At 54.1% G+C, this 109,917-nt stretch overlaps 2 protein-coding genes across 4 annotated transcripts in view; one reads left to right on the forward strand and one right to left on the reverse strand.

Moving 5' to 3' along the window:
- Positions 1 to 24,735: 24,735 nt before the first annotated feature.
- RREB1 (ras responsive element binding protein 1) lies at positions 24,736 to 92,092 on the forward strand. Of its 2 annotated transcripts, XM_040249396.1 has the most exons (12): positions 24,736 to 31,313; positions 34,845 to 34,967; positions 35,540 to 35,752; positions 39,948 to 40,037; positions 41,187 to 41,350; positions 59,370 to 59,514; positions 59,971 to 60,107; positions 72,770 to 72,959; positions 73,790 to 76,652; positions 82,157 to 82,318; positions 86,940 to 87,755; positions 88,749 to 92,092. In XM_040249396.1, exons 3-12 carry the CDS (start codon positions 35,582 to 35,584, stop codon positions 89,258 to 89,260), a joined length of 5,250 nt encoding a protein of 1,749 aa, XP_040105330.1. In that variant the 5' UTR covers positions 24,736 to 31,313; positions 34,845 to 34,967; positions 35,540 to 35,581; the 3' UTR covers positions 89,261 to 92,092. The 2 variants fall into 2 exon arrangements, with proteins under 2 accessions (XP_040105330.1, XP_040105331.1); XM_040249397.1 differs by lacking the exon at positions 82,157 to 82,318.
- A 13,475-nt stretch (positions 92,093 to 105,567) lies between these two features.
- Positions 105,568 to 109,917, reverse strand: part of SSR1 (signal sequence receptor subunit 1) — a 28,166-nt gene continuing 23,816 nt past the window's right edge. For both annotated transcript variants that reach the window (XM_040249398.1, XM_040249399.1), the window contains one exon: positions 105,568 to 106,097. In XM_040249398.1, coding sequence (XP_040105332.1) covers positions 106,073 to 106,097 — 25 coding nt within the window. In that variant the 3' untranslated portion in view covers positions 105,568 to 106,072. The remainder of the gene's footprint in view (positions 106,098 to 109,917) is intronic.

Below are 109,917 nucleotides of genomic sequence, written 5' to 3' on the forward strand. Positions count from 1 at the left end.
GTGGACAGCCGGAGGCCTTCGAAGAGCCCGTCTAGTAATTGAGTTGGTTGTTCAGAAAGGGGTTCCTCACAGGGAGAATTTAGAAAATTGTGCGCCCTGAGAGAAGTCTTCCCACTCCCTCCCCCGCCGTGTTAGTTTGAGGCCATTTTTAGCCTGTGACCAGGTAAATTTCCAGAAGTTTTGCATAGGCGTGAGCGCGCCCACTTGCACTTTGAGTTACGGCCCAGAATGAGTACGCCTTAAAGGGCTTCGGTTTACCTGATGGCTATTCTAGTGAGAACAGCGCGGGGCTGAAAACAAGATGTTGCCGAGCCCTTCGGAGGCTGAGGACCAGGAGCCTGAGGACAGGGAAGGAAGGGGACGAGGACGGACAGGGGCAGCGTCGCCGCTGGCCGACGGGAAGCCGGCGGCGTCGGGTCCTCCCTGCCCTAAGTGTTGGGCGGTGGCTGTCGATGTGACCCTTCTTCAGCACAGAACCGAACAAGCCCCCGTGGCCTCAGGTTTTAAATCCTCTCTCACAGCCGAGCGGAACCCCCCCAGGCACCTGTTCCCCAGGGCCCCTCCGGGGTCCACGTGGCCCTCGGAGCGACCAGCCCATTGAGCCGGGCGCCAGCCCCTTGTTCTGTGCTTCAGGCCCCACCATCCGAGGGGAAAGCACGGCCTGTGGGAGCGCTGGGGCTCGCTCCCCAGGGGCTCCAGGCTGCCTGCCCCCAGGCGTCCTGCCAATGTGCCCTATGACCCCGCAGGCCCTGCCCCCAGCGGGCACGGTGGGCGTGCACATCTGTGCCAGCATGAGGCGGGTTCACCCACTGAGGGCACTGCTGCCTCCTGCACCCAAGAGCCCCGGCCCCACTTCCATGACCAGCTTGGTACCCAGAGCACTTCCGGTGAGCCCCCCTCAGCTCTGACTTGTGCCTTCTTGGGTGGTCACTCTTCACTGGGCTGCAGCATCCAGTGATTCTTAAGAGCAGGGAATTCAGATTCAGTAGATCTGTTTGTGAGGCTGGGGCTTGTCCACTTGAAAAAGCTTCTGGGGGTGATTAGTGAACACCCCTAATAATTAGCTTTCAAAGAATGTGTTTATAAACAGGCTACTACTTGTACATTTATGTCTGAGAGACCAATGAATACATTTCAGGCACTAGGTCTTTTTTTTTTTTTTTTTTGAGTTAGGACATGATACATAGACCTTGTAATTCTCCTATCTGATGCTTGCTTGTTGCAACCCTGAGTTTCCTGTTAAGCGAGGTATTGTGGTGCCTGGGCTAGACCCCTGATAGGCCGTCTGCACTGGCAGGTGTAAATGCCACTAATTAATTTTTTAAGAAGTTGGCAGTGTGACAGAATTATCAGGGATGCTGAGTATCTGGTACTGGATGTTTCTTTTGTTAAGGCCGTGGAGAGGTAATGTCACACACAGGTCATAAACCTGCGGACGTTTAATCCTTTGGTCTGAGGTTGTGGATTTAGGGGTGCTGAATATTGTCTTTAAAAAAATGGGTAGGGGAGGCTGTCCTGGTTTCCACTGGGCCTTCCCCGCCATCCCCCACAGCTCTTGCGGTATTATCTTCTGGTGAGGTGTTTACTCAATTATCATCAGGCCCAGCTCTTGTTAGAAGAGGATAAATGGTACTTGGGCCCCTTTATCTGGACCCTCTTGCTCACCATTTTGCCACAGCTGAAGAGACAGCCTGTGCCTCTAACTGAGTCCAGTCTTTTTTTCACTCCTTGACTGTGAAACAACAGGAAAGTCAGCCGCTCATCAGTTCGTGTGCAGACTCACAGCCTCTGCTCTCGCGGCTTATGAATGCACCATTTGTTGTTTGGCGCACAACTGTTAGATACAACTGGCCTTGCAGCCCACTCTGCCTGCGACCAGAGTACATCACTGTGGTCTTTTTTTTCCTTTTCTTTCCTTTCCTTTTTTTTTTTTTTTGCCTCTGCATAGGCCAAATTTTTGCTTTAAATACCACCATTTTGTCCACACTAGTTTCTTTGACCCCGCTTACATTTTTTAAATGTAAATTTCAGAAATAGGCTTAATTTGCTCTGTTAGTATAGGGGTTCTGAATCAGTGCAAGTATTTTACTTTATTAAAGGAGGAGATTACTTTGGTGGCTTGGTTTTTGCATATATGCTTTTTCTCTTTTTTTTTGGTAATATCAAAGAAGCATGTGACTTTGAAATTTTATTTTAAACTGCATTGAAGTCAGAAAGTTTGGTTTTTTCCCTAGATCATAGTCTCTCCTACGCTTTACACAAAATCTCTTTGTCATCAAGTACTGTCTTCAGTTTAGACTTTAAGGAAAGCTGGTAAAAGAGCAATGTGGTTTTCCAGAGTATTTGAATATATCATTACAAATGACTGTTTATCATTGCTTTCTCTTGTTAAAACCAGGTTTCATCCCCAAATGATACCAGTAATGTTAAAATTTTCACTTCTGTTTTGTTTCTCTCTCTTTGCATACATTATTAGACTTTGTAATTATGTATGTGTTATGTATGCATACATTGGCATTATTCCTCCTTTACATTTTATTTAATTGTATTTTGTGTGAAAGAACATGTTAGTGTATTTTTCTGCTGTGCTTTACGTATTCAACAACTGAACCAGATTCTTAGTTCTCATTGTTTTTAGGCCTTGCTCTGGCTAAGGAGACACGTTTCTGTTAAAATAGCAGTAAACATCCTACAGCAACCAACTCTACAAACCTTGGCATCCTGGAGCTTCCAAAAATGAAACAGCCATTTGCCAAAAATGAAGCAGTTTTCTGTGGTTGAATTTTACAGTAGATATTTAGGTTTCAAGGACTGTGTTCACTCGTTGTCTTTCAAAGGGAGTATGGATGCCCCGGATTGCACTTAACCTTTTTGTTAAAATTTAGACATAAAGGTTTGTGTAAGGAAGAACGTGTGATCGCTTGTAAGATTCGTGCTTTCATCTCACCATTCAGCTGGGGGAAATCTGTCTTTTTTGTGAAGACTGTCCCACCACCTGAAGAATCCTTAAGGCTGCCAAAAGACGAAGCAACGGGTCAGGAGGACAGTGAGCCCAGATTCCAGGGCTTCCAGGGGCAGTTCTCACCTGGGAGTCTGCTCTAAGCTTCCAGAACACCTCTCCTTGCCTAGCCCAGCATTTTCATGCTGGGTTTTGATCTGCCCACTTAAGCTGGGTAACCTCTCTGTGGACTTTTCTCCCTACACCATCCGTGCTTTCTTGACCGCCCTTTTCATGTGATTAATATGTGTGTTGCTCAAAATGGCAACTGAAACATCACCAGGTATTTTCACCAGGTAGAAACTGCTTTTCCTGTGTCAAAACAACCAGTGTGGCTTAGTTGATGCTGCTGTTGCTAAGCAGGTAAATTTCTGGTCTGCAGGCTGTCTGTTAACCCCGTAAGTGCCTAATGTCAAGCAGAGAACAAGAAGAAAGACCAACTTTTGCTTCCTTCTGACACAGTGCAGTGTTCCAGCTGGTGAAAGCCGGGCCTCACCTGTACTTAGCTCTGTTCTAGGACCCAGCCTCGAATTCCTCGTTTCCAGGGGGAGGAGAGGAGTCAGGCGATGGAGAGGGCTGGGAAGCTGGTGGAGAAGACGCCGGGGAGCTGGCAGCGAAGGTCGCCCGCTGCAGGATGCAAATTACGGGCTTGAGTCCAGTCAGGAATGGGTTTAGCCTTTCTCTCTGGGACTTTTCTCTGCGAGTCTGCCTTCCTTTGCAGCCTGGCTGAGGGGAGAAAAGGAGAACGGGCTGCCTTGTCCGTCCCTCTGCCAGAAAGGAGTTAACAGAGCACACCGCAGAACAGGTTGGGCGAGACTGTTAACCAGTGATGGAGCCTCCCCTCTCTCCCTCTCCTTCCTCCTCTGCTCCCTGCTCCTCTCCCAGGACTTGGAGGCGTCTTCACCCCATCCCCTGCCCCCCCCAGCCCCCTCCCCACTCCAGTGTCTGGCTTTCCCTCTCCTGGGCAGGACATTTGATGTGATGAAAATCCTCTGTGGCAATGAGGAGCCTGTGCGAGAGGCCTCGGCCTTGCCAGCTGTTTCTGGAGAAATCGCCGTCTGTGCCTGTCGTCATGTAACATAGGCCCCATTCACCAGAGACATTCTTGAGTGTGCATTTATGCCTCTGCGGGGTGTGCAGCCTGCAATGGGGGGGGCGGCGGCAGGGAGAGGCGGCGGCGAGGGGCGTCCCCGTGCCCCCAGTGGGTGCCTGTGGGTCCAGAGGTGTTGCCTCCTGAAGCATCCACAGCTCGTCAGCCTCAGAGATGTCCTGTGGCCGTCAGCTCGGGAGAGCCGAGCTCTTGAGAAGGCAGCTCTGATCTGACATGAGTTCTGTGTGGTGTTTGTGTCGAACCCCTCCGTAAACATACCATATATAGTCATGCGGAGCCACTGTAACACGCTGTGGGGAGCCTCTCCCAGCACACCGCCCGGCGCCCAGAAGCAGGCTCGGCTATTTCTGGCTTGTCGCCGCTTTCCTTTTTCTCCTTTGGAGGGAGGAGGCAGGAGGCGTCTCTTTTCTTTCTGATCCTCACCCTGTTTGAAGCATGTTTCTGATGCTAGTGTGTCTGGCACGGTGAAAACTCAAGAAACTGTATCGTCACATGAGGAGAGACCGGATTCTCTTTGTACATCTGTTTCAGAACAGAACCCTTGTTTGTCTTGGTACCTCTCACACAACACACGGTTCATGTTTCATGGCCCCTGGTCCTCCATTGCTTGTTTCTGGAGCATCCTGTAACGCTGTGCGGGTGAGCTCCCCCCGGAGCACGTTACTGTCGTGGCCGGAGGAGAAGTTGCTCTTGTGTTTCCTCAGCATCCTCGCTGGGCCGTGCCCACGCGTTTACAACACCTCACCTTCACTCGCGAGGCCCGAGCGCCAGCTCTCTGCCGAGCCCAGGGCAGCAGTTCTCCGCCTGGCAGGGCTGGGTCTGTGGAGCAGAGGAGACCGTAATAAGAAAGAAATGCAGTGTGTGTGAGGGGTGTGTGTGTGTGTGTGTGTGTGTGTGTGTTTAATCCCCCTGGAATACCTAGGCCACAGCACTTCAGCCTCTGGGAGGGAGGGAGGCATTTGTGGTTCAGATAGAGACTTCTTCCTCTTGCTTCTCTTCTTTTCCTTCCTTCTCCCCCCCTCCCTCCAAAGGCCGCTGGGCACCTTCTCAGGCCTCGGGTATGGATGGCCCTGGGGGAGCGGTGGTCTGCCGCGCTGGGGGGTTTGGGTGTTGTGTCGAGAGAGTCGGGCGCTTGTTCCTTGTGTTCTGGCATGGGCCTCATCAGCGTGAACTGTATCTGACTGTGTGACAGTTAATTGTACCATCCTTCCCGTTTCTTAAGCTGATAAGCCCCTTTCTGTCTGCCTACATCAAGCCTCTTTGTTTGAGAACTTCCTAACACAGTAGAAGAACAAAGCGACAGTTTTCTTATTTACTGAAGTCTCTAAGGCACATTTACTATGCTCTTTATTGTTATCTTTTTTTTATATAACCTCATTCCTTTAATTTATATAATTGAAGTGTTCCAAGTAGTACAAAGTTAAAACTTCCCTAAAAGATATCAGTGTGTCCAGGATAGAAAAAAAGAAAAGAAATATTTTTTAGGCTGTGTCTTTTCATGTCAAGCTCTTAACAGTGCTTGGTAGATAATGTTCAGAATAAGACACTGGGTACTGCCGGAGTACCAGTTACCAGTTATGGAAGCAGCAGTTGCTTAGCTAGTATTCAGTTGACTCAGTAGTAATCTATCACTTATGTGCAGGTCACTTATTTGGCATTCTGAGGTCCAGAATCTTTAGCCTGTGCCGGGGTGGGGGGGGGGGCCGGGCCCGGGGATATGCAAAATAGAGCTTGCAAGAAGCCAGGCAGGTTTAGGAAGTTTTAGTACTAAGACTCCTCCCCTTGATTCCTGATGGTCCTTTTAGACCCACACTTCATTTAGCACTGTTTATTCTCACTGTAGATACAGCCCTTACCACCTTGTCTCCCGTTTTTCCAGTCAACAAGAAATCAGAGGCCAGATTGGTGGTTGGGGGTGAAAAACACCATCAGAAGGAGAGGTTCCGAGAGCCACACGAGAAAGGTTCTCAGGAGGTGAGAGGGGCGCACTCACATAGCACAGCTGGTCCCAAGTGGACAGAGGCACCGTCTGTGCTGTTGCTTACAGCTGCCTCTGTACCCACACGCTCTCAGTAACAGTTTCAGTGAAAAAGACAGAACGCATGGCCGACTGAGGCCCCGGTTGGTGTAGGAGCAGCACTGGAGGAGGAAGGCTGTTGCGTGGTTGCCACAGGCGCCTTGTGTAATGGTCGTTCATTGTAGTGATCCTGAGTCATCACCCAAAAAGGCTTGATTTAATCATACGTTGATTCACCGCGCTGTGCTTAAGGGGATGAGGAAGTTTGAAAGATACTTCAGGGAGATTTACACCCAGGAGTTTTATGTAGAAAATGAACTTCTTGATACTTTTCCCCCGTTACCTCCACAATTCTCCTCATTGATACGCAGCTGCTTTATGAGCTAACGTGCAGTGTTCGAACCCAGTGGGTTCAGATATATACTAAAATATTACTTGTTTTGACCAAATTTGCAGGGAAAAAAAGTGACAGTAACAGATTCAAACACTGTTCAGATGGTTTCATGAGGGTTGCTTTTCTGTATTCCTAATGTGAATTGTTCTTTCAGATTTTTAATTGAAATATTAATACACACAGAATGTCATAGAGTTTTTAAAGCAGGGACTAGAGAAGCCCTTCCATCTGGAGGCTACCATAGATGTCATAGTTACCCTGGGGCGTGGAGTCTCTGTGGAGAAGGAGGTCCAAGCGCAAAGGAAGCCTCAGGAAATTTAAATAGTAAAAAAAATTAAGTGTAAGTCTTCAAAGGACAGCCAGAAGGAAGGAGTGTTTTTCCCCCCTGATCCCAACTCGAGGCTCTTTCCAAGAACCATAGGACTTAGGAGTTGGAAGGTCACTTAGAGGTCACTTGGCCCGATTTTAGAAGTTTGCCTTTATTTCACTCAGTGTTCTTCCACAATTCACGTCTGTGCCCATGGCACTGCGTGGTTCCTTTGGCGGGAGGACTAATCCTAACTTGAAAAATTAGATGTGCTTACTTGGCGGAAATGACTGTATATTTTTTAGTGGTTTTTTTTTGTTGTTGTTAATTTTATTCTCAGCAGCTCCATTTTACAGATGGAGACCCCTTGGCACTCTTGTGGTGATACACCAAACACCTCTTGGCATCATTAAGTGTTTGCAGATATTTTCATGGAAATCCCAGAGTAGAAAACTCCCCAGGGTAACTCATACCTACTAGTAGTTCCCAAGCATTTTGATTTTATCTGCTTAAGTATAGAGCATTGCTGGGCCTGAACTTTAATAATCATACTCATAGATGTATTTTAAATACATATTAGCTTCTAACAGTATTAAATTTATATCTTTTGTGCACTTGGTTTTGCTTTTTTTTCTAACCAAGAGAAGTTGTTCCTTTTAGAAATGTGATTAGTTTTGAAATTTGGTCTTCTGGGTATCCATGGGAACTGCACCTCCTGGTTGCCATGCCGAAGGTGGAACGCATTCTCTTAGAGTTGGATGTTTGTGACTCTGTCAGGGAAGGAAAATGTATATGAATTGTGTGTAAGAAATAAGAATTAGGTTTCTGGATGTTAGACACTCACAGCAGATGGAGAAGCAGTAAAACCCAGTACTTTTTTGAAGCAAGGAGCGGGTCTCAGGCTGGCCTTTCGGGTGTGGACAGCGCAGAGAGGGCTGCAGGAGGGAGGGGCGTGGCAGGGGTGGAAGGGCTTGGTCTCCTTCTCTGCGATGGCCTGTGCAGGCCTGCAGCTCCTCGCGCTGGCTCGGTTGAGATGGTGTCCACACGGCACCCACCGCGGCCGGGCCAGCTCCGGGACACCTGTTGAGAGATTGGGATGGTGAGGCTGGAGGAGCAGCAGGGAGGCAGCATCCAGGCGCAGCTTCGAGCAGCCGCTGGCTGCCCGGAGCTCAGCCTGTGTGTGTCACAGAGGCCTCACCTGTGGGCCTGAAGGCTGCTGTGGAGTGGAAGGGAGCCATCCATTAATACTCTGATGTCCCCAGAGCACTCTAAAGACATGGCAGAAATCGTGGGTCTGCTATTAGCAGCTCAGTCCATCACGGTCACTGTTGCAGTGCTGCCCTTCCTTCACATAATCCTGATGCTTTATTGAAAGCAAGTGCTGTGGGTTTGCCTTAAAAGCTGACTGAAATGGCTTTTCCTGGACATCGCGTTATTTATAAAGGGGGACTTGAGACCCAAAGAGAAGAGTTGGGTCAGTGGAGTTAAGGTTGTTGGAGGATTGAAGCATTAACTTGATGGCTGGTCTTATCCAGGATTTTGAGATTTCAAGGAAAAGTGGACAATGGCTGCTTGTGTCCGAGGGATTCGGCCTGTCATATGATCTGCAGACCAGCCCCCAAGTCGCCTTGCGGGCAGCCAGGGCGTCCACGGAGACTGTGAGCTGTGGAGCACGTGGGATGGGCTGGCTTGGAAATTGTGGAGCCCATAACTGTTTTTTGTCGTAGCCTCAGGTCTGCGTAAAAGTTGCACCTCACAGGGCGTGATGTCTGTGTGGCCTGAGATTTATTACTCGGGCGCAAAGTGGAGGAGACAGCTGCAGGAGCTGCCAGGGGAGAGCCATCCTATGAAGGACCAGGACACGCAGACAGTGGGGAGGAAGGACTCGGCCACGCAGACCTCTTCGGGTATAAGAGGTGGAGAGGGGCTTTAGGCTGTATAAAGCATTGTGTTTATAAACCCCTGGCCCTTGACTTATAGATTGATTCTCTCAATAGGAACAGGATTATGGAAGAAATAAACTGAACAAATGTAGACTGCAAAATCCCATGAGACTGCTTTTCTCTGGCTTTCATTTTCTGAACGCAGACCTTCCTAGGATGTGTCCCTTGCATAGTACACAGTGACTCTGACCTGCGGATGCATCATGAACCAGCCGTGATGCCCACTGTCAGCTTGCTTGCTGAATAAGAGGAGTTTTGGGGGCCTTGGGGGAGGATCCTGGCAGGATGGATGCGCTGCTGAATTTCTTTAGTTCCGTGATTACTAATAGATCCACCGATTATCTGATTGCACATTATTCCTATTATCCTGTATCCTAAGAGAAGGCTCCCCAGGGTTATTAGCTCCTTAATGAAAAGCAGAGAAGTAAACCCTGTTTTCTGCTTTACATGGAGACTTTATCATTCTGCCTAGTGTCTCCAAGGTAGATGTGAGATTTTTAAAGAAAATAGAAATGTTTCAATTTTCAGGTGTTTTTTTTTTTTTTTAAGGTGACTTTTTCATGTCTCCTGTAAGAAGTGAAAAAAAGAAAAAAATGTTTTCACCAGTAAAATCCAGCAGTTGCTGAATAGCTATAAAACATATTAGAGAAATTAGTGTTGGGCCTTCTTTTTATTTTTAGCTCCGATTTTACAGCTGAGTTATAATAGGTGAGCAAATGCATTGTACGAGTGTTTACCTTTTTTTTTTTTCCTTTTTGGCCACGTGGAAGGACCTCAAGAGGTGGAATGAGACACACCCAGAGCATGAGGCGCTCGAGGGCCTAGGAACTTGAGAAGGCCAGGGCAGCAGGCTCTTCAGCTCAGCTCAGCTCAGCTCTGCGTGCTCGCCGGGGAGCAGAGCACCCCCCAGCCCCCGAGGAGCTGAGTTTTAAAATGTTTCTGTGTGTTCAAGGGACTTGTCCTCCTGCTAGGGAGAATTCCGGCAAGAAAGCCCCCCCTCTCTGAGGTACGTCATGGATCCCACTCAGCTAAGTCCTCCACAGAGAGCCCTCCAGAGAAGTGCTGTTTGCTTCACAGACCAGAAGGACCTGTATGTGGTTCTAGCACATATTTAAAAATTCTCTCTCCCCAATTCTTTTAATTTTGTGTATTTCATAAATTTTCTAGTTTAAGGTGATGGGTTGTTGTAGATTACATTTTGTTTTGGCCGTGTGGTTCTTGGAGGTGGGGATTTATTGTTTTGTTCCACATAAAATGGAAGGTGGTATACTGTGGACAGACAGCTCAACTTGGATGGGCAATTTTTTCTAGGTTAACTAGAAATTGTTATTATTATTTTGAGGAGCAGTTTTGTGGTTCAGTGGTGATGCTTTTACCTTAAAGAGATTACCTTTTCCTGTTTGGGCAAAATATGATATCAGTTTGCTCATGATTTAATAAATAAAATTAAAACCCTTTTCTTCTGACCTGCCTTTTAGAGTCCAGGGATTCTGGTTGGTTGGTTGGGGGGTGTGTGTGTGTGTACGCACATGTACACAGTTTCATGGGGCTCTTGACCTGAGTCCTTCAGTGTATTTATTTTTCACATCTTCAGTGCTTCTTAGCATATTTAGATTGTTCTAAATTGTTGGTAACCGTTACATAATCATGTTGCAGTGAAGAAGTTTTATATCTGATGAAAAACAGACCCCAAAATGGGACATTGGAAAAAAAACTCATTTGATGAAGTGAATGAGAGTAGAAATCCTAGCTAACCAGTTTTGTTACAAGATACATCGCATCTCTGTTTGATAGAATGGACTTAAGGCTGGTGTAAAGGTCCTTTTTATAACGGTGATAGGAATTATTTCAGTGGGCTTAAGCTAAAGCTATCAAACAAACTTTAAAATCTCAGTGGCACAGCACGTAAGATGTCATTGCTTTTCATGGGAAGTCTGTTGCAGGCTGGCAGCTCTCTTGAGTAGCTCCTTTCCAGGCAGTGACCCAGGGTCCTGCACCCCCCACCCCACCTCTGCGTGTGTTCCCAGGCGGCCACTGTAAGGAGAGAGCCAGCAGGCCATGAGGTGCTTTTAAAAGCTTCAGACTGGAAGCGATGTGTCATCTTTGCTTGCAGCCCGTTGGCCAGAACTTGTCACCTGCAGTGTGTGGAGGTGCAGGGGTGCTGGGCAGTGTGGAAGAGCCCTTGGGCCTTCTCCATGCAGTAAACCACGTTGCCATTCTCCTTGGATTATCTCATCCAGACTCACTGTGCAGATAGATAAACCAGGTTAAGGCTTAGGCCTGAAGCATAGAACACAAGGAGTCAAGTGGTCCTCACAGTGTGAGGCTCAGACTGGCAGCATCACCTGGGAGCTTGTTGGAAACACAGATGGTTAGGCCCCACCCCGGACCTTCCAGTGAGAAACCAGAGGTGGGGCCCAGATCTGTCCCAGTGAGCTCTCGGGAAGCACGTTAACGTTTGAGAAGCACGGCCCTGGGTGAACGGGATGTCTTCAGGGCCTGGGCTGCTAGTTAGCAGATCAGCCCTGAAGTCCTGATGTGCACGGGGGAATTGGTGCTTTCCTCCCCAGACTGTGTGTATTTTTCTATGTTTTCGGCCACACGGTGCAGAATGCAGGATCTTAGTTCCCTGACCAGGGATTGAACCCATGCCCCATGCATTGGGAGCACAGAGTCTTTTAACCACTGAACCACCAGGGAAGTCTTCAGACTCTGTTTAAGCAGTTTCCCAGGGTAACTCCTGTTTCTCGCAGCCGCCACGTGAAATAGGTGTTACTGTTGTCTCAAGAAACCTGAGGCCGATAAAGATCCCGCAGCTGAGGGTGGTTCCGCCGCAGCTGAGGGTGGTTCCGCCACAGCAGGCAAGTGGAAGGGGCCGGATTTGAACCTGGGCAGCGTGGCTCCCGAGTCCGCTCCTTCGCCAGCCCCTGTGCCGTCCTGCTTGCTGGCCACCCCGAGGCCGTTTTGTCGCCATCTCTTGAATGGAGACGGGCTGGCAGCATGAGCAGGAAGCGTGGTGTGTAGGTTTCAGAGCCCCCCGCCACAGCTTCATCCGTGCCGGGGCCGGGGGTGCACGGCCAGGAGTAGCGGGGGAGACGTTTGCTCAGAGTGAGGCGGTGCCATCGCACCAGGAGTGTGCTCTTCAGTCAGCCTGTGTGTCAGCTCCGGGCTGGGACGAATCCCTGCTCCCAGCTAGGGCCTGACTCCATGGGGTGGTCCAAAGACGCTGTCTGAGTTTGCATAGAGAAGTATGTTTTTTTCTTCCAAGAAAATGGATAAAAGGGTTCTCTTTCCACTTGGGAAATTCAGGTCAAGCTAGATGCGATCCAGTCTTTTGAATTCTGACCCGATTGACACAGATTTTCCGAACGGTGCTTAGAAGGAGCTTCTGGGCGGTTCCGTTTCCTTGCACCCTTGTCAGGGTTTTAATGATTAGCTGCATGTTCGTTCTTCCCTGTGGGTCTGTTGTGTGATACTGCTGAGGTGTGCCCTGCCAGCCCCTGCTTTCCTTTCCCTTCTTGTCTCTTGGGCTCAGCAGCCTAGCACTGAGCTGACTCCTGCCCGGGATGGGATCAGTTTTGGCCGTAGGTAGAGGATAAAGATAGCATCACCCCTTTCGGTTTCCATGTTGGCTGAGAACAGCTGCAGTGCTTCGTATAGCTCTGAACATAGCATCTCATTCCAGAGTCACTGAAGTTTTTAGTTTTCTGCAAGCCAGGGCTTAACCACGGGGTTTTCACATTCAGACTCAGAGTCTCGAGTTTTCCTGTGAGAAACAGTTGCTTGTTTAGTTGAGTAATTTAAGAGAACAGAGATGATGGCGGGGGAGGGAGGAGACCATTTGTGTGTTTCTCCAGAGACCCAGGTCCTTCCTCTCCTTCATCACTTTCAGCAGTTTTAATTTGTTGAGGTGCTCTAGCAGAGGTGTAGATAATTGAAGTTAATCTTGAGTCAGGTCTAAACAAAAGAAGAGAAAACTGACCTGAAAAAGAACAACTGAAGTCACACTAATTGAATCACCGGGCCCTGCATGCGGGTCTGCTGGGACCAGCTGACCTCGGGATGCAGTGCCCATGCTCAGGGTGGGCTGCGTGCCTCTCACGAGTGGCTGACTCTCGGGTCCCAAGCGGCTCCCGGCTGCATTCCACACCGAGGCGCATCTGGGTGAGAGTTGCAAAGTTCAGCCCTGGTGAAAAAAAAAAACCATGAAAGCCATTTGGAGTGGGTTGGGCGTTTGGAGGTTTCTCTCTCCCCTCGCAGACCTGGCGCCCTTGCTGTTTGTAGGTGGCATACACTTGTTTACTGGTGAGGGGAGTAGCTGCTTGTGTGAATCAGGCATCTGCTGGAAGAAACGTAACAGGCTTGCTGCAAATAGCAGGAATGAAAGCTGCAGCCCCTTGACATTTTCTCCCTTCCCCTTAGCCAGCTATCCAGAGTCAGAACAGAATGCTGGACTCACCCTGAGTAGCAGGAGCGGGCTTCCAGAGGGCCCCCGGCCCCTCCCCTGGGCCCATTCTCGTGGTCACGTGGTTGTAAAGAGCTAAGAGCCCCCCAGCCCCGTTCAGCCGCTGTGCCCCTTCTCGCCGCTTCTCTGGGGTCCTGGCTCCTGAAGCTCCCAGTTCCCCTTTTCTCTTCTCCTTGCAGCATGTGGCCCACTGCCTGTATTCTTGAGATTACTAATCGGCAGAGTGTCCGAGTGCCGCTTCGTGCTCGAGGTTAGGACCCTCCACCTCTGCGCCTCCTTCAGCTCCCCTGGTCTCTCTCCTCCGTAGGGCTCCACGCCCTGTCGTTGCTGACGCCTCCACACTCGTTCTCGCTCCTGGGGACCTCGTTCCTCCCAGCCCTGGTTCTGGTCCGTGTCCGTGGCTCAGAATGGCTGTTCTTCATGCCCCATCCTGTACCTTCTCATCTCTGAATCTCAGCCCAGCCGGCTCAGGCCTCCCTCCTCTGTGCAGGGCGGATCGCACCAGCACTCCTGAGCCCTGATTTCTCACTCTGGTACCAAGACCCTCCCTTCTCACCCACTCCATTTCCTCACTTGCCAAGTGTCTAAAAAATAATTGAGCCCAACCCCTTTAACAGTTGAAAACTTCTTCCAGGAAGTTTGAGCCTGTGACCAGAGTGACTTCCTGCTCAGCTCCCTCTGCTCGGCAGTGTGATCCAGGCGGCCTCCAGGTCTCTGCAGTTCTTTGAAAGGCATTCAGGTTTATCTTTCCCTCTCTGTTCCCTTTGTTCCCATTTCCAGTCTGGTCTCCCTCCCCTGCAGTCCCATGCCGTGTTCAAACAGGTTTCCTTAAAACTCTGACCTCATCATCTCGTGCACGCCCCAAGCCCACACCCCTGCTGCCCTGGCCCGGCGTCCCCAGCTCCCTGTGACCGGCCCTCGTACCCTGTGCAGGCAGGACCCGGCTCCCCGCCTTCTTGTGGTCCTTTCTGGGTATGAGCTCCCCCATCCTTTCTGCCACCTTGGACACTCCTCCACTTAGACAAGCCAGTGGTTTTTCTGGACTTAAAGTGAGTACTGCATAGGCAGCTCTGAGTTCCCTTACCTTCTCAGGGTCTCTTCTTTGTTCTGTTCATCCAGGTGCTAAAGCTCCGGGCGCCTCTCCCCTCCCCCCACGATCGCCCCACCTGCCCTCCGCAGTCTCATAGCAGATGGATAGTTACCAACTGAGGGAACAGTCATCAGGCAGTATTTATGGGCCTTAGGTGGAAGAGTTTTTCCTGCCACCTTTTGAAGGGAGATTGCAGGTCTCATTTGTTTATTTTTACAGACAGGTTTTTTTTTTTAACCTCTGACAGCTTGAAGGCCAGAAAAAAATTGGTTAGTTTTCACCTTCAAAGGAGACATAAGAAAACAAGGACCAAGCCAGCACCACTCCCCCCACCCCCCACCACGACCACCTTTTAATCACACTCACCATGATCACTTTCCCCTGGTTGTGACTCTCGAATTTTGCAGCTGATATAATCCTCCCATTTATAGCCAATTTATTTTATTATGCATTGCAATTCAAGCAAGTACTACATAGAGGGAATCGGTTTTAATTCTTGGTTCCTATTTAAAAGGCTCACTGATCCCCCCATTACCTTTTGTTAATTGCAAAACAAACATCCTCCAGAAGACTACCCTCTATTCTGGGACTCCTTTGATATTCCCAGGAATTGCTAGTACTTGGGCCATATTTACACCTGTACGTGGATCTTAGAACGAACCTCCTCGGTGCCTTTGATGGCCTAGAGTTGGTGAGAATAGGCACTGTCTTAACCTAATGGCATCAGGAAACTAACTTGGTTCCATCGGTTATTTCTGGAATCACAGAAACAGAACAAAACCACGTAAACACAGTGACGCAGAGAGGGCTCACAAAGACCTCTCCCCCCTCCTTTCTGGAGGGTGAATTCTGTCCCAGAATTTAACTGTTCATAGCAAGCATTAGGAGTGTGGGGAGGGAATTGACGTCACTAACTTTCACTGAGTTGTTGTCGTGTATCAGACACTATTTGAAGTGAATTGCATGGTTCATCTCGTCTTCAGAGGAAAAAGGAAGGTTTGAAAATTCGGTCAAATTTATGGGACTCTTCCCTGTGCTGGCCCCAAATGATACCACATGAGTTTTACATAGTTTCAAGGGCATGAGTCTTGCACCTGCCTGTAGAGTGGGGCTCATCCACCTGAGCACATCACCCCTACTAGGTGGCCCATAATAGGCCTGGATTTTTTAGGATAAACTAAAGCCTACTGTGTGCCGGGCCCTGGGCTTCAATTAAAGATATGTCAGAAAGGAGAAAGAGAGGGAACAGTTTCACGTCTTAAAAAAGAATACAGTTGGATTTCTTTCTTGTATCCTAAAAATATATATATAAATCAAATTTACAGTGACATTAAATTATACTTTTATTTATTTTACTTTTATTTTTAAAGACTCACTCTAGTCCCATGACATGTCTCATTTCAGGTTGCCTCTTCCAGACTTTATCTGTGAATGTAACATAGAATGCCTGAATGTCCTAGATTGCTTTTTAACCTCGGTCTAACTTACCAATGTTTCCCCGTGTTTTCAGACGTTGACCTTCCCGTGTGAGGTGGGACCAGGCCTGAGCAGGTTTAGGGTGGACGGGGCAGGGAGCTGGTGACTCACCTGGAAGAAGTCAGCCTGGCTTAGGAGATGTCCTTCTCTTGTTGGTTTCATGGGTTATTTCCCTTCGTACATTGAAGCTCTCTGATAAACCCTGGGGAGAATGAAGAATCACAGTGAAAAAGTAAATTACTTCTAGGGTCAGCTCACTGCCCTCCCATGCCTGACAGTTAAAACCATACATGGTCCATCTTTATTCCTGCTTTAGGGCTTGAAAGGGCTTCTCTGGTGGCTCAGATGGTAAGGAATCCACCTGCAAGAGACCCAGGTGTCAGAGACCCAGGAAGATCCCCTGGAGGAGGGCATGGCAACCCATCCAGTATTCTTGCCTGGAGAATCCCATGGACAGAGGAGCCTGGCAGGCTGCAGTCCATGGGGTTGCAAAGAGTCAGACATGACTGAGTGATTTCACTTAGGGCTTGAAAACCCTGGGAAGCAAGTGAATTAAGGACTCCAATCCCGTAACTCAAGCTTACTGGAGAAAAAGAGTACCATAGACCTATACTGTCCAGTGCAACAGCCCGCCAGCCACACCACACGTGGCCTTTTGCATTTAACTGAAGTGAATATTTACAGTTTAGTCTCTTGGTCACATTAGCCTCATGTCATGTGCTCATGGGCCTCGCGTGGCTCAAGGCTACGAGACGAGACGGCAAAAAAGGTTCTTTTCATCTTCAGACAGCGCTGCTCTAGATCATACCCATTTAGTACAGTGTTCCAGCCAGCACCTAACGTGTGTCTTACAGGCTAGGCTCTTGGAAAGAGAGAAGGATGGGTCTTGTCGGTCTCTTGTTTTACATTTGTTAGAGTTTTGTGTAGACTTGTAACGCGTAAGGGAAGGCTTTTGAAGCGCTCCTTCCCACGCCAGCAGCCGATTCGACAATGAAAGCCTACACGTGCGTAGCTGCATATGTTAGCTATGCCTTTCCCCACAAGTGTTTCATCTTCCTGTGCCTGGCAGCACCCCCTTCCTTCCCGCCTCCCCTCCTTGCTCACCTCCTCCAGAACCTTCTCCTTTTTTTCCATCTGCTCCTTTCTGGCTAGGGACAGTCTTTGGTTTTCTTTTAAACAGAAGCCCTCGCTTAATCCTGCTACTCAGTAACCAGTCCCTTCCTGCTGTATTCTCTGTGTTATCTCCTGTGCTGGGAATTGCTCCTTCGTGGAGCTAACTGCCGTGTGGCTGCTCCCTGACCTTCGCCCTCACTCCCCACGGTCAGGCTGGTCCCTCGGTGATGTTTTCCCGGCACCCCCCACCCTCAGGTCCGTCCCTAGACTGCATTGCGGTAGTTTCCTGACTGGGTTATGTGCTCTGATCATCAATTTTTAAAACTGCTGCCAACAGTTTTTGAAAATATGGTTACGATTATTTCATCCCAAAGGTTGCTCTTTGTTGTTTTGTTTTTTTTTTTAAGAAGAGGGGTGGGGTCTTCAGTGGGTTCCCGCAGCCACAGGGTAAAGTTCACCGCTGTGAGCGGACCCGTGACCCCCGCGTGGTTGTGCTCGCCCTCCGCGCTTCCTCTTTTGCACAGTGGGCTGGTGCAGCCCCAGGACTCCCAAGGGTTTTGTTTGCCGGGGCAGAGACTGAAGGCAGAGCTTTGGCAGTTACACAGGGGATTGCCATTTTTTTCTTATGCCAAGTAAGGGCATTAAAAAAAACTGTCTGAACCATCTACTGTCTTTATCATTTCCTCTTAAAAGAGGGCATTTTAACCTAAAACACACACACACACACACACATTCAAGCATTGTGAGAATCTTAGTAAATGGTCTGGCTTTCCGCATTTTGCTGGGGAAGCGTGGAAACGTGGGCCTATAGGGGCTAGTGCCTCCACTGCTCCTCTGGGGTCTCCATGCTCTTCGCTCGTTCATTTCCTTCTAACTGGAACGCCCTGTCTTCTGGAAACTGGATCTTTCTACATGCTCAGGGTTGCTTTTGCCCCACTGACCTCACACTTGATGACTTACCTCTGGAGAGCCCTTCAGCCTTCAAAGGTTTTGGCTCCTAATCCATTTTCCCTGGGATGCAAATGGGTCTCTTTGAGTCTTGTCTGCTCCTGTCTCCCCACTCTCGGGGGTTCTGACACCTGGAACCTGAGTAGACTTAACGTGTGAGACTGAACATCATTCCATTTCAGGGTTTCACAACGAGACCCAATCTTGCCCTACATCTTGGGCACAAAAATAGTATGGAGCATCTAACCCATTTTAACCCCCACAAGGACACGCATTTTCTGTGCACTTGGCCAGGCCTTGGCTCTGAGGGCAGCGAGAAGGGGCCTGGAACTCCCTACTGTAGAAAACTGAAAACCTGTTGGGTAACTGAGGACGTAGTAATGATAACTGCAAGAGTTTTAAGGCCTGACGACTCTGATGGATTAATGTGTCCCTTTGTTTTCTCTTTCTTCAAGTTAAAAAAATTAAAACAACATTTGCCTGGTGTTGTCAGTGAGGATGATATTTGACTGTACATTTGAGTTGTACGGAATGTGTGACTGGCACCAATTGCACGGTACTTTGAAAATCTCAGTGTAAGGCTGGCGGGACTAGAATTACTTTGCATATCTGTCTTCCAAACTCTGGTCCCATTACAGGGCTCTTGGCTGATAGAGTGAAGAAAGTCGTCGCCACAATTAGTAGGTGCTTGTGAGTGAGGCCTTTGAAAGGGTTATACTTTGGCTCCAGCACAGCATTAGGGGTTAACTGCAAAGTATAATGAGACACTGAGATCTCCCCCACACACACCCCCAACCTCCCCATCTTTCCTGTGAACAGCATTTTCACTGCAGCCAGGTACCAAACTGTATAATCTGTTAGGACTTTCCCCCCACCCCCCCACCCTTAGGAAAATTCTGTTTCCAGATTGGAAACCTGCCAGGATGTCCCTGGCCTCTCATATAGTTTTGGAAAGTGTCAGTTACAATTCCGATCTGTTAAGTAACCAGGGGGCCACTCTCTTGAGTTACATTCTGACTTCTGCGTTTTCCTAGTGGGGCCGGCAGAGCATGAAACCGGGTTTGTGTGGACATGGGCATGCCTGGGTGCAGTGGACGACTGCGTTTTCCTTCCAGAGCCGTGATGAAGCATCTCCACAGAGCTTTGAAAAAGTTTCCTCGGGCATATTCAGGGAGCTCGGTAGATGCCGTTGTTTCGCAAGTTTTCTGTTTTCTTTGTCTGTACAGGTTGTTCTTGCCTTCACGGCTGGGAGGAAATTGAGGATGTGGAGCACTTGCCGTTTGGCCGTGGGGCTGGCTCCTGTCCTCAGTCGGGCCAGCGACCCGGCCCAGTCCTCTGGCTACAGGAGAGGGGCCCGCCGGGCGCAGCGTGGCCGCTCCGGTCTCTGCAGACGTTTTTACGCTTGGTATCTAGCCTCAAAAAAGACCCTGAAAGTGCCGGCTCCCTTGTGGAGCATGGGCAGGAGACTGGTGTCGGGGTTTAATGTGTGACCGCGCCTGTGTCGCTCATTTGCCACCGTTTTCCCCACGGCCTGGCCTGTGTCACCTCTCCCACCCAGCCCTCTCACCTCCGAGACCGGGAGGAGCTGGGGGGTTGTTTGCTTCCTAGGCCAGGAAGTTTTTTCTTTTGTTCTTAATTGGCTCTGGAAGGATTCCTCATATCCCAGAAAGGAATTCTGGGGGACCGGTTCAAACATCTGATCTTATCGTCCCCAGAACCTGTTAACTTCACACATGCTGGTGTGACGCCAAGAAAGTGGAAGCCCTGGCCTTGAACTCAGGGAGCCGGGGCCCTCTGTGTGTTCTGGAGGGTGCACGCCCTGTGGTCGTCCCACCCTGGAAGTGGCACACAGCCCTACATCCGCCTTCACTCAAAGAGGTGGAGTTTGGGCCCGGATAACTCACAGGAACTCTCCGGGCATGAGGCAGGTGGAAGTCTTTGGAGACCAGGCCTGGGGACACCCAGGCGTCCTGGCAGACTTGAGTCTCCCAGGCAAGTCAGGCCTGGGAAGGCCGTCAGAGGCCACGGCCTGTCCTCGCTCTGCAGAGGAGAGGTCTGGGTGTCCCAGGCTGCCTGCTTATTAACGCAGGGAAGCACGTGGCGTGCTGCCTGCATTCCAGTGATTAAGGGATGTTATTAAATGCTCCTGAATTATTTTAATAATAGCAGTGTAAACGCAGACATTAACTGGAGCTACTGTAGCTGACTTCTGGGCCTTCTGGACTTGGATGAAGAGAGGCCCTTAGTTTAGCTGTGGACAGAAAGCACATCTGTGTGTGAGCCTGGGAAGCAAGTTCTCCTTGGAAGTGGCCACCACTTCCACTCGCAGGCCCAGGGAGGGCTAGGCCCCCATGCTCAGAGGCTTTTAAAGCTGGAACTGAAATGGATGTTGGGTGGGTGTTGCTCGGCACGGTTCCAGGGTTTCGGAGGCCGGCCATACTTTGTACAAGTCAAACAGCCCCTCTCTGCAAGCAGCAGGAAGCCCAGTGCTGGCTTCGTGCTGTTGCACGGGCAGGTCAGCCGGAGATAAAAGGCCGCGACTGTTGAGGCGAGTCCCCTCCTATCGCTGGCCGGCAGACTGTGGAGGGGAGATAAAAGGGGGGAGCAGGGAGGTTGTTTCTGAGCAGCATGAGGGGGCCTTTATCACAGGCACGCAAGTCGAGCCAGGGGTGCGCGGGAGACCCTTAGCTGTACACTCACACGCATGTTAGCTCTCCGGGAGGACCCCGACAGGGTTTCCCAAACACGCAATCAGGTCTGTGTCGCGGGAACACCGGCAGAGGCTGGGCTTTTTCAGCCACAGCAGTCCCAGTAGTGTGGGTAACAATCATGTCAGCTTAAGTTAAGAGGGCGTCAGCCAGGGTTTCCCAGCGGAGGAGTGGGACCCACAGGAGGGACCAGGCCTGAGCAGACCTCGGACCCTGAGGGAGCGCCCGAGGCCGCAGCGTGCCCTTGACTTCTTGCTGTTCTCTGGGGCAGCCGGGTTCTCCGCCAGGGCCCAGAGCCGAAGGGAGGGGCCCTGGTGTTGATCCCCGGTTTGAGGTGTCCCTTCCTGCCCCATCTCACTTTGGGGAGGGCTAAGGGCTTGCAGGGACGTACTGGCTTTCTCAGGGTGGGGCTTGTGAAGTGTGGCCCCCACCTTGAAGAGCTGGGGCCTGGGCAGCGTGAGCTCAGGCAGATGCAGAGAAGGACGTGCTTTCGGCCCGTGGTGACTGGCTCGGACCCATGGGGCCAGGGTTTGGCCCTCGGTGTTGCTTCAGTCAGACACCCCAGGAAGTGCAGTTGTTGTGAACTAATCACCCTCCTGGCTGTGGGGAGAAGCACCAAGATGGTCTGCGAGCCTCAGGCTTCCTCCAGCACCAGCTGGCCCACCACCGCCTGACTCCCCAGCCGCCTTTGCCCAGCAGCTCCTTGAACTTGGGGGCTGGAGGATGGGGACCGCACCCCAGGGGCCCCTCTTCTGCCAGGAGCCACTTTGGGGTTGCCTCAGTTTGCGGGAAGAAACACCATTTGCTTGCTAGTGTCTTTGGTTGGCTGGCCTGTGATAAACACATATGAGCTTCATATATCTCAAGAGTGTTTGTTTTTCTTCCTAGACAGAGTAGTGAATAATTTTCTTAGAGGCAAAGTAGAAGGGAGAATGGCCGCCCATGAGGATGCCCAGCGGGCAGCCCTCCGAGCTGCTGGGTGCCAGCTCTGTGGCTGGAGTCATTCTCAGCTGATGGCTTGTAACGTCCCTCAGCCACTGTGGGATGAGGACCCCAGCTGACCCGCGGGCCGCCGGCGGGCAGGAGAGGGAGATGTGACCTCCACTGCCCCTGAGTGTTTCCAGCCACACTTGCATCTTCCACAAAGTCACTGGGGTCTTCTAAGGGGCGTCGTGCTGAGCACCGCCACCCCCCCCCCCCGCCGCCCCCGAATTCTGGGAATGTGCAGTCAGACCTGGGGTTAACCACCTGCCCCAGCGCTCAGCTCGCCTCCAGCTCCTTCCTCCTCAAGGGAGAAGCGGAGAATCCTGTTTCTGAAGCTTGACCCTTTACCGAGCCTGTGAGAGAGGAGCGCCCAGCTCGGGGCCTGTGAAAGAGTTGCAGGGTATTGCCTAAAACTCCCTGCAAACTGCTTCTGAACTTTACCCCACCTTCCTCCCCAGGCTGTAAATGCGACTGAAGGCGCCAGCCCCTGTCAGAGGAGTGTCCAGGGCAGCCCAGGCGCTCCCGCCCAGCTGCTGAGAGGCAGGCGGGCAGCGGGCTGGGCTGCAGCTGCCCCGGGGCCGGGTGCTCCAGCCGCCTGGGGAGAAGCAGCACAGGGTGGGCAGAGCCGGGCGCAGACTTCCCCGATTAAGCATATGTGAAGCCGGCCAGGATTTGTTTCAGCAGCGACCTGAAGCCGGAGGCGTTTTATTTCCTGCTGGCCACACAGCCCCGCGAGCTGGCAGCAGCTGTTCCACTCCTAATTGTAGATGGGGTTGCATTTGTGATAAGCTAAATTATATTTATATTTCATTGTTACACTTAGGGGCTGGAACAGAATTTTTTTTTAAAAGATCAGCACACTGGGCCTTCCCCGCCAAGTGTTGGCAATCCAAGAGGGCATGGCCGCCATAGGTGGTGGAGGGGCTGGGGAGGGCCAGCCCCAGGCCGAGCTAGCCTGGAATGTCGGGGGTGCCGTGCTGTTTGTGAAGTGTTTTAGTTAATATTCCTCTGTCTGGTTTCTGTAAAGTATGGAGGGCTTGTATCACCAGCTGCGTTTTCCAGCTGGGAGAACTGCAGCTCAGGGAGTGGGAGTTGCCCCACTGGTGGCAGGCCGTGGCCAGTGCGAGGCTGGGGGCTGCCCAGCGGGTGCTATTTGGGCTGTTGTGCGTCCTTCTGTGGCTCACAGTGGGATGAAGAGGGCGCTGTCCTCTTGGAAGCTCTGAATCTGGAAGTCAGAAGCCTCATCTGACTTGGTCTCCCCCCCACCCACCCACCCCCGCAGGACAGCGTTGTGGTTAGCCATCCTCTGTTGATTACTTCCAGAGACCGCAAGCTCATTACTTTATGGGGCCTCTTTCCATCTGTGGGCAGCTCTGGCTGTTCAGAGCCCTGGTATAAAGGATGATGGCGTTCCAACCAGCTCTTCAGTGCCTCCCACCGAGACCGGGTTCCTGTTGTGGTGGACACAGGGGTCGAGTGTGCCTCTCCTGTGTGCCAGGCCTTCAGGTATCTCCACTCCCTTCAGCCATTCTCCCCCTTCACTTGGTTTCCCAGTACTCTAGTTTGCTAATCACCTTCTCCAAATGATTTTTCCATGATGCTTTTTTGTGGCATCGGGAAGTGCAAGAATTTCAGAGTCAGACAACTGGTCTAGAATCCTGGCCCCGTCCCTGCAGAACATTCATTACCTGATACAGCTTGGGGAAGAATTAAATGTATGCAAAGTACTTACCCTGGTTTCTGGCCCAGAGTTTATGCCCCAGTAGATAATGTTGTTCTTGTTGTTCAGTTGCGAAATCAATAAGACTCTTTGCGACCCCATGGTCTGCCCCACACCAGGCTTTCCTGTCCTTCACTGTCTCACTGAGTTTGCTCAAATTCATGTCCATTGAGTCCGTGATGCTATCTAACCATCTCATCCTCTGCGGCCCTCTTCTTTTGCCTTCAGTCTTTTCCAGCATCAGAGTCTTTCCCAATGAGTCAGCTCTTCGTATCAGGTAGCCAAAGTATTGGAGCTTCAGATTCAGCATCAGTCCTTCCAGTGAATATTCAGGGTTGATTTCCTTTAGGATTGACTGGTTTGATCTCCTTGAAGTCCAAGGGACTCTTCCAGCACCACAATTCAAAAGCATCAAGTCTTTGGCGCTCAGCCTTCTTTATGGTCCAACTGTCACATCTGTACATGACTACTGGAAAAACCACAGCTTAGACTGTGTGGACCTTTGTCGGGAAAATGATGTCTTTGCTGCTTAGTAGGCTGTCTAGGTTTGTCGTAGCTTTCCTTTCAAGCAGTGTGCGTGTGTGCTCCCTTAGTTGTGTCTGAGGTTGTTGATATATCTCCTGGCAATCTAGATTCCAGCTTGTGATTCATCCATCCAGCATTTCTCATGATGTACTCTGCATATAAGTTAAATAAATAGGATGACAGTATACAGTCTTGTCTTACTCCTTTCCTAATTTTGAACCAGTCAGTTGTTCCATATAAGGTTCTAACTGTTGCTTCTTGATTTGCATACAGATCTTTCAGGAGGCAGGTCAGGTGGTCTGGTATTCCCATCTCTTTAAGAATTTTCTGGTTTGTTGTGATCCACGGAGTCAAAGTTTTTCTCATAGTCAGTGAAGCAGATGTTTTTCTGGAATTCCCTTGTTTCCTCTTATGATCCACCAGATGTTGACAGTCTGATCCTCTGCCTTTTCTAAATCTAGCTTGGACATCTGAAGTTCTCAGCTCCTGCACTACTGAAGCCCGGCTTGAAGGCTTTTGACCATAACCCTCCTAGCCTGTGAAACGAGCATGGTTGTCTGGCAGTTTGAACGTTCTTTGGCATTGCCTTTCTTGGGGATTGGAATGCAAACTAATCCTTTCCAGTCCTTTGGTCACTGCTCAGTTTTCCAGATTTGCTGACATACTGAGTGCGGCACTTTAACAGCGTCATCTTTTAGGATTTGAAACAGCTCAGCTGGAATTCCATCGCCTCTACTAGCTTTGTAGTAATGCTTCCTAAAGTGAAAGTGAAGTCGCTCAGTCATGTCCGACTCTTTGCAACCCCATGGACTGTACCTGCCAGGCTCCTCCATCCATGGAATTTTCCAGGCAAGGTTACTGGAGTGAGTTGCCATTTCCTTCTCTAATGCTTCCTAAGGCCTTCTTGATTTCATGCTCCAGGATGTCTGGTTCTGGGTGAAGGACCGCACCATCATGGTTGTCTGGGTCATTAAGACCTTTTTTTATGGTTCTTCTGTATTTTCTTGCTGCTTGTTCTATTAGAGCCTTACCAAAAAGCATCCCTGTTGCCTCAGATGGTGAAGAATCTGCCTGCGATGCAGGAGACCTAGGTTCAATCCCTGGGTTGGAAAGATCCCTTGGAGAAGGAAATGGCAACCCACTCCAGTATTCTTGCCTAGAGACTCCCATGTACAGAAGAGCCATGGTACATTCCATGGGGTTTGAAAACAGACAATAGATAATACCCCATAGTTATTAGAGAAGGGATCCTGTGAAACACAGGTCATTGGATAAACACCAGGCTTGTGACATACTCTGACTAAAATCCTGTTTTCTCTTTTAGCAATAGCTTTCTTTTCTGTTTTATAAATTCCTCAGCCAAGGTAACTTGTGGAGACCTCTTCCCACCCTTCCTGATAAGCCAGATCTAAGAGTGGTGGGTGGGGTAGAGGCTCCTAAACCTTATCCCCTGCAGGCACTCTTGTGAGCAGTCTCCTGCCTTAGGGGAGACCCTGCCATGCCCTGCCCCAGGGGTAGGTGAGCATGTCCCTCTGCTCAGCCCGAGGGCTCCCCCACCTCCCTTCTCAGTAGCTTCCTTGTGGAGCAGAGAGCCATACAGGTTTCTGCCAAGTTGGGCAAGAAGGTGATGAAATACTAGATCCTGGAGGCCAGGAAAAGACTGGCTCACCTGGGGAGAGGGACAGAGCTGTGCCCGCGGGCCGCCAGGCCCCTCCCCGCAGAGAGGCCCCTGGGAGCAAGCAGCGGCCTGCATCGGCTCTGGAAGCGGTGAGAGCATCCTGCACATGGGGGGCGGTTGGGGGGCGCAGGAGAGGAGCCCACTCCTCACAGGAAAGGCCCCAAGGAGGGATGCGGGAGGCACGTGGGTCCCACAGGACGGCTCCTTCCAGCAGGGATCAGGACATCTCCCCGCCTTCCCCGCGGTTCATATGTTAAGTAGTGAATTCACTCAGGCTCACGTAGATAGGTTTGGTGAGCAGAACCCAGTCTCCCCAGCCAACACGCCTCCTTGCTGACAGTGTGTGTAATGTCGCAATTAAAACATCCAAGTGGTTTTTCTTTTTTAAAGAGAGACTGTCCCTGTCCCTTAAGGCTGTCCTTCCTGCCACATTATCCTGAGCGTTAAAGTGTCTCTTGACATGAAGACAGTAGACGTTCCTTCTGAAAGGTGGCATCACAGTCTGTGTTAACCCTGGGCTCCACGGGGGCCCCCATACCTGGGCAGGAAAGGGCAGGCACTCCAGGCTCTGGGGACAATGTCCATTCCATTTGCCTCTCTCCACCGTGGGGTCCCATTAAGAGAGAACCTGCTGGAGATGTGAGCCCGTTCTGAGGCTGGGGGAGCTGTGAGGTTGCACCCCGCCCCCCACCCCTGCCAGGAGCGTCAGAGAAGGGAGGGACCCAGGGGGACCTCGGAGGTGTCCAGGCCGGAAATGGAGACGGCTTCCAGCTCCCTGGAAGTAGGCTTTCCAGGGGCACACAGGTTGGTGGAGGCTGTAGCCTTTGAGGGTCCGGGGCTGCCTGGGGCCCAGACCGAGTGGTTCTGCCTTCTGTGCACTGCAGGCTGCCCTGCCCTGCCCGACGCTCACATCCCACTCGTCCCCTGCTCCTGCGGAAGCTAAAAGAGGCCCTGCATACACCGACCCCTGATCCCTGTCCTCTCGCCCTTATTCTTATTATTTTTTTTAAACAGAGTCATATCTGACTCTGCGACCCCATGGACTGTTGCCTGCCAGGCTTCTCTGTCCATGGGATTCTTCAGGAAAGAATACTGGAGTGGGTTGACATTCCCTTCTCTAGGGGGAATCTTCTCAGCCCAGAGATCAAACCTTGGGCTCCTGCACTGCAGGCAGATTGTTTACCATCTGAGCCACCAGGGAAGCCCCCCAAATTCTTTGTGGTAAATAAAGCTAAAGTTAGAACTGGGGTCTGAGTCTGCTTCAGAGCCTTGAGTTTTGCTCCCAGGAGTAGGATAAACCAGGGCCTTCCTCCAGGTCGTCATAGAAAGAACGTTTTTCGGGGAGATCCTTCGCCTTTCTTTTAGAATCTGTGTGAAGCACTGGTTCTCAAAGCTGGACTGAACCCCCTGGGAGCCAGTACACAGGGTCCAAGGCAGTGCCCAGGCCTGGAGACCTGCCTGCCTTCTTTCAGTTTAACTGAGATGCAGTTGACACACAGTGTTGTGTGGATTTAAGGTGGACAGGATCATGATCGACTCACATGAATTGGGCACCTGCATTTCCAAGCAAGGTCTGTGATGCTGCTGGATGGGAGGCCTCCCGGGTGGCTGTGCTGGAGGGAGGGTCAGGAGCTCAGCAGCTGGAGGAGACTGTGCGGTTTCCTCCCCGGGGTGCTGCTGGCTGGTTTGATCTGTGCGGTTCTCACTCTGCCGTCTGCGCTCACCTCCTCCTGCCCCCCAGCACTTCCTCCTCGCGTGAGCTCTTGGTGGTTGGAACAGTGGGACCCAGCCTCCCAGACAGGGTTGGGCTGTTGGGGTTTCAGGAGCCTGGTGGCATCCTTCCAGTCTCCTGCTTGGAGAAGCAGGGTGCAGACTGTGGACCCCTGTCTCTGCGCAGCAGGGTGGAATGAGGGTCCAGTCCTGCTCCTGCCAAGGATGAAGGTGGGAGCCCAGGGTGCCTTCTTCTTGCCTAGAAACGGGCGGAAGTGGTAGGTCGGGCACTGAGCCGCTTGGAGGGGCAGGGATGACTCAAGAGACAGTTTGAAGCCGGCGAATGTGACTGCAGGAGCGCATCTGGGCTCTCAGGCCTGCGCCAGGCGTCGGGAGTGTGGCCAAGAGACGCTGAGCAGGGTGGAGAGTCTGGGTTCGCTTCGCTCTCCCACCATGGCCTTGGGGGGCTGCCCGGTGGACTCAGCCTCACGGGGCTGCTGTTAAGAGGGTTAAATGAGATGATGCGCTCGGCGAGTGGCGAGCAGTGTTGAGACTGTTCGCGTGTTCAGAGACTGTTCGCCGCCTAAGTCCCCATTCTAGTCTCTTAGTGTTGCGGGGGTCGAGTGTGGAGCCGAGGATCTTCCATCACTGGGGATCAGGGAGGCTTGCGGTGGTGGCAGCGGCCCCTGAAGGATGGGGTTGAGGGAGGAAACTGAGCAGAGTGGTGCCCAGTGGGCAGGAAGACCCGGAGGGAAGCTGGCAGAGCATGGGGAGCTGTGAGGGCGGGTCCCAGCCCTCGATTAGGAGGAGACGCGTCGTGGGGGCAGAGCTCAGGAGACGGCTGGGGCAGGGTGGAGAGGGGGCAGGCCGTGTCCCCTCACGTCCCGCTCTGCTCTCTGGATCGTGGCCTGCGCCACAGGGTGCTTCTGCTCGCCTCCCCATGAGTCCCCCACCCCCATCCCGGGAGGATGCAGGACTGTCCGGAGCGGCTCGCGGTGCCCCTCCGCACCAGGCATGCGCCGGTCCACTGCGAGGCTCTACGTGACACTCCGCGGCTCCGTTTGCTCCATTTGACCCAAGCCCAGGCCGGCGAGGGGGAGGGGCCGTGCACGGGTTGCCTCCCTACCCAAGGCACACACCGAACCCTTAGCCAAGAAACACATCAACTTCCTGGAACTTGGAGCAGTCATCGCAGCTGTCAGCCTTCAGAGCACACGCGAAGCTGTCCCGGTTAGAGGAGACGGTTTTGCCCCGAGCTCTACAGGCACGGCCTTGGTGCACAGCTCGCCTGATTGGGTTTCATCCCAGCGTAGCCAAGACTTCCTGCGTCAGCCCATCCTGAAAGAGATGTCCTTGCTGCTGGTTAAGCCCCATTGTAGCCCAGAGCACTTTAGTATCTGAACTCCTCTAAAGTCACACTCATTTAGCCCATCCAGGTTCCATTCTGGGTCTGCCCAAACCGGCTATTCCCACCAGGGGATCGGCCATCCCCGGTATCTGGATGAGCGGCAACCTGGCCGCTGCGGTAAAGCTCCCGGCTGCCTGGTCTCAGCTCCCGCTGTCATCCTTGGCATGCAAGCCTCCCCCATCTCTCCTGGGGCCTTAGGACAGATTGTAGATCTCACGTCGAGAACCCTGCAGGCTTGCGCAGGCTGGGAGCCTTGCTTCTGGACCATCTTCCCTTTCATCTCTCATCTTTCCTGTGCTATCTCTTTGGACCTGGAGACAGGGTCCTTAATCTCCTCTTTCTGGCTGAGCATAGCAGGGTCTCTTATCTCCTCGGGGACTGGGGCCAGCCCGTCCCTCCCCGCAGCCCCAGCGTGGACCTCTACCCACTCCACGCCACCCTGCCTCCCTGGGGTCTGATCTGGGCAGAGCCTGTGGGGATGCGATCCGGAAATGCAGGCTCCTTCCCCAGAGCCGGGGACCCACCTCCAGCTTCCTGGATTCCTGTCTCTAGGTACGGCCTCTCCTGGTGGGTCTTTCCCCACCCCCGACCTTTTTTTTTTGAGGCGGTGGTGATAGTAAGAGGTATCTTGAATTTCCTTCCAAGGACTGTCCTGTACTTTTCCACTCTCTGAGTTGTGTGAGTCCCTTAGGCCTGGTGGAACTCAAAACAATCAGGGCAGTGACTCCTGTTAGTCAGCTTAATCACGCTCTTGATATTCAGATCATTTACATCCAAGACCAGAGGCAGGGACTTCCAGGGTCAGGTCTGTGAGGCTGGCCCCTCCTCTCCTTGGTTCCCCTGAGTGGATGGAAGAGGGTACTTGGTGGACTTTTAAAGCATCATTTTTAAGTGAGAGGAGGGAGAGGGTCCACATTTTAATGGGAATCTTAGTTATATTCTGGACAGTTTCAACTCCAGAGACTTGTCTCTCTGACGTACGTTTTTATTCATTATGTGAAAAACTATAGTTCAAACTACAATTGGAAATCTTGGCAGTTTCTAGGGGAAAAAAACCACGGAGCTATTCTTCTCCAGATTTTCTTTCTGATAATATTTGCCATTAATAAAAATGAGTAACAATATAGGGAAACTTTGCTTCCTTTTTTTTTTAAACAGTTTGTAATTTCACCTTTAGGCAACTTTAAATGTAGATGGGTGGGGATAATCTGGTTTGTTTGTTTCTGAAACCTCATGGGAATTTTAATGAAATGGTCTTAATTCATATATATAAACTGAAACCAAGATTCTTATCCTGCTTATTCAGGATGAGTTTCTGGGGTCCCTGATCCTTTTGATACTGAAGGAAAATGTTAGGTATGGGGGTATGTCCTTTTATGTGTAGAAGGGTCCATAATTTTCATCAGCTCCTCAAGGAGGGTCTTGCTCACAAGAAACACAGAGACAATTACTGGGGTAGTAATAAGGGTTCCTCCGAGTTTACCAGGGCCAGGGGGGGGTCTCTGATCTTTCAGGAGCTATCCCTGAGAGTTACTCCTTGCTTCTTTGACACTTTATTCAAAATCTGAAGACCTTTTCAAAAGAGAAAGGCACAAAGAAAAACGATGGAGCCCTGAAGCAGTGAAGTGTAGAGAGAGAAGCTGTTGTGGTGTCAGAAATCATTGAGCATCTGCTTCTGACCTGCCGCGGACCGGTCCAGCGGGAGCCTGCCCGCCTTAGGTGCCTAGTAACCGTGCGGACAGCGCGAGTGAGATTCAGGGTGATAACTGGGCGTGTGACGTGCCTGGCAGCTTTTCTGCAGGCGCTCTGTAGGGTTTAACAGAAGTGTATTGAGCGAACATTTCTCCAGCGCTTGTTCGCGTGGCTGCCACTTCCCTCCTTTGCCCTGTTTTGCCCTCTTCAGAGGCTGTTTCAGAGACAGAATGTGCTGGCTGGGTAGCTCTGGGAAAGGTTACGTTCCAGGTTTCTCTAACTTTCTAGAGGGCCAGACACAGCTTTCTCTCGGATCAGGGGTCTGAGACCCCTGGTAGCACCCCCCTGAGCCGACTTTCTCAGACCCTCAAAGGGTGTGTGTAGTTTGCATTTTCTGTGTCTCCCTTACAGAAAAGGAAAGATACACTTTAGGACACTTTCTCCATCACTCAGGGAAAGGTGTAATCGTCACTCCTTTACATTAAGCGGCTGTTTAGTTCTGTGTTTTCCTTTCAGTTCTCTTCTTTCCTCCTCCTGTTTCTGACAGCACCAAGTGCTTGCTGTCTTTCCTTCTCCGCCTTGAAACTGGCCATCCATCCTCGCCTTCTGCCAGCGCGCCAGTAAGGTGCCCAGAGCTCCCCTTGGCGCCATCCCCACGTGCTGTCCTGCGATGTTGTCAGGGTGTGCTTTAGGGGTTCCTTCTCTCCAGGGCACGCTTGATTCCAGTCGCTCTTGCTCACATGGAGTTGACCTCATTGCTGGGAGCTTGCTTAGAAACACGGGCGGGGGAGGGGAGTGCCATGGTCCTTAGCTGGTGGCTCCCAGTGGTGCAAGTGCAGAACGTGATGCAGGGCCAGGACCCCCTCTGGCGTGGACCCCCTCCTCATGCCCCTGCTTCTTGTTCCTGTAGGTTGCTGCGCTCTGCTCCAGAGGCGGTGGCTTTGAGGCGTGACCCTGCCCACCCTCCGCCCCGCCAGCACCAGCTCCTCAGCAAGGAGGGCCCGCTTGAGAAGACGAATAAGACAGGTCAGTCTAACTTGATTGACTTTCCTTGAGTCACAGTAACTTTGAGTGTTGTCTTCCTTCATGTCCCCACATCCCCTTGGAGTGCTCCACCCTCTGCTTGGGGTCCTCCTGAGGCTTTGATGCAATATCACAGACAAGCTCTCGCTGTGGACTGCGGGTTTTCCCTGGGCTAGTGGCCTGGGGCGTGGGATGAGAAGTCTTGGAAAGGGTGCCGGGGCCCTGGCTCACAGGAAGCCTTGTGTTCCCTGCTTCTCCTTTGCCTCCCCCAGATTTGGACTCTGTGTTCAAAACTGGAACATCAGTCCAGTCCACTTGGCCATGCCACAGGGATTTCCTTTCGTGTCTGTGACTTGGGGATCTCACCTGGGTTTCCAGTCCTTTCTGGTCCCAGATAAAGGAGATGATGCTAGAATGGGGTCAGTGATTTTTATTTTGTTCATTATGACTAATATTATTATTTTTATTTACAGTAATAGAGCAGATTTATAGATCAGTGTCAGGGAGCAGAGAGTGAAAATATTAGGACTGTAAATATTTATAAAGAAAAATGTGCGTTGTAAATGGACCTTAAACTGCTAATCCTTCCTTTCATCCCCTGAGATTGAGAATCAGAAGGTGTAGGTTGGTCAGTTGGGTCATTGCTCTAGTGTGGTCCAGGGTCAGGCATGGGCAGGGAGGACTGACTAATTCTAGCTGCTGGCTTCTGGTTAAATGAGTGGATAAATGCACCTTAATATTAAGGTGGATTTGTTTTTTCTAACTGGGAACAATGAGCTACATTGTTTTACACCAGGTCCCTTCCATTCTTCCTGTTCCATCCTCCCCGAAGGAGAAGTCACCCATAAGACACAAGCGCACACCCAGAGGAAAATCTTAGAAAAGATTTTCTATGCAGGCTGGCTCGGGTGCTTCTGAAAGGGCTGCCAAGGATGAGTCCACTGGCCATTTTCTTTTCAAACAGTGTAACTAGGAGTTTCAGTTTGTTAATTGCACTTTCCCATCAGAGATGAGAAGAGTCTCTACTACTGTTCACTTACATTTGAACTAGGAAAAGGAAGTAAATGTCGGTGATGTCGGCGTCATCACTGGGCAGGGTCACACTTCACACTTTATCCCAAAGGAGGAAGTAAATTTAGCAAATGTCTTCCTGTCCAGACAAAGTGGGAAACAGCACATTTGCCTGACTTTTCTCATTTTCCAGTTGGGATGAAAGCACTTGCAGCTTTCAGCCCCTAGGTTGGTGAACGGTTGTGACTCCGGCTGGGTTTTCTATACTTAGGGCATTTACACAGTTTGCAGGGAGGGTTTCTTTGCCATCTTGGTGATTGTGACAGAAATTCTTGGTGAATATATTTGCGCTGATTTTCTCGTTGACTGTTTCCCTTCTGTCCCGTTTTCTTTCCCTTCTCAGTGAGAGATGTAGACCATGTTGTTTGTAACTTCTAATTTCATGTTAATCTGCAAGGTGCTTGCTTAAATCTATTCCTGGTCTGAAAAGCTCTACCACAGTTTTCTTCTCAAGTGCTGTAATAGGACAAAAGCAAGGTCATCGAAACTATCCCACTGTAGACGGTAGAAAGGTTGAGGTAATTTTTACTGACATAATATAATTACGGTAAAGAAGATTTCTAGTCATTTTATGATTTGATGTATATTAAGACCATGGTGGGGGCAGGGAGACTTCCCTGGTGGTCCAGTGGCTGAGACTTCGCACTTACAAAGCGAGGGACCTGAGTTCAATCCCTGGTTGGGGAATTAGATCCCACGTGCTGCAACTCAGACCCAGCACAGCCAAATAAATAAGTATTTTAAAAAACAAACCTCTAGGTGATATATATTTAAAAGAATGAGAGGGTTTTAGTATAGAAGGTGCCCCTTACATGAATCTAGGAAATAATTGTTCACTGACTGGATTACAATTCTAGGGAACTGATGATACTTTCGTTAGAAATCCTTTAAAGAAAGAAAATGCAGTATGTGCATGTATACTTCCGTGTGTGTACATGTGTTGAATGTTTTTTCAACATTCAAAGGAATTTCCTAAATGAACTTTCAAAGACAGTCAGAATGGGAATTTTGAAGTACAGTTTTTAAAAAGTTTAAATGGTCTTCCATATGGGGAGAAGCTTCATGGAAAGAAAACAGCTTTGGGGTTGAGGGGCTTGTCTTGTTTTTTTGTCTGTTTTAATTGTGGACCGAGGTTTCCTTTCGCTCTTTTAATGTGGAAGACACAAGGGTGAGGCTGGGTCAGGGGTCTAAACAGTTGTCTGTTTGGCGGTTGGTCCTTTTACTCACCATTTGGCAAACCATTGGTTCATATTTTCAAAATGTCTGGGGCTTCCCAGGTGGGGCTGATGGTAAAGAACCCACCTGCCAGTGCAAGAGACACAAGAGACGCAGCTTCCATCCCTGGGTCAGGAAGATCCCCTGGAGGAGGGCAAGACAACCCACTCCAGTATTCTTGCCTGGAGGATCCCATGGACAGAGCAGCCTGGAGCGCTACAGTCCATGGGGTCGGAAAGAGTCGGACATGACCGAAGCAACTTAGCGCGCACACACACATGCTCTTCAAAGTGTCTACTAACAAGGAAGGCAGATTTTGTCTCTTGACAAGGAGAGTGTTACTGCTGAGGTTCTCTTTGGCTCTTGGGTAAGAGCTTGGGGCTTCTCAGCTGATGGCGCACCAGTTGCGTGAAGCCATCCGATGGCTGTGTCCCCAGCCTTTCCTGCTCTGCTGCCAGTCACATGCACGGCTGCTCCGGAAGTCTCCGTTTGTCGCACCCTACCTGGGTCACTTCTCCTAGAGGCGGAAGGGGAACCCCAGGAAGTCATGTTCTCTCTAGGGCTGCTCCTGAGATAATGAGCTTGATCTCTGAGGCAGTTGTGGACTTGCAGAATTTAATGCACACTGGAGGATGACAGGGTACGTGGCCAGAGAAAGTCTTCCCAGATACAATAAGGGAAACAGGTTACTTGGAGACTTAACTTCCGATAGCCAGTAGTACTTGTGTGGAAGAAGCGTGGCTAGAGGAGGCCTGGAGAAGTGAAGCTGGGCATGTCCAGGGGCTGTGGTGTTCCCTGCAGTCATCCTTCCGTATTACCAGGTTTTTTTAAGGTCTGACCTGTTCCCTCCTAGACGCTCACTCAGTCTTTAGCAGATTCCTTCCCTGCCTTATCTTTGGTCAGTTTTAGGAGGAGGCGGGACACAGGTCAAGAGGGAGTCTGAGACTCCTTGTGGGGAACAAGGGCAGAGTATGAAAGAAAGTTCGCTGTACGTGGACAAATGTGAGCTTCAGAAAATAAGATACCACAGAATCGTTTTGGCTGTTGGGAGTGAGGGCGACGGCGCTGCAGGGAACATCAGTTAAGAGTGAGAAACAACCACAGAATGTGGTTTTGGAAGAAAAAGAGGACTCAGACATCTCCTCCCGTACGGTTCCCTGTCGTCTGGTGAGTGCAGCAGTCTGAGATTACAGCACACGTGGTTTCTGTTTTTCCTTCTGAACCTTTCTGCCCTTGCTTCCCTTCCAGTGTCAACGAGAGATACGAAGAGAAGAGAAAAAGGAGCCCCCCAGCCTCGCTGCCTCCTCCGCGCACACGACCCCTGCGGCCGATGAGGCGCTGCGAGTGCATCAGCTGGGCCGGAGGATGGAGGTGACTGCCAGCGCGCACTGGGTTTCCTTCCTTCCGTTTTCTGGGGGAAGGTATATTACGTCTTCATACGTTTTAAGAAACAGCGTTTTTTATGCTGATTTGAAATTTGGTTGTAACGTTGTTGGGCGGTAATGTGGCTTCTCAGTTGTCTTACACAGTTTGGACTCCCCCGTTAAAATCAGGTATTGCGGCCTGGAGTTAGGTGAGAGCCGAGGTTTCTCACCTTCCGTTGTTGGGTCTAGAACACGCGCACAGTAGTGAGTAGGCTGTTAGGAGGCCGCTGGCCAGATGGGCCCTCCCGGCCTTACTAACTGTTGGAGCCTTTCCCACTTTGCCTCGTGAAAGATTAGCAAAGGAAGAGGACCTGCCTTGGGTCACCTCGTCGGTGGCCCATACTCAGAAAGGAGCAAGGCAGTCAGTTTAGCGTGACAGCGCTTGGTTGAGATGAAAGCTTCAGTCATATGGGCCCGCGCGTCAGCTTGAACTGAAGGGGAGGTAGCCGTGGCCCCTGCCACCTGCCTGACAGACGCCTCAACTTCCCAGCGATCACATCAGCAGTTTCTCACTTTCAGTTCTGTGGCCGAGGCTTCCTAGAAGCTTAAACCCTTGTCCCAATGACGTCAAGCTCGCCCATTGGCCTGGAGGGTTCAGACTTGTGTTCCATCAACACCATGATGTCAGCAGTCATGAGTGTGGGGAAGGTCGCCGAGAATGGCGGGAGCCCCCAGAGCGTCAAGTCCCCCACGAAGCCTCCGGGACCAAATCGGATCGGCCGAAGGAACCAGGTAAGCGTCTGTGCGCCTGTGGTGGCTTCTGTGAGAGCACTGGGGGAGGGACGTCCCCTTGCGCCCCAGCTCCCTGAGCCAGAACGTTGGATGAGGTATGAATGGCACAGCCGCACCCAGAGGCCACGATCCCTTTTCAGGGGCTAATTGCTGGAAACTTAGGTTTCCATTCGCAGAGAAGGTTTTCTGTGCTGAGGTGTCAGTGTTGGTGAGAGCACCGCCCTGCCCTGTGACCTTGTAACTTGATTTGAACCCAAGCTTTCTTGATTCAGATGGTAAAGAATTTGTCTGCAATGCAGGACACCCGGGTTTGATCCCTGGGTCAGGAAGATCTCCTGGAGAAGGGAATGGCAACCCACTCCAGTATTCTTCCCTGGGAAATCCCACAGAGGAACTTAGTGAGCTACAGTCCATAGAGTCGCAAAAGGTTGGACATGACTGAGCGACTCTCACACACACACACACACACACACACACACACATATGCTTCTTCACGGTACAGGAGAGGCAGAGAGCTCCACTTGCTCCTCTCCTGTGGAGTGGTTCCTTTCTTCACTCACACGGCTACTTAATTGGTTTTATGATGCCTCCTCCTTGATTTTCTAAGTGTCTGCAGCACAGGTAGCCAATGAGTCCTCGCTCTGCTGGACTGCTCTCTAGCTTTCCAGCCTTGACAAGGCACGCAACTGGGTGCCCGAGGATCCCCCTCGGGATGCCATGTATTCCTCTTGAGTTTTCAGAGATCACCGCGGTGGGCAGGGGCATAGGACAGCAGGGATGTTACGGAAGGCCGTGTCTCCTCCCTTGGGAAATAAGATACGTCTTAGTGTCCACATGGCGCGCTTGAGAAAGTGTTGCTGTCCTGCAGCTGCATGCTCGACAGTGCCCGAGGAGCGAGGGGGCCGTTCCCCTCTCTGCTCTGCGCCCACATGGTGTGGACGTCCTTTGCTTGGCTTCCCTGACTTGGTGGAGTCCCACCACACCCTTGGGAGAAGGCAGCCTTCTGACTTTGTCTGGAGACCAGGGATGGGCAGGAAGGTAAACCTGTTGGGCTTTTGTGAGTTAGTTTTCTTTTTTATTAATAATCTCAAAGTGACTGTCCTTATGCAGAATTGTCTGAGCACAGTCCTTCCAGCCCAGCGCGATGGTCCCCTATACGCTGTAGAAGTCCAGCGTGAGTCACGGCCCGGTACAGGGTGCCCTCCAGAAAGAGTCCCAGCCTCACATCCCTCCAGCGACCGAGGCGGGTCTATTTTTCCAGCTCGTCCTCAAGGCTGAAGATTTGGAGTTAAATGATGCTGTTGGGTGGGGTCATTGATACTTTTTCTCTCTTTTTTTCCTTTTCTCCGCGTGCCTCTCTTCCTGTGGGTACCTGAGAAAATTCTCAGCCTGTTTGACTGTGGCCTGAGCCAAGAAGGAGCAGTAGCTCTGGGAAGAAAAGGTTTATTTCCAGTCTCACGTGACCGTCCGTCCATCCATCTATCTGTCCACCCACCCATCCATCCCCCCATTTCACAGTGTTTGCCCCCCTCTCTTCCTTCCAGCCAGGCACTGTGTGCCAGATGCCAGCTCTTTCTGAGAGAGCCCAGCACGGCCCAGCAGAGGCGGAGCCGGCCCGAGTCCGGGCTCGGTCCCTCCCAGGGACTCAGAGAGTAGGTAGAGCCGTGGAGGGACCCGCGGCCTTCCGTCCGCACGTGGGGCGTGCAGTGGACTCCACGGGGGCGCCTGGCCGTTTGTCCCCCGCCGCCTGTGTCCTCTGGGGCTCCTCAGGGCACCAGCTTAGGCTTTTGAAAGGAGGTCTGGGTGAGAGGCAGGATGGGGAGGATAGCGCGTTAGAAAAACCCAGCGTGGTCCCTACCAGGACTGACGGGAGGGCTGGAGGGCACCCTGAGGAGCAGAGTTCCAGGGCAGATTAGCCACCGCCGGAAGCCAGCAAGGGTGCCAGATTGTTTCATTATGGAATGGTTAGTTATCACATTAGCTGCTAATTTTATCTGTCAGCTTGGGAGGCAAGCTCCCGCTACCAGCACAGCCGCAGTCTCTGGACCTGGCCCTCTCCAGCAGGGCTCCGCCGGCATCGTGGTGCTTCCCCTTCCATCTGCTTTGCTTTAAAACTGCATCTGAGTCTGGAGACTCCTTCTCCCAGGCCATCATGGACGTCATGACTCTGCTGAGGGCTGCAGCACCCCACTGCCCGCCTCCCAAAGGGGTCGGGCTCCAGTTCACGGCAGAACCCGGAGTCAATCCCTTCAGTCCCAGGGGCCACTCAGCGCCTCCGGTGTCTGCCTCAAGGGGCTCACGGGGTGATTTTATTTATTTATTTTTTTTTAAGGAATTTTCATCCTCAAGAGGCTGGCTGCTTGGAGGGCCTGGCTTTTTACATTTATTTATGTCCTTCAATTAATCTCTTTAAAAAAAATTCTTTTTGGACTTCCCTGGTAGTCCAGGGATTCAAACTCCACGCTTCCACTGCAGGGAGCACGGGTTCGACCCCTGTGAGGGAAGTTCTGCGTGCCACACGGTGGAACCCAGAAACAAACCACTTACAAATACATTTGTCTGATCGGGTGTGCTGGATCTTAGCTGTGGCATGAGAGAGACCATTTATCTTCATTGTAGCACCTGGGATCTAGCTCCCAGACCACGGATCACACCCAGGCCTGTGTGCTTGGGAATGTGGAGTCAGACCCCCAGGGAAGAAGCCCCCAGAACTGCTTTTTAATACACATTGTTGCTAATCTAATAATTTAACAAAAACACCCCAGAGACCAGGTCTGGGCCAGCCCTGAGGCATCCCAGTGCCAGGCGAGGGCCCTCAGCCTGTTGTTCATGCTTTCTGTCTGGTGGTTCTCGGCCAGCTGCATCCTGACCGGAGAACACCCCGCTCCCAGCGTGCGCACACCTTCTGCCTCTGGGAGGGGTAGAGGCAGATGATGACTGAGTGAGGCTGCAGCTTAGGGGTTTTGTTTGTTTGTTTCTTAATTGTCTCTGGGTTAATATACTTCCTTAAAATACATATCTCTGATTTTTTTTTTTTTTAAATATGAGAGTGAAAAAATGTGTAGCATACTTATTTCTCAGACCCAAGGAGAGAAGGTGTGTGTTACTTACTGTGGGGCTTGTTCACCTCTGAGGAGTGGGAGGGGCCTCCCGGAGGAGCCGAGGATGGGCCCCCTCTTGCCTTCACTCCACCCCGCACGGTACCCAGCGCCATTTGTCTCTGTGGTTTTCAGGGTGGCTTTTATTTTATCGTCATCATCTCTCATGAGCCAGCCACAAGGGTGTTTGCTTTCTGTGCCTTGGGGTCAGTCCTTTCTGGGTCAGACTTGTGTAGCCTAGTGGTTAGGGCATGGGCTGTGAGCAGCTGGCCTGAGTGTTAATCCTGGCTCTGGTTTGGGGCGGGTTACTTGCCTCTCTGTACCCGTTTCCTCATCCCCAAAATGGGATCCATAACAGTAGCCATCTCTAATGGTTTCGTGAAAAAAACCACCATTTTACATGTGCATAGTAACTGTTTAATAATTGGCATTATTCACAGGGAACAGAAATTCAGCTGAATGAGTACAAGTAAAAAGAGGGCTGTAGAAAATGCCTGAGCGTCCAGCCCCAAAGCTGGCTCCTTCCCTTCCTCACGCTTAGGGCAGGTGCTCCAGCAGTAAAGGGTCCCACTGATGCCCGCTGGGCACCCAGGTGGGCACTGGGGCCTTCCACCCTCAGGAGGGTGGGTTTTTGTCATGAGAACTCCATTCCCTTTCATGTATCTTGGGGGCTCAAGACCAGGCAGAAACAAGTGACTGGAGCCTGGGTCAGACCTGGGGAGGAGTACAGCCCGTTTCTAGCACGGCTGTGGCTTGATGCTTAATTTTTCACCGTCCCCGATGATCCACTAAGTGGTGTCTAACGAGAACACTGACGTTTATCGAGCACTCACCCCTGAACCGAGCACTGTGCTCATGCCTTCTGGGTGCTCTTTGATTTACTCCTCATCGTAGCGTGCTGCCGTGGATGCTCTGCTTTTCTCCATTTTATAAACAAGGAAACGGAGGGCAGACAAGCTCACACCCAGCCAGGCTCCAGAGCCCATGCTCTCAGCCGCTCTGTCGCTGCAGCTCATGAGACACAGGTGTGTGTAACACACGTGAGAGGCACCAGTTCACTGTGGGTTGAAGCGGATGCTTTTCTCCTCTCTTTTCAGGAGACGAAAGAGGAGAAGTCTTCCTACAACTGCCCCCTGTGCGAGAAGGTCTGCACCACCCAGCACCAGCTGACCATGCACATTCGCCAGGTCAGCTGCCACCTCTGTGTTTGTTTCACATAGCTCTTCGTTAAGAGGGGAGGTGACTTTATCTTAATGGATGAATTGTGGCTGTTTAATATAGATGTAATATTCTAAGGATTTTGAGGAGGGTTATGAAACAGTTTTCATGTATCCATGTCACTGTGACAGAGTCCCAGGTCACACAGAACACCTTTTCAGAATTTAGCAAACATCTAGTTAACCAATCACAAACAACAGACTTTTCATCATAAACATGAACCGGATCTCCTCACAGCACGGTGAGATTGTAGATGTAGATCCCGATGCTGTGCGCTGCTGTAAACTTACATCGTGCAGCGGGGAATCCCCTTGGTTGGGATCGCTTTGGCTTTTCTTCTTTATTAGGAGATTTATCCTTCTCCCTTGCCTGCTGTGGATGGTTCATAAGATAGTACTGAATCCGGAACTGTGAAGGACTGACAGTAGTCAAGTCATAACGTGGTGCTGAATAATAGCATCGTTTAGTAACTTGGGTTTGGACAGAAACGTTCCTTCATAACATATTTCATGCATTGGAGAAGGAAATGGCAACCCACTCCAGTGTTCTTGCCTGGAGAATCCCAGGGACAGGGGAGCCTGGTGGGCTGCCGTCTATGGGGCCGCACAGAGTCGGGCACGACTGAAGCAACTTAGCAGCAGCAACATATTTCAGAGGCCGGAACTCTGAGCCGGGCAGGTTTCAGTTCTCTTTCTCTGACAGCTGGACTGAGTCATAGCAGACCTCACTTGAGGGCCGTCCTTCACGTTTGCCTCGTAGTTGCATCTTTCTGCTCATGTTAGTTTTTGTGGCCAGTTCATCTGTAAGTGTCTCTGAGAAAGACCTGCAGAGACCCCACCTTCATTTCAAGCCTGCGGAAGGAGTGCTCGTCAGTACTGGAACACGGAAACGGAAGAGCAAGCCAAAGATTTATCTCCGGTCCCGATAGATTTCGACATTCGGGAAGACATTTAAAATGAAACAAAAAAATAGCTGAGAAGTGTTGCTGGCGTTTTAATACACGTGTGTGTGTGTTTATACGTGCGTGTATATGTGAAGCTCTAAATTTACACCTCCCGATCGCCAAGTTTTGACCCATCCCCCTCGGTGATGCTGTCTGTGATCCTTGCTTTCCGCAGCACAACACGGACACGGGCGGCGCCGACCACTCGTGCAGCATCTGCGGGAAGTCGCTGAGCTCAGCCAGCTCCCTGGACCGGCACATGCTGGTGCACTCCGGGGAGAGGCCCTACAAGTGCACCGTCTGTGGGCAGTCCTTCACGACCAACGGGAACATGCACAGGTGGGTGCGCTGCGCGGGCAGGCCTTTACCACCATCGGGAACATGCACGGGTGGGTGCGCCGCGCGCGGGCAGGCCTTCACCACCATCAGGAACATGCACGGGTGGGTGCGGGCAGCCTGCATCCGCCGCCTCGAGCCTGGAGTGGGGTTAAACGAAAGCAGGGTGGCCCTCTGGCCGTCTTGCCCAAAGGCAGGAGGAGGTCTGTTCCTGTGCGGAAAAGCCGGAGCTGGTTTTGTCTGCCTGCCTGTACAGTCTCCAGTGTGTCAGAGGTGTCTGCTCACGACAGCCAGCAATACCTGGGCTTGGTCTGTGGCTGATGGGGGACTCCTCAGGGTGACCCTTGGCCAGTTGGAGTTTCTTTGCTGAGATATGGAGGTGGGCAGCTTATCAGCAGAGAAACCCTAGAGGATTAGCATAGTAACCCTTGCCTTTTTAAAACTATTTGCATATGCCTACAGATTCCCTGCAGGGCGAAACATTTCTGGAGCATCGAATAAATAGTTAAATGGGCTGGAGAGCTTCAGGATAAGATAGGATAAAATGAAGGGAAAAATCTGATAAATGTCAGGAATTTACTTCCTGAGGGAGAAGGAGGCTCTGAAGTGGGAGAAAGCTCAGTGGTGGGCATATTAAAAATGTTGTGGGAGGAACCAATGGAAAATATACTTAATAGAAAGAGGACTTAGGATTTAGGGGTCAGAACAAACTTATCTTCTTTTTTACACAAATATTTTCGGAACATTGGAAATCTAGGAAAACATTTTAAAGGGACCCACATTTCACCTTCTCAAAAATTCAGGCTGTTTTTATTTTTCCATATTCCATTTTAAGCATTATAGTGGTTTCTTTTAAAAAGTTGGCTAACTTTTTTTTACATATGTATTTTAAAAGAAAAGTTTACAGAGTTGTGAAATTGGTATTTTATCATATATAAATACTCCAACAAGATGGTCCCATTTATTCTATGTAAAATTATGATCCCTGATGGTGTACTTGAGGCACACTGGTATAGTGGTAAATTTATGGGTTTTTGGAATTAGGTCCTGATTTCAAATCTCACCTCTGCTACTTACAAGTTTTCCATCCTTGAGCAAGTTGCATAACCTTTGTACCTGACTTTGCTCCTCTTTAAATTGAGATTTTTGATAGTATTCACTTCATTGGACTAGGGTGGGGATTAGAGATAATGAGTTTAGCACATGGTTGGCAGACAACCAATGTTACTTATTATTGTTATTTGCATCTCTGAGTAATGCTGCAATAATTTGAATCCTATGGATGTCTCAGTCTGAACTCCTCGAAGCAGGGTAGAGTATGATACTGTGAAATGTATCAAGATACTAAAGGATTTTGATGAAGGGTGTTACCTTTTTATATATATATACATAATTTCCAATTCTTTTTGTCCCTCATCTCCTCCTAGGAATGTTTATTTTAATTTTTTAGCTTCTGGGCTTCCCAGGTGGCCCAGTGGTAAAGAATCTGCCTGCCAGGCGGAGACACAGGGTCAATCCCTGGGTCAGGATGATCCCCTCGAGAAGGAAATAGCAACCCACCCCAGTATTCTTGCCTGAGAAATCCCATGGGCAGAGGAGCCGACCGGGCTACAGTCCATGGGGTCTCAAAGAAGTTAGACGTGACTTAGAGACTAAACAACAATAATTTTTAGCTTCAGCTTTTTGCTTCCACACTAGCCTGCTAGTATCATTTTGCCTTCTGTGTGCCATTTGTTTTGTTTTGCTTGCTCTCTTTTATTCTTCCTGCTTAAAAAAAAAAATTCTTTGTTCTTCTGTATTTGAGCTCTCAAAATCTGATCCTGGAAGTATTACCTTCTTGGGTGGTTTCCTCGCTTTCTCCTACCCCATTTGAGGGCATTTTCATTGTGCCAGAAGGAAGCCCGCACCCACTCGCAGTGGCTTCTCCTTACTTCCCACCCTCGAGCCTCTTATCAGTCTTCCCCTGTGCATTCGCCTTCTGTGGACTTCTCACAGAATGTGCGGACTTTCCTAACCAACTTCTTTCACTTAGCTTTAATGCTTTCAACTTTTATCAACGTTGTAGCATCTTTTTTTCTTGTCATGTAACAATCCATTGTAGGGACATAGCGCATTTTATTCACCTCTTCATCCGTCAGCAGACATTTGCGTGGTTTTGTTTTTTTGGCCCTTACAAGTGATGCTCCTGTGAACATTCTTGTACAGGTTTTGTGTGGACACTTGCTTCCGTTTCCCTTGGGTAGCCACCAAGGAGGGGAACTGCGGGGTCATGTTTCACATTTTGGGAAATAGCCACGCTGTTTCCCAGAGGAGCTGCATCACTCTGCACTCCCCCCAGCAGTGTGAGAGGGCTGCGGTCTTACTCACCCTTGCCCACACTTGTTACTGTCGGTCTTCTTCATGACAGCCACCCCACCAGGTATGAAGTGCAGTCCCATGAGCCCATAAATTTAATGTTTTCACATTTACGTCTACACTTCATTTTAAGTTGACATTTGTGTATGGTGTAGGAGGGAATCCAGGTTCAGTCTTTGGTACTGTTTGTTTAAAAACTTTTCTTTCTCCATTGAATTGTCTTAGCACCTTTATCAATATTCAGTTACCCATAAACATAAGGATTTCTGTTTGTGCTGCCAGATCTCTTCCATTGGTCTGTGTGTCTGTCCCAAGGCCTAACATGGCATTGATTACTGTGGCTTTGGGTGAGTTTGGAAATTGGGAGATGTGAATCTCTGAACTTAGTTCTCTCCCTAGATTGTTTTGGATATTCTGGGTTGCTTGCATTTCTTTGAGGTAATTACGAGCCACATAGAGTGAGTTGTGAAATATTCTGTCCTCCTCTCTGTTTTGGAAGAGTTCGTTAACAGTTGATATTAATTCCTTTCATTGAAATATGTGGTAGAATTCATCAGCAAAGCCATCCGAGCTTTTCTTCCTGAGAGGTTTTTGAAGGACTAATTCAGTTTCTTTGCTTGTGATAGTGCTGTTCACATTTTCTGTTTCTCCTTGGAGTCAGTTTCAGTAGTTACGTCTTTTGTAGGAATTTAGCCATCTCATCGAAGTTATCTGATTGGTTGGCGTACAGTTGTTCTTAGTATCCCCTTGCAATCCTCTTTATTCTGTAAGGTCAGTAATGTCTCCTCTTTCCTTCCTGATGTTACTAATTTGAGCCTTCTCAGTTTTTTTCCTTAGTCAATCTAGCTGAACATTTACTAATTTTATTGGTCGTCTCTTCCAAGAAACAGGGGTTTCCCAGGTGGCGCTAGTGGTAAAGAACCCAACTGCCAACACAGAAGACGTTCGATCCCTGGGTCGAGAAGATCCGCTGGAGAAGGGCACAGCAACCCACTCCAGTGTTCTTGCCTAGAGAGTCCCATGGACGGAGGAGGCTGGCAGGCTGCAGTCTGGGTTGCAATGAGTCGGACAGTAGTGAAGAGACTTAGCGTTAAAAGAAGTAACTTTTCAGTTTGTTGATTTGTTTTCCCCCGTTGCTTTTCTGTTCTCTGTTTTTTTAATTTTCCGCTCCAAGCATGGCTGTTTCCCTCCCGTCTGCTCTAAGTTTAGCTTTCTCATCTCTTTCTAGAGTTTCAGGTAAAGACTATTCATTTGAGAATGTTTTTATGACAGGCATGTACAGCTGTAAATGTTTCTTGTTTAAAGCTTTCATAACATTCCATAAATTTTTGTATGTTGTATTTTCCTTTTCATTCATCTCAAAGTATTTTCTAATTTTTCTGTGATTTATTTCCATTGGTTATTTAAGAGTATGTTTGATTTCACATATTTACAACTTCTCAAATTTCTTTTTATTACTAATTTTGAACTTCATTGCATTGTTAATTGAAGAAAGCGTTCCATGATTTCAATTTTTTTTTTCCTTTAATTTATTGAGGCTGGGTTTATAGCCGAGCATATGGTCTCTCCTGGAGAACGTCTCGTATTGTTAAGAGCGTGTATTCCTGCTGTTGTTGGGTGGAGTGTTTTTTAGAGGTGCTGTCAGTTCCAGCTGGTTTATACATCGTCCTTCTGTTTCCTCAAAGATCTTTGTTTATCTTCATGTGCTCTTACCTGTAAGGTTTGTACAGTTCTCATCCCATTTTGCAGATGAGAAAGCTTGCTTAGGCAAAGTCAGTGCCAGGGTTTGAACATAGGCTGTCAGGCTTAGAGGCCATGAGAAATACTTGATACAGCCTTGTATATTAGAAAAAATATATGTCACTTTGTATATTAGAAAAAAGCACTCTTTCAAGCTTTACTCTCTTTCAAAATAATTTCCTGTAGTAAAACATTATTTTCAGTGTTAAACTATTTGAGCCATCCAGCTAGCATAGTCCACTCTATTTGGTGAGCCTGGAATCACCATCAGAACCCACCTGCCAATACAGGCCAGGGTCGGGAAAATCCCCTGGAGGAGGGCATGGCAACCCACTCCAGTATTCTTGCCTGGAGAATCCCATGGACAGAGGAGCCTGGTGGGCTACAGTCCATGGGGTTGCAAAGAGTCAGACACGACTGAAGCAACTTAGCATGCATGTGTTGTTAAAAATTACATTGAGTTTTTTCTAGGCCAACCATTGCTATTACCCTGAGATTCTCATTTATGTAAATTACTGTTTATAAATTACTGTTTATTAGGGAAGTTTGTGCTAATTTTTTACTTTGCGCTGATTTTATTGTGTGAGTCATCTTGATTTACAAGAGAAGACTAATTGTTGGGGACTGAATTCTAGTTTTAATTCTGCAGAACTTTTCAGAAATCTCTGATTTTTCTGTACTTTACCAAAGTGGCATGATAAAACCTCACTTAGAACTTGCACTCAAGTGCAGTGTTTGTGAAAGCATTGTGAAGTCTTCCAGCGACCTGGGGAATGTCCTGGCTGAGAGGTGTTTCTGAGTTTGTGTTTTTAGAGCTGACGGCATCCTGTGATAATCTCTGAGAGGCGTGCACTCCTCACTGTGTGACCCTGGCAGGTTAACTGACCTCTCTGTGTCTTGGTTACTTCATCTGTAAAGGGCAGTGATGTCTGTACCAATGGGAGCATTGTGGGGATTCAGTGGGAACTGACTGTGGGAATTAGCGCACGCAATGCGCAGAGGATAATGTCACTTCATTGGTGCGTCACTAACGTCGCATATGCCGCTGAAGGGAAACACAGCGGCTGACTGACTATTCGTAAGATGCCAGAAAATAAATGAAGAGGTTTTTTCTTTTGTTTCTGCTATCCTAAACCTATAACTTAAATTTTAAAGAATTTACTTAGGATATTTGAGCTTGTTACACTCCTGCAGAAAATTGCAAACCATGGGTTAAAAAGAACATTTGGTGTTTGGTAATCAGTCACAGTCATCACCACCTTCGTTTGTTGGTGCAACTGTACTTTGGGGGGTAAAGAAAAATTTTAAAAATGTGAAAACACTGACAAAAATGTGCCAGAGAGAGCAGAGTGAGATCCATTGGTCCGGTGGGTCTGTTCCAGGATCTGATGCCGGGATGGTGAGCTGTGGTCTCTCCTGGGCACGTACCTCTGTTACATTCGTCAGGGGCCAGAGCTGCTCTGGGATCGAAAAGACTGTGCGCCCCCCAGTTCTGATGAACCGCATCCTCGCTTGACTTTCAGAGCCTGGAAGGAAGTCAGTGGGCTGTGTGTTTGCTTCTCAGGACCAAAGCTGTGTTTCTCATTTGCCTTCAGCGGCCGCCCTGCCACTCCCCGAGGTCTGCTGCAGCATCTGGGCCGGGAGAGCCGGGGACTCCCCGGTGGGGGCTCCAGAGCCCAGGCGGAGGCCGGGCCTGTGCAGCCTGGACGCCCACCCCGTCCCTTCTCTGCCTCGTTTCTAACCCGTCCCAGGCCCCCTTTCCTGTGCCAGCTTCCTGTGACACAGCTCCGTGCTCTGATCTTCAGTCCCTCCCCTCGGGGGTGCAGACTCAGTAAGACCCCTGCCGAAACACGAGTCCCCGTGGTGTGGATGTCTAGATCCAATTTGCCAAGGCCTGACTCACCAGGGCTGGTCTGGGAGCTCATAGTATCCCTGCCCTCGGCCTCCTGCTCACCCCGTTCCTGAGGTCGTCCACATGCACACGTGTGCTGCACCAGCCTCTGTGCGCCCTTTCCCCTGGATAAGCCCCAACTTCCCCGGATTTAGGGCTAAGCAGCCGTGGAGGAGGCAGATCTGGGCTCCACCCCGGACTCTGGCTGCTTCAGCACCCAGAGGGGCTCATATCTCTCACAGCACAGACCCCGGGAGCTCTGTCCTGTTCTGTTCAGGCTACGACTAGCTAATTTTAATGAGGTACCTAAAGCAGCCACCCTCTGTCTAAAAGCAAGTCACTCTTTCTTCTTCAGCCACTAGTCATTGTATGAGAATGTGTTTGTTATCTTCATTTATTAGGTTAATCAACCTTTTTGTAGTTTCTTTTACCTTAGATTTATGAGAGGACCATCACCTTGTAGTCAACCCAGTAGAGTTATCATATTAATAAAAAGAAAAATAAACTTCACTGAAACAGAAAGCAAATTAAATTATGTGTCGTCATGTTGATAGTTGCACTGTAGCTCAGGTACACCCCATAACTTACTATAATTTCATTCCAGGAAATGCTTTTAAATTATTTTTAAAAGTAGTTGTGTATCTGGTAAACAGGGAGACTGGAGTGATACAGATTCCAGCTTATTTTAAAGAAATTTCAGGGGAGACCGTTTCAATTTATTACCATACCTGGGACGGTTTTCCAAGTTACCACTTCCCTGTCTGCGGATTCTCATGTTTTTGAGGTTTGAAAATCCTTTCCCAAACCTTTCGAACCGCAGCTTAGTTCCTGAGCAGACTAATAGGTTGCCATCGCAGTGCAAAACAGGTATCACGGAAACACTGCTGCAGCTCCAGCTTTGAACTTCCCAGAACTCTTTATCAGTTGCTCCCATGTTGAAATTTTGGATTGAGCGGTGCTTGTCTTCCAAAACAAACTTGGGAAACTGAGCCAGAGCACGCCCTCTGGGAGAGCTCAGTGTAGGAAAAAGGGCACTGAGCTTTGCAATCTGCAAAAACTTTCCGGAAAGTGCTGGACAGCAGAGCTGTGAAGAAGCGATGATACTTGAAAGAGAGAATGGCACAAATCTCTGGAAAGAATCAGACCTCTGAAACAGGGATTTTCCTTTTGCAGACTATAATGGCCTCAGAAAATAGAAATTAATTTCTCCTTTGCTCCTCATCTTACAAACTGTAGACCTTTAAGCTGTAAAGAGAGTCTCAGAGTCCTTGTCACGTTAGGAACACACAGGAGAGAGACGCTGGCGGGAGCACACTTTCCCAACTTCTCCGTTGTTTAGAGGGGAGTGCAGAAAGAGCAGGCTGGGTCCTCAGCTCAGCTGTGTGTGCAGAAGGTAGAGGTGAGGCGGGGGCGCCCATGGAGAGTCATCCCATCGCCCCGCTCTCCTGCTGCCGTGGACACACCTGCGTCCATCCCTCCCCATAGGAGACGGGCCCGGGGATGCCCCTGCATCTTGGGCTATCTTCAGGAACAGAGGCTTCTGTGTTCCAACATTGGCTGCACAGAAATGTGACCGGCTCTGTGACAGATGAGAGCATGGAGGCTCTGAATTTAGCACGGCACTCTCAGCCGCTCGGGCGCAGCAAGGCCTCGGCCTCGGCCTCTGCCGCTGCGCTGCGGGTCGGAACTGGTGGCCGGCACTGAAGGCAGGAGGAGCGGAGACCAGGCCGCGAATCGGGAGGGTTGCTTCTGTACCCTCCAGGTCCAGCAAGAGGAAGCCCCCTGTGAAAAGTAGCCACGGTGATGGTCAGGTGCCCGGGGGTGCGCTCTCTGGCCTCGTGCCTGCCCCTTTTCAGGAGTGGGGGTGCACACGCGGGGCTCGGCCCGCCCCACCTGGAGACGCGTCTCGGTCCCAGGGCCTGCTCCCTGGCCCCTGTGAGGAGGAGGGAGGCAGCAGGAGGAGGTCCCTGTAGGACGAGAGTTTGGGGGTCAGACTGCCCAGGACTATGTGAGCATTTTGTCTCCTTGAGAATATTCCTGCTAAAAAGCAGGGGGGATGCTAACACAGTTCTTACCTGTAACTGAGTGTCCCCTTCCCTAGAGGGAAAGACAGACGAGGAGAAAACGCCTTTCGGGGGCGCTCAGAAGCCTTTCCACTTTGGGGTGCCCCTAGAAGATGATGTACTTGGCAGCCCTCTGAAGGCTGAGGGGTTTGTGTGAAAGAGATTTTAACGTCGTCTGTGCAGTCAGCACAACTGTGAACTGTGTTGGACATGTGGCCCTCAGTTCTGGCGGCTGTCTTGTGAAGATTTGGTCGTTTCATGATAGTACTTGGTTACAAGGACGTTTCAGTATATTTAGTACTCTCTACTGGAATGGGCATACTTCGGGTACAGTTTAAAAAGCGTTTTCTATTACAAAAGTGTAAACATTTTTTACTCTTTAACCAGGAAAAAAAAGTCATTGAAGTGTATTACCCCATTCGTTGATCATTCCACTTAACATGCTTTTCCCTCTCTTGGAAGTCTGCATTATTAAGAGGCCCAGAACTTTCCCCTTAAGGGTGAACATTTATAAGTCCGTTTATCACAGCAGAATGTCTTAAGTTACCACTTTTCCCCAATAGCTTTATTAATCTTTCACCAAATGGTTTATTGTTTGATTATATTTAAACGTTTTTAGCCTTTTTTACATCTCGTTGGCTGGAATTGAAATTTGTACGCTTTTATTTCAACTGCGGTTGTTGCTGAAATAAAGGCGGCCTCTCTGTGGGTCCCCTGAGAGTTCTTCCTTCCTCTCTGGCTGAGGCTGGTGAGGCTGCTCCTCAGAACGGGGACGAGGGCCTCCATCCCTTCGTCTGTAACAGGGGTGGCGCTCTACTCGGAGAAGTTGTTGTTAGGAGGATTAAATGCTGGTTCACATCAGATATTCCTCAGATGGTAGTTTGCTTCCTCTCTCTTCTCCCTGAGGAAAGTTTAACCCACTAGCCCCTCCTCTGTGACGGTGAGCATGAGTATTTACAAAACCGAGAGAACAGACCCTATGCCCTTTGACCTTGAGGATTTCAGGCTGCATCCCAAGGACGTGACAGCAAGAGTTTGTGTTCCTGTATCTTCTCTGAATTGTGCACACCCTCATCGTTATTTGAAGACTTCCAGTTTGTTGTTTTTCTTTGTTTGAATTGCTTGTTTTGTGGTGTTTTTACATTTTTCATGTGGATTCGCACTTGCTGTTGGGCGATAGTCTGTAGTCCTTTTCGGAACTCTTACTTTACATCTGAGAAGTCTGCACGTGGTAGAACGCTACCACGCTTCCCTGAGAAAAGGAACAGGTGGCAGGCGTTGGTCATAGGATTTTATTCCTCCCGTAAGACACTAGTATAAGGAAATGGGAGAGCTACCCCTTCAGCCCCTCCAGCAGAGCTTATTTTATTTTTTGAAAGGATATTTGAAAAATGTCTCTCAGTTTGATTCTGCGTTTTCTTCTGAAGGACCAGTTTAAGTCCACTTAAGCTGGAGAGAGTTTGTTCATAGGACCATCCCAGCATGGGCAGGTGGTAAACACCAGCCAAGCATTTTGTTCTTTGTATCACTGTTTCTCATGTTTATGATCTACTTCCTAATTAAATTGTCTCTTACCATTTGGCCGACTGGATGCTGAGGTTTACAGCTTAGCTTGTCTTCTGTTTTGGCAGAGGTGGTGTTTGTCTCTTAGTTTGTGCTGGAGATTAAGCAGACGCAAAAGAAATGTTGGATGCAGGGGGCACAGTATTTTTGACGTATCTTGTCAAAATATTTCGAAAGCTCGGTTGCACCAGGTAAAAGTGGTGAATGGCATCAAACTCTGGAGCATCCTTGCTTGCCCACACTTGAGTGGCCTGGCAGTTGTGCCCGGTGGAAGTCGGGACATGGGTGGCAAGACCCCGTGGATGCGGTGTGGTTCTCTCGCACACGTCCCCCTCGCCAGGAACGTTGAGCTGATCCCGAGGCTGTGTCCCGTTCAGTTGGATAACCGTGAAAGCAGCAGAGCGAGGAGGACACCAGCGTTAGATCACAAACTTGGACCTGCAGGGCGCTGGCTGTAGGCCACTGGCACCTCCTGCTTTATACCTCACATTTTTCCACCTTTGTTTAAATATTCAACTTGTCCAACCTGTTTGGGCTGAACAAGCCGGTGCTAGCAGACATCGAAACTGTCAACGTCTTTTCTGATTTGTTAAGGAAGGTGATTAGCAGCAAAGTTTACACCACCCCCCCAAAACAATAAAGGAGTGAATGAGCAACACAAAAATCCTAGCACGTGTGTTTACCACACAAGAGCCCACTCGTGGGGTGTGTGTGCCTACCTTCCTGCTCCTCGGTGGCCTTTCTCCTCTGCTTCCTACAGGGCTCCGGGTTGATGGCGAGCTCATTGGCCTTCAGCGAGGAGAGTGTGTTTCCTTAAACCAGAGATGCGGTTGCATAATGGGTCACTGGGACACAGCAGCTGCTCTCCAGCCTCACTCTCGGCTTCTATAACCCAGCGCCCTTGGGAGGCCTGCCCATTTTGCAGGCGGGAGGACTGAGGTCTGCGATGGCTCAGGGTTCAGCCCAGGGCACCAGCACCCCTGGGCCCTCCTCCCCCACAGCACAGCACGTGGGCCAGTGCGTCGCCCCCGGGGAGCCTCCGTTCTGCTTAGATGCGGGCCGTTAGCCGCGCTCAGAGGCAGGGCTGTTAGCCGCGCTCAGAGGCAGGGCTGTGTGGTCCAGTCGGTGTTCCCAGGTGAGGCTCACCTGCGGAGCCCTGTGCGTTGTCTCTGTCTTGCCGGCCCCCAGGTCGCGCCAGGTGGTGTCCCCGCTGCGGTGGTGACCTCCCGCACCCGCACCCGCGGCAGCCGTCCCCCTGTGGCACGGCAGGCCGTCTCGAATGGCCCAGCCCAGGCACTTCTCGTTCCTCTTTTTAAAAGGCTGGGGAGCAGCCCAGAGCGCCTGGGCACCCCCTTACTCCCCAGAGAGTCCGTCTTTTCCTCCTCCTCGCTGAAAAAGGATGTGAACAGCTGGGTTCTGCCATCCGGGTAGAAGGGGAAGGCAAGCTCCCCTCGGGGCCAAAGTGAGGAAAGATCTGGGTGCTTCGTGTGCTCCCATCGGGCCGTGAAACATTGGTTCTTAGCTCTCTGCCACGGAAGGGCCTTCTCTGGGGACACGGGTGGCAGATGCTGCCCTCAGAGGGGATGGCTCCCAGCTGAAGACCTCCCTCGTCCAAGACCCCAGATCCAGGCCCTGCTGGGCCACAGCTGGCCCTGGGCATACAGGGAGGCTGAAGACATGGAGGCGTCCAGCCCAGGGGTGAAAAGAGTCCACGCACCAGGCGGCTGCCCTGAAATCGCCAGGGGCTGTCGGAGAGGAGAGTAGCCACTCTGATTCTCTGCATTAGCACCGGATGGGCCAGGACAGCAGTCAGCTCACGCGGCCTCTGGGGTCTTCCCTTTGTTCTTCTCAGAATCCATAGTTTTACGTGGAAATGGATACTGAGTGTCTTCATGAGTGTTCTAAACAAGGGAGCCAAATAACTCACGGGGAGCATTACAGTAAGTGAAAGATTACTTTAGCAAAGCAAGGGCAGGCAAAGGGGGGAAAGTACAGGAGGGTTCAGGGAATTCAGATTGAAAGCCGGGCTATGAGGAGCAGGTCTAGAATAGGGGTTTTTACGAGCTGATATTTACTGACGGGGGCTGACCGCCAAGCTCCCCGCGCTGGACTTGAAGGTCAGGAGGGGAGGACTTGAGAAGGAGCATTACAGGCTCTGTCTTCTGAATAGTCGGCTGGAGGCTTGTCCTGAGATCCTGTGCTAAAGGCAGCGGCTTCCAGTGTCAGCAGGACGTTGGAGAGGAACACGGCCTGCGGAAGGGGGGTGGGAGGGGAGACGCTCCTCAGGCGTCGTGACCCCGGCCTGGCCCATCGTTACAGAAGGGTCTGTCCCGAGGCCTCCTGTGAGACTGAGACGGAGCAGGAACCTGGAGCGGGGCTGCGGGGAGGGCAGAGGCGGGTGCATGTTCACGAGTCTGTGGCCCTGGACCCCGGCTGCGCCTGCCCTGAGCCGAGATCCCCTAACTTCCCACACGGCCGAGTCATCCTGGCACAGCAGCGCCAGAGGACCAGGCCGTGGTCGGCACAAGGAGAGCGGGCGGCCCTTGGCCTCAGGACGCGTTTCTCTCGAGTATCGGCGACGAGGAGGAAGCCTCTGCGGTCACAGCCCCCGCGTGGCACCCGGCAGGAGCCCGGCCCGCTGGGGGTGTGCCGCGTCCGACCGTTCCACCCGGAGCGCCCTGCCGCCAGCTCCCTGCAGAGGATGCAGACGGCAGGGCACGCCTCTCCAAGTCCTGCGCCTCGTGCCCGGCTGCCTTCTAGACCCTTCCCCAGGCTCCGTCCCTTCAGCCTGTTAGGCGGGTCATGCCTCCTTCCCCACACCCCGCCGTGGCTGGCGGGCCTGCTTCTGGGTGAGCGTGACCGAGCCTGACAACACCTGCTCACCTGAAGGTGCCGGTGGGCCCGTGTCCGCCTGTCTTCACTCCCCACCTGGGCGTTGCCAGCCTAGGGCCTGATTGACTTACACAGTCACTCTCCGCACCCTGGAACTCCTCCCCCAGCTTCTGATGGGAAAACACACAAATCCTTCTGGAGATTTAACTTTTCTTCAGCCCAGAAAGTAGGCCGTAGGGCTGCAGTGCCTCTTAATCTCGTCCGCTCCCTCTCTGGTTATCATGAGGCTTTGTTGTAAAAGCACAGCCATCCCGGGTAGGGATGGGGAGTCGTCTGTAATGAGGCTGTAAAAACCTGTGTGAGCCTGTTGACTGTGGTCTGGCGGGGCCCCGAGCGGCGCTGGGTGCTGCTTTAGAGTACGGTTTGCGTCCTGTTGGCTGAAAAGGGTGACCTTCCTCACGATGCCGTTGACTCAGAGGATCGGGTCTTTCAGAGCCCAGATCAGTGATACCTGTGCGGAAATTCAGACTGAGAAGCGAGCAGACCCTGGCGGTGTCTAGATCCTGCCTGAGCTTTGACCTTCACTCGTAAATCAGACACCAGCAAGCTTGGAGGAAGCTTGAGACCTGCTGTGGGGACACCTTCTACGAGGTGCTCCTTTAAACTTACTGCAGGTTTTTCAAGGACTCTTACCCCCGAGATAAGGTTTCATTTCCCAGTTCTGTGGGGTGTTTTTCTCCCTGGTGGGCTTATGCAAGGTTGCTGGTGCACTGAAGAATGAGCCTAGGAGAGGTGTAACGCTTAACGTCCAGAAAGTATCGGCCTCCCGCTCTGACAGTGAACGGCCCTGTGAGCAGCATGAAGGGGTGAAGAACGTGACTGGGGTCCAGTGGCTGTCGTGCTTGAGCAGGCGTGGGGAGCGCTGAGTGAAAGTGCCCAGGACCAGGGCAGGGGCCCGCAGGGGAGGCCCCAGAAGCGGGCAGGTCCAAGAGTGGACCACCAGAAGCGCTGACGAAGAGTGCAGGCTTGAATCCGTGCTTTAGAAACTCACCTGGCCCAGTACGGAGGAGGAACAAGGGGGACAGCGGGGCGGTCAGCGTCCAGTGTCAGGACCAGTCAGGAATCCTGTGGCTCACAGTCTTTGTTGCATTTCCATCTGAGTTCATCCTTGTGCATAGGTCTTTGAACCTTTTTCCAGGTATTAACCTTCAAGACAAGTTTCTGGGAGTGGAATTATTAGAATAAAGGGCGTATCGATTAAAACTCAGATCCCTGTCACTCAGCTGCTTTGGGGAAAAGTTGCTACCAGTGTTCAGCCCCATCCAGCGCGTGAGAGCCAGCTTTCTGTACCACAGCAGCCTTCGCACTGTGTCGGCTTCTGTACCACAGAAACCGTCAGCCTTTCTCATTCTTGCCTCCCTGGAGAGAGAAGAGCTGTTCACTGCTCAGCTGTGGGATGGAGCACACGGGGCTCGACGGCAGTTTGATGGGAGGACTTGTGGGGGTCTGAGCGGGAGCTGAGGGGGTGACGTCGCTGTTACACCCTGCCCGGAACCCCAGCTCCACCTGCACAACCTCAGGACGTGTCATCCCAGCCCTGTGTGTGCCCCACACTCAGACCACATCCAAACGGGCGTTTACTTCTGACACATCACTTCGTGAAGGGTATTCACAAACGAGAGAGTATTCCAAGATGAGTAGCAACCGGTTCTACCAGCAGAGAACTCCAGAGGGCAGAACTGGGAGGCGCTGGCTGAAGGAGTCAGAACCGTTTGGTTCCAGTGAGAGGAACTTTGGAGAGACGCAGACCTCACCGTGAACTGTCTGAGGAGCGGCCCTGCAGCAGAGAAGGCAGCCTGACTTTCACCCCCAAGGACGGACAGGTGTTTAAAGGAAGGATGAAAGTTCTGACTCAACACAAGGAAGATGGTTTTAACACTTGGCCTTGTTGAAATGGAGAGTCCTTGTTGCTGGAAGCGTTCAGTCAGAACTGAATGGCGGCGCAGGGCTGAGGGACGTTCTGTGCCACGTGGGTGAATGGACAGCATCTCACCCCACTTCCAGGCCTGAGGCTCGTGTAATTTGTTGGTTCTTAGGATGGAACTTAGAAATTAGATGAATTAGCCCTTGAAGTGAAATCTGGAAGAACAACTGAGCCAGGTCTTCTAAAGAAGAGAAATGGGGTCATCTCCTCCTTGCCCACGGTCCCCTGTTCTGGCCCTGCTCTGCAGGGAACGGGCAATCGGTGGTTCCCCATGGTGACTCCCCCCACTTCCTGTGAGCATCTGGGAGGAAGTGGACACTCCTGTGACTGCTCCTGCTATTGGAGAAAAGCAAAGGGGTCAGGGTAGGAAGAGTCTGTAAGTGCAGATCACATCCAAGTCCAGAAATGCCCCGAATCAAGCTCTTAAGTGCACCTCCAGAGCTTGGACCTCCCGTCGCTACGAAGACAGGCTGGGAACCCCTGTGTCTTGGCCAGTGAGCAGGATTTGACTCTGGAAGAGCATGGCTCTGAACTGACACTCCAGCTGGATTCAGTGAGGGTGTTGAAGCGGCTGACATGTTCAGGAGCCTCGTCCTTGCCCCAAGCCCCGGGGACGACCTTGCCCTTGTCTTGTCCCCTGCCATCAGCAACAAGTCAGGGCTGGAGGTGGGAGTGTCGAGGCCCGACCTGGAGCCCTCTCTTCTCCTGCAGGTTAGAGCTGGGTGACAGTCGTGACACAGTGGGCCACAGCCACTCGGGGAGGAAGTGTCTGGGGCTCAGGGAAGAGCCCCAAGTTTCCGGCCTGCGCTCTGGAACAGAGAGGCAGAGGCCTGGCCTTTGAGGCAGTCTGGGAGACAGCACGGACCTTGGCGTTGGCCCTGGCGTGTCAGCCTCTGCACCTCAGCGGCCTCATCTGCGAAATCGATCCTAGTCTAGGTGAGGTTCCTGCCTCCAGTCTCCCGCTCTGCCTCTGCTCCCTGAAAACCACCTCCCTCCTACATCCCAGGAGCTAGATAATAAAGCACCAATCTCATGACCATTGGTGTCACAGGATAGAAAAGGCGTAGCTTGAGATGAGCTTGTGAACTGCTTGCAGTCGTCAGCTCTGATTACCAGTGTTCTCACCGTGATCGTGGCCTCATGTCAATCGCACCAGTAACCCATCGGCTATAGAAAGGGTATTCTTTTTTGAAGTTAATTTTGAGTGATCTGTTGAAACGATGGGTTTGGTACTAATTTACATCCCTTAGTATTATCACACTTCCTCAATTCCTCAGTCAGTTCAGTTCAGTTCAGTTCATTCGCTCAGTCGTGTCCGACTCTTTGCAACCCCATGAATCACAGCTTGCCAGGCCTCCCTGTCCATCACCAACTCCCGGAGTTTTCTCAAACTCATGTCCATCGAGTCAGTGATGCCATCCAGCCATCTCATCCTCTGTCGTCCCCTTCTCCTCCTGCCCCAAATCCCTCCCAGCATCAGAGTCTTTTCCAATGAGTCAACTCTTCACATCAGGTGGCCAAAGTATTGGAGTTTCAGCTTCAGCATCGGTCCTTCCAGTGAACACCCAGGACTGATCTCCTTTAGGATGGACTGGTTGGATCTCCTTGCAGTCCAAGGGACTCTCAAGAGTCTTCTCCAACACCACACAGTGTTCAAAAGCATCAATTCTTCGGCGCTCAGCTTTCTTTATAGTATAACTCTCACATCCATACGTGACCACTGGAAAAACCATAGCCTTGACTATACAGACCTTTGTTGGCAAAGTAATGTCTCTGCTTTTTAATATGCTATCTAGGTTGGTCATAACCTTCCTTCCAAGGAGTAAGCATCCTCAATTCTTAGATGCCTTAAAAAAAAAAGAAAATGTTTTTACACTTCTTAAATTGGAATACGCCATATGATAAATGTTGAAAGAAACTTGCCAGCCATTGTTTTTCTCCATACACTGATATTAAGTGATGGTCTCCCTAACTCTCAGCCGCCTTGAAATAGAGGGGGTGCTTAGAATAAAGCTGTTTGTCTCCCATTAACTCTCTGAAGGCTTTAAGGGGCCAAAAAGAGTAATAAAGCTTCATTTCCCGATAACCTGAGCAAGGAATTGTGTAGACGTGGGCATGACAGTTGTCTGTGATTCTTTTCCATTTTCTCCCACTAGATCTTTCTGACCCACCACACTGAGTCCCCCTAAGAAAGCAGAGGGTTGGCCTGAGCCGCCTTCCCTGAACCCACTCCTCAAAGGTGAGGCCACATCTCACCTGCTGGTGGATGACTGGGCTGGTGCGCTTTGGACAGGGGTTAATGTGGTCAGGGGCTGCGCCAGGGACCCCTCCACTCTCAAGAACACATCTGCAGGATCAGGACCAGGGAAGCCCTGGCTCTCACCTCCACACACTCCCGGGAGGAGGACTCCCAGGTGTCCCTGGAGGCAGAGGTGAAGAACCTAGCCTTCCGGTTGGATCTTTGGCCTGAGAGCCTAAACTGTTGCTCCTCATGGTTCATGAGCTTCTCAGCCCTTTCCTCCCAAGCCTGTCTCCGATAACTAAAGTACAGCAGAGAGTGAACGTGAGCTGAACAGAACTTCTTTTTAGAAGTGTGACAGGATCATTTATGAAAACGTTGCTGTTTTTTCCCATTCCTGAGAATGTCTCCAGTACGATAATCCCATCAGAGAGTTATTTATAAAGCGCCGTGGCTACATTCCCACATCTGGCACAGTTTAACCCTGTTCGGAGATGGTGATGCCAATGATGACTGTCGTTAGGAAAAGTCAATCTCTCATGTCACAAAGCGAGGAAATTGAGACTGACTATCTTTTTGTAATGCTGTTCTTTGTTTCCTATAGCTCTTGGGACCTGGTTCCTAGAATGTTTGTTTTAGAACTTGATAACGTAAGGTCACGTAAGTCAGGTCACCCATAACACCCTCTTTTTGGAGCAGGCATGTGCATATTAATTTAATCCTTCCTTGTACGTGTATTCCTGGTCCTGTAGATGTCAGGGTTGAAACAGGTAACTTAACCATTGTTCCAGCCACTCTCATGATCTGGGAGTTCATGCAGGACCTCGGAGAGCAAGGGCAGCCTTTCAGGTCGGAGGCACTTCAGACATGTGCTGGGTCAGCACTTCTCACATTTGACCCCAGCATGCTTCCAAAGGCAGGAGAGGACACGTTCTCCTGGTAGACAGGGGCTGGGTTCCAGGGCCACCGAGTGAACTGGTAGTAGTACCTGGGACTCCTTTTGCCTATAGAATTATGTGCCCCCAAATAGTGCAACTTGTCTGCGTAAGTGGAGCAGGGCATCAGATGGCTTGCTTTCCTCTCTTTGGTGCCAGCAAAGTTCACAAACATCTCCCAACAGAGAGCAAGGCGCTGAGCCACGTTTTTGGCCAGTACTTCATTGTGAGAGCTTTAAGAGGAGTTCAAGGAGATTATAAGGCTTTTAAAATGAAATCACTATATAAATTACATCCGCGTATCTCTTAACTAAGGAAAACTTTTAAGTACCAGTGCCCAAATGGAAGACATTTAAAATAAACCAACCCAGTTTTCTTTTCCTAGATCACATTGTGTGTGTGTGTGTGTGTTCTTTGCAGACACATGAAGATCCACGAGAAGGACCCCAACAGCTCTCCAGCCGCAGCCCCCCCATCCCCACTGAAGCGCAGGCGGCTGTCCTCCAAGAGAAAACTGAGTCACGAAGCGGAGTCGGAGAAGGAAGACCCGGCGCCGGCCAAAAAGGTACTCCCCACCCTGCCCCCGCACAAATGCGCGTGTAGCCCAGGGGCTCCTGGCTGAAATCCCCCCAGCCTTCAGTTTCTCAGTCTGGGGACTTGGCAGGCCCCCACTCCCAGGCTTTTCAGCGGTGTTTCCTTGCGCTGTTTCTTAAGGTACCTGGAGAAAAGTGCGTGTGTCCGTCCTTGCTTTGTGGAGCCCCCAGCTGAGCCCACTGATGATGCAAAGAGTTTGTTCTGTTGTTCCAGGCTGTTTTTGTTTCTCCAGCTAGAATGGGGGCTTCCCCAGCCCTGGGGCCTCTCCTGTTATTTACTCCCAGTGCCTGGCAGATACTGGGCGCTCCATGGACGTCAGCTGAATTGAGGGGGCTGAACAGGAAGGAGGGGACCGGGGGCGTGTTCGGCCGCCTGGTCAGAGCATGCAGGGGCCCCTCGTGACCCTGTGCTTCTCCTTTCCCCTCAGATGGTGGAGGACGGGCTGCTGGGTGACACAGAGAGGAAAACCGAGGAGGTGTCTCACTGCCCACTCTGTTTCAAGGAGTTTGTGTGCAAGTACGGGCTGGAGACCCACATGGAGACACACTCGGATAACCCGCTAAGGTAGGAGCGGGCCAGGCAGGCTGTTCTGGTGCAGGGTGCTACGCCCCTCCCTTCCGTCCGTCCAGCCTGTGACTGAGCCCGTCACAGTGCTGGGGGCACTGGCAAGGCCACTCAGGTGGCTGCGGCCGCAGGAGGCTTCCCCAGGGTCCCAGTGCTCCCTGCACTCAGAGCGGCGCCCCTGGGTCACCCCTTTGAGGCTCTGCACACGGGCAGCCTCCTAGCACAGGGCTCTGGGGAGCAGACACGCTTTCTGCACAGAAGGTGTTGCAGCCCCAGCGCTCATGAGGTGCACCCGCGTGGGTGGCAAGGATGGGGGTGCAGGGCAGGTGCTCGTGGGACTGGGCTGGTAGCACAGGAAGCCAGGAAAGTGCTGGGGGCAAGGCCGAGCTCTGTCCTGCAGGACAAGGCACCTGAATGAAGCCTGTTGCAGCCGCAGTGACGGGTGAGGGTGGATTTTCTGATCCTCGGTGGTCCCAGGCAGGGCAAGCGGGTGGTAATGAAGCCTCTGGCAGAATTTGGGGCTGGGCTGGGGACCTCAACTCTCCTTCCCCACCTTTACCGCTGTGTCGTCATCAGGCAGGGAGCCCAGTGATCCTGCTGGGCAGGCCCCTCTACCTCCAGAAGGGCTACCCTGGAGAGCCCCAAGCCTCATGAGACTTGAAAGTAGCGCGTCCTGAGAGGCCCAGCTGAAGTTCCCAGCACAGAGGCCAGGGCGTATGTGGCTGCAGCTTTGGGTTTCAGAATGCAGCTTGGGAGTGCAGAAATGTGGACATCTGTTTGTCTGACTCACCGGTCCCTGGACCAGATTTCCTTCCTGGGGGCATGTGTTTGGTTGCGTCTGAGGAGTGAAAAGGTCCGAGGCAGTAAAGACGTTTGTGTTCGAGGGAGAAGCCTACTTATCCAGCAGGTTAAAGCCATGTCAGATTCCATTATCCTTCATCACATTAGCTTGACATTTTTCCATTAGAGAGAAAAAAAAAATATGGGCAGATTAAAGTCTGAGCAGTTGAAGTGCTAGAAAATGTCTCCAAGTGACTGCCCTGTCCGCAGGAATCGAGGAGTGTGACGGGCGGGCACGGCTGGGCAGTAAGGCCCGGGGCCGTCCCGCCGCTGCTCTCATGGGCCTGGCCCAGCGGCATCGGAGCCACGAAGGGGAGCTGGGCCAGCTCGCCCTGGGTTCCCTTTCAGGCCGGAAATCCTCGGACTCTGAAACCCACCTCTTCACAGTTGACATTCTGTCTACCAAGAAAAGCCCTGAGCTCTTCTTTTCATAAGCCCTGTCATCCCGGGAGAGTCAGGAGCTTGACTTCCTGGTTTCCTAAGCATCCGTACCACCCTGGCTGTGGGCTGGCAGGGGTGGTGACTGCTGAGGGCATCCTCTGGAGCCGGGACGCACGCACGGAGCCCACGTTACCAGACTAGCCTCACGCGCTGCGTCGTGGGCAGAGGCAAGTATCACCTCGGCGACCCCGGCCCCCACTGGGGGGTGCCCCTGACCCGGCTCCGCAGGGCGCCTGGTCCACTCACCGCTCGTGTCTGCCCTCCCCAGCTTTGCTCTCACTCGGGGCTTTGGTCTGTGATCAGACTCGTCTCTGGAACTACCCCGTGACTGTCTTCTAAGAGATTCTCTCCAACGGGAAGCAGCCTGGCTCTTGGGAGAGCGTTCTGGGCAGCTGGAGCCTGCACCGCAGTGGGTGGTGGTGACATGGGGAGGTGAGGTGCCTCCCGTCGGTGCTGGCCGGCCCAGGGCGTGGGCACTCCTGGAGCGGGGCCTGCCGCTCGGAGAGGATGGCGACAGGGACTGCCCTGGACCCTGGCTCAGTGCTCCACGTGATCTGGGACATAGTTCACCCACCAGGACACCACGGCTGTGACGGTAAACCTGCAGTCCTGCCCGTCTCCCTCGCCCGCTTGGTGCTGGCCCCGTTTGATTCGGGAGGGGACCGCAGGAGGCCTGTGGCCGGCGGGCCCCTCCAGCAGAGCTCTGAGAAGAGCCTGCCCTTCGTCCACTGCAGGCCCACCAGCTGGCCCAGTCTAGTGGGTGGGGCTTGTGTCCGGAAACCAGAGGAGTCAATTACAGAACAGAGTTAACCTCCCTTCTCCCCTCTCTGCTCTGCCCTCCACGCAGTCCCTTGCTCTCAGGATGCCTGGAGGCAGGCCTGAGCCAGCAGGGCCCAGCCGGGCAGTGAACTGTGACAGTAGCTGGTGGGAGAGACTGCTTGTTAACCCAGAGCTAAAATAGGCGCCCACTCCATTTGCAAACCCTAAAGGCAGCAGAACCACAGTGGGATGCTACCAGTTTAGACAGAAGTTTATAACTCGAAACAGCTGTTGGCTTCTCTCTCGCGCTCTCCTGCCCTTACCCCCCACCCCCAAAGCTGGCAAGGTGCCCGCTGTTCCTTCATAAAAATCACTGGAAATCCAAACTCGTGCAAACACCGAGGCTGTTCTCCTGCAGTCCTGTGTTTCACATTATAGAAATGGGCGCTGGAGCAGAAGGGGGACACGAAGCCGCCGTGGTGATTGTGTCTCCGTGTGCTGGGTTTGTTTTTGCCCTGGCGTGACCAGCAGTGACTCGGCCCTGTGTCCAGCCCCCTAGATGAGGAGCAGAGGCTCCTGAAAGCTGGCCCCGGGGACCGGAGGTGATAAGACAGAGTGTTGAGGGAGCAGGTGGATGCAGCGGGGACATCCCTGTGCGAGGCTGTGCTGGTGTTGAATATCAGGCCTGGTTATAAGAATAGAACAGTAGCAGGCAGTCCGCCGCCCGAGGAGAGCCAGCAGGAGGGAAGTCCGGGTCAGCAGCGGCCACGAGGGGAGCCGCGGGGGCCACATTCAGTTTTCCAGGAGCCACGCCCTAAAAAGAAAGAGGAAGTTATGAAGGGGGTCACGCTTTGCTGATGTATCGACATGTCCAAAATACAACGTCAGTACAAAAGTTGTCAGTGATGTGGTTTACATTCTCGCTCTCATACAGTCTTTGCCAGCCGGTATAGGGAGCAGCCCATCTCTTTGGAACACGCACTTTCCAAGCCCCCAGCAGTCCACACGCGTGCACGGGCCTCGGGCAGGCCCACATGTGGCTGGGAGGGCTTTGTCGCAGAAGACACCTTTCAGTGAATGAGTGACTGGTCTCCCACTGACGGGGCCCTGGCTGGGAGAGGGGACAGCTGGGTGGTCACAGGGGTTTTAGCTGCAGCTGAGGGGGAAGTTTTGCAGAAGTTCTTCTATAATCTTATATGGCTTCTTAATTAAAGGAGACCAGGTAATAAATAATTTTTTAATTCCATTAAAACGTATCCAGCAAATGAACGGGTGCTTGTTGTGTGCCAGGCCTGTGACCAGACTTGAGAGGAGAGCAGCGACGGCAGAGACAAGTGAGGGGGGGTCACGTGCGGGCCGGCCGGGACTGCCTCCCGGGGTCGAGCAGAGGCGGCCGCGTGGTTACGGCGGGGCTGAGCCGCTTCCCTCGCCTGTCCGGGGTGGGCCCCCGTAGTCCCGTGTCAGTGTGGATGTGGTCATGAGGAAGACATGCCCTGAGATTACAGGTTAGGAGGTGGGGCCCCGAGGGGGCTCTGCAGGTGCGGCTGCACCAGGGGAAGGCGGGCGGCTCCAGAACCTGCCGCTGGGCTCCCAGGACCGGCCGCCTCCCCCACTGCGCCTCTTCCCCCGCACACTCGTCACCTGCACGGGGGCCCTGAGACCGATTCACGTGGCGCTGGTCCCACACTTGCTAAATGTCATCCTAAATATAGGAAAGGGGTATCACAGAATCCTCTTCAGCATCTCGTATTCAAGATCCCCGGGGCCCACGTCCAGCCAGACAGAGGCAGGTTTGAAACACGCTGGGGGCCGAACGGGGGAAGACCCCTCCCCTGACTGGACGGAAGCTGGAGCGTCTTTGTTAGGGCTGGCCCCCGCCCCGCCCAGGGGCTTCTCTGTGACTCAGCCCCGCGGGGCGGTGTGGCCGCTGATCCTGGGCTCACCCCAGCCCCTGCTGAGGCGGTCCCTGGACCTGCCCAGCTTCACCCTGCGTTACTTGGGTCGAGCAGGCCTGCAGGGCATCAGGACGCCTTGTGCAGCCCCACGGATTCCTGGGTGTGGGGAGGGCAGGCTGCCACGGGCCGGGGCCCTGTCACAGGGCCCTCACCGTTGCTCCCAGCAACTGGGAGAGATTAGTGCAGCTGTCGGATGTCAGTTCTCTGGCCGGGACGTGAGGGAGGGCAGGGAGGGTGGGCAGGAGGGGAGAGGAATGTCTGAGGCGGGTGGAGCCTGGACGAGAGGTTGTTTGCACTCACCCCTTCTCGCCTCTGAAGACCGAACAGGAAAAACAAAGCATGAAATCCTTTTAAAAGAGGAATGTCAGTCCCTCAATTAAAACACTATAATGAGCAAGACATTCAGTATCTCGAGGAAGTGAGCAGGGTGCCTGCCCCTTTCTCAGCAAGGCGTTTCACAGGTTCTGATGACGAGGTGTGGGGAGGACTCCCAGAGAAGCCGCTGTGCAGGGCCCCGGGTGGTGAGGATGTGACCCAGGGCGTACAGAGCCCGGGGGCACCTGCCATCTCCATGCTCCAAACAGCAGCCCCCTGCAGTCTGACCTGTGGCCGGCATCTCAGTGACCTTGGGCTCAGCCTCCCCGTCTGGAAGATGGACTTGGGGACCGTTGTGAGGATGAGGGGGCAGCCGCAGTGCTCAGATTGTAATACTCAGTGAACATTTACTTCTGATACTAACGTTTACAACACGTGTTGTTTTTAATGTTTTAAACCTCACAACACTTATAACAGTTTTGGGTTCCCATCGCTCCCTGGGAATCCCATTCCGGTGACAGAGAGAAGGCAGCAGATTCCAGGGCTTCTCCAGGTACTGCTGATGTTTACTTGACCGAGAAAAGGCAAGCAATTTGGCCTTTAGTCTTTACCGTAATAGAGCCACCTTTATCTCCTTTCGCTTTTGTAAAGATTGGGTAACTGAATGGCAATCTAAACTTCGTTTTGCATCCTGCCTCCCAAATGATGTGATCCAACTGTGCAGAACCCCCGGCGGTCAGAAACTTGAATGGACTTCGTGCCTTCAAACTACCGCGCATCGCCTCTCTGAGGTGATTGGGGAGACCTGAGATTCTAAAGAAATGTGTTTCCTGATGTTTGAAATTTGCCAAAGCAGTCCTTCGAAAATATGTTTAGGGGAGTGAGGAGAAAAAAGTTTATTAACCCTTTCTTGGGGCAGTGCAGGTCAACTGTCTCTCCCTTAACTAGGAAACATGATGGAACAGCGTGGGAGTAAGGGTCACCAGATGAACAAGGAGTTACCGAGCAAACCCCGGGATGGGTTAGGCCCAGAACTGTTTAGCCACGGCCTTAAAACACGTTTTTTTAAAGCTTTTTCATGGCCTCGTCTTCCACTTTAGATCCCTCTGCTGGCGATCTTGCCCCTACATTTATCTTGACTTGACTCTGTCTTCCGTGGATGTATGAGCTCCCCGCCCACTGTGGGTCCTCCAGGAAGGTTACTTGGGAAACCCTCGCCACGAGTGGCTGCCGGTTCCCTGCTTCACGGCTGAAGCCTTCATTGTGAATCGGTCCTGCTGATTCCCTGTCAGCCCTATTGTGAGGCCGGCTCCTTCCTGTCCCCCTCGCCCTGCACAGAGCCCACGCCAGCCCAATGCGTGCCCACGCCAGCCCAGGATTCTGCAGTTTTCGTCTGAAAAATGAACCAAGGAGGGAGGAAGGACATGTGTAGTAAAGAACGGCCTCCGCGGTCGTCTGCCCCGTTGGCTGCACTGTGGTGCGCGTCAGTCTTCCACCCCGTGTATTTAAAATCCTGACTCTTGCTTTGTTGAGACGAGTCGTGGATCTGGGCCTGAATGCCACTCATTTGCATTAGAGTCCTGTGAGAACTGAAACGGACGATCCCAGCCACCAGAGGCGAGCACTCCCCAACCTCCTGGAGCCGCAGCCCCACCCCAGCCTCACTGTCCCCTCCGCCTGCTGTGAGGGCCAAAGCTGAGCTGGGACCGGCAGGGGGACTCAGAGTCGGTGTGGCTTGCCGCTCCCGTGGGGGTCAGCCTTCTCTGACCACGTCCACGGCGCTCTCTTTGCAGTGCAGGCAGTGTTGGGGCAGAGCCCCAGTGCCGAGGGACTGTGAGTGTGTGTGGTCTCTGAAGGAGAAGGGACGGGGCGGGCCCATGGTGCAGGCGCTTGGGATCCGCTGCCTCCCTCCAGCCCAGCGCCGGCAGCCCCCGGTCCTGCCATCTGTTCCTTTGAATCCCTGGGGCCACAATGGAAACTTGGCTCACTCCGCTGCGTGCTGCCCCCGAGGCATTTCTCTCCCCTGGGACCCCCAGCCCAGCCCTTCCTGTCTCCACCTCACCCCTCCCCACACCCCTCGGTCACGCTGCAGGTGCTGTCGAGGCAGGCGGAACAGACAAGCCTCAGACAGCGGCCGCCCCCTCCGCTTCCAGAAGCTCCAGCTCTGCAGGCCCTCAAACCTCAGCCCCCCACCCCAGTAAACTGCTGCCCCTGCCCCAGAAAAGAGCATCCCCATGGGAGGAAGGAGCCCACAGTTGGAGTGGGGTGCCCTCCCAGCATTCTGGACTAAATGGGCTTCCTTTCTCCTTGAAGCACTGGCCAGCATGTGCTGGAATTCAAGTGTTCTGGGTACAGCGGGCCCTGGTGAGCTGCCTGGGGCACAGAAACAGTGCTCCTGTGAGCAGAAGGATTTGGCATTCACATGTAGGTGGTGGTCCTTCCATAAGGCGAGGGCAGGCAGGATGTCCATATGTTTTCATCCCTGAGTTTCGTTAAGTAATTGCACGTTTACTTAAATTTGTTTTCTTTATGGCAGTCTATTACAATGTGTGGCTTAAAAAGAAAAAAAGAAAGGTTTGTTCTCTGAAGAGTGGATGGAATTTTATTGCCTTCTTTAAGCCCTACAGCTAGATACACTTCCCCTATTAAATGCATTTATCTTACTGACAGCGAAGTTAGTTTCCACTTGGAAAAGTCGCCCTCGGTTTCCAACTTTGGGCCACCTCAGATCTGTACAGTCTCCCTCTGGCGCGTCGTCAGATCACTTGCAAAATGAAATTGTCCTGCAGCACCCCCTCTGCTGTGTCTCCAAGCACAGTTCCACTCCACCTAAATATTTGACAGCATGCTGTTCACGAGTTCCTGGCAGGGTTCAAAGATCCCCGCCCCTTCAAACGGGGGGGGGGGGGGGAGGTGAGGGGAGAGTGCTGGGGACCACCCGACCAGAAGCTGTGGCCCTCTCGACGGCGCCAGGCCCAAGTGAGGTTAGCAGCCAGCCCCGGGCCCGCGTTTGTAGCCAGCACCGCCGCCCGCAGATTCGCAGTGACCCCCACTGGACCTCCAGAGGAACCGAGTGTCTGGCTGACAGAGGCAGCCTAGCCATCTCTGGGTGATGTTCTCCTGCTGTGGTTTCACTTAAAGTCTGTCCACAGACAGAGGTCCAAGTGTGGCAGAGGAGGCAGCGTTTTTCCCCCAGGAGGGTTCTTTCCTTCCGTTCAGCCAGCCTCTCGAGGTGCTTCAGATTTCAAAGCAGGGTATTTTGCTCTTTTTCCTCTGTCACTTTTTGAGAAGTTTGTTTGTGAGATGACAGGCTGTATCCTATCAGAAGTGCCACAGGAGCACCTTGGTTGAAATCCTGTGGAAACAGGGGTGATGTGGTGGACGGAGGGCTCGTCTCACGTCATCTTCTGGCTGTCAGTTGGGCTGTGGCGGAGGGCTGCTGAGAAAGGAGGCAGAGGGCACGGGGTGGGGACTGGGAAGGACACCCGTTCCTCCCAGGGCGTCCCCAGGGGGACCAGCATCAGGGGAGACCCTCTACTGTTCTGTGAGGTTCTCGAGTGCACAGGACAGGGCGTCCCTTTGAAACTAAGATTCCGCATTGTCTGCATTTTCGTGTTTGCTGGTAGTTGCCAGGAAGCGGGTGATGGCTTCTTGTTCCGAGCGTGGTAAAGTAATGGTAAGGTTCGGTCTAGTACCTTGCAGTTCTCCGAGCATAGTGTTACCTTTGTTAACAGTTAGAGTAACTGAAGGTGCCCACATACAGATGGGAGAGAACAGGGCCCCGCAGCGAGAGAGAGAGCTCTCCCAGACTGCAGCCACAGTTGCTCAGAGATTCCAGGCCTCTTGCTTGCTTCTCACTGTCATTGATTTTCCCAGCTTGTCTGACATAAGAGGCACCTGGTATGCTTGCTCACCTGCAGATTCCTGGGTCCCTCCCTAGTTCCTCAGATGCCAGCCCATCCATCGTGGCCCTGAGAACCTGGTTTGCACAAGGTCCCGAGGGAATCTTATCTCAGCCACGTCTGGGAAGTTTTACACAGCAGGCAGCTGGAATACAGATGAAACAAGCTGTCCAAGGCCACCCACTCCGACTGCCCACTCCCAGTGTCTGGGTCCCATGCCCAGGCCCCACCACTCTGCACCCGCCTTCCTCGAGGATGCGGCCTGTGGCTGGCACTGAGCGCTTCTGGCACATGTGTGCTGAGCACCCACCATACGTGAGACTTGGTCCTACGCACCAGAAACGGGAGGGGATTGAAGGCCAACCGGAGAATGGAGGAGGAAATAGATATTCGTAGATAAATTCACGGCTGTAAGAGCAGGCAGCAAACCTGCTTCACCACTTTCCAGGCCCCCTCGTGCCCTGTGTGACCCATGTGTGATGCCTCACGTGGAACGCCAGTACAGCCCACACTGAGGCCATGGTCTCGAAAGAGGAGGGTGCTCAAAAAGATCTCTGGGGCACAAGAGCAAAGTAATCGGATTTTTTTTTTTGCTCATCCTCTAAAATTTTCTATTTTTATATTTTATAATATTCCTTGGAAGAAAAGCTATGACCAACCTAGACAGCATATTAAAAAGCAGAGACATTACTTTGCCAACAAAGGTCCATCTAGCCAAAGCTATGGTTTTTCTAGTAGTCACGTATGGATGTGAGAGTTGGACTATAATGACAGTTGAGTGCTGAAGAATTGATGCTTTTGAACTGTGGTGCTGGAGAAGACTCTTGAGAGTCTGTTGGACTGCAAGGAGATCCAACCAGTCCATCCTAAAAGAAATCAGTCCTGAATGTTCTTTGGAAGGAGTGATGCTGAAGCTGAAACTCTTAATACTTTGGCCATTTGATGCAAAGAACTGACTCATTGGAAAAGACCCTGATGCTGGGAGGGATTGAAGGCAGGAGGAGAAGGGGACGACAGAGGATGAGATGTCTGGATGGCATCACCAACTCAATGGACATGACTTTGAGTAAACTCCGGGAATTGGTGATGGACAGGGAAGGCTGGCGTGCTGCAGTCCATGGGATCGGTCAGAGAGTTGGACGCGACTGAGCAACTGAACTAATAGAAATGCATGCATATACGTGTGTGTGAAAATCCAAAAAGATGCATAAGAGACACACACACTTCTCAAGACCGCAAGCGGATTAGAGACATATGCTTAGAAAAAAAACTTTCAACTCTAAGGTTGAAAGTCCAACAAGAGTGCAGCCCTCTGCCCACGCCCACCTGCTCACCTGCAGTTGACATGCCGGCTGCTGAGAGTCAGGATTCTCTCTCCCCAACCTGTTTATGTCAGTAATGCTTGTAATTATTTGCTGTATAAGCTAGTGAATTTTTTTTTTTTTATAAAGAATAGTCTCTATGAAAATGAAGTTGGGCAGACTTGCACGTAATTCAGATTGGGTAGGTTTTGTTATTTGTTTTTTTGTCAAAGGTAGGGTGGACGAGACCCGTGTGAACAGGCGAGAGGAATGATCATGAGAACCTAGGTGCCGGTTGAGTTTGGTGTGCAGAAATCTCAGTTCTTGCTCTACCTTAGATCGTCTAAAGCCAGAAAGCAAAGATGTCGTATCACAGTGCCTCACACCGTGAGAAGGACATCGATCTTCACTCGGTGGAACTAGACCTTGGCCCCCAGAAAAGATGGGTGAGGGAGCAAATCGTGGGCTCTCTTTCCACGGTAGGTATGTTCTGTAAAGGTTCCAGGAATGCAAAGTTAGCAGGCACTGGACTGTTGCTCCTGGAGGAAACACGGGGTTTGTTTCCTGCAAGCGTCTGCTCACATTTTCATGTAGTAATCAGTACATAAACTTGTTTTATTAAGTGTATTTCTGTTTAATATATACCATTGAGCATCACCATTGAACTGAAACAGCTGACGGCACTGTAGCTCATCTCACGCGCATTTTTCTCCACAAAGCCCGTCACGGGCTTCCAGCTGTTGGGGACACTGAGCGGCTCTCAGCACTGCTCTTGGTGACCATTTTAAACAGAATCATCAGGAAGAGGCCCCGGAATGCTATAGAGAAGTGGCAGCGAAGAGACAGCGAGAAGTACACTCGCATACAGTCAGAGGTGAAACGAACGAGCAGAGCATCTCTTTGACCAAGCCCAGCGGGGAACATGTGTGTCGAGCGGCTGACTCCTCCCGCCCTGTCCCAGAACATGCCACAAATGCTGATGTGGGTTTGCAGATTTTAGCAAGGTGGCAAGTTCACAAACACTGAATCTGCAAATAATAAGGGTCAACTGAATGGTTTAGATTGAGTAAAATATTTAATGTGCGTGATTTTTTTTTAAATGAAGTTCCCGCCCTACCCCTTTACCTGACTGCTCAAGGAGCCTGCCTCCAGCAGATGGAGCTCGCCCTGCTGTCTTCCGTTGCTGAGCGGGGATGGAGCCTCGACTTCCAGTGTGATGGGGCCATCACACACTCGCTGGGTTGCTAGGGGGCCGTGAGCTTAGATGTTTGTTGCAAGGTCCTGGTGCTGGTAAAGATTAATTGTAAATACTCTGCAAATATTCTACACAAAATATATGTCGTCAGTGCTAATGGTTAACTAGGAGGAGGGAGCCATCGTAGACCTCGGGTGAGACGCCCACTGACAGCTCCCTGTCTTCCTTACCTCTCACCTCACCTACCAGGGAAGGCACAGACCAGCTTCCAGGCTGTTCCTTCACCTGCTCCGGGCCCAGACAGCACAGAGAGGAAAGTTGACGATGTGGGGTTGGGGGAGGGGGGCAGTGGGGCGGGAGGATCTGAACAGTGGCAGGAAGCAGGGCCCGGGGACACGGAAGCTGCACTGTACCGGCCACAGCTGCGAGATCTTTCCACACCTAAAGGCATTGGGCTCCCTGCGGCCGTCACTGCCCCCAAGCCTTTATCACCGTTGGTGAGCTTAAGCAGCAGCCCCTCAAGAGGGGATTGTGTTCGGAGTGGCTCATGGGAACCCGCTGTGCTAAATTTAATGGAATGATAACACTGAATCTCAACAGTGAGAGGGTAGGCGTGTCGGGGCGGGGTGGGGCGGTGGAGACACGGGATCACAGTGGCTGGGCCATCACGGCCCGACACAGGAATGGAGCTGCACAGACGTGGCGCTGGCTGCGGTGCCACCTGTGAAGCTCAGCCACCTCACGCGTGATATGTCGTCTTCGGTTTGCAGAGAATTTCAAAGCCAAAAGAGTTTCCCCTCAGGTGTGTGCAGTCTACCCTTCTGTGCCCCAGGTTCCTTCTGGAAAGGCAGGAGAAAGACCTGCCTGGGATTTCTGTGGGAGCACGTGCAGATGTGTATGTGGTCGGAAAGAGCTACTATCCAGGGGGCCCACCTGCAATCCTGGGAACACCCCAGGTCTACACTGCCTGACACGGCTGAGCCTGTGAGACGGACCCCCTGTGACTGGGGATGTTTAAATAAGGCTCTCATGGCGTCTGTATGCAGTGCAGGTCCAGAGTGTGTGGGTTATGTCCTCATGGTGGTTGGGCTCAGTGAAGACCTAGGAGACTGGTCTGAAATGTGGAGGAGACGGAGACACCATTTTACTATGAAGTGGCTTATATTACGCATCCATGTGGCCCAGGCCAGGTCAGGTGTATGCAGTCGTCTCTGAGTTGGAGCTTGACAGTCTTTGCTCTGTTGGTGGACCACATTGTAAGAGCCCTTCTAGGGCAGGGAGCCAGCTTGGTGGCAGGAGAAGGTGGGCATGTGAGCAGGGCTGGCGTCTCAGCTTTGCTGCTTCCTGGCTGTGTGGCCTCTACCGCGTTGCCGGCCGTTGTCGAGCCTCCGTGTTTCCCTCTGGAAGATGAAGGTCAGATGGTGTACTGCCTCTGCGGGGTGCCCTCGGGAGCTGTAATTACTACTTAGAGGGCAGGGCCATCACAGCGGGGCTGCATGGCCTCCGCCACCCGCTCCAGTTCTGCTGCAGGGCTTGATCACCGTTGCCCCAGTCATACGTCAGGGATGCTGCTGTGACTGCTCCAGCTGCTGTGGAAATCTGTGTTTTCTGGCTTCCAAACATTTCTGATCATCAGAATCCACGGAGCTGGGGGCGGGATGTGTTCCCTCCACGTGATGTAAATGCAGGTTAGAGCAGGTGGCCTCAGGTTCCCAGCCCTGTTCACACCTGTGCCATCTGCACAGACCGAGTGCCGGAGGCGAGTAGGACCTCTTTTTTTTTTTTTTTAAAGGAGTTTAGTGTCGCCCACCAGGAGCTGGTTGGCTTCTTGACGTCATAGCCTCTTTATTTTGCTCACTTGAAATGAAGCAGGAGGAAACCCCACACAGCTGGTGGACGGGCAGAACCTCGGCCGCAGCCGCCGCCTCACGGCCTGCGCTCTCTCTCCTGACAGGTGCGACGCCTGCTGCGTCACCTTTCGCACACACCGCGGCCTGCTGCGCCACAACGCGCTGGTCCACAAGCAGCTCCCCAGGGACGCGGTGGGGCGGCCTTTCATCCAGAACAACCCCGCCATCCCCGCCGGCTTCCACGATTTGGGCTTCACCGACTTCTCCTGTCGGAAGTTTCCCCGCATCTCTCAGGTATGCCATCAGCCCAGGCGGGACCCAGGTTCCCCACCCAAGGCGGGCTCTCCTTAAAACGCTGCCCTTTGGTCTCAGTCTGCCCCTCACAACCCTGGCTGAGTTGAATCTGTATTGTTAACAGGGGTTCTTTAACATGCATATCACAGCTAACTATCTCTGGCATTGTAGTTTCTATTCAAACGTTCGGGGTCATTGTTAGCCTGAGCTGCATTCGTTCTCTGCTTATAAAACACCTGCCAAAGCTACTTTGGCGGTCATTCTTTCAAATTTTTAAAAATCGAGGTAGAAGATACCAACAGTGAAATTCTTCAGAAGCCCCAGGCTCAGTGTCTTATTCTGTATGTATACACTCATGTGCATACGTTTGTGTGCACACACCCACATGTACACGCATTCATATATCCGCGTGTGTACCCACGTCTGTGCGCTCCTGTAGCCCCAGCCGCCACCGCCCCCATTCTCCCTTGAGGCCCTTCCCAGGCGGTGCCCGCCACCCACAGTCAGAGGAATCCCAGTCTCCACTGATGACAGGGAGTTACCATCAGTTAGATTTGTAGGGACCACATTTTAAAAGAGAGAACCCAGCCTCTGTGGTGGTGGTACTTCACGGCACTTTCCTGCCGCTCTGCCCAGAGGCCCTGGAGACTGCCTCCCTCATCAGGCAGCTGGGGTTCCTAAGGTGCTTTGTAGCTGGTACTCCTTTCTCAGGCCAAGGGGTGTTAGTGCCAGGGGAGGGTGGGCTCCCCTCGGGCTGGGGGAAGGGCCCGGCCGGGCCTGCTGTGCAGCCGGGAGTGCTTGCTGACTCCTCTCTGCCGGCTTCCCCGCAGGCCTGGTGTGAAACGAACCTGCGCAGGTGCGCCAGTGAGCAGCACCGCTTCATCTGCGACGCGTGCGACAAGGCCTTCCCCATGCTCTCCTCACTCACCCTGCACAAGCAGACACACGGGGCTGCCAGCCAGAGCCCGGACCGGCTGCAGGCCAGGGCCCCGCCGGGCGGCGACCCAGACCAGAAGGTCTTCCTGGCGGTGCTGGGCCTGCAGCACACGGAGGACGTGCGGCCCGCGCCGGCCGAGGAGCCGCCGCCAGACGACAACCAGGCGATCCAGCTCCAGGCACTGCGGTGCCAGCTACCTCAGGAGCCCGGCTGTGCCGGCCTGCTCAGCCTGGCCCCCTTTGACGCCGCTGCCCTGGGCGGGGCGCTCGCCGTCCTCCCGGCCACCGCAGACAGCGTGAAGCACCTGGCCCTGCAGCCCTTCCAGAAGGGCTTCATCATCCAGCCCGACAGCAGCATCGTGGTGAAGCCCGTCTCCGGGGAGCCGGCCATCGAGCTGGCGGACATCCAGCAGATCCTGAAGATGGCTGCAGCTGCGCCGCCACAGGTCGGCCTCCCGCCGCTGGCCAAGGCGCCCGCCACACCGCTGCAGGCCGTCTTCAAGCACATGCCCCCTCTGAAGCCAAAGCCCCTGGCCGCGCCGCGCACGGTGGTGGCCACGTCCACGCCCCCACCCCTGGTCAACACCCAGCAGGCCTCCCCTGGCTGCGTCAGCCCCAGCCTGCCCCCGCCGCCACTGAAGCTCCTCAAGGGCGCGGCAGAGGCGGCCCCCGGCGCCCACCTGCTGCCGCCCAAGTCGGGGGCGCAGCTCTTCCTGCAGCCGTCGCGCCTCGAGCTGCCTGGCCAGGCCGAGGTGAAGACGCAGCTGGAACAGGACAGCCTCCTGGAGGCGCTGCTGCCTCTGAGCGTGGAGGCCAAGATCAAGCAGGAGATTGCGGAGGGGGACCTCAAGGCCATCGTGGCGGGCCCCGGCGGCAAGAAGGCACCGGCCGTGCGCAAGGTGCTCTATCCCTGCCGCTTCTGCAGCCAAGTGTTCGCCTTCTCGGGTGTGCTGCGCGCGCACGTGCGCTCCCACCTGGGCATCTCGCCCTACCAGTGCAACATCTGTGACTACATCGCCGCCGACAAGGCCGCGCTCATCCGCCACCTGCGCACGCACAGCGGCGAGCGGCCCTACATCTGCAAGATCTGCCACTACCCCTTCACGGTCAAGGCCAACTGCGAGCGGCACCTGCGCAAGAAGCACCTCAAGGCCACACGCAAGGACATTGAGAAGAACATCGAGTACGTGACGAGCAGCGCGGCCGAGCTGGTGGACGCCTTCTGCTCCCCCGACACAGTGTGCCGGCTGTGCGGCGAGGACCTGAAGCACTACCGCGCGCTCCGTGTCCACATGCGCGCGCACTGCGGCCGCGGCCTGGGCGGCTGCCCCAAGCCCCGCAAGCCCTTCGAGTGCAAGGAGTGCAACGCCGCCTTCTCGGCCAAGCGCAACTGCATCCACCACGTGCTCAAGCAGCACCTGCACGTGCCCGAGCACGACATCGAGAGCTACGTCCTGGCGGCCGACGGCCTGGGCCCCGCCGACACGTCCGCCGAGGCCCCAGGCCGCGCCGACGAGGGCGAGCGCAAGCCCCTGGCCGCCTTCCTGGAGCCCCAGAACGGCTTTCTTCCCGCGGGCCCCGCCCAGCCTCTGCCCCCGCATGTTGCCGTCAAAGTGGAGCCTGCCAGTAACTTCACCGCCGACTTCAACGAGCCCCTGGACTTCTCCCAGAAGGGCCTGGCCCTGATCCAAGTGAAGCAGGAGAATGCGGCTGCCTTCCTGAGCCCCTCCGCCCCCTACGACTGCTCCATGGAGCCCATCGACCTGTCCATCCCCAAGAACTTCCGGAGAGGAGACAAGGACGCGGCTGCTCCCGGGGAGGCCAAGAAGCCTGAGCAGGAACCCGGGAGCAGCGAGCAGGCCTCCCCGGGCCCACCGGCCTGCCCCACGCTGCCAGCGACCTTGGGCACCAGCGGGCCCCTGGAGAAGCCAGGGGTCCCGGCCGCGGCATCCTCGGCAGCCAGCCCTCTGGAAGCTGCGGCGCTGCCCCTGCAGGGCCCCGTTCAACTCGCCGTGCCCCTCTACTCCTCAGCCCTGGTCAACAGCTCTCCGCTCTTGGGCAGCTCCACCCTCGGCAGCCCGGCCTTGCTGCGGCCACTGCGCCCCAAGCCCCCCCTGCTCTTGCCAAAGCCCCCCGTGACAGACGAGCTGCCCCCGCTGGCTTCCATCGCCCAGATCATCTCATCCGTGTCCTCGGCCCCCACCTTGCTGAAGACCAAGGTGGCTGACCCGGGGCCAGCAGGAACCGGCGGTACTGCCGCGGCCTCAGACAGCATCGGGGGTGCCCTCCCCAAAGCCACGACCGACGTCACCAGCCCGAAAGAATCCAGTGACTCACCCCCCTCCGCCAACAGCCCAGAGGCAGTCTCGCCCACCGAGCAGGGACCAACCAGCTTGTCGAAGAAGAGGGGCCGGAAGAGGGGGACGCGGAGCCGGGCACGCAGCAGCGGCGGGGTGGACCTGGACTCCAGCGGGGAGTTCGCCAGCATCGAGAAGATGCTGGCCACCACAGACACCAACAAGTTCAGCCCCTTTCTGCAGAGCGCGGAGGACGATGATGCCCAGGAGGAGGTGGCCGCAGCCCCCACAGACCACAACGGGCCCAGCGACGAGGAGCAGGGCAGCCCGCCCGAGGACAGGCTGCTGAGGGGGAAGCGCAGCTCATATGCCAACTGCCTGCAGAAGATCAGCTGCCCGCACTGCTCACGGCTCTTCCCCTGGGCCAGCTCCCTGCAGAGGCACATGCTCACGCACACTGGTAAGAGGGCGGGCAGCGAGGAGCGGCGCCACGGCCGCCCTCCTCCGCACCCCGCTTCCCAGCTTGTCGTCCTCTTCAGGCCCAGGAGTGGGGGGGCTTGCCTGAAGGCCCAAGAGTCAGTACCCAGAATGGCCTGTCTCCGTCGTCTGGGCCCCCAAGGGCGTCTGGCAAAGGGAGGTGTTGGGGTGTTTTCAGGTGCGGTGGTCCTGGGCTATCTCGTCCCTTGGTTGGGAGGAGGCAGCTAGGGGAACGGGGACTTTGACAGAAGAATTTGCATCCCATCCTCAAGGCAGCTTTTAAAACTGCAAACATTCTGTGATGTTCTTTTGACTGCTGTGTATTCTAAAGGGAAATATTGCAGATTATGCAGGCACTTTTCAGTTCACTGAGGCGACCACGCCTTCTGGTTATCTTGATCAGTGTCAGACTAGTTGTAGAATTTAAAAAATTTTTTACTTGTACTAAGGTGGATTGTTCCAGAGAAACATGCAAATATATTCCTCTAAGTAACAGGTTTAAGTTGTCAAACAGATAGCCCCAGAGTATTTTTCAAATGTTTTCATATATTGATTTTTAAAGAGAAGTTTAAGATAAGAAGTACACTTTAAATAATTTGACTCCAGGTAGTTAATGGTCAAGTGACCATGCAACTCCCACCTTAATTCTGAGTCACTGAGGATTCAAACAGGATTTATATCTTTGAACTAAGGGTAGTTTGGGTGAGATTCTTAACGTTTTGGAGATGACCACCCAAATATAAATTGATCAGACCTGAAATAGAAGAGTTGTGCAGTACAAGATTGCCAGATAAAATGCAGGACCCCAGTTAAGTCTTGGATTTCAAATAAGCAACAGATGATTTTTAGTGTATGCATCTCCCATGCACTGTTTGGGATAGGCTGAAGGGGCACCTGGGGAGGGATGGCAGAGCCGTTGTGGGTGACAGGGCCCCGGGGGGCTTCAGGAGGAAAGCGTTTCTCAGAAGGCCCCCCCCCACAGCAGTCTCTCCTGCCGCCCTGTTGGGGTGGTGCCCGCCTGTCACCTGCAGGGTCTCTGAGAAGTGAACACTCCTCTTCCGACTTCTCAGCAGAAGGGGTCTGAGGAGCCGGCGCTGCCTGCCCACTCACTCCTCCCCCGGGCCCAGCAGGTCCCCCCGACTCTCGGATGTTCTGTTCTCTTCCCGGCAAGCCCACGGCCTCCCTGAGAGGACCGTACGGCAGGTACTTCCTCTCCAGACTTGGGCCAAGTCTCTGCAGGCGTCTGGTAGGAATTCCCTTAAAGTGCCCAGGCGTCCTCTTGGTTTAAGATTTGGAGGCGGGGGAGAGGGGAGTGGGAGACGGGGCGGGTGGGGGCAGGTGTGACCTTGTCTTCCCCGCTCAGTCACCGCGCCCCCAGGGGCTCTGTCCCTGTCTGTCTGCCCTGTGTTCCTGTCGTGGGCATCGCGGGCCTTGTCTCTGGCGGGCGGAGCAGCCATCCAGAGCTCGTCTTGGTGATGGACCGTGAGGGCCATGCTGTCCCCATCTTGCCCAGAGGAGACCGAGGCTCAGGGCGGGTTGAGTGATTGGCCTGCAGGCGTTCTGGTGGTCCTGAGTTGGGAACCTGGCCGGGTCCCCTGCCGCCGCCCCTGCCCTGTCTGAGGATGTGGGGGGCGTGCGTGTCCTGACCTACCCCCAAGGCACAGGATGGGGAGGTGGCTTGAGACAAGGTGTAGCATGGCTGTGGACCCCGAGCTGCTGACAGGATGGTGTTGGCCACACACTTTGGCCCGGACGGAGGCCGGCGCCCCGTGGGCTCAGTTGCCCTCCTCTGCTCTTTCACAGCCTCGGCTTCCAGAGGCAATCTCTGCATCAAGCTGCTTAGTGATTTTAGGGAGCGTTCAGCAGCAAGGACTGGGAATTCCAACATCTCTGCAGGGTCTCCCAGACATGTTTGCAGGCCATTCTGCCACCTAAACAGGCAGCATTAAGCAGCCCAAGGTTGAGTGTCCAGCCAGGGGTTCGCTGTTGCTCAGGCAAGGGGCCTGTGGTCTCAGCCCTTTCTCTGCGTGACTCAAGTTCTAGGAACCGTGTCTCAGGAGGAAGCTGGCGTGGCTGGCACATTTCATGTCCTGGTTCAGTCTGCACTCACAGCTCCTTCCTCCTTCCACTCCCCTGCTGGCCTGAGGTATCTAGTTGAGGGGGGCCACCCTGGTTCCTTCCTTCTCAGCCTGACCAGTCCACCTCTTAAGATGGCTCACTGGTTTCCGCCTTTTCCCCTTGTGAGCATCCCGTGTGTTTTCAGGCTACAGGTAGAAGAGACAGTGCCAGCAAATGGTTCACTTCAGCCCCACCCAACTTCCTCCTGGTGAAATGGAGTGTCAGGACCCTGTGAGGGCTGAGGTGCCTCCAGCTCTGCCAGTCCTAGCCCTGGCCTCGCCCACTTCCTCGTGGTTGGTCTCACTGATCTTTCTTGCCAGCCTGGATCCCACCTACCTCTCCCACCCTCTGTTCACAGACACCACATTGGGGCTGGAGTCTGTGGGATGTACGCCTCAGTGTGGAGAGCGCTCCCAGTGGGATGCACACCTCAGTGTGGCGAGCTCTCCCAGCCTCGCTGGGGTTTGACTGCTTTTCACTTTCTTAGGCGGCAGGTCTGGGAGCGTCTTCCTGGCCAGCCCTGCATCATCTCTGCCCGATCCTGAAAGAAAGACCTGGGGGCAGGAGGGCGATGGAGAGCTGGCTGAGGGGGCGAAGCCAGGTCATCACACTTACTCTGGGCGTTCACCCTTTATTCCCTCCTGCCCTGGCTGCCAGACAGCGCCATGTGCCTCGTGTAAAATTTCTGTCTTCATTTCTTGACTGTTCCGACACCGCGAGTGTGGGTCGAAGGATGTCATAGGTCTTTAGTGCAGAGGCAGCTGCCTGTGGTCACAGGTGCATTTAAAAACAGCCCTGCTGAGTGCCTGTTACCAAATGGATGAAATCATCAGGTACCTTCCATACGGATCACCGGTCAGCAAGGCTTTTCTGGAGACTGTGACAGCAACATACCAGAAGGGTTCTTGTTTCCTCTGTCCGTGCAGTCTGCAGGGCACGCTGCTGTTAAAATGTGTGATTTACGCAGTGAAAGGGGGGCTTTTAAAGGCTCCTGTTGGTTGTCACTTTGGGAATCTTCCTAATTGGATACAGTACTTCCAGGTCATTGAGTTGGTTTCTAAACTTAACCTTAGCATGCATCTTCCTCATCATGAGACATCCGCCTGGCTCTTGAAACCGGCTATAAAAGTGAAGCGTTCACCAGCATGGAGATCGTAGAGTACCTCGTATAGTAGGGAGAAGCAAGAAGCCAGCCGCTCTGTTTGAAGTCAAGAACCAGATCACAGCTCACAGTCACAGCTTCTGACTTGTTTTCTTCTCGGGCCTGTTTCTCTTGTTTTCACACTGGCCTGACTCAGGGAGACTGTGATTGTTGCCCTTGGAGAAAGAAATGTTAAAGGGAAAATATTTTCTTCTTCCTTACCACAGAGCCTGAATAATTATTAAACATTAGGTGTGACATTTAGTGAAAAAAAGTAATTTGAAGGGCACACACACACACAAAGAAAACATTAACATACTTGACAGCTCGTCTTCACACAAAAAGCATGACTTTCTTTTTTTTTAACATGGGAATTTTTATAAATTTAGCACAAAACACCTGCAAGGTTTGTGAAGCACGGGTTCTCCAGTTCATCCTCTCAGGCCCACGTGGAGCTCCCTAGAGTAACTGTTTTTAAAATTTTCGGCTGTGCTGGGTCTTCGTTGCTGTGCACGAGCTTTTCTCTAGTCGCAGCGCGTGGGGCTGCTCTCCGGTCACGGTGCACTGGCTTCTTACTGTGCTGGCTTCTCTGGTTGCAGAGCGCAGGATCGAGGCGTGTGGCCTCGGGAGGCGTGCCTCCTGGACTCCAGAGCACAGGCTCAGAGGTTGTGGCCCTCGCGCCTCGCTGCTCAGCGGTGTGTAGGACCTTCCCAGACCAGAGATCGAACCCCGGTCTCCTGCACTGGCAGGCGGATTCTTTACCGCCAAACCCCCAGGGAAGCCCCACACACAACTGGTTTCTGATTCCACTTACCCATCCTTCTAATTGCACTGTCTTTGATGGTTCTAGACATCTGTATTTAAAAATCTCTACCAGCAGTCTGGAACCATCCCTCAGAAGGGAGTGGATGTCCCTTTCTTTGGCTACAACTGATGCTCAAACTTGGGGTGTGTGGATTCAGGCAGTGCGAGTCCTTCCTGTCCTGGGGATCCCGGGCAACAGGCCCGTGTTGTCCATTTCCCAGGTGTGTGGGCGCGTGTGCCTTCGCTGGCTCTGGGGCCTGGTGATGCACATCGGAATCTAAATGGAAGACCAGCCCCCATCGGCGGGTCGAGGGAGCAGTGCTGGCTGCCTGTCTGGGCCGGGGGTGGGGGGGAGGGAGTGTCTTTCTGTCTGTCTGACCTGGGTGTGTGTGTGTGTGTATCCAACCAGGGCAGCCCTGGGGTCATGAGATAGCAGTGAGCCCTGTTTGTTGCTGTACAAAGCCTTTTCCCAGTAACCTCAGAAGCTGAGACCTTGGAACATGGCAGCTGAGGAAAGCAGAGGACTCCAGTGAGGCAGCAGACAGTAGCCCACCCCCTCCCTTCCCCACCCGCCCTCTTCTTTCCTTCTCTTCAGCGTTACTCTGGCTCTGCCGTGCATCCATCCTTGCAGGCACAGATCAGGCGCCGTGGAGCCCCCAGAAGGAATCCTAATGGAAGGGGAAGGGGTGCTGGTCACAGCAGATAGTGGCCAGGACAGGCAGGTTGGTGGGGCGCTCGGGGACCCAGCTTCTTCACACTCGGGATGCTGAGTGAAGCACGTGGTCTCTGGGGAGACTCGTCCCTGCTGGCCCCTCATCGCCCACCAGCAAGAGTGTAAAGCGAGGGGGCAGACCCGACACCCCCCCCACCCCCATCTGGCTGGCTAGAGCCACAGGACCCTTGAGCAGAGGTCCCACAGGAGGCACCCTGGGAAGTCCAGGACTCAGCTCTTCCTGTCCAGGTGGGCGGGTCAGACCCCCAGAGACCCCCAGGTTGAAGATGGCCCTCCATCCTGTCCCGCTTCTGCAGTGCTGCCAGGCTGGGGATGCACATGGGCATCCTCGCTGTGGTGGCCACGGGCGGCGTCCTGCGCACGTCCCTCCCCTCACCTCTGTTCTTGTTATTATGTAAGATTTTTGTTTTAATTGTGAGATTTATTTTAAAGATATGTGTCTTGCTTTCATTGTTAACTTTCAGTGTTTTAAAGACAAATACCTTATCCCAGTCGGGATGAGGGAAGGTGGTCGTTTGCCTTATTGAAGTTCTCGGTGTACATTTCTTACTGTGTTTTGTTTATTTTTTTGAAAGGGGTGGGGGGTGGGAACCAATGCCAGTGATCCCCGGAGAAGGAACCGGAAGCAGACTTTCCTTTTTCGCTGCAGTAGAAAGCCAGGTAAATATGTATTTTTTTTCCCCCGATTCAGGTCAGAAACCCTTCCCTTGTCAAAAATGCGGTGCCTTCTTTTCCACCAAATCTAATTGTGAACGACACCAGTTGCGCAAACACGGAGTTACCGCCTGTTCCCTGAGAAGAAACGGGCTTATCCCCCAGTCAAAAGAGAGTGATGGAGCCCGTGATAGCACAGGTAGTGCCTCCAGGCGGTGGAGCAGGGCGCCCTTAGCCGCCCGCCTCCCTTTCCCTGCAGGAGCCCGCGCGTCCCATCTGCTAGGGAAGGCCTGACCTTCCCCTCCCCACCCCACCCCCACGCCTGTTCGTGCCCTTTGCCCCCTAGAGCTGGGCGGTGCGGGAGGGTGTGCAGTCCCGTTCTTTGTAGGAACACGTTTGAGAGGGATGTGGAAGCGCTGGGCTGGTGTTTTCGGAAACCCCAGCTGGGCCGCGTCCTACAGGGCAGGGATGGGCCGGCTGGGAAGGTCCTGCAGGAACCCGCGATGCCCCGCCCCCCATGGGGAGGGGCCGGCCAGGCGGAGTGTTTTCTTTTCAATAACTCTTCCCAGTAAAAACCTTAGTCTTGTTTGAGAAAGCACTGTGCATGTCCTTTCTTTAATCCCATCTCCGCTTGCTCCGAATCCGGGTATTATTCTCGTGTGCTGATATGCGCTTCCTTCCTCCAGCCCTCCAGAGCAATTAACGGCTGCCCGTGCGTCCCCCGCCACCTTTTTCCCTTCCAGCTTCTGTATTTACTCATGTTCTCTGTTGAGTGCCTTCCATTATCTCCAACCGCTTGGGGTTTGTGTCCCTCACTCCCCGAAACAAAACCAAGCATCGCTGCCTGTGGGTGGCTCAGACGCGGGGCTGGTGGGCTGATGCTGAGTAAGTCTTGCAGGTGTGGGTTCAGTCTGACAGATCGCGAAAGCTTGACTTTTCCCCTTTTTTGAAGCCAAGGAGATTCCCCCCCCCGCCCCCCAGGTGTGTTTTCCTGCTGTTACCTGGTCACTATGTCCCATGCTTCCTGCCCTCAGACTGAGTGGGGCGGGGGTCTCCCTCTGCTGGGAGTGAGCGTGGACTGGAGGGCCGGCTGTAGCCCCCGGCCGCCTCGTCCATGTGGTCAGAGACGGGGTTGGGGGGGCGCGGAACCTCTTCTCGGGGCCACGCCTCCCCCCCCCCCCAGCCAGTGAGACAGGCCCGAGACGCCCTGGCCACGCCCTCGGCCGCGGTCAGACCCTCGGCTTCCAGGCCCACGTGACTGGCCAGGATCTGTGAGTGGAGAGGGGTCCGGGCGCCCACGGAGTCTTGCTGTGACTGCTGCCCTCGGGCCCGTGGTGCTGGGTGACCTGCCGTTCACCCCGCGAAGCTGGCCGCTGGGCTGGCAGGGCGCAGCTTCGCTGGGACGGCCCCGCCAATGTCTGAGCCTCAGTTGCCACGTCAGGTTCCTCCCGGCCCCACTCTCGAAGCCCATCAAAGTTCCCAGGAGGCCGCGGGGCGCCCTTGGCCCCCACGCTGGCAGACGAGTCTTAAGGTGTAACAGCCACGATGCACACTTTGGGTTCAGCATCTTGAGCTGTGTGATCAGGGAGCACCGAAACCAGGGCTTCCTGCAGACGCGAAGCTAGTCTTAGCCTTGGGGCAGCTCCACGTCTTCACAGTGTGGGTACTTGTTTTATAAACTGCAGTTATGAGTTTGGTTTTCCCAAATCTCGCAGCGCCCTCCTCACCCCCACCCTGCCCGGAGGGTGTATAGGTTTCCTTTAAGGGACAAAGCCTCTGGGAAAAGAAAATTCAGTGACAGTTGTAACGGGAAACCAGCACAGAGAAAATATAGGTTTGGTGTAATTGTGGTCACAGTCCGCGGCGAGAAAGAAGGCTGAGAGAGAAGACAGAGAGAAGGAGGGTCGGGGAACAGGAGTGCTTTCAAGAGCTTTTCACACCAGGTGAGGGCGATGGAGGGTGGAGGTTTCTTTCAGGCTCCTTCCCATGAAGTTGAAAAAGTCAGGCTTTGGAGAAAAACCATAAAAACACAAAGGCAGGAAACGACCCAGGCCGTTCTTGAGGGATTTCTATGTTTATATGCCTAGGTTGCGTTTTCTGAAAATCCCAGAACATGTTTTGCAACATAGGTCTGACTTTCTCAATCACAGAAGGTCCCCCACCGCAGTGCGCCGTAGATTTTCCCCAGAGGAACGGGGACAGTGCTGGGATGGGGCAGTGTTAGCTGAAAGGGACGTGTTGACTGTTCAGAGCCAGGCTGAGACTGGGGTGCACTCTGTCCCTGCGGAGGAGGCTCCTGGGTCTTCCTCGGGTGATCTTTGTCGCAGCCTTCCTGTTTGTGGGCACCTGCGGGTGATTTTTCAAATCAATGTGAGCGTGAAGTTTTTTTGGGTTTTTTGGCCGGGCTGCGTGGCCTTTGGAATCTTAACTTCCCTGACCAGGGGTTGAACCAGGCCCCACCGCAGTCAAAGCCAGGGAACTCCCCAGCATGGGCGTTTTGAAACTGTCGCTGCAAGGTGGCCCCCTTCGCTGACCTGAAGCCCCTCATGCCCGTGTGGGCGGGGCCCCTTCCTCCCGGCCTCAACCCTGCCCAGGCAGATGGATGTTTAGGTCGTAGGTTGTCAGCTCAGTTGGAGAGCGTGAGATTTCTCAGAAACAGCAGATGTTTACTTGTTGACCTGACACGGAGGTCTTCACTCTCACACCGGAGGAGCTTTGGGGTTCTTATCTACGAGTGCCTTCAGAGTCTGTCTGCTTCCTCTAGCAGTTTTCTTAGATTCGCCTGGCTGACGGGAACAGAAAATGTTTAAAGCCACATGGCTTACAAAAGTCACCAGCTCAGCCGCCTGCATTTGGGGAGGGCGCGTGGTGAGGAGGGCGAGGTCGGCGTAGGGCCTGGCCTTGTACGTTGCGCATCCACGAGACCGAAGAGGTTAAGTCCTTGAGCCCGAGGATTGCCAAGAAAAGGCTCTTGGAGTGGCTTGCAACTGGAAGGGCCCGGCTACTGAAAACGCCCCCTGGTGGACGTCGAGCAGAAGGCGGCCAAGCTCCCCAGAGGAACTGAGCTGGCCTCTGCCGCCTTCAGAGAGAGCATCAGCCCCGCTGAGGAGGGCCCCGAGGTCAGAACACTTGGGTTTGGTTTCAGAATTCACTTAGTTTATCATCTTAAATATATTCTACTGCAGTCGAAATCTTAAATAACCCATGTTCTTTTGGTGAAAAAGAAAAATAGTGGTTAGTGGGACAGCCTAGAATGTTCTGGGACAGATAGGAAGTAACTACACACACACATACACCCCTTGGCTTCCCCCCACACACACACCTTTAATGTAACTACCCTCCGAACCAATAAATAGGAAACCAAGCATTCTGTACTTTGTTATTTTGAAGTTTACACCAAAATCCATGTAAAAAGTGCTCTCGGAGCAATTAAAGAAAATGAGCATCTGATTTTCCCTTGGAAAATGGCCTAGATGTTGGTGTGGGCATGTATATATGTATCTCAGGAGTCGTCTTTAATCTTTTGGGTAATTGCCAAAAGCCATTTATTGTCAGAAATTTTATACTCACCCCACAATTACTTGCTTCCTTCTGAAACCTTCTGAGATACTTGCACAGTGGCTGCCAAAACGTAGTCAGAGTGAAAGCAACGGAGAGAAGGAAGCGGGAGAGCCGTGTAGTGGGCCTTGGTGGGGCCGATCCCTTTGCTTCGCCGCCAGCCCAGGGCTGCCCCGACGGCAGATCACAGAGCCTGTGCTTCCGGCGGGCGTGGTGCCGGTCTGTGCATGGCAAGGGAGGGGCCCGGTTCGGTGTGTGAACCCGGGCTCGGAGAACGGGCGGCGCGAGCCGTCTCTGTGCCGCAGAATGGGTTCTGTCAGCCTGCTGCCGCAGCGGTACCCTGGCCATTGTACGTGTAGTTAAAAGTTGGGCTCAGCAAGCTTCAGCTTCACCGTCACAGCTCATGATGGATAAGGGGCTAAGACCTTGTTTGACCAGAATGGCGAGGAGATGGTGTTTTTGATCAATACCGTCATCTCTTGGGTGTCGACAGTGTTCCCAGGGGGCCAGCCCTTAAGAAGGCCGATAGAAACCGGCGGACTGTCCACATCTGGTTTTGCTGTGGAGAGTGGACAGGTAGGAACCAGCCGAGAGACGGGAAGCGTCTCCGCTCCCTACCCGGGTCCCGACAGCAGCCAGGGGGCCCGCAGGTGTGCATGGTATCCTGCCGCCCGCGCGCTCTCCGGGAGACCAGCCGCCAGGTGGCAGCGTGCAGGCCACAGATACCGAACTCTGGCTCTGGGCCGCGGCCTGTGAGCCCCTCCCCAGATCCCGTGGAGGGGGGCTTGGTCCTTTGTCTGCTGCATGTGTATACGGCTCTCTGCTCTGGAAAATAACTTCTCCCGCTCGGCTTCCTCAACCTCCCTCGCGCTGCGAGTCTCTGGAATGCGCCCGCTGTCCTCTCCCGGTCCTTTCTGTCTGGCTGCCCTGAGCCGCTCGCCCGCCCCTGGGGACCCGGAGTATCCCTGTGTGTTCCCGTGGGTGGGGGCGGGGGGCGCCCAGCTCCAGGGGTGGAGGGGAGGGCGGGGGTCGCAGGCTCAGACAGCCTGGGACCCCAGCCTGTGTGTGCGCCCACGTGGAGGCTCCTTTTTAAAATTAACCTCAGACCCGCCTGGGGGATGCAAGGGGTGACGAGGATTCGGGTGAGAGAAACCCTTGCTGGGGTTTGGGAGACAGGCCCCGAGGGGTGGGTCACGGGTGAGCCCTCGGAAGGGGTGTGTTTGGGGGCCCGGGTCTCAGTCTGCCCCGTGCTTGCCCCGCAGACAGCCAGTCGGACGCAGAGGCCTCGGCGGCCGGCAGCGAAGTGCTGGACCTCACCGCCCGGGAGCCGCCTGCGCCGACCCCGGAAGGTGCCTCGGAGCCCAGCCCGGCCCCGGCCCCGGCCCCGGCCCCGGAGGACCCCCCGAGGGGCGCGCAGGAGGAGGCGGAGCCTGTGGCTGCGGAGCGGGATGCGCAGCCCGAAGAAGAGGATGCGCAGCCCACGGAGGAGGAGGAGGAGGGGGAGGAGGAGTGCGCGGAGGAGGAGCCGGCCGAGGCCGCTGACGGCCCCGAGGAGGACACGGTCAGCAACAAGAGCCTGGACCTCAACCTCGCCAGCACGCTGATGGGCTTCAAGCTGGCCGAGGGCGAGGCGAGCGCGCAAGACCACAAGCACACCTGCCCCGTGTGCGGCAAGAGCTTCAAGCTCCTGGGGACTCTCAGCCGCCACCGCAAGGCCCACGACCGCGAGGACCCCAGTGACGAGAGCACGCCCCCCCGGGAGCACGAGGGGCCACACCTGGCTGCCCCCGAGCCCCCAGTCCCCGAGCCCCCAGCCGAGGCGGAGGCCACGCCCGAGGCCCCAGCGGAGAAGCAGAGTGAGGCAGCCGAGGGCCCCTCGGACGCGGACGGGGACGCCGACGGGGAGGGCCCCGCCGAGAAGAGACCGCTGGAGAAGAGTGATGACGACAAGAAGCCAAAGACCGACGCGCCCAGGAGTGCAGCCAGCAAGGCGGACAAGAGGAAGAAGGTGTGCAGCGTGTGTAGCAAGAGGTTCTGGTCCCTGCAGGACCTGACCCGGCACATGAGGTCGCACACAGGTGAGGGGGCGGGGCAAGCAGGGGACGGTGGGGGGTGGGCCGGGTCGGAGCTGGCCGCCGCGGTAGTGGTGTTTTCCAGAGCCTTCTGACCAGCCTCTTTGCCCTCTGCACCTCAGTCTCCCTGTTTCTAGAAAGGGGGGTGATGGCTGCCCTTCTGGAAGCTTCCAGAAGAATATGGGCGCCAGGAAGGGCTTCGGGGTGGCCCAGGGAGCAACGGTGAGGCAGGAGTTGAGCAGGGCTCCTCGCCCGGGCCTGTCGGGGGCAGGGGGCGCTCCCAGGTGTGCCCATCAGCCAGCTCTAGTTGCCCAGGTCTCTGCAGGGAGGCACGCAGGTGTGCCCTTCAGCCAACAGGTGCTGGGTTGGCCGTGCGGCTGCCGGGCTGATGGAGCTGAACCAAGAGGGCACCTGCTTGCTCCCCAGGCACAGCCCCGCTCCCCCTGAAGCCACCACCTCTGGGCTTGATGCCGCAAATCCCCTGCAGGGGCCACTGCTTGGGTAGAAAGGAGGCCTGGACGCACTCACCATGCCTTGCCCCACTGAGCAGGAAGACATCCCAGTGTCTTGGTCTTCGTTTCCCTCCACTCCCAGTGGCTAAAAAGGTTTCATCCCCTGCCGAGGCCCTGCACTGGGCTCCCAGCAGAGGTGTCCGTGGGCTCCAGGCAGGTGGTTCCCTCCGCTGCTCTGCGTCCGGGCACAGCGAGTCTGCAGCTCTGACTCTGCAGTGGGGCCAGCCGTGGGAGCCCTGTCCGGCGCCTGTGTGCCCGAGGTCCCGGATTAGGATTGAGAAAGCAGTCTGGACCGAGGCTGAGGAGAAGCTCCGTGCAGCCCTGCTCCCCCTCCTGTGCTGTGGTTGGGACAGAGGAGGCTCCAGGGAGTGGACCAGGGCTTGGCGGCCCATCAGGCTACCCCTCGGGCCTTGGCCGTGCTTGGGCGGAGCTGGGCGGTGGTCGCGGGTGGCCGCGTTCGCAGCCTTGATTCCCTCTGGTTCCCCAGGAGAGAGGCCCTACAAGTGCCAGACCTGCGAGCGGACCTTCACCTTGAAACACAGCCTGGTGCGCCACCAGCGGGTCCACCAGAAGGCCCGGCACGCCAAGCACCACGGCAAGGACAGCGACCGTGAGGAGCGCGCCGAGGAGGACAGCGAAAGTGAGTCCACCCATAGCGGCGCGCACCCCGTGTCAGAGGGCGAGGGGGACGCGGGCCTGCACGCCAGCACCCATGTGGCACTCACGCGGAGCCGGAGGGAGAGCCTGGCCGCCAAGGACGCCGGCCGCCGGGAGGAGCAGGCGGCGGTGCGGACGGCAGGGGCCAGCCAGGCAGCGGCCGGCAGGAGCGCGCCCAGGGCCGCCGCTGCAGGCAGCCCCCGGGAGCCAGCGCCCCAGGGCGACCCCGGCCGGGAGAGCCCTGCGGGCCTCCTGCAGGACCTGCTGGAGCTGCCGGGCCGCAGGCCCGCCCATCCCCTCCTGCCCACTGCCGACAGCGCCTCGCTCTTGGGCCTGGAATGACGACCCGGCCCGCCCCCCAGCACGCAGATGAGAGCCAGCAGAGCAAAGCGCCCTGAATCTGCTTCCCGAGGTGCCCTCGGTGCCCCTCGGCTGTTGGGGGGCCGGAGAGAGAGGGGGCGGCCACCCCCCAGGTGCCATCGCCTTACAGACTGCGGGGAAGGGCCGCACCAGCGATTCGAGTGCCTTAAGTACTTACAGCCCTTGGTGTCGTCCTGGGTGTTATGTGTTTCCAAAACAACTTTTTGAAAAACAAAGCAAATATTTTAATGAATTATTTGGAGAGGACCTTTTCATTTAAGCATTAACATTACCTTCTGTCTTGGTGTGTGTGAGCTTGTTTTTGCAAATCTGTGATAGTCACGTTTGTTCTGTGAGCTGGAAACAGACAAAAAAAAAAACATGCCCTTGGATACCTATGGCCAATAACTGGAAGAAAGTGACGCGAATTCCATGTAAATTCCCAGAGGAAATGTGGATGAGATGCTCATTTCTCAGATAGACTTTTTCTTTCTGTTTGCTGCGTGGTGGAGCTGTGATTGGGTCCTCAGTGGACTGCAGGGTGTGGCTCATGAAGGTTTCCAGTTTGGTTCAAGCCAAAACCAGGAAAGAGTCTAGCTTCGGCCTGGGACACATTTCCACTCTCAGCGTTAGACACGCCGTTACTGCTGCAGTTTCCAGACAGAGGAGCGTCCCCCTGGCAACTGAACCGGCGGGAAACACGCATACGTGTCATATCTCTTTCTCCTGCCCCCAACCCCCACCCTTTTCGGTATATGTATTAATAATATTATTATTATTATTATTATTTGTAGTTCATCAGTTTGCTGGTCTCTGCAGTCAGCAGAAACAAATGGGCAATATTTGTCCTGGGAGACCTGGGCCGCCCCCGCCCGGGCTCCCCCCTGCGTGAGCGTCCGCCTGCAGCCTCTGCCAGGCCCCCTGGGGCGGCAGCTCTTCTACTGTACTTAGACACGCCTCTCTTCTGTGACTGCAGCACCCAGCAGGGGCCCCACGGTCCTCCGCCCGCCCCTAGGGGGCCGGGGGGCAGTGGGGAGGGGAGAGGAGGCACGGTGGGCGCCGGGGGCCTCCAGGGAAGCCGGGCGGCAGGACCCACTGCTCGCCAGGTCTTCCTGCCAGACCCAGCCCAGGCCTCGCCCGCTGGCGCCCCCGTCCTTTGCAGAGCGAGGGAATTCTACTACTGGTAACAAAACTGCACAGGCGAGATGGAAGAGGAAGAATAGGGGTATGTTTACCTTCCTGTAATCTGGGGTTGGTGCTTGAAGATAAACACGTGTCTCTAGTTTCTGAGTCGCCCGAGCCCCTGGGCGCACAGAGGTGGATTTTCTTTTTCATGAGCATCGTATGCAAGCAATAGACCCCCTCACTGTAGCTGCCAGCAGAGACTGGAAACTGACCCTACTGTAGCTGGGCTGTGCTCAGCGGCCTGTCCTCTAGCCAGGACCCCCCGGGACCCCCCGAGCCTCAGTGCCTCAGCCCTCCCCCCTCGCCCCGGGACCCAGGGCTCCTCTGTCCTCAGACCTGTGCCCACCACAGGGACCCCCACCCTCCACTTCCTCACCCACTCCTGGTGGCCAAAATCCAACCGCCCAGACTTCAAAGGAAGCTGTGTGTTCTTGATGTGATGAAAAAGCGGTATCTTTGCATGTGAAAGGAGAAAGGTTGAGGTATATTAAGATTTTTAACTGTATTAGGGATGTGTGAACCAGTTTCAAAATGAGGTTTTATTTACTTTAGATGAAGACGAATCAGAACCAATGACACCCCCTGCCCCCCCCAACCCCGTGTCACTTCATACCGAGTGTGGTGTGCTTACCTAAAACCAGTTCATTCATCCCTTAATTTTTTATGACGATTGTTGTTATTTTCATTGTTATTATTTGGGTGTTTTGTTTTCCTTTGCAGCTCTCCACACTAAAACTCGGAACGTTGTGGGGAGAAGCCACGAGTTAACTCTGCGCTGGGGTGAGATGTAGCCGGAACCAGCCCGGCACCGCGGCCAAGGCAGCCGCTCGCAATAATCACTATTGATTTAAAGCTTTATTTAGCCTTCATCTGTACCCTCGTAGTCGATAAGGTCTTGCCACATTTTATTAGTGAGGTTGAGAGATGTATCATTTGTTTGTTGTTCTGTCCCCTCCCCCAATATTAAACTGTGAAATTTGTGATTTGTTTAAACTCTGGGTGAATCATAGCTTAGTTTGCATGTCCAGCTAATTTGTTCCTATACATTTTGTTTGATTCTTTTTCTCCTTCTCTCAGGGCTTTTACAAAAAAAAAAAAAGAAATATATATATATGGATCTTCTGAAAAGTTTTTTGAGGTGCAAGTTTCTCTCTTTTGTTTTTTCTCTTTGATTTATGAACACGATGCTGAGATTCAGTCACTACATGAAACTCCCGGCTGTGAAAACAAAACAAAAACCCGGGGCTGTTTTTCCCAACAGCCCCCAGGGGAAGCTGTGTGGCAGTCGGATGCCCGTTTGTTTCAGAAAGTTTCACCGTTCTTTCCACACTCTGTTCCTCTCTTTCCTCCAGAAGGAAGTTGATCCTAGTGATTTCAGCCCATGCATTAAACAGGAAACAATAATGTGTAGAATTCATATTTTTCTAAAGGGAACTTAAAAAACTGCTGCTACGTGTTGTGTACAAAACTGGTTTATGCCACATGAACAGAGAATCACAAGTTCGGTCTTGGTACTCCTCGTTCCTCCTTGTATCCAGTTGTATAGTACTTCCAAATTCAAAATGAGAAGAAACGCTGTTCTGTATCAAACCATCTAAAAGCAATAAATGTTATATTTTAAAAACGGCAGGTTGCTGGTCCCGCGGCCGTCCTTTGATTTGCTGTGGTCCTGTGAGCTCGTCCCCGACCCGGGCCACTGCCCAGGGCATCCGTGGCGGGGGGTGGGGGAACCTCAGGCCTGCTTGCTGCCTGCTGGGCACCTGGGGTTCCGACGAGAGCCCTCACCCAGGCAGCATCTCTCAGCCTCGGGCCATGTCCCTGCCCGCCCGGGGGGATCTTTTCGGGGCCCCGAGTGGTCAGTGGCAGCAGCTCCCCCTCCAGTCGGGCCGTGTGGGGTTGAGTTGTCCCCTGGGCGGAGAGCTCCCGTGACTCAGGCCTGCTGGTGTGGGCTGGGGCCTGGACAGCACGGTGACGCCAGGGCTCGGGGGACGGAGCCAGTCAGAAGCCACGTTTGCTTCTGCTGGGATCTGCCATCACAAAGCCACTGAAGGGCCAAGGCCCAGACCCTGTAAGCCCAGAGTGGGTCTTAAAGCAGCTCGGAAGCAAGCGGGGTTCGGGGAAGCTGGTTGTAGGTGTTTCCAGCAAGGTGACCGTGTCAAAGTTCCGAGCGCTGAGTGCTCGGGTCCTTCAGGCCTCCAGGTCCCGATGTTGGAGACCCCCAACCCCACTGCTGTACCCTCATATTACACACACCGGCCTCAGGAGACTGATTGTGGGGAGGTGAAGTGAGGGGTCCTGAGTCGTATATAATACAACAACCAAATAACTCAGGAGTGACTTTTGCATAGACAAGCAGCTCACAGGAAGCAAGCCCTCTGACCTGTCCAGTCGTGGGGGCCACTGAGCCGCGCTGACAGCCACCCCGCTTCTTTGTGGGTGGGGTCGTTCCTGGCTGGGAACCAGGACCGTACATGGTCACTGTGAAGGGCGAAGGGTCAGCCCCTTTGGAATAGGATGCCCAAGATGGTGTGCAGACTCCAGGAAATGCCCTCGTGCCTGTGTGTATGTGTGTTTTGGGTCCAGCCCCGGGCAGGCAGTGCTGAAAGCAGCTTACAGAGGCGCGAGATGGGACCTCGCGAAAGAGCAAGCCCGTTCCTTAGGAAGAGGAGACGACGTTCATCTGCCCCGTCACCTCCCCTGCTTGGGGTTGTGAGCCGACTCCCTCCCTCTGGGGAGCAAGCTGCGGGCCCCTCCTGCAGGCCCCCACCTCCCACCAACCCCGGGCAGGAGGAACCCACAGGCCTTGCAGAGCGGGTGTTCCCAGCAGGAGTGTGTACTTGGCCTCTCAGGGCGATTTCTGTCGTGAGCCTCAGCATTCAGGGTGATGTGTTTATCAGGTAAACACGTGGGCTCGGGGTTCCCACTGTCCCTGCAGAGAAGCCTGGTCAGGCACAGGTGGCCCCCAGAGAAGCAAAGGCCGTCTTCAGCAAGCCCTGCTTCCCCTTCAGCCTCCGCCCGTTAGAGACACCCTCCTCGGGTCCTCTGAGAGATGGGGAAACAAAGACGTTCACGTGTAAAGATCAGTTTTACTCTTGCACCCATTAAGACAAGGACGAGGCCTTGAACTGAATGGAGCTTCCGGGGGGCGGTTTCTGCTCGTTTTTCTCCAGGGTCCGGTTAACTAGCTGCAGCCTGGGCCCCCACCGTCTGCCCAGCGCTGACCTTGGCCCTGGGGGGCAAAACGAGGAGCAAGACGGGAGAGGCCTTTCCCTGTGGGAGGGCAGGTTTTCACGGTGAGACGTGGGAAACGGATAGTCAGGCCAAGGCCAAGGGCAGAGTAGCCTCGAGGGGGCGGGCCGCCAGCCCCGAGGAAGTCACCCACAAGGGCCGCGCCTGGGGACGCCCCCACAGGAAAGGTTCTGGGAACAGCCTGGCCCCGCAGAAGCCGCTGCAGCAGGAATGGACTGGGAGAGGCCGGGTCCTAGCAGAGAGGGGTCATGAGTGCACTGGCGGGGCCCAGGACACGGGCGGGCGGGGGGCTGCACGGAGACCCCCAGGAGGCAGCCTGGAGCCAACGGGGGCAGCTGTTGACAAGGGGCCCATCTAGGCTGTGTTCTCAAGAGGAGCCAGCAGGAGGAGAGGACATGTCAGACCCCTGACCGGCAAGAGGTCAGAGCTCAGAGGTCAGCCCCGCCCCCAGTCCTCAGAATGAACTCACACAAGAGGAGGCTTCACTTGTTTTCTTAAAGTAACCTTTTCTGTTTCTTTTTTTCCCTTAAATTCAGTAGAGGATACCTTGCCAAGAGAAGAGAAAGGAAATAAGTCCTTGGTTGTTCCTGCCCCGTTTCCAGGAAGTGGCTGGTGCCAGGGCCACGTGAGTCTGGGGTGGGTCCCCAGGGCCAGCAGCGTCCTCCCCACCGTGACTCCCGCAACCCCCGACCTCCAGCCCTCATCCTCATCCGGGTGCCCTGAGATGCGAGTGAGGGCCAGGGGCAGCACAGGGAGCTGGAGCCCCGGCCGTCGCGTCCGCACACAACTGTCCCGGTGCAGGGGAAGCCCAGAGATGTCCAGCTCCCAACACAGCCCAGCCACTCTTCCTGGACAGGACTGGCTTTGATGGGCCGAGTGGACATTAACCCAGGTGGCCCCGGCCTCGATTTCTGATTGCGTCCCCAGAAAGGGGGTCAGGGACTCAAACACATCCCTCACCTTCTGTGCCAATCACCACCCCACTCCTCCCGCCCCTGACCTTATCGGACTCAGCCCTTGCTGGAGCCAAGGCCTGTAAATGGTGCGCTGGGCTTGACCTTGCCTTGCCTGACTCCAAGGTCCGTGTTCCTGACCTACCAGGAGACCCGTCAGCCCCTCCGCGCCTTTAAATTTAGGTCCAAGCAGGGCAGGTCCGATGCCTGCTGTCACTGTCTTCCCAACCCCAGAAACAGCATTACGGGCTGCTTCCCTCTGGCGGCTGCTTCTCACACAGCGTGCGTTCTCGTGTGTGGTAGAATAACTACGTAAAGTTTGCCATCTTGACCTTTTCCCGAGAGCTTAAGTCTGTGGCATTAAACACTTGCACGTGGGTGCAGCCATCACCCCCATCCTCTGCGGAAGTCCTCTTCCCAGACTGAACCCCGGTCCCCATGAGACACTCATCCCTGTACCCTCCCCCAGCCCCCAGCCCCCACCACCTACCTTCTGTCTCTGGGACTTTGGCTGCTCTGGGCTCTTGTGGAAGCGAAAGGAACAGCACGTGTTTGAAAGACAACTTACTCAACACCCTGTTAGTGAGGGTCTGATGGTGGGTGGTTGAGTCACTAAGTCGTGTCCGACTCTTTGTGACCCCATTGACTGTAAGCCACCCAGGCTTCTCTCTTCCATGGGGTTTTCTAGGCAAGAACACTAGAGTGAGTTGCCATTTCCTCCTCCAGGGGATCTTCCCGACCCAGGGATCAAACTCGGGTCTCCTGCACTGCTGGCGGATTCTTTACCACTGAGCCACGAGGGAAGCCCAGGTGGGGCTAGTGGTGAAGAGTCTTCCTGCCGATGCAAGAGACACAGGAGACCTGGGTTCGACCCCTGGGTGGGGAATATCCCCTGGAGGAGGAATGGCAGCCCACTCCAGTATGCTTCCTGGAGAATCCCTTGGACAGAGGAGCCTGGCGGGCTACAGGCCATGGGGTCGCAAGGAGCCAGACCCGATTGAGCGACTGAGCGCCTGATAGGCAAGGCACTCAGACGCGGGAGTGTTCGCCTGGAACTCACTCGGGGGGCAGGTGGAAGGCAGCACGCCTGGGCTGGGGGTCCCCCTGCCTGAGGACACAGCAGCTGCCCGCCCCTGTGCTGGGGTGCAGGGGGAGCGCGGGAAGGGCTAAGAGCCAGGTCTGGCTGTGAGGCTGCCTCCTGCCTGCTCCCTCACCCCTGAGGAGGGGGTGACCACGGTGCCCACCGCCAGGGGTAGCCGTGCAGACCCCACGGGGTAACACACAGGGTTCTCAGCCTGGGCCCTGCTGGCAGACACGCAGGCGGGAGGAGCTCAGGTCTTGTTACTGAGGACGCCTCCTCCCTGCAGCGTGAACCACAGGTCTCTGCCCTCAGGGGCGGAGGGGGACAGGCCTCCCCTCGCACCCCCAAACCCAGGCCCCCGTGTCCTACTGCCCGGGGGACTGGGAAGTACAGGCGCTCAACCCCAGCCAGCCGCTCCCTGCAGACGAGGGTCCTGGAGCACGGGCCCCCCCTTGCTCCATGGTCCAGAGCTGCCGGCTCAAGGCTGGACCGAGGTGGCCTTGGAGCTTTGGTGAGGCGGGAGGGGGCCCCGTGAGCTCCCTGACTTCCCCCAGAGCCCCCACACGCACACACAGCCCAGGGGTCCCCCAGCCCAGCCTCCTGTCACAACCTCCTCTGAGGCAGAGCTGGATTCTCTCTACTTGGGGTGTAGGTGGGCACCCAGAAGGGGTGGGCACTGTGGGGCCCCCAGGAGCTCAGGGACCAGCTGAGCAGCTGGGACATGTGAGAGCCCAGCCCCACCTCCGAGGGATGGAGGGCTGGGCGAACCCGGGCCCCTCTGGGGGCTCCTCCCCACCCCCCACCCCATGCCTACTGCAGCCTGCACACAAGCCACCCGAGATTCCCACTGCCCGAGGCACAGACCCCGAAGACCCCTTGAAGGGGCCACGAGGAGCGAGCAGGACCCTGCAGCGTGCCCCCCGCCCCCGCCGCTGCCCCACCCCAGGTGCCAGGCTGCCCGGTGCCCTTCCCACCCCCAGCTCCTGGAGTGGCCGGAGGACCAGGTTAATTTTAAACTTGAAATTGAAGGTTACTGTCTAACAACAATAAAACCGGCCTCTCCGATTCTTGGCTGCCAAGGCGGTGTCCTAAATAAGAAACCAGCGGGCGCTCCTTGCCCAGTTCTCTTGGCAGGAAGCCACAGACCCAGGATGGGAGGAGGGCTGCCTGCCTGCCCGGCATTGGCCTCCACCGTGCCCGCCGCCGGCTGTCAGCGCGGGGAGCGGGGCCCGCCAGGCTGCAGCGGCTCAGCAGGCCTCCGTGCCGGGACCACAGCTCTGGGAAGCAAAAGTGACTCCTGCTCAGTTTGCAGATTCTGGAAGCTGCAGGAAAATACGAGGGGTGAAGTGAAGTCGCTCAGCCGCGTCAGACTCTTGTGACCCCTTGGACTATACAGCCCACCAGGATCCTCCATCCATGGCATTTTCCAGGCAAGAGTACTGGAGTGGGTTGCCATTTCCTTCTCCAGGGAATCTTCCTGACCCAGGGATCAACCCGGGTCTCCCGCATTGCAATCAGACGCTTTACCGTCTGAGCCCCCAGGGAAGCCCGTAAATACGAAGAGGGTGGGGGGTTGGGGATTAACACAGTCATCTCGCTTCTCAGCGTTGTTTTTATTGATTGAATATTGCTGTTTCAGTCGGGCCCAGCGTCCCTTCCTCTCTCACTCTCGGACGTGTTTATACAGCACTTTGCGCATTGCATTTGTCTCTCGTCTTCACCCTCATCCAGTGAACTGGGAAGGAAAAAAACTCCTTGTCCCCTGGAGCAGAGATGAGGATGAAATGAATTACCCAGGTCAGCCAGCTAATGGGCAGCCTTGTTAGGATGAAATTGCCCACCAAAAAGCCACAAAGGATCTCAGGAGGGAAAATTCCCAGAGGATTCTGAAGCCCAGGAGATTCTGAAAACCACTGTCCCAGAGATTGGTCTTCCAGGGTAGCTTGGTTGGTAAAGAATCCGCCTGCAATGAGAAGACCCTGGTTCAATTCCTGGGTTGGGAAGACCCCCTAGAGAAGGGATAGGCTACCCACTCCAGTATTCTTGGGCTTCCCTTGTGGCTCAGCTGGTAAAGAATCCACTTGCAATGCGGGAGACCTGCGTACGATACCTGGGTTGGGAAGATCCTCTGGAGAAGGGAAAGGCTACCCACTCCAGTATTCTGGCCTGGAGAATTCCGTGGACTATATAGCCCATAGGGTCGCAGAGATTAGACAATCCCAGGCTCCTGCCCACCAGCTGCCCTCCAGGAACCTCAAGGCCATTGTTCAGGCTGCAGTAAATCTCAGATCTAGGAAACGCCCCAGGACCTTCCTTCAAGCACCCTGCCTGACCTCTTTTCCAGCCAGTGGGGCTACTCACCCACTTGTATCAGCACAGGGGCCCCACGGGACCCTGGGGCCAGGCCACACTCAGGAAGAGAAGCTCCGAGAAGCTCCAAGGAGCTGCGACCCAACCTGGGCCCCAAGTTCAGGGAGCAGGTGCCTCCACCCAACTGGCCGTCCTGAGATTTGTGTTGTTTTCATGCCTCTAAACAACCATTGAGGAGCCCATGGACCAAGAAGTTGTTTCAACTTTCAAGTCTCACTGTTTAAGAAATGCATTTCTTAAGGCTAAAGCTGCCATAGATGGTAGCTTTTCTGATGGATCTGGGCAAAGTAAACTGAAAATCTTCTGGAAAGGGTTCATCCTTCTAGATGCCGTTAAATGCTGTGCCTCACCGAACTGACTGAATGTCTTGGGCAGCTGCCCTGCAACCTCTGTTCAGTTCAGTTCAGTTCAGTCACTCAGTCGTGTCAGACTCTTTGCAACCCCATGGACTGCAGCACACCAGGCCTCCCTGTCCATCACCAACTCCTGGAGTTCATCCAAACTCATGTCCATGAGTCGGTGATGCCATCCAATCATCTCATCCCCTGTCGTCTCCTTCTCCTTCCGCCTTCAATCTTTCCCAGCATCAGGGTCTTTCCCAATGAGTTAGTTCTTCGTATCAGGTGGCCAAAGTTTTGGAGCTTCAGCTTCAGCATCAGTCCTTCCAATGAATATTCAGGACTCATTTCCTTTAGGATGGACTGGTTGAATCTCCTTGCAGTCCAAGGGACTCTCAAGAGTCTTCTCCAACACCACAGTTTGAAAGCATCAGTTCTTTGGCGCTCAGCTTTCTTTCGGAGAAGGCGAGGGCACCCCACTCCAGTGCTCTTGCCTGGAAAACCCCATGGACGGAGGAGCCTGGTGGGCTGCAGTCCATGGGGTCGCAAAGAATCGGACACAACTGAGTGACTTCACTTTCACTTTTCACTTTCATGCATTGGAGGAGGAAATGGCAACCCACTCCAGTATTCTTGCCTGGAGAATCCCAGGGATGGCGGAGCCTGGTGGGCTGCCGTCTCTGGGGTTGCACAGAGTTGGACATGACTGCAGCGACTTAGCAGCAGCAGCCGCAGCAGCTTTCTTTATAGTCCAACTCTCACATCCGTACATGACCACTGGAAAAACCACAGCTTTGACTAAACAGACCTTTGTTGGCAAAGTAATGTCTCTGCTTTTTAATAAGCTATCTAGGTTGGTCATAGCTTTTCTTCCAACCTCAAGCCCCAGTTTATTTCTCTCGGGGTCTGCACAGTCACAGCGGCTGGGGGCTGGCTTCACAGTCAGGACCAGATGCCAGGTCTGCCGTGGCCTCCACGGCCCTGGCCAGCCCAGGCCATGGTGACATCTGGGCTCTGCCCTGGACGGCCTGTGCCCCAAGGCCTGTGCACCGTCCCCTGGGTTCCGTGGGCTTTGGGGCTATACCAGCCAGCAGAACACTGGCCTGCCTGGCCTGCATCCTTCTAGAAACTTCCAGATGATTCCCAGCTGTTTTCCCTCCCTGCTCATCAGCACCAGGGCCCAGTGCCCCCACCCCAGCTTTCCCCAACCCCCCACCCAAGTTAAGCGCTGACTCTCCAAGGTTTGGATCCTGCCGAGGAAGGTGGGGCTGAAAGGTGCCCATGTTGTGACCCTGAGCAAAGGGTCAGGGGACCTGCCAGCCTCAGAGGAGAGGTGGGCAATGGGGTGGGGGCCAGGTGGGCGGGTGCGAGGGGTGAACACGGAAGGGGGAAACACCTCCTCGTTTTTATTGACACTGAACTGCACCAGGCCACTTTTCTCTGTTATGGTTTTTTTTTTTTTTTTCCTGTTCAGGGCTCAGGCCCCAACCCCCACGTTCCTCCTCTGGGGGACCCAGAAGTGACTCAGAAGTCGCTCAGAGGAGAACTCAGGGTGGGGGCGGCTGTCACCCAGAGGAGGGGAGTTTGCAGGCATCCTGGTGGGGATGTCTCCAACCAGGGGACAGTGAGTGCTGCAGCTGCGTTTGAGTCCGGGGGAAGCTGAAGCCCTGGGGCTGAATTTTTAAGACTCATTTTTCTTTTTTAAAAAATAAAGAATAGCCTTAGGTTCACAGCAAAAGTGAGAGGAAGGGGCTGCGATTTTATCCTCCGCCTGCCCCCATCCTTACGCCCCCACCGCAGGAGGGGCTTCTGTTGCAACCGTTGACCCTGCGTGTGCCTGTCACCCAGACCGCAGTTCACACGAGGGCCCCCCTCTGCCGGCCGAGGGCTGGACAGCTGTCCATGCGTCCAGCAGCACACCTCCCCCCAGTACCCGGTGCTGCCGAGTCGCCACCGCAACTGCAGTGTGTCCGTGTGCATGTGTGAGTGAGTGTGTGTAAGTTTTTGTTCAACTGAGGGAGCAAGAAAAGCTGGAGTCTGGCTTCTTGGAAGTGAGTTTCACAAGGATTCCACAATTAAAGGGGCTGGGAGCCGGGGTGAGCATCACCTGGAGGGGGGTGGGTCAGCAGGCAGGGTTGCGGTGGGCGGGCCTGGGAGGCACGTGGTGGGCTCGGTGACCCACTGTGGGCGCCCAGGAGGTGGGGGGGAAGGCCCCGGCCAGTGGCCTCCAGAGGGGCCGGGACCACGAGAGGAGCATGTTGGCCGGGATTAGCGTTGAGGGTCCGGAGCCTGGCCCTGGTGGCAGGTGGGGTCAAGGAAGGGGGTTGTTGGAGCACAGCTGGTTCTGAAAACATCCCACAGTGGAGTGCAGGGCGGAGCGGAGCCGGAGACCTGTGGAGGAAAGGGCTGAAGTCGTGAAGTCGTCCGGGCCCAGGTGAGGAGATGGGGAGGGGTCCCGGGTGCAGAGAGGCACAGGGTGGGGGGTGGGGGGGCTCTCACCAGGGCCGCCGGGGAGCAGCCAGGAGCTAGCCGCTGGGCCCGGAGGCCGTGGGTCCTCTTGCTCGAGGAGCCCGTGACGGCAAGGAACAGAACCCGTTGCGGGCCAGCTCCTGCGGCAGGCGGCTCTGAGCGTCCCGGCACCAGCATGGTTTCAGGGTCGCCTTCTCCGGCTCTGCTGCCCGGCTCACCCCCAGCTGCTCCTTCTCCGGGCACCCAGAAGTGACTGGGAAGGTCGCTCAGAGGAGGACGGCTGGGGTGGCTGTCCCCAGGAGGAGGGGTGTTTGGGGGCGTCCCGGTGGGATGCCTGCGGCTCAGGACACTGAGCGCTGCAGCTGCGTTTGAGTCCTGGCAGAGGGAAGCTCTGAGGGTGAATGAGATCACTGAGGCCGGGGATGGGGACCAAGATAGAAAAGAGAGGGGGGTTCCAAGCAGCTTCTCAGGGCTCCCCTCGGGCAGAGAATCCACACACCCTCTGTGTGCACAGCGGCCGGTAGCAGCAGGAAGCCCTGGCTACACCCCCTGTGTGTGTTTCAGCCACGGCTCACAGTCAGCCAGCTCTCCACGGCAAACACCTGTCTCCTGCCCGCCGTGCCCACGGTCACCTGGGCACACACAGCCCAGGGGGCTTCCCCAGGCTCTCCCTGCCCAACGCCCGCAGCTGGGCACTTGCTTGGTTCTAATCTTGTGCGCGTGTGTCATTCACTCCGTCGTATCTGACCCTCTGTGTCCCCATGGACTGTAGCCCGCCAGGCTCCTCTGTCCCTGGGAATCTCCAGGCAGGCGTACTGGAGGGGTTGCCGTTTCCTCCTCCAGGGGGCCTTCCCGACCCGGGGGTGGAACCTGAGCGTCCTGTGCTGCAGGCAGGTCTTCTACCACTGTCGCTCAGACCCTAAGCCGTGTCTGCTCTCAGCGACTCAGTGGACAGCAGCACCCCAGGCTTCCCTGTCCTTCAGTGTCTCCCAGAGTTTGCTCAGAGGCCTGTCCATTGAATCAGTGGTGCCGCCAGCCATCTCATCCTCTGTCGCCCCCTTCTCCTCCCGCCCTCGGTCTTTCCTAGCATCAGCTGAAACACCTTCCGGTCATTTAGTGGAATATATTTGGCCTCCCCTGCCCCACATTTTTTTTTTTTTTTTAGCTGAGCTGTGTCTCCTGGGCTGGAGAACACGGCGGGCAGCCACTCGGTGCTGTGATCCCTCCAGAACCTAGCCCAGGGCAGGCTGCAGCCGCTCAGCATGTGTTTTCACAGGTGGAGGCAGAGCCCCGGGGGTGACCCTGCGGGCTGTGCAGTCCAGGCGGTGGCTGGGATACAGTCCTGGGCCTCGTCCCTCCAGCAGGCCGGCACCGGCGCCAGGGTTTCTGCCCAGGCCAGGTGGACGTGTGCATTGTCGGCGAATGGCTCCACCGACATTCGGGGTGAAGGGCACGGGTTTTTGGCTCTGCCCTTCCCAGGGGCTGCCCTTGGCCGCAGACAGGGCTTCATCACAGTCACCTGGGGACCGCTCAGGTCTGCTCAGGTCCGGGGAAGCGAAGGGAGAGAGTGCTTCCAGATTTATTCTAAGTCTGACTCTTTGCGACCCCATGGACTATACAGTCCATGGAATTCGCCAGGCCAGAATACTGGAGTGGGTAGCCTTTCCCTTCTCCAAGGGATCTTCCCAACCCAGGGATTGAACTCAGGCCTCCCACACTGCAGGTGGATTCTTTTGCAGCCGAGCCACCAGGGAAGCCTGGTGAGGGCCCCAGGCAGTTACTCGGTCTCTGAGATGGGGCTGTGCGGGTGCTGAAGGTGTGAGCGCTCCCTGGAGCTCCCCACCGTGCAGAAGGCTGGGCCTGCCCAGCTGCAGGTACCCTGCGGGTAACGCAGAGCCAGGCAGCCTGGGGTTCACCTCCCACCCTTACCATTGCCTGAGATTCTGCACCTCTGGACTTGGTGTCTTTAATCTCCAAAGTGCATATAAAATACCCCTCTCCCAGAACAGCAGGTGGGTGTGGACTTTCAAATACACAGAAGCCGCTTCAAACAATAGTCCTCGGGTCTCCCGGGGAACTGAGGCCTTGACCGAGGTAGACCGTCAGCTTCTTTTCCAGGGATGTATGGGGAGAGGGAGGCCCTTTCAGAGGCGCCTGGGACAATGTTAGCCATCGTCACATGGAGCTGAGATAAAAAAAGCCTGTTTTAGTTCTGATTATAGGCTCCCTGATGTGACCGAGCTAAGTGCTTTTACATGTTATGCAAAATCAACATCTATTCATTTCAGAATATTTTTTAAAGTCGGTTTAGAACTCCGTAGTAGTGTGGTTTCTGTATTTATTTTGGCTGTGCTGAGTCTTCGCTGCTGCGCGTGGACTTTCTCTAGAGGCGGTGATGGGGAACACCCTCTAGATGGGGACGCGCGGGCTTCGAGTTCTGGTGGAGCGGGGGCTCTAGAGCCGGTGGGTGTGGCCCACGGACTTAGTTGCCCTGAGGCATGTGGGTTCTTCCTGGACCAGGGACTGAACTCAGGTCCCCGCATTGACAGGCAGATTCTTAACTACTGTGCCGCCAGGGAAGCTTCTTTAAAAATAAAAAAGAAAAATGTACTCAGTTGGCTGCACTGGGTCTTGGACGCAACATGTGGGATCCATCTCCCTGAGCAGGGATTGAACCCAGGTCCCCCACATTGGGAGTGCGGCGTCTCAGCCACTGGACCACCAGGGGAGCCCCCGGAATCTGCTGTTTTCTGGAAGGCAGCGGGGACCCTGAGTCAGGCGGGCGGCGGTGCAGTTGGAGATGTTGCGGTCGTGTCTGTCCCTCGTGCAGCGACCTCAGCAGTGGTCCCCACCGGAGCCCAGAGGGACCTGGGTTCCTCGATGGTCCACAAGGTACCAACCGTGGGGGGTGGGAAATTTGGATGCTCGGCACGTGTGTGAGGAATGTTGGCTGATGTCGGGCCTGGGTCGCTAACATGTCCCAGGGTTGCTGGGTCACACTGCGAAGTTGCTGGGTCACACACTGTCACTGGGAAGTTCTGGGCCGCAGTTCAATTTTGTGTTGATATGAGAGACAGAGGCTCAGCAGGAAGCCGCAGAGAACCCTAAAAATGTCCACAGTTTGGAGGCTGCACGTGTTACGTGTTTATCTAAATATAAAATGAACTGGACAAGGACAGAAGGGCAGCTTAAACTTGAGAGACAGCACTTAGATGGTCAAAGCACATCTTCACGTGCATGTTCGAGATTATAGCAGAGGAAACACCACCTGCTGTGGGCTGAGCTGTGGGAGCCCCCCCATTTATATGTTCAATTATGCCCTCAGCTGTACCCCCAGCATCTCAGGTGTGGCTATATATGGAGGCAGGGTCTTTAAAACGGTGACTGAGTTAAAAGGAGCCTGGGACTTCCTTGATAGCTCAGCTGGTAAAGAATCTGCCTGCAATCCAGGTTCCATTCCTGGGTGGGGAATTCAGCCATTCAGTATTCTAGTGGCTCAGATGATAAAGAAACCGCCTGCAATGAGGGAGACCTGGGTTCAGTCCCTGGGTAGAGAAGATCCCCTGGAGGAGGGCATGGCAACCCACTCCAGTATTCTGGCCTGGAGAATTCCAAGGATAGCGGAGCCTGGTGGGCTACAGTCCATGGGGTCGCAAAGAGTCCGACATGACTGAGCGATTCAGCACAGCACAGGGCAGCCCTGATCCAATCTGACTTGTCTTTTACAAGAAGAGGAAATCTGACCCCAGACACCAGGAATGGTTGTGCACAGACCGCATGAGGACGCCGGGAGAAGACGCCCCCGGGGAGGGAGTCAGCCTCAGGAGGAACCGACGCCTCGACCTCAGGCCTCCAGCCGGTCAGCTGGGACCCATGGGCAGTGTGGCTCAGGCACCCGCTTCCAGATCCCGGCGTGCTGGGCATTTCTTGATTGTGTGAGGCATCCCACTTCTGGCCCTGGAATCCAGGACGAGTGTAGAGAGAAGGAAGGCGTGCTTGGTCAGACCTGAGTGCCCTAAGTGTCGCGACCGTCCCACTGCCATCAGGCGCTGGAGGCGTGTCAGCAGAGCGAACGCCCAGAGTCCCGGGGCGCGGGCAGCAGCCCCTGGGGGAGGCCCCCGTCAGCTAGGAAATGACTGACACCCCACGGCCCCACCCCCCTCCCCTCAGTGAGTCCCAAACTTCGAATCCACTTGTAGAAGTTGTTTGAAAATGCAGATTCCTGGGCCAGCTCCCTGAGACTCTGTTGTCGGCCTGGGGGACCTTCCAGGGGATTCCACGTGTGGGGTTCACGGGCCACGCCCGAGATGCTCTTGTCAGCACGAACGTGTCTGCGTGCGTCCGCGTCCTCCACCGGCCGGATCTGCTCCATTGCCGTCTCTGCTGCTCCGGCTCCGTCCCCTCCCGTCCGTGGTGTCCCCTCCCGTCCGTGGTGTCCCTCTCCTTCATCCCCTCCCGTCCCCTCCTGTCCGTCGTGTCCCCTCCCGTCCGTGGTGTCCCCTCCCGTCCGTGGTGTCCCCTCCCGTCCGTCGTGTCCCCCGTTCCTCTCCTGCTGCAGCAGCGCGGTTTCGGCCCGGCTGGTGCGGAGACAAAGACGGTCCTCACCCCCGGGCCTGGCCTCAGTGAAAGAGATAGACGTGTTGGTAGCCTTTCAATTCCATTTATTTCCACCCAATTCGATTCAGTGCGGTTCAGGTCAGTCACATCAGCATAATCAGAGCGCATGGTGAGGCCGCATGTCGCAGCCTCGCCGGGGGGCAAGTGCCCGCTCCCACGGGCACCACGGGGCGGCCTCGCGCCCTCCCTGCGCTGAGCCCTGAAGGGCCGCCAGGCGCGGCTGAGGGGTCTGCGGCCCCGGTCACTCCCGGGCTCAGCGCTGGTGACCAGGACGTGCAGGCGGACGGAGCACCGGGCGGCGGCCCCGGGCTCCCGAGTGCTCACCATCGGGCCCGAGGCCCGTCCTCCGGGGGCGGAGGGCAGCCGGCCACCCAGACCCTCCCCGCGGCGGTCCAGGCACCTCCCAGCCCTGCCGCAGGCCAGCGCCGCGCGGCTGCCCCGCGAGCCCGCCTAGGGTCCCGCGGGGGCTCGCGGCCGGGCCGGGCCTCCGGGCGCGGGTCTTCCTGCGGCGCCGTGCAGCGGCCTCGGGGCCTCAGTGCGTCTCCCTCCGCCTGCGTCTGGAACGACAGAGGGAGACGGTCAGCCCCGGCGACCCGCCTGGCCCGAGGACTGCCCCGAGGGCTCCTCTCTGGGCTCCAGTCTCAGGACCGAAGACCCGGAGAAACCCCTTCCCTCCCACCCCGCCTCCCACAGGGAATCAAACGGAGAAATCCTGGACCCGGGTTCAGCTTCTAGAATTTCTACTGTGTGGATCCTGGAAGGAACCTTTACCGGCACTGAGGCTTCCGTGCTCTCAGTGAGAATCGGGTGTAAGAAGAACCCCGCAAGCGTAGCCATGCGCCATGCATAAAGCGAAAGCCGTCCAGGCGCGTCTGGGCCATGCGGAGGATTTGCTTTGGGACGGAATCAGCTCCGGAACACTCACTCATCCTTTCACTCACGAAGCAAATATTGATCAAACCCCTGCTCTGCTGGAGGCCCGGCCCCGGGAGCCTGAGGTGGGCCGGCGGCCTGGGTCCCATCGGGTCTGTGCCAGGCCTTGATGGGGGCTGGCCCCTGACCTGACCCTGGGTGTCCGGGGGCGGGGGTCCTGAGAAAGCCTCCTTCGAGGAGGAGACCAATATGCCCTACCACCCCACTGTTGCCACGCGGGCCGTGTCCACATCAGGACGCAGCGGAGCCTCTGGGCCAGGCGGGTGCCCAGGGCCTGTGTGGCTCCAGACCCGAGTCCAGTCACAGGACAAGCCCCGACTGCGACACGCGGAGCCTCCAGCCTGCACTCCCTCAAAGCGCCATTGTCCCCCAAAGGCCCAGGAAGCATCCAGATGGTGTCCATCCGCCGACCCCCAGAGGCCCAGGAAGCGTCCAGACCCAAGGGGACTATGGACCCATGATGAGTGGATGGACTGCAGGGACCTGGACTTGTCCCACAAGCAGGCAGACAAGCCAGCGCGGGAGGTGCTTGGCCAGGTGGCAACCACGACTCGGTCACCTAGAATGCGTGCTCCCCACAGATGCGCACGGGTGATCGCAGGGCGGGAGGTCTGAGCGGTCAGGGGAGGCTGTGTGTGGGTCACGCGTGTCCATCTGGCAGGACATTAGCAATTAGTGATCTGGGTGAAGATGGGGGGTTTAGGGAATTTCTTTGCAGAATTTCTCAACTCTTAGCTCTAAGATCCAAATGATGTCAAAATTGAAGGCTGCTCACAGGCTGGGTGCTGAACTGGCAGGCGGGTGGGCAAGGCCTGGTGCGGGGCAGGGGGAGCCAGGTGGGAGCAGGGCCAGTGCGGGCTCCAGGTTCGAGGGTCGCAGCAATCGACAGGAGAGCTTTGGGTCTGGGTCCTGCAGGCTGTTGGGGGTTAGGCCGTCTCCTCCTGGGGGTCCTGGCAGCAGCTCGTGGAGGGGTGGGGTGGAGGGTGGACCAGTGGTGGCATCGCAGGCATGACCACCATGTGGGCACCGCGTTTGTCCCCTGCTCACTGACCTCAAGGAACCCCCCGGGAAGAGGGTCCGGGGGTCAGAGGACGGCTGGGTTTCGGGACCCTTAGGAGGTGACATGGACAGGGACCATCCGAAGGAGTTTCCTGCGGAGGGAGGGGGTGAGACAGGACATCCTGAGGGAGGGGGTATCTCGGGGAGCAGCAGGGTGGCCTGTGGGACGTCAGGGCTCTAGCGGGCTGGTCTCACACCCCCAGCTCAGGGAGAGAGAGCTGAGGCCGAGCAGTGGGGGCTCCTGGGGTTAGGCTGCCTGTGTCAGCGCCCCGCCCCAATTCTCATTAGCTGGGTGACCCCGGAAAACCGGCTCCGTGGATCCGCACCCCTCAGCTCTAACCACTGACGTTGGAGCCTCCTCGAACAGGGCTGCGGCCCTGAGCAGCCCAAGTCACCCTGGAAATGCTGAGGAGCCCCGGGGGCAGAGGAAGCCCGCCCGGGGTCAGTTACGGCCCCGACACCTCCTCCTCCAGCCTCTGGGGCCTCCAGCACACGGAAGGGGCTGCGCAGGGAGCAAGGCAGCCCCCCATCCAGGCCAAGCCCACCGCCGTGGTGCCCCAGCTGGCCTACCGCTCTCGGCTGGAGGGCTTCCCGGGGGTGGGCGGGGCGGCCTGGCTCACTGCAGTGCGGACAGCGGGACCAGCGGGACCGTCGGGCGGGACCCAGACTCTCCTGGGGAAGGTTCGGCGGTACAAGCACTGGTGCTGCTCGTTAGAATGCGGATTCCTGAGCCCCAGCCTGCAATGCGACTCAGCGGCTCTGGGGACGGCACCCTGAGCAAACCCCCCTGCAGCCACCACCACCCCCATCTTAGGGGCCGTGAAGTTGGCCAACGCTGCCTAAGACAAGAACTCATTTTTGAAGTGATGCGTTTTTAGAGGGAGAACTAATGACAGCTGTTTTCATCCTTAATTTCCATCACTTTGGACCCTTTAATATTAGTCAGTAAAATAAGATTTAAGTGAGCAGACAAATTCCCATTATCTTAGTAAAGGCTTCCCAGGTGGCTCAGTGGTAAAGAATCCATCTGCCAGTGCAGGAGAAGCAAGAGATGCAGGTTCCATCCCTGGGTCAGGAAGATCTCCTGGAGGAGGAAATGGCAACCCACCCCAGTATTCTTGCCTGGAGAATCCCGTGGACGGAGGAGCCTGGCGGGCTACCATCCATGGGGTTGCAAAGAGTCAGACACGACTGAGCAGGCACACAAGCAGGCAATGATAAAGGTGCTATTTGCTTTGGGAAAAAATTAGATGGAGGTGGTTATAATTACTTTGTATTTGAGCCTGGGTAAAAGATGATTTCTGACAAAGGCAGCGGAGAGATCTTCACATACACAAGAAGGACTGCTGTAAGGGAGAGAAGGCAGGCTCTTTCCTAGGATGGTCTGCAGAGCAGGGCTGGGGTGCAGACCACAAGGAGGTGGGTTTGGGTTCAAGAAAGGAGTGTCTACTAGCTGAACTGTCCAGAGATGGGCTGGGCTGCCTGGCCAGGTGGGCAGGAAGCTGGCCTGATGACTCTCCAGGTTCTCCCCAGCTCTAATAGTGCACTAGGCTCTTCTTTTAAGCACAGGAGGAAAACAGAATTCACACCTTTTAAACAGAATCTCACAATTCTAAGGGAAAATAAGTTGCTGATGATAGTTTTCAGTTGGCTGACAGGTAAATGTTGCTTATGCAATGAGGAAAAGACACCTTCCTAGTAGTGAAAATGAGGTTATACCCTTGGCCAGCACTGGAATCGGCTTCTTTGTATGTGCAAAATCTTTTAAAAAATTCAACACTCGGCATATAGCAAGGGCTTTATAAATTCTCACTGAACATTAATAACTAATAACTGTAGTTAAGATAATCCCCATTTTAGGGAAGAAAGAGGTTGAGACCCGTTAAGTGAGTTGTATGAGATTATTCAGCCACTAAGCGGGTGAGTCTTGAGTCAAACAAGGGCTGTTGAGCATCATACTCAGGGCACAGCCTTCGGTGAGTTCATCAGAAGTTAACACGTATGTGAGGACGTGATGGAGGAACAGCAGTGGGCAGTGGCTTTGTCCTGGGAGACCAGACGCCTCCCAGAGACCACATGCCGCGTCTGGTCAGCTCCCCAGGTGACCATGTCCTTCCGCTGACGTGATCACTCAATCCAAATAACCCCACTGATTTCTTAGCACAGCGTCTGATATCTGGGGGTGGGCATGACGCGCAGGACGCCCAGGCGGTGGGCTGCACTGATAACTCAATCCAGATAACCCGGCTGATGTCTTAGCACAGCGTCTGATGACTGCAGGCGGGCGTGGCGGGCAGGACGCCCAGGCGGTGGGCTGCACTGATCACTCAACTCAATCCAGATAACCCCACTGATGTCTTAGCACAGCAGTCTGATAACTGGGTG

The sequence above is a fragment of the Oryx dammah genome, unplaced genomic scaffold (genome assembly GCF_014754425.2).
Source record: "Oryx dammah isolate SB20612 unplaced genomic scaffold, SCBI_Odam_1.1 HiC_scaffold_11, whole genome shotgun sequence".
Classification (NCBI taxonomy): domain Eukaryota; kingdom Metazoa; phylum Chordata; class Mammalia; order Artiodactyla; family Bovidae; genus Oryx; species Oryx dammah.

Coding starts and splice junctions, on each gene's coding strand:
- RREB1 (XM_040249396.1), top strand. CDS start 35,582: ATGACGTCAAGCTCGCCCATTGGCCTGGAGGGTTCAGACTTGTGTTCC. Junction 35,753..39,947: donor GGATCGGCCGAAGGAACCAG/GTAAGCGTCTGT, acceptor CTCTCTTTTCAG/GAGACGAAAGAGGAGAAGTC. Junction 72,960..73,789: donor AGTTTCCCCGCATCTCTCAG/GTATGCCATCAG, acceptor GCTTCCCCGCAG/GCCTGGTGTGAAACGAACCT.